Here is a 144,179-nt window from a genome sequence, read left to right as displayed (position 1 = left end):
GGTTGAGATATTAATCTAGATGCATATGAAATCTCGAAGCTAGAAAAAATCTGGGGGTCTTTTAGTCTAGTCCTTTTTCAATTAGATGAGAAACCGAGATCAAAAAGGAATAAGGTTCATGTCTACGTGGCAGATCTGAGATCCCAACTAGAGCTCTTGATCCCAAGCCTGGGTTCTCTTCCCTTCAATAGTCGAAACAAAATGATTTTGAATTAATACTAAATGGAATTTGAGTTAATACTAGGTGCAATTTGGGATCCAAAATATAGTTATCACATATTGCAAATTGTCAAATTAACCAAAAGTTATTGAATTAAAAAGAAGAATGGAAATGTTGCAGTCTTTGGCTTCTGGGAAGAAATCATGCCGAGTATGACCTTTCTCTTCACCCCATCCATCACTGAACAGTAAGCACGTAGGCATTGCGCATACACACAGCTATACATAGGGAAATTTCACTCCAGATGTGTAAGTCTGTTATGAGGAAGTCCTTCCTGCCAATGATGAATTTGGGAAGATCAGACATGTGACTTATTCCTGACCTCAGAGGGAAAGCATTAGTTCTTTTACGATGAAGAAATATGCTTGCCATAGACTTTTATAGATTCCCTTTATCAGATTGAGAGAGCATCCTTGTGTTCCTTCTTTGCTGAGAATTTTTATCAGGAATAGATGTAGGATTTTGTAAGTGCTACAAGAGATAATTTTGCAAGTTCACTGCAATAACTTTTTAATATGATTTTTCTTTTTTAGCTTGTAATATTGTGAATACATTGATATATTTTCTGCTAAACTAACCGTATATTTTTGGAATAAAGCCCACTTGCTTATGATGTATTATCCATTCAATCTATTTTGTGCTCAATTTGCTAATATGTTTGAAATTTTTGTACAAATGCTTATGAGAAATACAAATCAGTAGATGCTCTTGGTTTTTTGTTTGTTTGTTTGTTTTTTCCTTGGAATTCCCTTGCCTGGTTTTGATATTAGTTTAATAGTAGCCTCATAGAACAAACTGAAAAGTATTCCTGATTTATTAATTTCTGGAACAGTCTATGTGAAATTGATATTGTTTTTCTATTAAATATTTGTTAGAGCTCACCAGGTAAGCAATCAGCCTGGAGTTATCTTTGTGGGAAGTTTTTGTTTGTTTTGTTTTTTTGTTTTTTTCCACTCCCTACCCCCTCTGCTGTAGGAAGTTTTATAACTACAATACTACAATTTCAAGTTCTTTAACAAATGTAGGTATATTAAGATTACCTATTTCTTTTTGAGTGAGCTTTGATATTTAATGTCTTTCAATGATTCATGGCCTGGAAATTCTCTCAAGGCATTAAACTAAGGTGATTATAGGGCCACCTCATTTGTTTCCCATCTCTCAGAAATTATTGTTCTTGTTGCCTTATGTAAAATGTATTAAAATTATTATTTCATAATATTTATACATTTTAAATTTGTCTTATGTGCATGGGTATCCCTGCTTCTTAATTTTGAGTAAAAGTGAAAGTTATACATCATGCCTTTCATTGGCTTTTGCATGATATATATTATCCGATGTATGGTGTATCTTTTCCCATGCTTTTACATTTATTTATTTATTTTATTTATTTTATTTATTTTTTTTTTTTTTTGAGTCGGAGTCTCACTCTGTCGCCCAGGCTGGAGTGCAGTGGCCGGATCTCAGCTCACTGCAAGCTCCGCCTCCCGGGTTCACGCCATTCTCCTGCCTCAGCCTCCCAAGTAGCTGGGACTACAGGCGCCCGCCACCTCGCCCGGCTAGTTTTTTTGTATTTTTTAGTAGAGACGGTGTTTCACCGTGTTAGCCAGGATGGTCTCAATCTCCTGACCTTGTGATCCGCCCGTCTTGGCCTCCCAAAGTGCTGGGATTACAGGCTTGAGCCACTGCGCCCGGCCGCTTTTACTTTTAATCTATCTGCCTTTTCTTTTCCATTTAAACTTCATTTATTGTGTTAAGTATACAGTTGAGTCTGCCTTGAAGAAAAAAAATTCCATCTGACCATCTCTGCCTTTTATGTGGCATGTTAAGCTATTTACATTTAATATAATCATTAGTATATATTGATGCAAATCTACCATCTCGGTATTTGTTTTCTAACTGTCTTTTCTGCAACTTAGTTTTTTTCTGCCTTCTTTTGGATTAAGTATTATTTTTCTGACATTTTATTTCTACTATTGACTTATTGTCTACTCCTTTTTATTTCGTTGTTTAATGATTGCTTTAGAGTTTGCAATATACCTCAATAACATCACAATCCACCTTCAAATAATATTTTTTAAACTTGTATATAGTCTAGCAACCATATAATTATATGCCTCCATTTCTCCCTCCTGTTCCTTGTCATATATTTTATTCTACTATTTTTGTAATGTTTTTTCTGAGAACTTTAACTTCACAACACATTGATATTACTTTTGCTTTAAACATCATTATCTTTTTTAAAAATTAAAAGTTAAAAGTCTGATATTCATTTTTATTTATCTTTTCTTTCAGATGCTTTTCATTGATTAGTTTACATTTAAATTTCCTTCTGATATCATTTTCCATCTGCTTAAAGAAGTTTGTTTAATATTTCCTGTTGTACATGTCTGCTGGCAATAATTTTTTCAGGTTTATTAGTCTGAAAAAAAGTTGTATTTTGCTTTGTTATTTGAAACATCTTTTCACTGGATAAGGAATTTTATATTGACCATATTTTCTTTCAAATATTTGAAGCTGTTACTCTACTCTTTGCTGGCTTAACAGAAGTCTGTTGTTATTCTTAAACTTATTCTTTGTAATGTGACTTTTTCTCTGATATTAAGATTTTCTCTGATTTTCTGTAATTTGATTATGATGTGATTTGGCATTCTTTCTTATTGATTTTTACTGAGCTTCCTGGATCAGTGTGTTCCCTCCACCCCCTTTCCTCTGAGATTTCAATTATACATGTATTAACTAGTAGATATTGTCCCAAGGATCTTGAATCTTTTTGGGTTTTTATAAATCACGATTTTGCTTTCTCTGTTTGTTTTATTGTATATAGCTTCTATTGCTATGTCTTCAAGATAACTAATCTTTTCTTTTATGATGTCTAGTGTGTTCTTAATTCCATACAGTGTTTTCCATTTTAGTTATTATATTTTTCACCTCTAAAAGTTCCATGTGAAATGTTTTTATATATTTTTTCTTATCATTTTATGTTTTGCTCTACATCCTTAAACATGTGAATTATGTTTGTAAGAGTATTTAGCCGGGCGCGGTGGCTCAAGCCTGTAATCCCAGCACTTTGGGAGGCCGAGACAGGCGGATCACGAGGTCAGGAGATCGAGACCATCCTGGCTAACACGGTGAAACCCCGTCTCTACTAAAAATACAAAAACTAGCCGGGTGAGGTGGCGGGCGCCTGTAGTCCCAGCTACTCGGGAGGCTGAGGCAGGAGAATGGCGTAAACCCGGGAGGCGGAGCTTGCAGTGAGCTGAGATCCGGCCACTGCACTCCAGCCCCGGTGACAGAGTGAGACTCTGCCTCAAAAAAAAAAAAAAAAAAAAAAAAAAAAAGAGTATTTAAACATTGTTGATAATTTCATCATTGCTATTGTTTCTGGACTAATCTCTATTAATTGATTTTTCTGTTATTTATCGGTCTTATTTTTCTGCTCTTTTGCTGAACATTTTAATTTTAGTTTTGATTGGTAATGGGCATTGTGGATTTTATATTATCAATTGCTCTGTTTTGTTATTTTCCTTTAAATAATGTTGAGTTTTATTTTGGCATGTTACTTGGAAAATTTAAATTATCTAAGAGATAAGTTACTTATAATTAGTGGTATCATTTTGAGTCTTCTTTTAAACTTTATTACAGTGTGTCTGTAGCATAAAAACTAAAGTTTCAAGTGTTGTCTTTATATCTTTGAGCTTCACAGGATCCACTCCTATGCTGTGAGTATATGTGACCAATAAACTTCTGCCAAGCTCTTTCTATCCATTGTTAGGTATCCTGCGTTCAATCATCTTATACTATTTATGGTGGGAAATCCCTTCTTTACCAGTGGGGTGAGTAGAAGGTCATCAAAACAGTATCAGAAGCAGCCCTCCATCTGAGACCAATGCAGTACCACTAAAGTGATAGCTTTCAATAATTCTATCTGATGCACTTCGTTTTGCATGATGTTTACACATCCACTGCTAGGACCATGAACAGCTCTCAATGCTGCATGAATTGTAGAAATTAGTCTGCCTACCCCTTTATGGCAAATCTTTCTGTGATCCTCAGGTAGTTTTCCTTTCACTCATGTGTAGATCACTTAGCTAAAGACTCAAGGTGCTCCTCTAAAAATCTCTGGAACTCTTTTTGTGCAGTTTTCTGTTAGTAATCTCACTAGCAAATTCTAGCCAGCTCACCCTCCCCAAGCTCAGATTTTTTCTTTTTTTTTTTTTTTCTTTTCAACTTAGCAAGACCACTAGGCTCAGTTTCGGTGTCTATACCTGTACAACAGCATGAAAACTGCCTCTAACCAATAAATTGGTAAAATCATAGGGCTCACTTTATTTCCCTTCTTTCAGAAATCACAGTACTGTGCTGTTTTCTTGTCCAGTTTCTAAAATCTTCTGTGCCCCGTGTATCTATTTTTGTAGTTGTTTAAGGCAATAGATGTGGGTAAAATCTGGTCCCTATTAGTTAATATTGAACAAATTCAAATCACCAGAAAAGTTTCAAGACGGAGTCTCGCTCTGTCACCAGGCTGGAGTGCAGTGGTGTGATCTCAGCTCACTGCAAGCTCCGCCGACCAGGTTCTCGCCATTCTCCTGTCTCAGCCTCCCAAGTAGCTGAGACTACAGGCGTCCGCCACCATGCCCAGCTAATTTTTTGTATTTTTATTAGAGAAGGGGTTTCACTGTGTTAGCCAGGGTGGTCTCGATCTCCTGACCTCGTGATCCTCCCGCCTCAGCCTCCCAAAGTGCTGGGATTACAGGCATGAGCCACCGCGCCCGGCCTTTAAATGTTTATTTTTCAAATAGAAATGAAAGCTAATTCCCTTTGAAGGAATGCTGAGATACTTATAGATGTATGAAGGACCTAGACTTAAAGGTTTACTTTGAAACCCTAGAAACTCAGTTTTCACTAAGATGTATTTGTTATTCCTTAGCAATGCTTCCCATTTTTTCTCAATTCCATCTTGCAACTCTTTTGTCATCGTATATCACTGGATTATATTATCTTTCTATTTCCGTTCTCAACCCTATTTTCAATCTCTTGCTCATCAATGCCAAACAGATTGTTATTTATCACTATCTTCACCATAATACTATCCTGCTCAAAACTGATAGTTTTCTAATGCTTACATAATTAAATCAAAACTTTAAAAAATTTGAGCTGCCTTATAACCTATACCACAAAACAAATGTTATCAACTACTAGTATTACATTCTGCCTACAATTCAAAACCCTACAGAATGTGTTTCTAACTTATTTCTGCTAGTAGTGAAGGCCACAGATTTAATGGTTTTAAACTAAAATATGATGAGCTTCCTATTTTTAAACATCTACTTGTGGAATGAGGAGCAAGATGGCCGAATAGGAACAACTCCAGTCTCCAACTCCCAGCGCAAGCGACACAGAAGACCGGTGATTTCTGCATTTTCAACTGAGGTACTGGGGTCATCTCACTGGGGAGTGCCGGACAATCGGTGCTGGTCAGCTGCTGCAGCCCGACCAGTGAGAGCCGAAGCAGGGCGAGGAATTGCCTCACCTGGGAAGCGCAAGGGGGAAGGAAATCCCTTTTCCTACCCAGGCGAACTGAGACACACAACACCTGGAAAATCGGGTAATTCCCACCCCAATACTGCGCTTTAAGCAAACGAGCACACTAGGAGATTATACCCACACCTGGCCGGGAGGGTCCCACGCCCACGGAGCCTCCATCATTGCTAGCACAGCAGTCTGCGATCTAACCGCAAGGCAGCAGCGAGGCTGGGGGAGGGGCGCCCGCCATTGCTGAGGCTTAAGTAGGTAAACAAAGCCGCTGGGAAGCTCGAACTGGGTGGAGCTCACAGCAGCTCAAGGAAACCTGCCTGTCTCTGTAGACTCCACCTGTGGGGACAGGGCACAGCTAAAAAACAACAGGGGAAACAGCAGAGGCCTGTGCAGATGTGAACGACTCTGTCTGACAGCTTTGAAGAGACCCACGGATCTCCCAACACAGAGGTTGAGATCTGAGAACAGACAGACTGCCTGCTCAAGTGGGTCCCTGACCCCTGAGTAGCCTAACTGGGAGACATCCCCCACTAGGGGCAGTCTGACATCCCACACCTCACAGGGTGGAGTACACCCCTGAGAGGAAGCTTCCAAAGTAAGAATCAGACAGGTACACTTGCTGTTCAGCAATATTCCATCTTCTGCAACCTCTGCTGCTGATACCCAGGCAAACAGGGTCTGGAGTGGACCTCAAGCAATCTCCAACAGAACTACAGCTGAGGGTCCTGACTATTAGAAGGAAAACTACCAAACAGGAAGAACACCTATACCAAAACCCCATCAGTATGTCACCATCATCAAAGACCAGAGGCAGATAAAACCACAAAGATGGGGAAGAAGCAGGGCAGAAAAGCTGGAAATTCAAGAAATAAGAGCGCATCTCCCCCTGCAAAGGAGTGCAGCTCATCGCCAGCAACGGATCAAAGCTGGTCAGAGAATGACTTTGACGAGATGAGAGAAGAAGGCTTCAGTCCACCAAACTTCTCAGAGCTAAAGGAGGAATTACGTACCCAGCGCAAAGAAACTAAAAATCTTGAAAAAAGAGTGGAAGAATTTATAGCTAGAATAATTAATGCAGAGAAGACATAAATGAAATGACAGAGATGAAAACCATGACACGAGAAATACGTGACAAATCCACAAGCTTCAGTAACCGACTCGATCAACTGGAAGAAAGAGTATCAGCGATTGAGGATCAAATGAATGAAATGAAGCGAGAAGAGAAACCAAAAGAAAAAAGAAGAAAAAGAAATGAACAAAGCCTGCAAGAAGTATGGGATTATGTAAAAAGACCAAATCTACGTCTTATTGGGGTGCCTGAAAGTGAGGGGGAAAATGGAACCAAGTTGGAAAACACTCTTCAGGATATCATCCAGGAGAATTTCCCCAACCTAGTAGGGCAGGCCAACATTCGAATTCAGGAAATACAGAGAACACCACAAAGATACTCCTCCAGAAGAGCAACTCCAAGACACATAATTGCCAGATTCACCAAAGTTGAAATGAAGGAAAAAATCTTAAGGGCAGCCAGAGAGAAAGGTCGGGTTACCCACAAAGGGAAGCCCATCAGACTAACAGCAGACCTCTCGGCAGAAACTCTACAAGCCAGAAGAGAGTGGGGACCAATATTCAACATTCTTAAGGAAAAGAATTTTAAACCCAGAATTTCATATCCAGCCAAACTAAGTTTCATCAGTGAAGGAGAAATAAAATCCTTTACAGATAAACAAATGGTTAGAGAATTTGTCACCACCAGGCCTGCCTTACAAGAGACCCTGAAGGAAGCCCTAAACATGGAAAGGAACAACCCGTACCAGCCATTGCAAAAACATGCCAAAATGTAAAGACCATTGAGGCTAGGAAGAAACTACATCAACTAATGAGCAAAATAACCGGTTAATATCATAATGGCAGGATCAAGTTCACACATAACAATATTAACCTCAAATGTTAATGGACTAAATGCTCCAATTAAAAGACACAGACTGGCAAACTGGATAGAGAGTCAAGACCCATCAGTCTGCTGTATTCAGGAGACCCATCTCACATGCAGAGACATACATAGGCTCAAAATAAAGGGATGGAGGAAGATCTACCAAGCACATGGAGAACAAAAAAAAGCAGGCGTTGCAATCCTAGTCTCTGATAAAATAGACTTTAAACCATCAAAGATCAAAAGAGACAAAGAAGGCCATTACATAATGGTAAAGGGATCAATTCAACAGGAAGAGCTAACCCTCCTAAATATATATGCACCCAATACAGGAGCACCCAGACTCATAAAGCAAGTCCTTAGAGACTTACAAAGAGACTTAGACTCCCATACAATAATAATGGGAGACTTCAACACTCCACTGTCAACATTAGACAGATCAACGAGACAGAAAGTTAACAAGGATATCCAGGAATTGAACTCATCTCTGCACCAAGTGGAACTAATAGACATCTACAGAACTCTCCACCCCAAATCAACAGAATATACATTCTTCTCAACACCACATCGCACTTATTCCAAAATTGACCACATAATTGGAAGTAAAGCACTCCTTAGCAAATGTAAAAGAACGGAAATTATAACAAACTGTCTCTCAGACCACAGTACAATCAAACTAGAACTCAGGACTAAGGAACTCAATCAAAACCGCTCAACTACATGGAAACTGAACAACCTGCTCCTGAATGATTACTGGGTACATAACGAAATGAAGGCAGAAATAAAGATGTTCTTTGAAACCAATGAGAACAAAGATACAACATACCAGAATCTCTGGGACACATTTAAAGCAGTGTGTAGAGGGAAATTTATAGCACTAAATGCCCACAAGAGAAGGCTGGAAAGATCTAAAATTGACACTCTAACATCACAATTAAAAGAACTGGAGAAGCAAGAGCAAACACATTCAAAAGCTAGCAGAAGGCAAGAAATAACTAAGATCAGAGCCGAACTGAAGGAGATAGAGACACAAAAAACCCTCCAAAAAATCAATGAATCCAGGAGTTGGTTTTTTGAAAAAATCAACAAAATTGACAGACTGCTAGCAAGACTAATAAAGAAGAAAAGAGAGAAGAATCAAATAGACGCAATAAAAAATGATAAAGGGGATATCACCACCGACACCACAGAAATACAAACTACCGTCAGAGAATACTATAAACCCCTCTACACAAATCAATTGGAAATTCTAGAAGAAATGGATAATTTCCTGGACACTTACACTCTTCCAAGACTAAACCAGGAAAAAGTTGAATCCCTGAATAGACCAATAGCAGGCTCTGAAATTGAGGCAATAATTAATAGCCTACCCACCAAAAAAAGTCCAGGACCAGATGGATTCACAGCTGAATTCTACCAGAGGTACAAAGAGGAGCTGGTACCATTCCTTCTGAAACTATTCCAATCAATTGAAAAAGAGGGAATCCTCCCTAACTCATTTTACGAGGCCAACATCATCCTGATACCAAAGTCTGGCAGAGACACAACAAAAAAAGAAAATTTTAGACCAATATCCCTGATGAACATCGATGCAAAAATCCTCAATAAAATACTGGCAAACTGGATTCAGCAGCACATCAAAAAGCTTATCCACCACGATCAAGTGGGCTTCATCCCTGGGATGCAAGGCTGGTTCAACATTCGCAAATCAATAAACATAATCCAGCATATAAACAGAACCAAAGACAAGAACCACATGATTGTCTCAATAGATGCAGAAAAGGCTTTTGACAAAATTCAACAGCCCTTCATGCTAAAAACGCTCAATAAATTCGGTATTGAGGGAACGTACCTCAAAATAATAAGAGCTATTTATGACAAACCCACAGCCAATATCATAGTGAATGGGCAAAACTGGAAAAATTCCCTTTGAAAACTGGCACAAGACAGGGATGCCCTCTCTCACCACTCCTATTCAACATAGTGTTGGAAGTTCTGGCTAGGGCAATCAGGCAAGAGAAAGAAATCAAGGGTATCCAGTTAGGAAAAGAAGAAGTCAAATTGTCCCTGTTTGCAGATGACATGATTGTATATTTAGAAAACCCCATTGTCTCAGCCCAAAATCTCCTTAAGCTGATAAGCAACTTCAGCAAAATCTCAGGATACAAAATTAATGTGCAAAAATGACAAGCATTCTTATACACTAGTAACAGACAAACAGAGAGCCAAATCATGAATGAATTTCCATTCACAATTGCTTCAAAGAGAATAAAATACCTAGGAATCCAACTTACAAGGCATGTAAAGGACCTCTTCAAGGAGAACTACAAACCACTGCTCAGTGAAATAAAAGAGGACACTAACAAATGGAAGAACATACCATGCTCATGGATAGGAAGAATCAATATCATGAAAATGGCCATACTGCCCAAGGTTATTTATAGATTCAATGCCATCCTCATCAAGCTACCAATGAGCTTCTTCACAGAATTGGAAAAAACGGCTTTAAAGTTCATATGGAACCAAAAAAGAGCCCACATTGCCAAGACAATCCTAAGTCAAAAGAACAAAGCTGGAGGCATCATGCTACCTGACTTCAAACTATACTACAAGGCTACAGTAACCAAAACAGCATGGTACTGGTACCAAAACAGAGATCTAGACCAATGGAACAGAACAGAGTCCTCAGAAATAATACCACACATCTACAGCCATCTGATCTTTGACAAACCTGAGAGAAACAAGAAATGGGGAAAGGACTCCCTATTTAATAAATGATGCTGGGAAAATTGGCTAGCCATAAGTAGAAAGCTGAAACTGGATCCTTTCCTTACTCCTTATACGAAAATTAATTCAAGATGGATTAGAGACTGAAATGTTAGACCTAATACGATAAAAACCCTAGAAGAAAACCTAGGTAGTGCCATTCAGGACATAGGCATGGGCAAGGACTTCATGTCTAAAACACCAAAAGCAATGGCAATAAAAGCCAAAATTGACAAATGGGATATGATTAAACTAAAGAGCTTCTGCACAGCAAAAGAAACTACCATCAGAGTGAACAGGCAACCTACAGAATGGGAGAAAATTTTTGCAATCTACTCATCTGACAAAGGGCTAATATCCAGAACCTACAAAGAACTCAAACAAATATACAAGAAAAAAACAAACAACCCCATCAAAAAGTGGGCAAAGGATATGAACAGACATTTCTCAAAAGAAGACATTCATACAGCCAACAGACACATGAAAAAATGCTCATCATCACTCGCCATCAGAGAAATGCAAATCAAAACCACAATGAGATACCATCTCACGCCAGTTAGAATGGCAATCATTAAAAAGTCAGGAAACAACAGGTGCTGGAGAGGATATGGAGAAATAGGAACACTTTTACACTGTTGGTGGGATTGTAAACTAGTTCAACCATTATGGAAAACAGTATGGCAATTCCTCAAGGATCTAGAACTAGATGTACCATATGACCCAGCCATCCCACTACTGGGTATATACCCAAAGGATTATAAATCATGCTGCTATAAAGACACATGCACACGTATGTTTATTGTGGCACTATTCACAATAGCAAAGACTTGGAATCAACCCAAATGTCCATCTGTGACAGACTGGATTAAGAAAATGTGGCACATATACACCATGGAATATTATGTAGCCATAAAAAAGGATGAGTTTGCGTCCTTTGTAGGGACATGGATGCAGCTGGAAACCATCATTCTTAGCAAACTATCACAAAAACAGAAAACCAAACACCGCATGTTCTCACTCATAGGTGGGAACTGAACAATGAGATCACTTGGACTCGGGAAGGGGAACATGACACATCGGGGCCTATCATGGGGAGGGGGGAGGGGGGAGGGATTGCATTGGGAGTTATACCTGATATAAATGACGAATTGATGGGTGCTGACGAGTTGATGGGTGCAGCACGCCAACATGGCACAAGTATACATATGTAACAAACCTGCACGTTATGCACATGTACCCTAGAACTTAAAGTATAATAAAAAAAAAAGTCTACTTATCAGTATTTGAATGCTGCTTTAAGAGATAATTCTTTTCACTTTTATATATTATAATATGCATCTGTAATATATATGTGTAATATATAGTATATGTCTTACGTAATATATATAACTCTATATATTACGTATGCATATTATACATTACACATATAATATAGGTTATATATGTGTTAAAGTACTTTACATGTAATAAAATGTTAATTTTAATACAACTCTGTATAGTAGATTCTATATGCATCTCCTTTTTACAGTTGAGTAAATAGACAATTAAAGGCATATACAAATATACACCATAAATACATCACGGTACTTTATATGTGTATGTGGTTTCTCTGTTTCCAGAATTGATCATCTTAACCAGCATGGACAATGTAAATAGAATATGTAAGTGGGTAATGTAGAAAATATAAAGGACGCAATTTTTATTTATTTATAGAATCTTGAATTCTATAAATAAATTATATCATAATTCAAGCAACAAAATGTAAATAGAAAAAGGGTGATGTATGTGATAAAGGGTACTCGGGAGGCTGAGGCAGGAGAATGGCGTAAACCCGGGAGGCGGAGCTTGCAGTGAGCTGAGATCCGGCCACTGCACTCCAGCCTGGGCGACAGAGTGAAACTCCGTCTCCAAAAAAAAAAAAAAAAAAACCTCCAATGACTACTTAATAGTCACGTAACTTTACATACCACTGCATCTCTTACATACCATACCACTTTTTTTTTAACTTTCAAGTTCAGGGGTATATATGCAGGTTTGTTATATAGGTAAACTTGTGTCATGGGGGTTTGTTGTACAGATTATTTCATCACGCAGTACTAAGCCTAGTATCTGTTAGTTATTTTTCCTGATCTTCTCCATCCTCCCACCCTCTGATAGGCCCCCATGTCTGCTATTCCCCTCTATGTGTAATGTGTTCTCATCATTTAGCTCACTCTTATAAGCGAGAACATGTGGTATTTGGTTTTCTGTTCCTGCATTAGTTTTCTAAGGATAATGACCAACAGATCCATCCATGTTTATGGCTGCATAGTATTTCATGGTATTCCACTTTTTAACTAATATATCTAACTACCATTTGAATAAATACTGTTTATTTAAGTACCATTAAATATATAATGCAAAAAATAGTTAAAATTAAATAATAAATTTTTAGAAGTACAAAAGGAGTTAATAAATGCATCATGTCATTCTTAAGTCATCAATGGTCAATTAGATCAAACATTATGAGTATAGGGTATACCTGAATAATTTTATAAATAAGACTCATTTAATAGCTATGTATTGACTAAATTCTGCAGAAATTACACTGCCTTTTCAAGCATCTTTGTAATGTGAAAAAAAAATTTTGAATGCAGGATTTTGCATAAGCAAAACCTTAACAGAATGAAAAATTGGTACAGAATAGACATAGAATAATGTGACACTAAGCAAATGATATTCAAAACATATGCCACTCATTTAAAAAATTATTTATAGAGAAATCAATAGTCTTAAGTGACTTTATTAAGTTAAATACAAGGCTGGGCATGGTGGCTCACACCTGTAATCCCAGCACTTTGGGAAGCTGAGGTGGGCAGATCATTTAAGACCAGGAGTTTCAGACCAGCCTGGCCAACATGGAAAAACCTCGTCTCTACCAAAAATATAAAAATTAGCCTGGTGTGGTGGCGTGTGCCTGTAATCCCAGCTACTCAGGAGGCTGAGGCAGGAGAATTGCTTGAACCTGGGAGGCAGAGGTTACAGTGAGCCGAGATCGTGCCCCTGCACTCTACCCCAGGTGATAGAGCAAGACTCCATCTCATAAATAAATAAATAAAGTAACAAGAAAATAAGAGTTTACATCTAAGAAATTAGAAAAAAGGAATAGCAAATGAAAAATAAGAAAGATGCTGAGCATTAAGTATAGGGAAAATAAGAAAATAAATAAAAAGAAAATAAAGATACAGATGAAAGGAATTAAGAAAGCTAAAAGTTGGAATTTTTATCTCAGCAAAAGGATGAAATGGCAGAATTGGAAAGCACGAGAAGAGCATGAGCAAATACAGCCAGCAGAGCTGGTACAGGTGCTTCTCTCTGACTGTAAACAGAAAATTGTGGAAGAAATAATTTTTTAAATGGCTTAATACAACTCTTAACTTGAAAGACTCCAGGAGCGATAAATGAAGTAAAACAATTATAGGGAAGGAAGATGAAGCTAATATCCTGGCCCATGGAGTATTCAACCAAGTATTTCAGTAGGGCCTGGGATTCTAAGTCAAACAAGCTGACTGAAGTATGACAAGGTATCGAAACAGTGAAAAATCTTTACACACTTCTCTCAGAAAGTGATAGTCAAAGCAGGTAAATTTTTTAAAGATAAGAAGTTTTGAGCAACAAAATTTATAATTTAGAGAACAATTAGGGAATGCATGTTCTTTTTGAGCTCAAATGAGACATTTTTTAAAGCTGACCAGGTTCTAAGCCACAAAGTAGTCTCAGTGTATGCCAAAAATCTAATAAGGTATATACCACATTTTATAACTACTTGACTCTAAAATAAAAGTACTAATGAAAAGATAGCCTTAAAAAACAAGTAAACCAACATCTTAGTGGAAAACATCTGGGCATTTAAAAGAGCAAAGTTCTGGAGAGGCCATGAGTCAAAGAAGAAATCATATGGACAATGATTATTATTAAACATTAAGTCATGAATTACAATTAAACTCTCAAATAGCAAAACTTGTGCAATGTAATTAAGACAGTTTTTAAAGAAAAATGTATAGTCTTAAAATGCACATATTACAAAATAAGAAAAACTAAGAATTAATGAATAATTCACCCAATAACTAAAAATAATAATAGGGTAAATCCTAGAAATAGAACAAAGAGAATAATAAAACTAAAATCAATTATCAATTAATATTAAAAACAAAGATACAAAACAGAGAATAAAATAAACCAAAAATTGTTTTTGAGCAAACTAATATAGTAGAAAAATCTATAACAAGTTTGATGAGAAAGAGAGAGAGGAAGACAATGCAAGAAGAAGGGAAGGACAGAAATAGAGAGCAGTAGAGTTGTGCTGGTAAATCAGCTCTCTCTAGGGTAGGAATTGGTTCCTATTCATAGGGATGACTGATTTCCATGGTGTAGATCCTGCCACCAATGCTGATTTTAATCTACCAACATGATGCCACTGAATGCAAATTGGGAAGAGATTCATAGACACTTGGCTCTGGGCAGCGGAACAAGTCAGCTCCAGCACACCACTGGGAAGATCACAAAGAAATAATATTAGAATGGAAAAACAGAAGCCAGTGGAATAAAAATTTAAAATATTATAAGAATATTCTGAATAACTCTGTCAATATAAATGAAAACTTGGACAAAATGGATAATTTCTTAGAGAAATGTAATTTACCAAAATAGACCCCAAAGGAAACCTGACAAAAACAAAATTACAGCCAGATAGGAAGAATAAGTTTTAGTGTCCTGTAGCACTGTAGAATGACTATAATTAAGAATAATATATAGTTTCAAATAGCTAGGAGGAGGAGATTGAATGTTCTCAACACAAAGAAATGATAAATGTTTAAGATGATGGATAAGCTAATTACCTTGATCTGGTCACTATTTATTATATGTATCACAACATTGCTATGTACCTATAAATATGTACAATTATTACCTATTGGCACATAAATATGTGCCAATTTAAAAAACTGTTTTAAAAAACCAGATCATTAAGATAGTGAATTAATAGCTTAAATAGTAAAGATAGTGAATTAACAGTTTAAAATACACCAATTACTTAACATAACAAAACAAGCAAAACAAATGGGCCCACCAGATTTTTAAAATGGGTGTAACCTAATTTTATTTTTATTTTATTTTATTTTATTTATTTATTTATTTTTTACTTATTTATTTATTTATTTATTTTTGAGAAGGAGTCTTGGTCTGTCACCCAGGCTGGAGTGCAGTGGTGCACTCTCAGCTAACTGCAACCTCCGCCTCCTGGGTTCAAGTGAATGTCCTGCCTCAGCCTCCCAAGTAGCTGGGACTACAGCCATGCACTACCACACCCAGCTAATTTATTGTTCTTTTTTTGTACTGGAATTACTGTTTGAAAGAAAAGATCAACCCCAAATTATACAAACGATTTAGAAGATATGAAAAGAAGAAATTTCTCTGTAGTGATCTCATTTTGTCAAGCCAAGATAGCCTTTACCCCAGAATCAGACGTAAATACTATAAGAAAGGAAAATTTTAAGTTGATGTCACAAAGGCCTCTAAATAAAATCAGCAAATGAAACCCTTCAATGTTTGTCTGTATGCCTCCATCTGAGTAAACCATAACTAAGTTGGTAACATCTACATCAAAAGATTTTTTTTGTATCAGTAAATCTATTACTGTAATTTCCACATGTTACAAATTAAAAGAGAAAAATGATATGATAATGTCTATAGGTACAGAAAGTATTTTTGATAAGTTTTAATAATCATTCATGATGATAATAGCAATTGTAAACTCTTAGCAAACTAGAAATAGAAAAGTGTTAGTCTGACCAAAACTATACATTAAAACTTTCAATAAATATAATATCTTTAAGGAAATTATAAATATGTTCCTTTAAATTAAGAATAAGACAAGAGGGCCGGGCGCGGTGGCTCAAGCCTGTAATCCCAGCACTTTGGGAGGCCGAGACGGGTGGATCACGAGGTCAGGAGATCAAGACTAGCCTGGCTAACACGGTGAAACCCCGTCTCTACTAAAAAAAAAAAAAAAAAAAAAAAACTAGCTGGGCGTGGTGGCGGGCGCCTGTAGTCCCAGCTACTCGGGAGGCTGAGGCAGGAGAATGGCGTGAACCCGGGAGGCGGAGCTTGCAGTGAGCTGAAGTGAGCTGAGATCCGGCCACTGCACTCCAGCCCGGGTGGCAGAGCGAGACTCCATCTCAAAAAAAAAAAAAAAAAAGAATAAGACAAGATATCTGCCATTACCACTTGTATTCAGCATTGTACTAAGGGTTGTAATCTGTATAGTAAAATAATAAAAAGAAACAAAATGAATATGGACTAGAAAGGAAGAAATATAAACTTATTATTTTTGTTATATTGTTGTGAATACAAAAACTTTAAGACCTAATGAACAAATTAAGTGCAATAAGGTTGCTATAAGATCACTGTAAAAATGAATAGGGTTCCTTTGCAATAGCAATAGATCTCATTCACAATAATTTTAGAAATGTTAAGTCACTTGGGAATAAATCTAACAAAATAATCAAGATATATAATTCAAATTATTTAGTGATATAAACCCTAAATAAATAGAGAGTACATCATGTTTGTGAAAAGGATGACTCAATATTTGAAAGCTGTTATTTCTTCCTAAGCTAGAATTGCCATATTTGGCAAATAAAAATATAGAAAAGCCAGTTAACTCTTAAGTTCAAATACATGAATAATAATTTTTCAATATAAGTGTGTCCCAAACATTACTGCATACTGTTGAATAAAAAATTATTACATAGGATAAACAGGCAGATAGATAGATAGATAGATAGATAGATAGATAGATAGATAGATAGATAGATACTAGAGATGGAGATAGATATAAATATACAGATACACAGTCATGTGTCACGTAACAACAGTGATACATCCTGAGAAATGCATCATTAGGTGATTACATCATCTTGTGGACATCATACAATGTACTTACACGAACCTAGATGGTATAGCCTACTACACACATAGGCCATACAGCATAACCTTGTGCTTCTAGGCTACACGTCTGCACAGCATGTCACTGTATTAAATATTGCCAGCAATTGTAAGACAGTGGTATGTATTTGTGTGTCTAAGCATAGAAAAGATACAGTAAAATACAGTATTATAATCTTATGGGACTGTTCTTGTGTATGCAATATGTCATTGACTGAAATGTCATTATGTGGCACAGGAGTGTATATAAAATGTGTTTACCTGTACTTCAATTTAACTGGGCATCCTGTATTTTATTGGGCAACTCTATGCTAAATTAATCTATCAATTCAGTACAATCCCAACATAATTGTTTGTAGAATTTAAAAATAATTTTAAAACTCACATGGAAGAGTAAGGCATGTAACGTAAAAATATGAAAATTACTTTTCCAAGAATAATGGGTAGTTTTTGGGCTTAGACCTGTATGTTTAAACAGACACTTCTAGGAAGTCTAACCCCAAACAGAGGAGTATCTTTCTCAAAGATAAATTCAATATTTTACCCCAGAACTCAGAAACATAAAAGTGCAATCACGGGTAGAACTTGTGTCAGTTAGGATTCCTTAGGTACAAGAAACAGAAATCAGCTCGGCCTAACAAGCACATAGGAATGTATAAGAGGAGAGGAGAATATAGGACACCTTTACACAGTCTTAGGGTTAGTCTTGAAGAAGTCATGAGACAAAGTATCTCTGGGGAGAGGAGAAACTAATGGACAGTCACGGCCAGCTGGGATTAATCATCACAAACTGCTTTTTCCATCTTTTTCTGCATTTCACATGAGCTCCAAATTTCAAGGAGAGAAAAGCATCTGATGGTATCACTTGGGTCACATGTCTATCCCTTGGCTAGGAGAAATGGGGACATCTTGATTGGCAGTTCTATGGCTGCCAATAGTGAAGAAGTAGCTTTTCCAGTACAAGTTCAGGGCATCATTTCAAAAGAAAGGGAAATGAATTTTTGGCAGGCATAAACAACAGATGTCCACTGCATGACGGAATAACACAGATTTTGGGAAATGCATCCATGTAGAGCAATGTTATGATTACCAGTTGAACCTTGGTGCAGAACCCCTCTTTTTTGATAAAAGAAAGAATTCTCTCAAGATGAATCATTCTGGGAAGTGGTTAGTAGTAGATTAAGAAATGAGGTGGGTCTTTCTCTGGGGGAGGAAGGGTCTTTCTTCACTCTCTGGGGCTGGAGGCATTGTGCTGAAACCAAGATGTTATTGTAAAGTTACCCCTGACCATGGTGGCTGCTGAGCACCTCTGTTCACTGTGCAAGTAGCAACAACAACAACCATGAAGAAAGATAAGCTACTTTTAGGAGCTTCCAGTATCCATGACCGTGTTTGTGGCATCCTCCTATGTCGAGAAAAGGTACCTCTCAGTGAGTGGTGGATAACTGGTGCATGCTGCTCCCCACACTCCAAAAAAGAAAACAAAAACAAAAACAAAAACAAAAAAACACTGCCCTTCCCATCAAAAAACAAAGCAGAAAAATAGTCACTTGCACTGCAGGAGAAAGTTTTTGTTGCCCAAGATCAAGATGAGTTTTCACTAGTGGTGATCAGGGGACAATCTGGTCAGCAGAGTAACCTTCAAGAGAATCGGCAGCCACAGTAACATAGCATAGATGCAAGATGAGAGTGCTAGAGTGAAAGAAAGCACTTCTTCCACAGCAACTTCTGTACTCTACATATTCAGTGAAAATCCATTTAACCATTCTTGTATAATAAGGTAACATACAAAAACACTAAGAGGAAAACAGAAATACATACATGCGTGTGTGTGTATATATATATAAAAATAAATAATAGTACAAGGGTGGTAGCCAGTTTGCAATCTTTTGTTTATATATATACATATACACACACATATATGTACACACACATATATAAAGTTTTGAATAGTGTTTTATTGTATATAATAGAACAAGAGAGAAATTTCGCTTAGGAAATATTTGCTACTAATATTTTCAAACAATTTTTTATTCCCTTTTTATTTGTTTAAGGTATTTTTGATGTGCAAAAGCTTGCCAATTTTGTGACGTCAAAAACGTTATCCTTTTCCTTTGAAATTTCTTCCATTTCTTCTATGTTCAGAAAGTATTTCTGTTCAAAACACCAATGTTGTGGTCTCTATAATTTATATTTTAAACTTTGGCATAGGCAATGTGCTATTATTTAAGGGACAATTGATTTAACTTATGCTTTATATGAGAGCATTTGCCCTAATCGGGAATGCTCATACAAAAGGTGATTATTTAGCATTTAATCAGAAAGGCCACATTTCAAAGACTATACGTACTGCATCTACTTTATCTTTGATGAAATTGGTGCTTATTGATGAAATTAATGGTATGGGAGATACATACATTGAATAAAAGATTTCAGAGACACTTCCACAAGAATTCAGAGAGTCATATCCTACTCACTTAAGGATGGCACCAAGCCGTGATCGCTAGTGAGATTTTTTTGCACGCTTTCCAATGGATGTACTGGTGGCAGAATTTGATCTGCAATTTCTTTCTTTATAACCTGATTTGGCAGAATTTGATCTGCAATTTCTTTCTTTATAACCTGATAGGTTGTGGGGAAGTAGTTAAACTTCATCCACCTCTGAACATTGGAGGCTACTACTAATTTTTAAAAATAACCTAAGAGTTATACAAGATTGAATTGGCTTACACCATTTCATGAGAATCAGTTAAATATTCACCTGTATCTTCTTCTCACTTATTTCTGAGTTTTATCTTTTGTAGCCAACTCTTGACCCACCTGAAGTTTTGAATCTCAAATGGCTACGGGAATGGAGCCATTCACATAAATGTGAGAGGCAAACCGGCATAAAACAGGAGGTGGGAAGAATTGTGCCAAATTGCAGAGCACCAGGGGAGCTGTCACTCCTCTGTTCTTGCCAAATGCTGCCATCTGGGAATGTGAGTCCAGTGTTGCTGTATCTTCTGTTTTACTTTTTCCTCCCACATTAAAAAACAGAAAACAAAAAAAAATTATAGTTTGTGTTAAATTTTTTTGAGTTTTATAATACGATGTAACAAACCATATACATTTGTGGCCCAGTTATAGCACAAGGGTGGTCACCAGTTTGGAATCTTTGGTTTATAGTATAAGAGGTGACTGTAACATATATATTTTTATCTCCAAGTAGGCAATATTTCCCCAGAATTGTTGGAAACAGTCTTTCTCGTTAAGATCTTATCCTTCCGCCACCAAACACTGTATACTTGTATACTAGCAACTGTCCTACTAATAAGTATATTCTTCCACCACTTCTGTATTATTTTCATAACAAATTCCACAATTTTAACTATTACTATTTTTGGAAGCATTTTTAAAACTATGAAAAAATCCTCATCCATTTAAAAACCAGCAGCCCTCCACTGGTATTGTTTTACAAATATTTCTTTCCTGTACACTTAAGTAAATTTAAGAATAACCTTGTGCATCTTCAACAACATCCTTTGATATGTTAATTGAAATTTATCTCCTAAATGGTTATTGCTAATATATAAATTTTTTTTATTTATTTTGTATCTGAATGCTTGACTTACATTTTTTCTGGTTTTAAGAATTTTAAAATGTATTATTTTAGGTTTTCTAAGCATATAATTATCTGATCAATTGATAGCCCATTTTCTGGGCTATGGAACATTTTACATAACATGAAGAGTTTTGAGTTATAGAAAGCTTGAAAGTGTTTGACAGCAAACTGTCATGCCTGGAACTATTTTTTTGAGGTAATACCATGATTATTGGATATATTTTTTTGATTCTTCTCATGTTTATTTTCCTAAAAAACTATTTACTTAAGACCTTTATTGATACCAACTATGTGTCATTGTTCTATGTGCATTGGGTAATAAAGACACACAGAATCTTCTGTATGTCCTTACATATGAAAGAAACATATTCTCAGAAGACAGATAATAAGCCAACACATAAAATTTTAAAATATCAGCTAATGATAAATGCCCAGGTGAAATTAAAAGAGTGTGATATTATGCTGAGTGGCAGGCTGAGGATTTCTGAGAAGCTATGGGTAGACAAAAGAAAAACTTCTCTGAGAAAGTGACTTTTAAGCTGAGACATCACTGACAAGAAGGAACCATCAAAAATCCAAGGAAAGAGATTCCATGTAGAAAGCACAGTTAGTCCAGAGTGCAGGAAAAATGTATTTGTATATAAAGACTGGCATGCTCCAAGTTACCATGTGACCAGAATTTTCAGACTTATTAGTACAACATAATTTAATACTGTTAACTTTCTCCATGTCTTTTTTGGTTTTTTTTTCCATCCTTAATAATGCTTGTCTTTGACATCATTCTTAATAAAATGTGCCTACAATATAGCTGCTACATTACACATTTCTTTTTAAATTAAAAGTTTTGGATTATCAATTCCACTTTCATTTTTATATTTAGAATTTTTTTCCTCTATTTTTGCTTCCTATTTAAAATTCTTTTTATTTTTAGTAATAAACTTTTTTTTTATCACCAATATTCCCTGAGGTAAGTTTAGTCTACATTCAAAAAAGAAAAAAAAATGCTAATGCCTTGTATTCTTTCTATTCCTATTTCAAAATTGTCTCAGATTATATTATTTTTATTGTCTAAGATAGGAGATTTTGCTTTGAACGTTTAAATGATATTTTATTCCCATCTAATACTTTTAAATTAAGATCCAGTTAATTCTATCATGGTCAGAAAATATGAATTTTTGATTTGAGAAATGTATTGAAGTATTCCTTTCAGTCTAAGTACATGAGTTTATTTTTTTCTGTCTCTTTTTGGTATTTCATGGGCACCTAAATAAGTTATAGTCTTCTCTTGTGGATATAAAACTTTAAAGCTTCTCATATATCTATTGATTTAGCTTTATATAATCATGCAATTTCTTCTTGTCATTATCTTTTTTATCAACTATTTAATCTAACAAAGGTTGAGAGATGTATCGGTTGCCCCAAATTTTTTTTCTTCAAATGTTTCTTATATTTTTAATAGTCTAGTAGGACTGAGAAAGTAGGAAAGCTAGAAATGTGAAAGTTTGTAGCTAGAGTATGAAACTATTTGTAGCCAGACCTAGGACCTGTAACATGTATAAGGATGTTTCTTGTTGTGAATACTACATGAAAAGCTAACTCAAACTGACTTAAACAATATTGAGGCTGTATAAGCTCACACAATTGAGAAGTTCAGAGAAAAGACAGCTTTTAATTGTGCTTTAATGAGGCCTCCCCATTCTCTTAGTCCCGCTGTTCTCCATGTATCAGTTTCAACTTCAAGTGGCGTTCTTCACAGTAGCAATATGAATGAGCCAGCTCCAGGTGTGACACCTGCACTTGCTGCTAACCAGAGGAGAAGAGAGTCTGTATCCCAAATTATTTACAAAAGTTCGGGAATTTCATATGGTAACAGAGGTCAAATGGTCACATCTTTATAGTCACTAGCGCAGTGGTTGGTATGCACTCACTGACTTCATCTATTTTACATGCTCCACTTACAAGAATGAAGTACTGTTTCCCAAACTGTCATGGCCCCTCAATGGAAGTCAGGGACAACTGGTGTATTAGTCAGGGTTCTTCAGAAAACAGAACAAAATGGCTATAAATACATATATAGAAAAAGATTTATTATGAGGGAGTGGCTCATACAATTATGGAAGCTGAGAAGTCCCACCATCTGCCATCTGCAAGCTGGGGGCCCAGGAAGCCAGTAGTGTAGTTTCAATCCAACCCCAAAAGTCCGAGAACCAGGGAAGCCAATGATGTAAGTCCCAGTCATGTCTGAAGGCCCAAGAACCATAAGCACCAATGTCATCAGGCAGGAGAAAATTAATGTCCTCACTCAAGAGGAGAGAGTGGATTTGCCCTTCTTCCACCTTTTTGTACAGGCCCACAACAGATTATATGATGCCCATCTGCATTGGTGAGGGTGATCTTCTTTATTCAATCTACTGATCCAAATGCTAATCTCTTCTGGAAACACCCTCACAGACACACTCAGAAATAATGTTATACCAGCTATGTGGTCATTCATTAGCCAGGAGAGTTGACATATTCAATTAACTTTCACAATAGGGAAGTGAAGAGGGGAAAACCAAATTTTAGTCAGAGGAATAGAAAATTCCTAGGTCTGGCAGGGTGTGGTGGTTCATGCCTGTAATCCAAGTACTTTGGGAGGTCAAGGCAGGAAGATTATGAGGTCAGGAGATCGAGACCATCCTGGCCAACATGGTGAAACCCTGTCTCTACTAAAGATACAAAAATTAGCTGGATGTGGTGGTGCACGCCTGTAGTCCCAGTTACTATGGAGGCAAAGCGAGGAGAATTGCTTGAACCGAGGAGGTGGAGGTTGCAGTGAGACAAGGTCATGCCACTGAACTCCATCCTGAGCCTGGCAACAGAGTAAGACTCTGTCTTAAAAAAAAAAAAAAAAAAAAAAAAAAAAAAAAAAAAAAAAAAAAAAAAAAAATTCCTAGATCTCTGGGCATGGGCCTCTGAAGTTAAATAGAGAAGAAAGTCATCAAAGTTGTGAATTTTAAGGAACTTCATATTTAGAATACTATAGATGTTAAAAATTGCAGGGTGATCATAACTGAAACAGACCAGGACAGAAACTAGAGAGTACCAATACTACTTAAAAGCTGTTTTCTTTTTTCTTGTTAAGGATCTGACTCTGTTGAGCAAAATGAAATCTACCTATTACTGGCCAGGCGTGGTGGCTCATGCCTATAATCCCAGAACTTTGGGAGGCTGAGTGGAGTGGATCACTTGAGGTCAGGAATTCAAGACCAGCCTGGCCAACATGGTAAAACCCCATCGCTACTAAAAATACAAAAATTAGCCAGGCGTGGTGGCAGATGCCTGTAATCCCAGCTACTTGAGAGGCTGAGGCAGCAGTATTGCTTGAATCCAGGAGGCGGAGGTTGCAGTGAGCCGAGATCACACTGTTGCACTCCAGCCAGGGTGACAGAGTGAGACTCTGACTCAAAAAAATAAAAACAACAAAAACAACAAAAAAAATCTTCCTATTACTTCAAGAAAACTGATAATATTCAGTCTGCAGTAATTTGGAATAAAGCTTGACTCATCCAAAACTATGAGCATCTTGAAAAATAAGAAGACAGCAAAAGCTGCAGGTTACCCATATTTGTTATTTAATGATACACTATTACCTTCCCTGCTACAGGGATGTGTGCAGTCCTATAATTGCATCAGGTCCAACATTTACTTGAGTCATACATTTCAAAAAGATACTTTCCCAGGGGTGGGGGAAGGAAATATTGCCCTAGAATAGCAATAGCACAAGTTAAATCTGAAAATCTCTAGCATGAGTCAAGATTACATCAAAGGTGATTATTTCCTTAATTCTGTCACAATAGCTAATGTTGTCTAAAAATAATAATGACAAAGTTTAAGGGTGGATTACCATGACAATTCTGTTTATGAGCATTCCATATTATGCAAAATAAAGTTTATTTTTAGGTTTTCCTGACTGCAGAGAGACAATAGTTACTCCTAAAGAATCTTCCCCAAACTGGAATTAACAGAATTAAAATTAAAACTTTCTATATTGAAAATGCATCCTAAACAATATAATTACTAAGGCTTAAATCTCATTTATGAAATCTTATTTATGAAACTAAAATGTATAACCTATATTATTGAAAATGTTAAGAAATTAGATATGGATTTTACTCAAAAAAAAAAAAAAAGAAGAAGGAAAGAACAGAAAGAAAAGAAAAGGCTGGGCTCGGTGGCTCACGCCTGTAATCCCAGCACTTTGGGAGGCCGAGTCAGGTGGATCACCTGAGGCCAGGAGATCGAGACTAGCCTGACCAACATGACAAAACCCGTCTCTAGTAAAAATACAAAAATTAGCCAGGTGTGGTGGAGGGTACCTGTAATCCCAGCTACTTGGGATTCTCCTGGGGAAGGAGAATCACTTGAACTCGGGAGGCAGAGGTTGCAGTGAAACAAGATTGTGCCATTGCACTCCCATCTAGACAACACAGCGAGGCTCTGTCTCAAAAAAAAAAAAAAAAAAATACGGATTTTAAATTTATATTTCTTGGGAAATTATGTTTCAGTTAAGAAAATAATTTATCTGTCCATTCCAAGATGGCTGAATAGAAACAGCTCCAGCCTGCAGCTCCTACGGTGGTCAACACAGAAGATAGGTGATTTCTGCATTTTCAACTGATGTACCTGGTTCATCTCACTGGGACGGGTTGGACAGTGGGTGCAGCCCACAGAGGGTGAGTCAAAGCAGGGCGCAGCATCGCCTCACCTGGGAAGCACAAGAAGTCGGGGGATTTCTCTTTCCTAGCCAAGGGAAGCTGTGACAGACTGTACATGGAATAATGGATATTCCTGCCCAAATACTGCACTTTTCCAACGGTCTTAGAAACGGCACACCAGGAGATTATATCCCATGCCTGGCTCAGCAGGTCCCACACCCGCAGAGCCTTGCTCACTGCTAGTGCAGCAGTCTGAGATTGACCTGCAAGGCAGCAGCCTGGAAGGAGGAGGAGTATCCACCATTGTTGAGGCTTGAGTAGGTAAACAAAGTGGCCAGGGAAGCTCAAACTGGGCAGAACCCACCGCAGCTCAGCAAGGCCTGCTGCATCTGCAGACTCCAAATCTGGGGGCAGGGCATAGCTGAACAAAAGGCAGCAGAAACTTCTACAGACTTAAACGTCCCTGTCTGACAGTTGTGAATAGAGCAGTGGTTATCCCAGCACAGTGTTTGAGCTCTGAGAATAGACACACTGCCTCCTCAAGTGGGTCCTTGACACCTGTGTAGACTAAATGGGAGACACCTCCCAGTAGGGGCCAACTGACAACTCATACAAGTGGGTGCCCCTCTGGGATGAAGCTTCCAGAGGAAGGATCAGGCAGCAATATTGGTTGTTCTGCAATATTTGCTGTTCTGCAGCCTCCACTGGTGATACTCAGGCAAACAGGGTCTGAAGTGGACTTCCAGCAAACTCCAACAGACCTGCAGCTGAGGGACCTGACTGATATAAGGAAAATTAACAAACAGAAAGGAATAGCATTAACATCAACAAAAAGAACATCCACACCAAAACCCTACCTGTAGGTCACCATCATCAAAGTCCAAAAGTAGATAAAACCACAAAGATGGGGAGAAACTAGAGCAGAAAAGCTGAAAATTCTAAAAACCAGAGTGGCTCTTCTTCTCCAAAGGACTGCAGCTCCTTGGCAGCAATGGAACAAAGCTGGACGGAGAATGACTTTGACGAGTTGACAGAAGTAGGCTTCAGAAGGTTAGTAATAACAAACTTCTCCAAGCTAAAGGACGATGTTAGAAGCCATAGCAAGGAAGCTAAAAACCTTGATAAAAGATTAGACGAATGGCTAACCAGAATAAACAGTGTAGAGAAGACCTTAAATGACCTGATGGAGCAGAAAACCATGGCATGAGAAATACATGACACATGCACAAGCTTCAATAGCTGATTTGATCAAGTGGAAGAAAGAGTATCAGTGATTGAAGATCAAATTAATGAAATAAAGCGAGAAGTGAAGTTTAGAGAAAAAAGAGGAAAAATAATGAACAAAGCATCCAAGAAATATAGGACTGTGTGAAAAGACCAAATCTACATTTGACTGGTGTACCTGAAAGTGATGGGGAGAGTGGAACCAAGCTGGAAAACACTCTTCAAGATATTATCCAAGAGAACTTCCCCAACCTAGCAAGGCAGACCAACATTCAAATTCAGGAAATACAGAGAATACCACAAAGATACTCCTTGAGAAGAGCAACCCCAAGACATGTAATTGTCAGATTCACCAAGGTTGGAAATAAAGGAAAAAATCTTAAGGGCAGCCAGAGAGAAAGGTTGGGTTAACCACAAAGGGAAGCCCATCAGACTAACAGCAGATCTCTTAGCAGAAACTCTACAAGTCAGAAGAGAGTGGGGGCCAATATTCAACATTCTTAAAGAAAAGAATTTACAACCCAGAATTTCGTATCCAGCCAAACTAAGCTTCATAAGTGAAGGAGAAATAAAATCCTTTACAGACAAGCAAATGCTGAGAGATTCTGTTACCACCAGGCCTATCTTACAAGAGCTTCTGAAGGAAGCACTAAACATGGAAAGCAACAACTGGTACCAGCCACTGCAAAAACATGCCAAATTGTAAAGACCATCGATGCTAGGAAGAAACTGCATCAACTAACAGGCAAAATAATCAGCTAACATCATAATGACAGGATCAAATTCATACATAACAATATTAAACTTAAATGTAAATGGGCTAAATGCCCCAATTAAAAGACACAGATGGGCAAGCTGGATAAAGAGTCAAGACCGATCAGTGTGCTGTATTCAGGAGACCCATCTCATGTGCAAAGACACACATAGGCTCGAAATAAAGGGATGGAGGAAGATCTACCAAGCAAATGGAAAGCAAAAAAAAGTAGGGGTTGCAATCCTAGTCTCTGATAAAACAGACTTTGAACGAACAAAGTTCAAAAGAGACAAAGAAGGCCATTATGTAATGGTAAACGGATCAATTCAACGAGAAGAGCTAACTATCTTAAATATATATGCACCCAATACAGGACAACCCAGATTCATAAAGCAAGTCCTTAGAGACCTACAAAGAGACTGAGACTCTCGAACAAAAATAACAGGAGACTTTAACAACCCACTGTCAATATCAGACAGATCAGCGGGACAGAAGGTTAACAAGGATATCCAGGACTTGAACTGAGCTCTGCATGAAGCAGACCTAATAGACATCTGCAGAACTCTCCACCCCAAATCAACAGAATATACATGCTTCTCAGCACCACATCACACTTATTCCAAAATTGACCACATGGTTGGAAGTAAAGCACTCATCAGCAAATGTAAAAGAACAAAAATCACAACAAACTGTCTGTCAGACCACAGTGTAATCAAATTAGAACTCAGGATTAAGAAACTCACTTGAAACCACACAAGTACATGGAAACTAAACAATCTGCTCCTGAGTGATTACTGGGTAAATAATGAAAGGAAGGCAGAAATAAAGATGTTATTTGAAACCAATGAGAACAAAGACACAGCATACCAGAAACTCTGGGACACATTTAAAGCAGTGTGTAGAGGGAAATTTAGAGCACTAAATGTCCACAAGAGAAAGCAGGAAAGATTTTAAATTGATACCCTAACATCACAATTAAAAGAACTATAGAAGCAAGAGCAAACACATTCAAAAGCTAGCAGAAGGCAAGAAATAACTAAGATCAGAGCAGAACTGAAGAAATTAGAGACACAAAAAACCCTTCAAATAAAACAAAAAACAAAAAACAATGAATCCAGGAGCTGGTTTTTTGAAAAGATCAACCAAATTGATAGACCGCTAGCAAGACTAATAAAGAAGAAAAGAAAGAAGAATCAAATAGGTGCAATAAAAAATGATAAAGGGGATATCATCACCGATCCCACAGAAATACAAACTACCATCAAAAAATGCTATAAACACCTCTATACAAATAAACTACAAAATCTAGAAGAAACGGATAAATTCCTGGACACATCACGCTCCTAAGAATAAACCAGGAAGAAGATGAATCTCTGAATAGACCAATAACAGGCTCTGAAGTTGAGATAATAATTAATAGCCTACCAACTAAAAAAAGTCCATGACCAGATGGATTCACAGCCGAATTCTACCAGAGGTACAAAGAGGAGCTGGTACCATTCCTTCTGAAACGATTCCAATCAATAGAAAAAGTGGGACTCCTCCCTAACCCATTTTATGAAGCCAGCATCATCCTGATACCAAAGCCTGGCAGAGACACACACACACACAAAAGAGCATTTTAGACCAATATCCCTGATGAACATCGATGCAAAATCCCCAATAAAATACTGGCAAACCGAATCTAGCAGCACATCAAAAAGCTTATCCACCACAATCAAGTTGGCTTCATCCCTGGGATGCAAGGCTGGTTCAACACACGTAAATCCATAAATGTAATCCATCACATAAACAGAACCAATGACAAAAACCACATGATTATCTCAATAGATGCAGAAAAGACTTTTGACAAAATTCAACAGCCTTTCATGCTAAATTTCTCAATAAACTAGGTATTGATAGAATGTATCTCAAAATAATAAGAGCTATTTATGACAAACCCACAGCCAATATCATACTGAATGGGCAAAAACTGGAAGCATTCCCTTGGAAAACTGGCACAAGACAGGGATGCCCTCTCTCACCATTCTTATTCAACACAGTGTTGGAAGTTCTGGCCAGGGCAGTCGGGCAAGAGAAAGAAAGAAAGGGTATTGAATCAGGAAAACAGAAAGTCATATTGTCCCTGTTTGCAGAGGACATGATTGTATATTTAGAAAACCCCATTATCTCAGACCAAAATATCCTTAAGCTGATAAGCAACTTCAGCAAAATCTCAGGATACAAAATCAATGTGCAAAAATCACAAGCATTCCTATACATCAATAAGAGACAAACAGAGAGCCAAATCATGAGTGAAGTCCCATTCACAATTGCTACAAAAAGAGTAAAATACCTAGGAATACAACTTACAAGGGATGTGAAGGACCTCTTCAAGGAGAACTACAGACCACTGCTCAACGAAATAAAAGAGGACACAAACAAATGGAAGAACATTCCATGCTCATTGATAGGTAAAATCAATATTGTGAAAATGGCCATACTGCCCAAGGTAATTTATAGATCAATGCCATTCAATACCAATGACTTTCTTCACAGAATTGGAAAAAATTACTTTAAAGATCATATGAAACCAAAAAAAGAGCCCACATTGACAAGAAAATCCTAAGCAAAAAGAACAAAGCTGGAGGCATCACGTACCCGACTTCAAACTATGCTACAAGACTACAGTAATCAAAACTGCATGGTACTGGTACCAAAACAGAGATATAAACCAATGGAACAGAACAGAGGCCTCAGAAATAACACCACACACCTACAACCATCTGATCTTTGATAAACCTGACAAAAAACAAGAAATGGGGAAAGGAGTCCTATTCAATAAATGGTGTTGGGAAAACTGCCTAGACATACGTAGAAAGTTGAAACTGGATTCCTTCCTTACGCCTTATAGAAAAATTAATTCGAGATAGATTAAAGACTTAACTGTTAGACCTAAAACCATAAAACCGTAGAAGAAAACCTAGGCAATACCATCCAGGATATAGGCATTGGCAAGGACTTCATGACTAACACACCAAAAGCAATGGCAACAAAAGTCAAAATTGGTAAGTGGGATCTAATTAAACTAAAGAGCTTCTGCACAGAAAAGGAAACTACCATCAGAGTGAACCGGCAATCTACAGAATGGGAGAAAATGTTTGCAATCTACCCATCTGACAAAGGGCTATATCCAGAATCTACAAGGAACTTAAAACAAATTTACAAGAAAAAAACAAACAACCCCATCAAAAAGTGGGCAAAAGATATGACCAGATACTTCTCAAAAGAAGGCATTTATGTAGCCAGCAGACACATGAAAAAATGCTCATCATCGCTGGTCATCAGAGAAATGCAAATCCAAACCACAATGAGATACCATCTCACACCAGTAAGAATTGTGATCATTAAAAATTTAGGAAACAACAGATGCTGGAGAAGATGTGGAGAAATAGGAATGCTTTTATACTGTCAGTGGGGTGTAAACTAGTTCAGCCATTGTGGAAGAGAGTGTGGCGATTCCTCAAAGATCTAGAACTAGAAATACCATTGACCCAGCAATTCCATTACTGGGTATATACCCAAAGGATTATAAACCATGCTACTATAAAGACACATGCACACGTATGTTTATTGTGGCACTATTCACAATAGCAAAGACTTGGGACCAACCCAAATGTCCTTCAATGATAGTCTGGATTAAGAAAATGTGGCACATATACACCATGGGATACCATGCAGTCTTAAAAAAGGATGAGTTCATGTCCTTTGTAGGGACATGGATGAAGCTGGAAACCATTACTCTATGCAAACTATCACAAGGACAGAAAACCAAACACCACATGTTCTCACTCATTGGTGGGAATGAACAATGAGAACACTTGGACACAGGACAGGGAACATCACACACCGGGGCCTGTTGTGGAGTGGGGGGAGGGATAGCATTAGGAGAAATACCTAATGTAAATGACAAGTTAATGGGTGCAGGAAACCAACGTGGCACATGTATACCTATGTAACAAACCTACACATTGTGCACGTGTCCCCTAGAACTTAAAGTATAATAATAAAAATAAATAATATATATATTGACTATATATATAAAATGGAAAAAAAGAAAATAATTTATTAGTTTTTGCCAAAGACAATAGAAGTTATGAAATTATAGGTATTTATTCTTATGCTTTCTAGTAAACTGAATGAGAGATTCTGGCAGAACTAGCTCAGAATTTGAGACAGGTCAAATAATGTAATCGTAATAGCTAAGGTTTTTCAAGCTTGGCCAAGTTTTTCAAGTTTGGCCAAGCTTGGCCACTTGTCTTAAATTTCATTGTCAAATCTCTGAATAGAGGTGATAGTTTACCCGTTTTGTGGCTACATATAAAAAAATGATATTTGGATACAGTAAGTAGCATGCTTGAATTAGTTTATGGCACTCCTGATCCTAGGACTCATCATGTCTTTACTGAAGTATGATCAGTAAAGACTGATGCATGTTCATATTCCCCTCAGCCAGTCTTTCTCTGTTCACCATGATTCTACTCTGGGCTACCTGTGAACATTGGTAATCTCAATGAGTTGCAGTTGTCTGATAGTACAATGATAAAAAGATATTCGTGGACCTGGATCATTGTGGTGAAAAAAATGGTTTAAGATCTTAGAAAAAAACAGGCAATCAACTATTCTAGTTCTTTCCATATTTCAGAATATCTATCACCCTGAGTAATATAATAAATCATTTTTTAAACTTTTTGAACCAGATACTGGATGCCCAGCCTTATAATGGTACTTCCATCTTCTGCTTTATATCTAAGGGAGCTGGAAAAAGTTGGTTTTGAGAATCCTTTCATAGATGGTTTCTTGTTTGGTTTTGTCAATGGAAGGCATTCACATGGAAAAAGAAGGTGGAAAGGAGAAGGTGATTTCTTTCCTATTCATTTCTGGTTCTGACATTGGAGTGGTAGGTGACTGCTTATGGCTGAGTTACTGGACTTCTGCAGGCTCAGTGAGCATATGGGACCCTGACTTCCTATTACAGCAGTTCATAAAAAATGCTCCAGAAGCTTCCAGGAGCTCCCAGAACACCCTTTGCTCCTCCAAACTTAGACGAGCTGGTGACTTTCTGCAGTTACTGATTTCAAGGTATCCTCATCTTTCTTTTTTAGTTCCTTCAGTTTTCCAACACTTTTGCTACTATTTCGCTACATTAGAGCCTCTGTCTGAAATACTTAAGGTGGCTTTTGTTTTCCAAACAGAATCTTGTTTGACAAACTTCTGTGAAAGTACTTCAAACTTTTAGGTTATAATTATATTAAACTGATATAGTAGGCATAGGGCTTCATAAATAAATCTTAAATATGGATCCTTATAAACCATGTAATTTTGATTTCCGAAATCCTAACCATTTTGAGGAAAATGTGACATCACAAAACATAGTTGCTGCTTTGATGACCATAAGCAATTTCCTTTATGTGATGCAGTACATTAAGTGACTATTTTGTTAAAATAATAAGCTAGCTTAAAAAACCTCCACTGTTAAAATACAGCATTTATTCTTATCTTTCAATACTATGCTCAATGAAAGGTTATGTCATTTAATGAAACAAGCATAGACTTTGGAGATATCAAAGCTACTATTGTCAATAGAAGACATCTAAAAAGTAATAAATACATATTATATACGTATAACCAGGTTAGGAAGTAAATGCATGGTTGACTTTATAGTCAAACCATAAAGTTTGACTCAGTGACTCTTGGGCTATTTTCTAGCCATACATTATCCTAATTCAGTTGTAATGTCTGTGGTTGGTGTAGGAACATTAAGAACCATTAGAAGAGAAAGCACTGATAATCACATTAGGTAAAAGAAAAAAACAAGCTAAACTAGCTAATATACTATTATTTACAAAGGAGTTCTACTAGAAAATAATATACTGTTTGATTACTGTAAGAAGAACATCACATGATAGGACAGAAACCAACCTACCTATCAGCTCTGGGAACAAAGTTTTTAATTAAAATAAAAAAAAATTTTGCTTTCCAGAGCTTCCTCTTGGTTTGATTTCCATTCATCTGCTAGCTCTAATGACTGGTATGCTCCTGAATCTGGTTTGTTCTGTTTCCAGGCATGCGAGAAAGCTGTGTCCATAGCTATCAGATGATTGCCAGCATGTGAAAAGGGAAGAAATTTAACCTAGAGTTGGTAAGCAAAATAGCCCCAGACAAGCATTCTCATTTGGTCTCAGGACCCTTTGACAGTGTTAAGTTATAGAAGACCCCAAAGAACTTTTGTTTATGAGTTAACCAATATTTACCAAATTAAAAGTTGAAACTGAGAATGGTTTACAATATGTACTAGTTCATTTAAAAATAAGACCCATTAAGTATTAACATACTTTATTAAAAAAAAAAACTACATTTTCCAAAACATAGCTAACTGAATGAGTTTTACATTTTTTGTACATCGTTTTAATGACTGGTTTAATAGATACAGTCAAATTCTCATATCTGCTTCTATAATCAATCTATTGTTATATCACATATCACGTAGCTTCTGGAAAACTCCACTGTACATTTGAGAGAGTGCAAGTAAACAAAGTAACTAGAGTCTTAGTATTATTATAAGAACAATTTACTCTCAGACACTCCACAAGAGTCACAGGACCCCTACAGGTCACTAGATAACACTTTCAACACCGCCGCCCTAAATTAGCTACATCAGTGGTTTCAACATACATTCTATTGTAACACATCATTTTCTCATGCATTTTCATGGATGTCTTTGAATATTAAGTAAACAAAAAAATGCTTTGATCTTTAAGTAAAACAAATAACATTGGACAATTTTGAGTGTTGGAAGGATATGTGGAGAAGAGTAGGCACTTGGAGATGTGTAGTATTCAGGAAAGCATTTTGTAAGCTGTGGGAAATAGACAATGAGCTATAATCAAATGGGCCACTGGGTAATTCCTAGCAGTCAGCTGCAACTTCTTTACTTTTGATTCAATGAAGCGAAATGGAATCCCAGTTATAGTAACATTGTTACAGAAATATATTGAAACTGTTAGGCTCGGATTTATTTCTTTAAGCAAATAATCTGAAGTTTTGGTACTTAAAATTACTGGAAACCAGTTACTCTTAATTACTGGAAACCAGCACTCTGACAATGTTGAGAGGTGCTGTCCTGTATTATTCAAAGATATAAACTGCTCACTTTCTTTCTTTCAAGTGGCTGATGGAGGTAGGGTGTACAGTATTCCATGCATTCAATTCTGCTCTTCATATGCAACTACTGAAAAATAATGAGAAGTTCACTTTTATTCGTATATATGTGTGTGTATATGTGTATGTATACACATAAGTATATATGTATATGCGTATATGTATATACTTATGTACATATGTATATATGTATATACATATATACATATATGTACATATACATATCATGTATATATGTATACATGTCTGTGTATACCTAAGTGTATACATGTCTGTGTATACCTAAGTATACACATATGTATGTGTGTATATATATATATACACACTCACATACATGAATGTGGTTTTTTGTTTTTTTTTTGAGACAGAGTCTCGCTCTGTTGTAGTGAAGGCTGGAGTACAGTGGCATGATCTCAGGCAACTTCTGCCCCCTAGGTTCAAGTGATTCTCCTGCCTCAGCCTCCTGAGTAGCTGGGATTACAGGCATGTGCCACCATGCCTGGCTAATTTTTTTTGTATTTTTAGTAGAGACGAGGTTTCACTGTGTTAGCCACATGGTCTTGGAGCTCCTGACCTCATGATCCGCCCACCTTGGCCTTCCAAAGTGCTGGGATTACGGACGTGAGCCACCGTGCCCAGCCATGTGTGTATTCATTCATTCATTCATTCACTCACTCATGTAACACATATTTACAAAGAACCTCTTTAAATGGGTCAGGCACTATTCCTGGCAGTTGAGATACAAAATAGAATACACATTCCTGGCCTCTCAAGTCTTGTGTCCTAATGTGAAGAGACATATGATGAAGATTAGTAAGTAAAATAAATTATCCATTACATTGTGATAAGTATTAAAAAGTAAAAGAGGACATATGAAATATCGGGAATGGGAAATGTCATGATTTAAAATGTGGTGACAAGTAGAAGGACTGACTGAAGAGTTGGACATCTGAGCACATATGGAGGGAGCATGATGGGGAAGAGCGTTCTAAGCAGAGGACACCGCAACTGCAAAGACTATGAGGTTGGGAGCTTGTGGAGAGCTTTCTGGGAATACAAAGCTGGGTAAACAGTCTGTGGGGTCAAAGAGGTAATGAGGGGAGGATTTTAAAGTCATTGTTAGGACTTTGGTTTGTACTTGTGTTGGGAAGTCATAGGAGACTTTGGGCAAGGGAGTGGTATGATCTCACTTCTTTTTAAGTAATTTTGGATTCTATATTGAGAACAGAGTCAAAGAAAAGACTAGTTCTTGGTCTACCCTAATACTATAATCCAAGCAAGTGATAATGTAGATTGTAGTGGAGGTGGTAAGTGTTGGATTCTGGATATACTTTGAAGAAAGAGCCAATAGATTATATGCCAATGTATGTAAGACATAAAAGAGATGAATTAAAGATGGGTTTGAACAAGGAAAAATGCAGCCATTTACTGAAATACAAAGACTCTGGGTATGAGTGAGAAGAGGTGGAACTAGTTGACATCTTACAGTGTGTGCCTGGATTCAAATCTCAGCTGTGTGTCTCTCTCTGTAAAATGGGAAGAATAATAGTGTCTACCTCATAGTTTATTAGGAGAATTAAATGGGTATATATGAAGAAAGCACTTAGAGAAACACCCGGTACATCATTAGTTAATACTAGCATTACCTCTTCAAGCTGGAATCTTCGAGTACATATCAAATTTTAGCTATTCTCTGTTCTTGGGCTGTGTAGGATACAGGGACAAAACTGAGTGGCTAATAAGAAGATAAAGATAGAAAACTAAGCTTAAAGGATATACACTTCAATATTTCTACATGTATAGAACCTATAAGAAAAACAGTATTGCATACATGCACAAGCATCACTGAACTAGATGTACCCTTCAAGAGATTGGTTGACATATTAATATATGTGAATAAAAACCCTGAAATAAACTGATTTCAGGGGAATAACTGAAAACATATACATTTCTATACCTATAGGGGCACTGAAAACTTCCAATCCTGAATCAGTTAATGAAATCCCAAAATGCGAGAAGACACTGTCACAGAATGTTGAAATACATACTCTTTTAAAGATAAAAGGTCTGCTCTTCCACCCTCTTCATTTTCCTACAAATTAGGAAAATTTTATCAGTTCTGAAAAAGGAAACGTACATGCTAAAATGGTGAATTACTGCTAGAGGTCTGATGTTTAAAACCACAGGCTTGCGACCAAAATAACCTATTAAATTTTAGATTCTCACGCAGATTAATTTCTTTCTTCAGTTTCTCAGGCACTACTGTTTTTTTAAAAAGGGGAGGGCTCAAAATAAAATACCCATTTTTTCCCCTATTAAATTGCTCAACCATTAAAAAGGTGAATAAATTGGAAAGTCCCAAAGTACTCTCTCCCCTCCGTCCCCGTCCACGACCTTCCCTTTTTTTTTTCCTTGAAGTGGAACAAGCAGTACTTTTGCTAAGGGATCTTCAAGCCGAAACTCGGCTAGGCGCCCCAGGGATTCCTCGGGATAGCAAAGCTGGATTTTTAAGCAGCACCACCTGCCGGGCCTACACACGTTTTACTTCCTCCACCCCAAATCTCTCTCTGCTGGAACTGCATTCTTTCAGCGCCTCTGGGCCCTAATACAAACAAAGCACACTCTAAAGCAGCCAGAAGAATCCAAGCAGCGAAGTCGCCGGTCCCCACAAGCAAGAGAGTGCGTGCAGGCAGCCACGCGAGGTAGGGACAGAAAAGGGAGGCGCCGGAGCCAGCTCGCGGGTGCGCGGCACGGCTTCCGCCCCGCGCGGCCCCGCCTCCGTGACGCGCCGGGTGGTCACGTGACGGCCGCGCGCGTTCCCGGCCGCTGCGGGCTCCGAGGCCAGAGAGAAAAGACTGCGAGGTGGCCGCAGCTGTGGCCGGAGAGGTGGGAGTCGGAGCCAGGCCCTCTCGGGGGAGCAGGGTGAACGCTGGTCATTCCAGGATCCTCACTCGGGGAGAGGAGGCATAGTTCGCGGTGTCACCTCCAGCCACAACGTACTCCGGGTCGGCCTTGCGCTCGGGGCCTGAGAGGGGCGGCGGCGGGGTCAGGGGCCGGTACGTAGATGGACGCCCTTGGGCTGGCGCGGCTCCGGCTGTCCGCGCAGAGGCGTGATGGGACAGTTCAGCCCTTTCCGCCACCCCCGCCTTGGCTGCTGGGGCAGGCAAGACGACCGTGACAGCCCCTGCGCTGCCCGAGGGCGCCGCAGCCCCTGCCCTAGGTGACGGCCGGAGCTGGTCTCGGTCCGGGTGCGAGGGGCGGAGCAGCGGCCATTACTGCGCAGCCTCTTCCGCCTGAGCCCGCGTCGCTGCCTCGGGTGGCAGGCGGGTCCCTCTCCTCCCCTTGGGCCGTGGTTTCAGGCCTTTACCCGGGGACCTTCTGGCCTCGAGGTGTAGGGGCGGCGATGGTTTTTCGGCAGTAGCCTGCTCCCTGTTTCCCGTGTGGGGTCAAACAGTTTGGGCCTTGGGTCAGATCGAAGCCAGGGCGTACAGTCTGCATTTTTGTCTTTTCCCTGAGTGTCTTTGGCTGCTGCTTTCTCTTCTCTCTCTTTCTCCTTTTTTTCCTCCTCCTCAGTGTCTTGGTCTTGGCTAATACGAAGAGAGCAATCCCTGCACCTTGTTCTAGTGAAGCCCAGCGCTGCATATTCTTAGTTGTTTTGACGGCTGTTGAAGCATCGGAACAATTAAGAGATCTCACAGTATCCCTTGAGCCTCCAAACCCTCTGTGCATCTTGAAAGCTGAGACTGTTGCTTTGTTCTGTTTGTTGGGTGGGGAGTTCTCTTCCTACCCTCCATCCCATGTGAGGAGTGTGGGTCTTCCATTGTTGTCGCTATTTATTTTGCGAAGGCTTCTAAAGAATGTAAAATTGTTTTTAAGAGTGTGGAGAAGGAACCGTCCTCTCCACAGGTAAAACCTACAAAACTGTAAGTTTACTCACACATCCTGGCAACTAGAATTTTTTATCGTTAATCATTTTGGTATACGTTTTAATTTCTTTTCTACAAGTGCCATTTTAGTGAGCACTTATTTCTCAAGTTTTGAACATTTTGTTTAATATTTTTGTAATATTGAAACAGTGTAGAACTGAGGTGAGAAGAAAGCCCAAAGATCGGGAACGCTTTGTTCTTTGTATGATTTGACATTTCAGGTACTGGGCGCATCACCCCCACCCCGTGTGTGTACTTTTCAAATGTGATGTGAACGTATAATGGCATTCAATCCAGTATATAATTATAGAATTTGGAAGACTTAGGACATTTTAGTCAGTGAATCTATATTTAGACTTTTAAAAGACATGGCACGTAAGGACACATGGAGAAAATGTCCCACACTAATACCGGGATTTGTGATTTTGGCTTTGCTGTTTTATGACTAGCAAATATTGTTTGTATAGAGTGCCTGGGTGCCCTAAAAACACATGAAAATAGGTCAAGTAAATCTCGTTTTAAAGAGAAAACCGGAAGAGTGAAACATCACTCTAAAAATAGATTTTGGATGTGTTTGTTTTGGTGCCTTGTATATCTTAAAGTGGAGGATGTTGTTCAGTCCAATCTTTCATTTAGAATTTGTGTCTCAAATGGGCCAGTGTGTCATATGGGCAGAATGGAAATACATTTAAATATTTTTTTTTCTTCGCTGGTTATTCAGAACTTGGTAGAATTATAATCATCAGGAAAACTTTCTCCAAATAGCTGGTCTTTTAGACAAGAGAAAGAAAAAATTAACTTTTTTTAAAAGGATATGTCAACTTACAAAGTGTTTTGTTTCAGTCTCCACCAACTTAAATTGTCAGAGGAAAGGAACAGACTTTTTTTTAAAAAGGATCCAAAACGATATTTTGAGTTAAAAGAAGAAAAGGATATTAAATATGTTGTTTTCACAATATCGATCTGTTTAAAGAATATTATTTTATATGTTAACCATACACTACCAGGAAACATCTAACAGCACTGACAGTTGTGAATTCGAATGCGTATTTTTCTCCCCTATTAGTAATAGAAGGTACTGAACCTTTTCCATTCTCTTATCTGGTTGCCTTGTGCCTGAGGAATCTGAATTTGTGGAACAACATCTTTGTGGATATAGAAACCAATTTATGTAACACTTGGCTACAACCACCTGTGCTTACTTATGGACTGTCTTTAGTTTTTGTGGCGTGTTACCTTTTGGGTTAATTCAAATCCAAAATGTTGTTAACTGACTGCTAATTAAAGCATTTAGAACTAGGAATTACAGAATTATACAGTAGGATGAGATAACAAAAGACTGGGGGTCTTTTGTCTTGACCAAGGTCACACAGATAATTTGCCAAAGAGCCTTCTTGTTTATGAAATAGTTGCTGGCTAAGAAACATCTGTGTGTGATATGATTAAAAGACAATATTTGTTCACTTTTACATCTCATGTTTTGAAATAAAATGCAAAGCCCACTTTTTTGTTGTTTTGAGAAAAATTAAAGGGTTTAATGTGCTAGTATAAAGATTGTGAAGGCAGTAAGTAGATTGCCACATAGTAACGTCTTAAAGGGAAGTGATTCTTTGAAATAAAGTATCAGACCCCATTTAGTTGAAATGAGTTTTGTCTGAAGTTTCCAAGTATTACCTATTCTTTTTCTCAGCTAATTTTTAGCAGGCGATGATTAAGGCATTTAGTTACATCTCTCAATTTGGGACTGGTTCATAAAAAATACTAAGATGTGTCTGCTAACTCACACTTGATTTATCTACTCCTTTTATGTATATATATATTTTTTGAGTTGTATACCAAAGGTGGGAACATTTCAAGTATTTTTTCTGTCACTGAGTGCTTTCATGTAGAACATTTCCTGTTTTCTGTATTTTGAATAAATGGTAAAAATCTTACTAACATTAGCTGTTAATAATTGGAAAAATGCGTAAGTCTTCAAATATTTATAATTGATATTTGTCTTTGTTTTTATATGTACTTATATTGATGTTACATGCTCATTTTTTTTCTTTGATTAAAGATAATCGCTTGCTTGAATCTATTACCTGAAAAAACTCTTGACTTTGATCTTGTGACTGACTTGAAAAGTGGGAGTATGAATATTTGGAGTTGTTACAGATTATAAATGGTACAATGTTACTTCATTTTTGGTTGTATTTATTTTTCACTTATTTGAATGGGTCAAGATTGAAATTCATTGATAATCCCTAAACCCCTTTGTATGTTTTTAAGTTTTACCTGTCACTTTTTTTTCCTCCAGAATTGTTAGGGGCAAAGTATCTAATTTGGTTTTAGACTTTTTCTTTTTTTTATGTTACCTTCTTAGTAGATCATCATATTAAGTTTGGTGTAAAATTTACAAGTCATTCATTCCAGTAGGAATTATGTATGTTTGAGTTATTTATGTTTGGCAAATTAATTCTGGCCTGTAGTTAAAATTATGCTGTTGTGTTTTACATCCCCCTATTGGTTAAAATAAAAGCATCCCTTCTCCTCCAACTTTAAAAAAATCTTTGGTTTCAAATAATGTGGGTGTTTTCTGAGGGCTTCTTCACATGACTGTTCTAAGTATTACATGTATGCCCTATTTTGTGCCCAGTTGAAATTATAGTTGACCATTGAACAAGGCTTTGAACTGTGCAGTTCCACTTATACAAGAATTTTTTTTTTCTGCCCCTGCCACCCCTGAGAGAGCAAAACCAATGCCTCCTCTTTCTCCTTATCCCGAAAAGGATGAAGACCTTTATGATGATCCATTTCTACATAATGAATGTAAATATATTTTTCTTCCTTATGGTTTTTTTTTTTTTTTTTTTTGAGACGGAGTCTCACTCTGTCACTAGGCTGGAGTGCAGTGGTGCGATCTCAGCTCACTGCAACCTCTGCCTCCCAGATTCAAGAGATTCTCCTGCCTCAGCCTCCCAAGTAACTGGGACTATAGGTGTGCGCTACCACACCCAGCTAATTTTTGTATTTTTAGTAGAGACGGGGTTTCACCATGTTGGCCAGGATGGTCTTGATCTCTTGACCTCATGATCTGCCCACCTCAGCCTCCCGAAGTGCTGAGATTACAGTCGTGAGCCACCGCACCCGGCCTCCTTATGATTTTTTAAATAACATTTTTGTTTTTTTAGTTTATTGCAAGAAAACAATATATAATACAACATAGAAAATATATATTGATCCACTGTTTATATTATCAGTAAAGCTTCCAGCCAATAGTAGGCTATTAGCAGTTAAGTTTTTGGAAAGTCAAAAGTTTTCCTGGAATTTTGACTGTGCAGGGGGTAGACACTCTTAACTCCTCACATTGTTCAAGGGTCAACCATATAAATTCTCAGACTTAGTAGGTGATGAGTCAGTTTGGCAGAATTGGGGCTACCTAAACCTGTTAACTTTGATTATAACAGAATATGCAGTTTTCTTTTTTATCTGTCTTTGGCAAAAGTCTAGGTAAATTAACAGTGAATTCATTTTCTCTATTAAATGATTCCTGTAATGACTTGTCAGTTTTGTAACGAGATTAATATGCAAGACATTCTAGACCAGCATTGCCCAGTAAAGTAGCCACTAGCCACATGGAGCTATTGAGCACTTGACATGTATCCAGTCTGAATTAAGTTGTGCTGTAAGTGTAAAATACACACTGGATTTCACAGACTATGCATACACTTACCCAGGAACATAAAATATTACATTAACAATTTATATTGAAACATATTGAAGTGGTAATGGAGAAACGTTGGATTAAATAAAATATATTATTGAAATTAATTTTACCTGTTTCTTTCTATTATTATTTTTGTAGAAATGGGGGTCTCACCATCTTGCCCAGGCTGGTCTGTAACTCTTAGGCTCAAGCCATCTCCCTGCCTCACTACCCCCAAAGTGCTGGGATTACAGATGTGAGATAGCATGCTCGGCCTCTTTTTATTATTATTAATGTGGCTAATAGAAAATTCGAAATTGCATATGTGGCTTGCATCATATTTCTGTTAGATAATACCTGACCTTTTCTGTGAGAGACAATATGTTGTAGAAAGACTTTTTTAAAGGTATATTTGAGTTTGAATCACATCTCCCAATATTGATGGCTTTGTGACTTTGGGTAAGTCATTTAACTTCCTGAGCTTAGGCTTCCTCATTTGTAAAATAGGTACAGTCATATTTCACAGTTGTTTTGAGGATTCAGTGACATGGATTTGGTAGTGTTTCACTAACTGTAATATGCGAATCACTTGGAGATCTGGTTCTGTAGGTCTAGGGTGGCACTTAGGATTTTCGTTTGTGAACAGCTCCCAGGTAGGGCTGATAGTGCTAGTTGGGAATCCCAGTTTGTATAGCTAGGATCTAGAGCATTATATTAGTTTTAATTCATTTTCTTTCCCCGGCGTTTATCCAGTTAGTCTGCACTTTGAAAAAATTATTCATGAGGATATAGAAATTGAAAAAGTCACCAAAGCATGCAAGATTGACTAAAATTATTTGAACTGTGGACCCTTAGTGTTACTGTAGGATTCCTGTTTACATCTGTTAAGTTTTTGGTCTGCTTTTAGCTGGAGTCACTTTTGTTGGTTGGGTAATATTGCTAAATCTCAGCCAAGAAGACCTAGTTATGTTGTTTTACACAAATGTATTTTTGAAAGATAATGCATAATTAGAGGTGAAATAAAAGAATGCTCAAAGACAATCAGAGGGCAGTACAATTGACCCTCGAGCAACACAGGCTTAAGGGTGCCAACTCCTTGCACAATCGAAAATCTGAATATAAGTTTTGACTTCCCCAAAATTTAACTACTAATAGCCTACTGTAAAGTCAGTTAACACGTTATGTATGTTATATGCATTATATACTATATTCTTAAAATAGAAGAAAAAATACATTTAGAGTACTGCATTTACCGATACTGTGTTTATGTTACCTGTTTACAAGGTGTCTGTCTGAAATGATGGGTAACTGCAGCTGCAGACCCATCTAGGGCACATACCAAGTAATTTAACTTCTTATAATGGCTTGACTTTTCTTGGCTTCTTGGGAGCACTTCTAGCATCACTAGTGGCACTTCACATGGGTCCCATGGTGTTATTGAAGGTTTATGGTATTGCACTAATGATGAAAAATACACAGGAACAAGAAATTTCGTTTTACTCCAATACACGCAGAGATGATTAGTGTCACACAGCATATTAAGTGGAAATTCATAATAGCAATAGGAAATTATTACAATATGTACTATAATTTTATATGGCTGTGATTCATACTGCATCTTTACATTTGTTTAAATTTCTTGTACCACCTCAAATGGCACAATATGTATCTGTGTTTGCTAAGTTTTGATACACTTGAACTTATAATTTCTCTACATTTTATAGTACTAAATGATAAAATAGACTATATGTTTTATGCATTCATAATATACCTGATTTTTTCTTTTCCTTTTTTTGATATTTCAAGACTACATGATTCATCTGCAAGTTTTTTCAAATTGTCACAAATCTCCAAAAAAATTTCCAATATATTTATTGAAGAAACTGTACGTATATAAGTCATTTTGTTCATTTCCAACCTGTGTTGTTGAAAGGTAAACTGTATGAGGTTATCGTCAAAGATCTTTGAAGGAAGAAATGAAATCATCAATATAGAGAAAGCCATTTCCAAGAGAATCCTAGAAATTACTTCAGGCAAGAATTAGAAAAAAAAAAATTGAAGAAATCAGCTAAATAAATATGTCTTTGGCTGTGTTTTTTTTGAAAATGGCATTAATATAATGAAACTGGAATGTGAGTTATGGTCACTGATACATTCTTTTGTTTACTCCTGAACGTAACTAGAGGAGTGTGATGAGGGGCAAGGATGTTCTATTGAAGGAGAAAGTTCATGTTGATGGAAAGTCATTATTCATAGATACTTTGCTGTTATTTCAGTAAAATTAAGTAAATAGTTCTCTGCTCCTGGGTTTGTGTGTGTGTGTTCTTTGTAAGGGGCTTTTTCAAATAATTTTGCTATTGATAAGTTACTTGAATTTAATCATTAGTCTTTAAATAAGGGAAGCAGAATGAGAGAACTGCACCTCCTTGAATTAATCAGATTTTTTTTTTTTGGTACCTTTGTTCTAGTGGATATGTAGCAAAGCTTTTACTTTAATATTTGTGGCTATAGCTTTATTTCAATGATGTGAAATAGTTTTATAGAAAAGATCACAGCTTATTTAGGTGTTCAAATATGGGGTCTTTAGAGGATTTTTTTATACTTGTTTTGAAGCTGCTTTGTTTCAGTTAACTTAGATTCCTTTAAGAATCAACTTTTGTTTTGGAGATAAGATATTTATAGGTAAGACCTAAGTAAACTAAGTGAATAGAGAGGAATAAATTAGATTGGTTAGAGATAATGTGTAAATGAATTCAAGAGATAAGGAGAATTAGAAACAAGGACATATTTTTTGTGTATTTCATAGGAATAAAATGGTACCTTCTACACATCTGAATTATTAAAGTACAAATAATGATTAAACAAAATTTTTAGAAGACATGTTTTAATTGAATCTCCCACACTAGAGGTTTTAACATTCAATCAATTAGGTTCTGAGAATGATGGATTGGTACATCTTAAAAGACTTGTAAGGTAGTGAAGGATAGACAGTGCTAATGACCAACAGCAACACCCAGCAGGACTTTCTTGAGCAAAAAACTTCATGTTCGAATTGTGGGTAAAGGCTGGGCATGGTGGCCCTCACCTGTAATCCCAGCACTTTGGGAGACTGCGGTAGGAGCATCACAGGACTCCTGCCTGGTTAACAGACCCTGTCTCTTAAAACAAAACAAAACAAAAGAATTGTGGGTAAAGTAAGAGCAAATTGACTTTTGAGTGATGGTCCAAAAACCTTTGTAATGGTTAAAGGGTAGAATGTCTGTATAATTTTTCTGAACTGGAACACTTTTGTTAGGAGACCAAGGGCAAACTGGACAGATGCTGAGCTAACCTATGTGGTCATCCCAGTGAAGAGTCATAACCTTTATTGGGGAAAGAGCTTTGTGAAGCTGTTTTGGCTATTCAGAAACCCATCTTGGTTTATGCTTAGATTTTTATCTCCATTTTGGAGAATTCATTGCCAATGAACAATAGCTGGGTAAATGATTTGCTTGCCAGAAGATACAAAGATGGGTTGAATTTTATATTTGTAAATGTAGAAACTCCTTTAGATTTTAAGTTATATAAAGAAAGGATTAAAACTTAGATATTTTTATGTATCTTACAGATTCCAGCTGGGTGCCTTGTTCACAATTAGAACTCAAGTGTTGTGTTATTTGAATAAATCTAATCCTTTGATATTCTGTTCCTCACAATATTTACTTTTAGGAGTTGATTTTTTATTCATCCAAAAAATATCAGTTCAACAAAAATTGACACTTTACTAGCTACTTAGAGATATAAAAAGGTCCCTATCTTCAGGGGGTTCATGATTTCACAGAAGAGTCAGACTTCACAAATGAATGAAATTAGTGCATGTGATAAATTCAGTAATAAAAAAACATACAAAATATATAGAGAGAACAATTAACTCTCTGGAGGTAGTCAGAGAAAATGGTAGGGGTAACCATTTCTGTGTAATATATTAAAGAACAAATAGGCATTCATAAGCTGTAAAAGGGAATAGATTGTACCAGGCAGGAGGAAATACAGAGCTACAAAGGGAGGTTTGCAGGACTATGAGTAATTTGATACAACTGGATTATTAATTTATGGGTGGTTGTTGAAGATAAAAAAGACCAGAGACTAGTTATTTACAGTTTAGATCTTTAAAACCTTTTAATGTTGTCCTAAGGAGCTTTGTCTTTATTGTGTAGGCTGAGGAGCCAATATTGTGCTTCATATATGGAAGAAACCTGGTTCATTTTGCCTTTCAAGTATATCATTCAGTCCTAGCTACTTGGGAGACTGAGATGGGAGGATCACTTGAGCCAAGCAGTTTGAGGTTGTAGTGAGCTATGATCATGCCACAGCATTCCAGCCTAGGAAACAGACTGTAGAGTGAGTGAGTGTGTGTATGTGTGTGTGTGAGAGAGAGAATCTCACTCAAAGGCTTAGTAAATGAATTTGAGGGTGATAGTGACACAAGGTAATCAGGCTGTACAATAGTACAGGTGAGAGATGATGTAGGTTTAAACTAGGGCACTAGCAATGGTTAGAGAGTGCAGGATGGATTCCAAAGGGATTAGGAATAAAAGTTGACAGAATTTATGTTGTGGTTGGTTGGGGTGGGGGAGCAGGAGGCTATGTGGTGAGAGAAAGGACTTTGTCTTTTTCTCCATGAACACAAAAGTAGTAGTTAAGGCATGAAACCTGAGATGTCATATTGTAAGAATTATGCAGAAATGGGGGTTTGTAAAATGTGTGTATATGAGAGATAAAGATAGGAGGGAGCCAAGGGTTCTGTTAAGAAAGAAGTAAAAAAGATTGGGTTCCAGAATGGGCAGGAAAGGAAATGAGATGGTCAAGAGATTGTAGGTCCCCATGAAATTGAAGAGCAGGTGTGGGAATGAGTAGGCTGGAAGAACCAGAGAGCTTGTGATCTGAGAGTTGGATTAAGATTTCAGAGAGGCAGCAGTTTAGGTGACAACTACTTTCAAATGTGATCATAACATTTGGTTGCCGGAGAGGAGATTAATTTCTTCGAATTTAGGATTTAAGGAACTGAAAATTGAGGACAGTGTTTCTCAGACTGCATTTGAAGGACTAATGCATGAGTACCAACTGGGGTGAGATTCCTAGGTTTAAACCTATGTCTACTGGCCTAGAATTTCTAAGGAAAGGGGCTGAGAATCTGTATTTCTAACAAGCAATTTCAGTGATTCTGATTAACAGAAGTTGGGACAAGTTTCAGAACCTGTGCAATAGGTGTTGGATGGTTCATTTTCAACGCTATTTAAATAGGCTCATAGTTATGTCAGCAGTTAGGATGAAGAGGATGATCAGTAGTGAAAAGATGACATTAATCCCTTACAGGTGGTGAGAGAGCAGTTTTAGGGGATTATAGGGTATGTTAAAGTCATTGTGATAGAGACTTGAAAGAATAAGTAATGATGTTGGAGCGGTAAATTGTCTCCTCCTGTCCTATATATAGGGAGTGTATGAAAATGTGCAGTTTCTGTTTGGAGTAGGCTGCAGCAAGGAAATGAACATAGCCTTCTTTGATGCCATTGAAGTTGTAGGCTCCTTGAAGGTGGTGAAAGGGTTGAGAGGAAAGTCAAAACAGTGGAGTCCACATCATCTAAAGTCAGAGTAAAACAAAAAGCCATTTTTCTTAGAAACCTTGTTTAGTCAGTATATTAGGCAGGGTTCTCTAGAGGGATATATGAGTTTATTAAGTAATAACTTACACGATCACAAAGTCCCACAACAGGCTGTCTGCAAGGAGCAAGGAGAGCCAGTCCGAGTCCCAAAACTGAAGAACTTGGAGTCCGATGTTCGAAGCAGGAAGCATCCAGCATGGAAGAAAGATGTAGGCTGGGAGGCTAGGCCCATCTCTCTTTTTCACGTTTTTCTGCCTGCTTTATATTCACTGGCAGCTGATTAGATTGTGCCCACCAGATTAAGGGTGAGTCTGCCTTTCTCAGCCCGCTGACTCAAATGTTAATATCTTTTGGCAACACCCTCACAGACACACCCAGGATCAATACTTTGTATCCGTCAATCCAATCAAGTTAACACTCAGTGTTAACCATCACAGTCAGTTACTTTTGAAAGTTCTCTCATTTTAAAACAAATTGTTCTGTTAAACATTTGGTAGGATAAGTTAGCTTGTATTTAGAGGTTACATATGGCATTAAGAATATGTTTCTTTAAACACTAGAATTTTGAGATACCTTAGGGAGATAGATGCCCATAGTATGAGAGCCACATGGAACTAAAAGAAGATTCAAGTGTCTTCTAATTTTGTGTTTACTGTGAGATCTATCATTTCTTTCGTTATCATGTGTTCTTGATTATTCTGTGTAAAGTGATGTGTGTCCTGTAGTGGACATGGTGAAGTGAAGAAGGGAAATACTAAATGAGAAGAAAGAAGGTTAATTACTGAGATGGTACAATTTTTTAAGAGTACAATTCCATGTAGTTAATTTCATTTACAATGTTATGCAACCATCACCATTACAGATTTTCCACAACTTTTTTTTTTTTTTTTAGCATTACAAACAGAAACTCTGTACCCATTAGGCAAATAACTCCTCACTTTCCTTCCCTCAGTCTCTGGTAACCTCTGATACTTTCTGCTTCTATGAATTTGCCTATTCTTGATATTTCATATAAGTAGAATCATACAATACTTTTCTGTATCTGGCTTATTAGTATGTTTTCAAGGTTCATCTATGTTGCACATATTTCTTTTTATTACTGAATAATGTACTGTTGTATTTATAGACCACATTTTGTTTATCCGTTCATCTGTTGACAGATACTTGAATTGTGTCCACCTTTTGCCTCATATTTCTGCAGTGAACATTGGCATACAAGTATCTGAGAACCTGTTTTCAATTCTATTGCTATATCCCTGGGAGTGGAATTGCTGGGTTATATTGGTAATTACGTTTAGCTTTTTGAGTAAGCAACAAATTATTATTCACAGCAGCTACACCCTTTTACCTTCCTACCAGCAGTGTTCAAAAGTCCTGTTTTTCTACATCCTTACCAACACTATTATTTTCCCCTTAAAAAAGTTGTAGCATCCTTATAGATGTATCATTGTGATTTTGATTTACATTTCCCTAATTGCTAACAATGTTAAGGATCTTTTTGTGTGTTTATTGTCTGTTTGTATATCTTCTTTAAGTTCTTTGCTCATTTTTTGCTCACTTTTTAATTGGTTTGTCTTTATTGTTGAGCTGTAGTTCTTTACATGTTCTGGATACTAAATCTTTATCAGATACATGATTTTCCAAAATATTCTCCCATTCTGCAGTTTTTTTATTTTCTTAACAATGTCTTTTGAAACACAAAAATTTTAAACTTACGTAAAGCCCAATTTATTTCCTATGTTTCTCATGCTTTTGATGTTATAACTAGGAATCCATTGCAAATCTAAGGCCATGAAGATTTGCCCCTGTGTTTTCTTCTAAGAGTTTTATGGTTTTATTTCTCATATTTAGGTTATTGGTTCATTTTGAGTTAACTTTTATGTATAGTGTAAGGTAGAGGTCCAGCTTAATTATTTTGCATGTGGAAATCCAGTTGTCCCAACATTAGTTAGAGGTTCCTCTTTCCCCCATTGAGTAGACTTGATACCCTTTTGGAAAAATCAGTTGACTATTGATGTATGAGATTATTTCTGGACTCTCAATTCTATGTCATTGGTGTATTTATATCTATCTTGTGCCAGCACCAAACTGTCTTGTTGCCTTAGCTTTGTAGTAAGTTTTGACATTGGATTTTTCAAGATTGTTTGGGTTACTTAAGATCCTTTGCAATTCCATATGAATTTGAGGATTGCTTTTCCATTTCTGCAAAAAAAGGTCGGTGGAATTGTCATAGGAATTGTGTTGAGTCTGTAAATCACTTCGGGTAGTATTGTCATTTTAATATGTTAAGTCTTCCAATCCATACATCACTTGTCTATTTACTTAGCTCTTCTTTAATTTCTTTCAGTAATGCTTTATAGTTTTCTGTGTACAAGTCTTTCACCTCCTAGGTTAAGTTGATTCCTGGCTACTTTATTCCCTTAGATGCTATTATGAATGAATTGCTTTCTTGATTTCTTTTGTGGATTGTTGTCTGCTGGTGTATCAAAATGCAACTGATTTTTGTGTGTGTCAAACTTGTAACCTGCAACTTTGCTGAATTTGTTTATTAGCTTTCTTGGGGATTCTATGCGATCTTCTATATAGAGAGAATAAATATACTTTTACTTCCTCCTTATCCATCTGTATACCTTTATCTTTTTTCCCTAATTTGCACTGCTAGAACTTATAGTCATGTTGAATAGCAGTGGTAAAAGCATGCATCTTGTCTTTAATTTTTTCCACTTTTAAGATAAAGTTTTCCACTGAATTTTGTGAAAGGATTATAAATAATTAATTGATTCTCTTATTTTTAATTACTCTTCTTTCTTTTGCAGCATAAATAATGAACCAGCAGTGGAAGAGAAAATACTGCAAGCTGGCTGACTGCTGATGAAGAAAATGCTTTATTTTTATGGCAGGCATCTGTGGGATCTGTAATAGAAATGTAAGTGTAGCATCATGTTTTTTTCAGTGCTGCAGTAAATTAAGTGGATTGGTTTAAAGCACAGTAAATTGAGTATCTGTCATATTTAGTTTTAATTATATAAAATGAGCATTTTCTGTTGACTTATAGGTGCTTTATTAACAATTTATTTACATTAAATTATCGTTAATGTAGATTTCCAAGTCTCCTCAGAGGGAAAAATCTCTGTAAGAAAAACTGAAGACACAGGAGTTTGCTCATAGAAGGCTAAAATACTGAAGAGATCTCCAGGTCCTCTGGGTTCTACCTTCTTTTTACATAATAATTTTCTTAAATAACGAAGCTAGGCAAGTAGTACTAGCTTTTATAAATAAGACAGACTACTGGGTTGTAAAAACTCTAGTTACTAAAAACTTGTTTCACTAAATTAAAGGAATTTCTACATAATTGATTTTTTTTAATGTAGTATCTCATTACTTTTTATTCATACCACTTCACTCTGATCCCCAGTTTTACTAGCTGTGCTTGCATCATTTACCTTTGCATGAAATGCTTTAAAGTGTTACATACTACCTTGGATTTGTCCATATTTAACTTCACCCTATTATTGATGAAACATTTTTCCACTATGAATATTTTTGTTTTCTAAAGTAATATAAACCATGTGCAACTTGATGTCACTCATGAAAAATGTAGTGAATATTTTATTGACTTTTAATTATAGCTTTTTCTTATTAGACCAAGAGTGACCTTGGTAGATCCTATTTCACATCTTCCCAGTTTGACATAAAACTTGCTATCTACTCTTCCAGTATGATACTGGTTACATGTAATGATATGTATTAACAATAATTAATTTTTTACTTAAAAGTACGACCATATTTTTATTCAGTATTGAAAATTTGACAATTGAAAAATGATACTAATAAACATTTGTCTTTAAAAGTACATCTTTTATTTAATCCTGTCCATTTTTCTATCTATATACATTTTTAAATATCTTAATAGGTCAGATAGTCTAGGTGCTGGTCATCAAGGAACTTACTATGATCTAGTAAATGAGACACGTATGTAATTAACAAACAGTGGAATAGATGCCATATTAAGGTAACAATAAGATGTTATTGAAACTGAACAGAAGGAGATATTAATTTCATCTGAACAGTTCAGAGTGAACAGAGTAAGTTTCACTTTGCCTTTAAAGAATGAGTAGAATTTTAACAGTCAAAGAAAATTAGGAAACATTTTTCAAGCTAAGGGAATGAGGAGGGAAACAACTGCCTAATCATCAACACATTTTAGAGGAGTCAGGTAACAGTAATACGAGGGAAGGCAGGGTAGGAGAAAGAGAATTCAAAATAAGTGCCGGGAATGAACATTTATTTAATACTTACTATATTACCAGATTTTACATTTATTTAACATAAAATCAATGTTAATTGATTTTGATACTTAGGGACAGAGTATATTGATCAGTCTTGGAGGAGTTAGGTGACAGTACTAACTAGATGTTGAGGGGTTAGCTTTGTAAACAAGTAGCAGTACCCCATATTGAGCCAGGAGGAATAATGATAAGACAGAGTAAAGGTAAAGATAGATTTTCAGGATTTATTTTTGACTTACCTAATTTCTCAGTGATAGAGGTGTTAGTATATTGATAAACTAGGAGGGAGAAGTTTTATGATAGTCTCTGGGGAATAGGGAAAGAAAGATGTCTCAGCCGAGTAAAAGGTTACTGGGATCGATGTATTTAGGAAATCAAAATAGCTACTCAGTGTGTGGGGTTCACAACTTTTGCACCACACAAAAGTGAATTGTATGGTGAAATTTTTATCACTTAGAGTAACTTGCTTATTTTTTGCCAATGTCTCCCTTGTTGGCTTTTGTGGTGGTGGTCTATCTTTATTCCCTGTTCTTCTCTGACCATTCCTTACACCGCTTCCTGGCTGTTTTACCAGACAAATATTGGAGTAATTCAAGATTCTGTGGCTGGCCCTTTTGACTGCTCTCTCTACAGGTTTAATTTGGGCATTTACTCATTTTCATGGCTCCAAGGACCATGTATGTGTTGGTGAGTCACCAGACTTTTTTCAGCTTAGATTTATTCTTGGAGTACCAAACGAGTAAATTCAGCTGTCATCTACCTATCTCCACCTGGAGACCTTAATAAAGTCATTATGTCTGAGACAGAACTCTCCTCAAATTCTGAATTTTGGTGAATGTGTCACCACCCATCAGTAACCAAATGCTTTCATTTCTTTTTCCTTAGCGTTCTTATATTGTTGGAACCTTACATCAGCATCCTGCCTCTAATTATCTTATACTTGCATTACTACCTGGATATTCTAGTTTCCCTTTCACCTACCTCCTCCTGCATTACCATACATACCATAATTGAACCTGCTGTTCAAATGGTCTGGAAGCTACTAAACTGGCTGTTATTACCTCACGTAAAACCTTTCAGTGAACTCCTCTTGTCTCATTAGTGGTTCATATGTGGACCAGCTTCATAGAAATCCTTGAGCCCCTTGAAATTATGTGTAGGATTGTTCCCTTTTTTGTGTCTGTAATTGGATTCTGAATTCAGACTTTAAAAATCTGATTTTTAATATTTGGAGTTTTTATTGCTGGCTAAAAATTTCTTGAATACTACATATACTAAAGACCTTTTTTGCTTATAATAATTTTGCCTTTCATTTGACTAATTATCCAAGAAGTTTCAAGGAGTTCTTGGAGATTTCCACTAACTCTGCCCATACCCCTCTATATTTTGTCTTCTTGAGAAGATGACTTAGTGTTAATAAACTCTTATTAGTCTTGAAGAAATATTTCACATGGTTTATCTATTGGAAGAAGGGGATTTATGCTTAAAAGTTGGAATATCACATGAAGAATTCAGTAAAAACGTCTTTGAAAATAAGTGATGTATTATACTTATTAATAGAATTGGACTAACTTCACTCCAAATTTCTGTGTATTAAATTCTTAGTTTAGTAAACTGGAAATAAATTCCCTTTTTCAAAATGATTCAAAATTAGAATTTTATGAGACATTTATGAGATAAGGAATACCTCTTTTGATTAGCATTAACACTTGCTTTACACAAAGGGAGGGGAAAAGCGTTTCTTATTTACATATTGGTATGATCATCTGCATACATTTAGTCTCCCACCTATTTTAAGATCATTGAAAGTATGCAAAATAGAGACTGTGCAGGGTAGATTAAAATGGTTTTTTAAGAAGCCTTGAAGTATGTCTTACAGGTAGACTAGCAGTTTGGGATTACTTTGTGTCTATCTTGTTACACATTTTATGTGTATCTTGCTTATTGCATGTGCCTCATTCAGCATTAAAGAAGACATATTACTAAGTTTTTCTGCCCATTTGTTGGTGATAGACTAACAGGATACTTGATGGGCTAAACAGAATCAGAATTTATAAATTGCTATGGCAAATTGATAGTTAAGAGCGCTTCAGATGAAATAATGACCATTTAGCTGTCTGGTGTCCATTGTTTTCAGATTAACTTTGTCCAACTTTACTTCATTCTAATGACAGAACCAAAATACCTGCACAAACCGAATTGTTTTGCCTTTCCAATTGTGTTGTTGTTACAATTCATGCCTTCTCCTGGGATGATTGTAATTGCTTAGTTTTGAAATTACGTGTTTTGGTTTATTCATACATGCAAGAGTAAGAGTCATGCAAAATATTGATCATATTAAGTAGGGTGGAGGATAATGTTTTTAGGTTGAAAACTTTTTTTTCTGTAGATAGACGAGCTGTATGTGATGGAAAACTGACTTCTTGGACCAGTTTTACTTAAAGCAAATACAATAGGTTTGGAATTACGTATTTAAAAGCATGGCATTGGTCCATGTGACATGTTGGGTATCTTGTTTACATTTTACCAGACTTTATTTTTATTTATGTTTTAAATTTATGAGCCTGTCCTTTGTTCATAAGGTACTTAGATGGGTTAAGATGTAGACTTCTTATATAAAGATGTTGCTGTTGTTTTTCCAAAGTAATGATGATCATCAGCCCATTTTTCTATTTAGTCTTATGAATAGAATTATGAGTACACTCTATTACATTATTACTTGTAAATGGATTGCTTTCTTGTGCTTTTTCTTAATTGGAGCTTTAAATAAATATGGAACTTGGAACAAAAAGAATTTCAGGAATTTTATGGAAACTTACTTTTTTGACCTAAATTGAAAGGGATGAAAGTTTCTGAAAACCTAACAAAATGTGTGCACAGCCAATTCTTTTAGGGGAGGAAATAGGCAGGGAATGTTAATTGGCTATTTAAAAAACATATGCCTTAGTTTGTAACTTATTGTTGTTTCAAGTTACAAGATCTTTGAAGGCAAGTGTTTATCTCAAAATATGTGAAAGCTTTTATAGTGCTTAACATACTAAGACGTCCTATTAGGGTTTACTTAGAACAAGCTTATCCAACCTGTGGGCCACATGCGGCCCAGGATGGCTTTGAATGCAGCCCAACACAAATTCATAAGCTTTCTTAAAACATTATGTGATTTTTTTTTTTTTTAGCTTATCAGCTATCATTAGTGTTAATGCATTTTATTTGTGGCCCAAGACAATTCGTTTTCTTCCAGTGTGGCCCAGGGAAACCAAAAGATTAGACACCCCTGACTTAGAACTTTCCATAGGTTAGGAAAAAGTTGTACTTTCTTGATGTCTATAACCTAGAATTTTTGGTAAAGGAATTGATTGGAAATGTTATTAAAAGTTGAAAATAATTTGGAAATTAAGCATTTTAGTGATCAGTTCTTCCACGGAGACTGTGTTGCTTCCTTTACTAAATATGTGCCATCTTTTTAAAAACTTAATGTGTTGCTTCCTTTACTAGAAAATTGCCATCTTTTTTAGCCTTGTCTATTGGGGAACCAAGAACACAGAAAAGGCAGTAAAAAGGGGAAAAAAAAGGATTGTTTTAAGATTGGATGTGCTGTGATGATAGCCTAGGATTATTGTTTTTCAATTTTTGATGAGCGTAAGCATTCTTAGTGACTATATCTTTTGTAACTACTGGATCCATTTAGAATGGCAGAATTAGCTGGCACAAAGATTGTCATTCATTTTAAGCTTTCATCTCTGACATCTTCATTTCTCAGTCTTTTTTACTTATCAGTGGTTTACTCCATTATTTTCTCCCCTTTTAATTTTTTTTTTTTTTTTTAACTATGGGGAAAAAAAATTAAATGTTTCCTTAGCAGGGCACAATAAGGCTTTCATGACTTGGCTTTTGATTATCTTTACACCTTCATCTCCTGCTCTTCCATTGCTTGTATGACTATTTGACTCAGTGTCTTGCACATGCCTCTGCCTGGAATCTGCTCCACTGCCCAGGCCCCTCTGAATGAACACTAAACTTTCTAACCTATGTCCATCTTCTCATCTCTCTCTCTCATTGTTATTTTTGTAAGTATGTTAACACATTTTGATTATGCAGGAATCAGGCCATATTGTAATTATCTGCATGTATGTTTCCTTATTTAACAGAGTAGTTGTGTGTCTTATCAATCATTAGACCCATGAGTACTTAGTATCTAGACCATGGTAGGTGTTTGGTAAATGTTTATCTGAATCAGTAAGGCAGAAATTATAAATTTTATGTCAGTGTTTAAGCTAGATACATCCAATTTGACAAATCTTTTTTCTTCCTCCTCTTCAGGGCATCTTCACTATTCATGTTATTTTCTCCCTTGGTCTTATGTGATTGTTACCTTTATGAAGCTTTAGTGATTACAAAGTACTTTTTTTGTCCATTTTTACCTGAGCTTTTTTACTCTGATTTGCAGGTAAGGAAATTTAGACTAAGGGTTTAACTGCATGCCTAAGAGCACATAGTTAATAAAGAACTCTAAAACTCAGATTTTTAGATTTCTTGTCTAGCATTCTTTTCACCGTATAATAGCTGCCATGATCCGTTTTCCCTCCACTGGATGCAGCTTTTCATTATATAGTTCTTCAGTGTGTTTCTCCAGGGCCGATCTGTAAGTGCACTGATGGAATTTTTATACATTCCCAAGGTATGTACAAGTAAATGCTTACAAAATGTTTTCATCGGTTGGAGAGTTTTTCTTCTACTTTCATCTTCATATCCCCATTGTCTAGTATGTGGCTTGCATATAATGCACATAATAGGTGGTTAGTATTTTCATAATTGTTGAATTAAGATATTGCAAGAATTAAAACATGACTTTAATATTATATGTATTTTTTCTTAGGATGGCTGGTTGTGGTGAAATTGATCATTCAATAAACATGCTTCCTACAAACAGGAAAGCGAACGAGTCCTGTTCTAATACTGCACCTTCTTTAACCGTCCCTGAATGTGCCATTTGTCTGCAAACATGTGTTCATCCAGTCAGTCTGCCCTGTAAGCACGTTTTCTGCTATCTATGTGTAAAAGGAGCTTCATGGCTTGGAAAGCGGTGTGCTCTTTGTCGACAAGAAATTCCCGAGGATTTCCTTGACAAGCCAACCTTATTGTCACCAGAAGAACTCAAGGCAGCAAGTAGAGGAAATGGTGAATATGCATGGTATTATGAAGGAAGAAATGGGTGGTGGCAGTACGATGAGCGCACTAGTAGAGAGCTGGAAGATGCTTTTTCCAAAGGTAAAAAGAACACTGAAATGTTAATTGCTGGCTTTCTGTATGTCGCTGATCTTGAAAACATGGTTCAATATAGGAGAAATGAACATGGACGTCGCAGGAAGATTAAGCGAGATATAATAGATATACCAAAGAAGGGAGTAGCTGGACTTAGGCTAGACTGTGATGCTAATACCGTAAACCTAGCAAGAGAGAGCTCTGCTGATGGAGCGGACAGTGTATCAGCACAGAGTGGAGCTTCTGTTCAGCCCCTAGTGTCTTCTGTAAGGCCCCTAACGTCAGTAGATGGTCAGTTAACAAGCCCTGCAACACCATCCCCTGATGCAAGCACTTCTCTGGAAGACTCTTTTGCTCATTTACAACTCAGTGGAGACAGCATAGCTGAAAGGAGTCATAGGGGAGAAGGAGAAGAAGATCATGAATCACCATCTTCAGGCAGGGTACCAGCACCAGACACCTCCATTGAAGAAACTGAATCAGATGCCAGTAGTGATAGTGAGAATGTATCATCTGCAGTTGTTGCACAGCACTCCTTGACCCAACAGAGACTTTTGGTTTCTAATGCAAACCAGACAGTATCCGATCGATCAGATCGATCGGGAACTGATCGATCAGTAGCAGGGGGTGGAACAGTGAGTGTCAGTGTCAGATCTAGAAGGCCTGATGGACAGTGCACAGTAACTGAAGTTTAAATAAAAATGTCTTCAGCTCCATGCTCAAGGTTGAAAGGGTTACCTGTAAATTTCTGCCCACATAACATTATACTCATCCCTAGTAGTGCATTTTGGGAGTTGGGGTGGGAAGGGGTATGGGAAGGATAGACCCGTAATCAAAATGTCTAACATGTCTGTGTTGAGAAATTTATTTAATGTAAGGAACTTGGGTGTTAATAGTTGAGAGCTGTTTTGTAATAACCCAGTTTTCTTGAGGTCTGTTTACTTTATAGTTTTTAAAAATTTCTGTAGTTCTTTTGGCCAGTGTGTTTGTATTATCTGTGCATTAACGGTCCTCATCTGACTCCTGCATTGTCTTATTTTTCTGCATGGATTGGCATAAGACCATTACTAAAATTTGGCACCTGTGAGATGTTTGGTATTATGAGCAGGAAGCATAATTTAATGTAAGAATAGATGTGAATTTGGGATTTCAAAATAGATTAATAACAACTATTTTATAGTAAAGTTATTGATATGGAAATGAAAACAGCCAGTAACTTATGTTTCAGAATGTTTGTAACACACTTCATGGCGTTCCCATAGGCTTTGCTGTCTAGTCTTATAGTTTGAGGTTTTTTTGGTCAGCATTTTTCTTTTTGATTACAAAATTTATAATTTAATAAATACTAGAGTTTATCAAAAACAATTTGTCTCTTGTTTGAGTGTGGAAAGGGTGTGGAAACATTTTGACATTTGTGACCAAAGGTCACTTAAAAAGTGGTTTTAATTGGTGGTTTTCAGCTTTAAATCACCTGTCCAGAAAAGTCTGATTTTTTTTCCTAAGAGATTATTAAACAGAACCTATAGGCATTGTGTATATAATAAATATATATGGAAATAAAATTAAAGCAGATACCATTAATATTTTATATTTTCCTTACCATATTCATTAGTAGTCTAACACTCTGGATTAAATGGCAGACTTACAGTGTTAGCAGACATGAATTCACTTTAAACAAAATGTAGACCACAAAATCCCACTTTTATTTGGTAGATTTTACATCTATGGCCAAATAGAAAATATTAGGTTGACACAGTAATCTAGAATTTACCTCTGAAAAAAAGTAACGTGAGTCTAACCATATTTTCCTAACTCAACAGTAGGATCATGTATAAGGCAAATGCAAGTTAATTTTACCATGATTCTCAAATGTGAATTGAATGTTACAGTAGCAAATACTTTTGACCTCTTGTGATGAGTCAGAACTAGAACTTAATTCTTGGACTTTCACATTTTTTAAAAAGTATTTCTGGGATGATCATAAACATTTTATGTTGTGCATTTTTACGTTTACTTTTGAAAGACAGTTAAAAAAGAAGGTTAGTTGTTTTTCAGGAAAAAAAATCTGATGTAAAAGTGCAAATTTATGTTGCAAGATGCTTCATGAGTCCCTTCGAGTGGTTTTGATTTTAAAACTACATCAACAGTAGTTGTTTATTACTAGTTGGAAATTCCATGGCACACAAATGAATGTTCAATTTGTAAAATCAGTTGACTTTCCATGTCATGGCTATCACTGTTTAGTAGATAATTTATAATAGAAAACTAATTATTGAAAACACCAAATAAAGTTCTAAATTTGTAGTGGGTCGTGAGGTACATCTTTTTTTAAATTAAGGGCCATTTCCCATGAATTTTACTCCGGCTGTTTGGAGCAGAAGAAAATAATTGATCATACCCTTTCTTGTTTTCTTGTTCCCTGATCCCTCCCCACTTTTGCTCTTTAATAGCAATACTCATTCAGTTATTTTGGTAAATTATTTCCAGGTAAGACAGGTAAGACAAAATTTTATGAAAAGTAACACCAGGAATAGGTTTTGTATAGAAGCTTTTCTTTTAAACACGGCTCTTTGCTTATAAGCTAAGAATTATTATTGGAATTGAGAGCAATAATTTTTAAGTCAAAAGTGTATATTTTAGCTAAATGTTCCAGATTATGCAGTAAATGCCCAAGTGAGTAACTGGCAAGAAATGAGGTAAATGAGTTCAGATATTCAAAAGATGATTAAAAACAAGTCTGCATATTAATAGTAGCCTTCAAAGTAATTCTGATGTTCATATTTAACATCATTTAACATTTATACATATTAGTCACTGGAGCTTTACTTGGAGTACATCCACACGAAAAACCAATTATTTAATAAATTTTCCTTTCTTAGCAATAGCCTCTAAATTTGCAGGCCCACCCCAAACTGTTCCTAAAAGATCTCTTTCATTCTGTAATGCTTCCTCCAAATACAGCTCTCTGCCTGAACAAACAGATTTTTTCAAAGCTCTGATTACTTCCGGTGGCCCTTGGATGAATTGCTTTAGCCATTCTTGTGCCTCTTCTAGAGATTTAGTTTCATCTGAAGACTGCAAGACCTCTTCAACCATTCCTATGTGTAGAGCGTATTTTGAATCCAGTTTAAGGGCCCCACTCAGCACTTTGAGAGCTTGTCTACTTCCGATTATTTCAACTAGCCGGGTGGTGCCACCCCAGCTTGGTATTATGCCCATCTCTTTGTGGACGAATCTGATCTTACTCTCTGGAGTCATTAACCTGTAACAGAAAAAAGAAAAGTTTAATTGTAACTCTCTGAGTGTGTGTATATATGCCCTAATCATAAAGTACTACCCATTCATGATCTGATGTGAACTCTCCATAGATCTTTATAGGTAGATATATTAAAAACAATGTTTGAAAAATATGGCTGTTTCGTCTAGAATTTAATTCACTAATAGTATTTAAAACTTCCTTTGAAAACAGTATCAACATTTTTTGTTGTGCTTGTTTACCTTTTGCAAACAAGAACCTACTCTTTGTTTCTAAAAGCCCAAAGTTGGTATTTCTTGAGTGGTGACCTAATGAGAAGATCTGGATCAAGTCAAAGTATGGGAGTAGGAAATGTTAGGTGCATACTATGAAAAACAAACAAGCATATTAAGTTAAGACTCTCAAAAGTCCTTAGGGGGAAAAAAAACGTTTCAAATACAGCAGCTATTCAGCAAATATTTACCAAGAACTACCAATGCCAGGTGGTGTTTTAGGTGCTGAGACTGTACAGGAATGACCAAAATAAAATCCTTGTGCTCAGGAGCTTGTTTTCAGTTTGGAGAAAGAGGCACTAAACTATATAAAGTCAGTGGCAATGAGTGCTTTATAGCAAAAAAAGAAAAAATGAGGCAGGAGACTATTGACTTGAGGATATGTGTGCTATTTGGGACAAAGAAGGACTCTGAATATTTGAGCAGCTACCCGAGGAAGTGAGCAATACAAAAATCTGGGAAAAGATGTTCCAGGAAGAAGGAATTGCAAGTGCAAAAGTCTTGAAGTAGAACTGCTTAGTATCTCTGGAGACGAGTACAGTGTAACTGAAACATGGGGAATAAAATGAGAAGCATACTTACAGGCCACAGTAAGGAGTTCAGATTTTATTTATTTTTTAAGTGTGCAGTTATATAGAGGAGGTCAACCAAAGAATTAGCGTCTGACACTTTACAAGGGCTGCTCTAGTTGACATGTGCATGAAGACCTTATTTAGCATTTCAAAGCTCTTACACCATTTTTTTTTTTAAGGAACTGGCAATACAACTACTGCAGAGCTAGGATTTAAACCTAGGCAGGTTGGCTTCAGTATCTTCATGGTACACATAATAGTTAGCTAGACAATGTGGAATCAGGTATACCAGTAAGAAAGTTATTGATAGAGGCTTGGATTAGACTGATAGCAGTGAGTTTCCCTAACGGATTCATTTTCCCCAATCATGGGATTTTTATGACTAGGATGATTAATAAGGAAAGTATAGCAATAAAGGGGAGTTAACACAAAGAAATTGGTGGGCATAGCAAATGGCCTCACATTTGCCAGTTCAACAGACTGAGTAAAGTTACCCGATTTAGGAAATGCTGCTGATGCATTTTACTTTGAATGCATGCTTCAAAAAGCTTTCACTTTCAAATTACTCAGTACAAAAAAAGAAGACCTTAAGTTGGTTTGGCTTTCCAACGTGTTAAATACTGAAATGCAGGGGATTTGGTTCTATTAGCACTAAGAACAAAAAACTCAGTCTTTGACCCCAGAGAATTCTGACAAATGCCCATTTATTAACTCACTGGGAAACTTTGTCTTCACAGTTGTGGATTTCTACAAAGGAAAATATGCCTTGATTATGAACAATTGCTTCTAGAGGCAAATAGCTATGAAAAATAATAGTTTTCAAGAAATAATTTTAAAATTGGGAGGAAGAAAGAACAAGTCTTATAAAAATCTGAATTTATCACAACATTGTAAGAGGAATACTGCCTTGCTAAACAGAACACAATGTCAAAAGGAATAGAAATTATAGAAATAATGTCTAATATTCTTAGAATAGGAATACTGTCAATATTGAACCCAATCCTATAGGCTTTTCACATAATACATTAAATATGTAACTGTTTTGAACTGAATCCTGGAATTGGTTCAGAGCTGCGCCTATATGGAGTAAAGGACTATGCCAGGAATAAATTCATTTAGAATCAGCTGAACATAAAAACTGGTTAAAGTCCTAGATGTTGGATTAATGTAGATGAGCTTATGACAACAAAAGTTATTACCTATGTAAGTACATTCATATTTGGAATTATTTGTTTCTAAAGAAAAATCATCTCGATGGTAAATTTTTTCCATTTGCCTTATTTTATAAGGTAAAGTGTGTCTTTTGGAATATTTTACAACTCCAACAAATATTTTACAACTCAACAAATTTTATCTTTGTAAAACACCTTTTGTGATCAAAATCTAACATCCATTCTTTGCAAATTGTATACCTTGGGTGTGCTTGTGTACTGATATACATTAAATATATATTAAATAAATATGACCAAAAAATTCATTGGTGACAAAAGAACACAAGTAGTTTCCTCTAATAAACACAGCATTCAGATGGTAACCTTGACAAGACTAATTTAACCTAAAAATTAAAGTTTAAATATAAAATTTAAAATGCTGAAAAACCTAATTTAAGAAGCACATTGTTATATTATCAACAAGATATATCCCAAAACAGTTTCCTGATAGATCCTACAGGATTATACACTAATTCCTTCCAGAGTTTAGATGCAGTTGCCTGGTAATATAATTATTGCAAGGGATAATCTATGTAGAGTAATGGAAGACTTAGTTCTTATAATTTTGAAGACATGACAGACTTAATTTATACAACCATATTAAACTAGCTTATTTTGACAAGTAAAAGAATGGTGTCTTCTGACTGTTTAATAGCATAATCATTGCCAATGTTTAAAATTTCCTCTGACATCCTGGGGCAAAGGAGATGAGATGAGATTAATCAAATGTGGATATACTTCTTGTTACCACTGTCTGGATGAAACAATGTTATAGGAAAAACTACTGATAACTGGGGAAAGAGTTTCACTTTGACAGGTGATACAAAGTCAAGTGTTGATGGCACCAGGAAAGACTGTTCAGTGAGTTACTACTTTTTGATGTAGTAACTTAAGTTTCAGGTCTTTGAACAAATGTATTCAAGAACATTCTAAGTTACCAAATGTTACTAAAATAGGAACTTTTTAGTGGAAAAGTTGCAAAAAAAAAAAAAAAAAAACAGCCTTTTTTGTTATGTTGATTATTAAAGCAAGGTACTTTTAGTAAATTCTGTGATGAAGGATGGAAATATAAATAATTGAATTGGAAGAATGTACAGCTTTGATGTGAAGTGCATATACTCAGGAGCCAGACTGCTGGGCTTGAAATCCTAGCATGGCCACTAGACTGGCTACATACCATACATTGTAAAATACAGCGAAGGCAAAAGTAACACGGTAAAAAGAGGAGAGGAAGATTCATCTCTAGATCTTAGGAAGGTACTTAACATCTCTGCGTCTCTTGATAGATATTTTGAACATATGTACTCCACAATTCTTTTATAGTGTCTTTATGTTTTAAAAAATGTGTGAAATTGCCTCAGACAAGTCTACAAGAGAATACAGTATTACCTACTTTTATTTTGAAATATAAAAGTTGTACATATTTTGTAGTCTGATACATAATAAACTCTATGTATACTAGCTTTTATTACTATTAAGTTGGTGGTATTGATAGGTCAGTAAAAATAACAGTAGTGTTTCTGCTAGTAAAGTAGTATAAAGTTGTCCCCTGGATTAAAATCACATAACCTCTAAATATTCAAAGTAAAAGAGCTATACTCAACACTGTATAACCAGCAAATACTCTTGTTCTTCAATGTTGGTTATATAAATGGAGACCAAAAGACATATTCAATTTTTATATTGCCAAATAAAATTAGAAATAATGCTGTATTCTACTACAGATACGGTTGAAGCAGAAGATTGCAAGCTGATCTTTTAAAAAACAGATAAGACACTTATCCCTCTAAGATTTCTTTAAAGAGAACTGTTCAATACAAGATAAATATCTTGAAATTTTAAACCATTGATGTTACAAAATTAACATCATGTTACACATTTAAAGTTTGGAATCACTGATTTAAGTATAAATAAGCTTTAGTGTAGGGCCAGAAACTGCTAGTCTGTTTACACTGATTGCATAAAGGGCCAAGGACAAAGTAAATTGCTCACATGGGGAAATATAGCATAGAAAATTATAGAATTAGCAACAGCATCTCTGACCACAAACAATACTTTTTATGCCTCCAACATAAACTTACTTGTTCACACATATATTTTCCTGGCACCTTCTCCCTTCTGTTTTCTACCGTCTATAACATCACAAAACAAACTATGGAAAAGAGAACCCCAAAATTCTCCCTATAATCTCACTTTTCTGATTTCCAAGTCTCAGATGATTGGCTTCATGAGTTTCCATTCATTTTATGCAAAGAGACTGCTTGAGTAAGAAGGTATATAGTTGAATGTGTGAAAATTTTTATTTGTGTGTGTGGTTGTGAGGGGGGAGCAGACATAAAAATGTTTTGTGATATTTAAGTCTGATTTTAACATTCAGTAATCCTGGCATGATCAGAGGTAGATTTTCTTGATGTCACAGCTCTAAAGTAAGAACTTCCAAGTAATGTGGTAACTACAAAACAAAGCAACATGGGCAATGTGACTGCTTCCTGAGGTGGACATCTCCTATTCAGAGTCAAGTTACTTCCAAATCAAAAATGGGATTTGTTATTTTCGAATTGGGGTGGGGGCGAGATTGTGTGTGCATGCATTTATTTGTGTATGTGCAAGTGTGTGTAATATTGTACTTTATTTATTAAGCCATTTTTTTTTTTTTTTTTTTGAGACAGAGTCTCACTCCATTGCCCAGGCTGGAGTGCAGTGGTACGATCTCGGCTCACTGCAACCTCTGTCTCCTGAGTTCAAGTGATTCTCCTGCCTCAGCCTCCCAAGTAGCTGGGATTACAGGTGCCCACCACCACACCCAGCTAATTTTTGTATTTTTAGTATAGACGAGGTTTCACCATGTTGGCCAGGCTGGTCTCGAACTCCTTACCTCAGGTGATCCACCTGCTTCAGCCTCCCAAAGTGCAAAAGGCTATCTTGTAAGCTCCTTTGGGATAAGCATGTTTACAGCTCCCTTTCTTTGTAATATACTTTGAACTAATGGGTAGCAGCTGGAAATGCTCATACCTTGGCTGAGGGTTATTTATATTCATGAAAACAGCATTAGAGATTGAAAACAAATCAAATAGGGAGGCTCTAATTGGATAGTTGAGAATTTTATTTCACTAGGGAGATAAAGGAATACAAATGTGCTTTTCATTTGGTGTATAAACAGCTCAATACCCCAAAGGAGAAATGGGAAAAGAAAATGCAGAGAATTCATTCACATACAAATCAGCCAACATGAAAATTTATGCATCACCAAAAATCTCTAAAAAGGCAAATAAAATTTAAATATAATTTTTGATTATCAAAATTATAAAAGATACCTTAAAAGATTATACTCATTGTAAGAAAGGATGCTCTCAAACAGACATTTTCTGCTGGTGGTAATATAAATTGGTAGAATGTTTCCTAGAAGATAACGTAGCAATTATCAAAAGCCTTGTTAACACTGCATATCCTTTGATTAAGTGTTTGTGCTACTTACATGATTTATTTTCAGGAAATAATCTGAAATGTGAGTAAAGCCTTTTGCATAAGGTAATTATCACAGCATTAATCATTTTAGAGAAAAATTGGAAACAACACACCAACAGAAAATCTCTCAACAGACTAATAACTGCAAGTGGAAATCTAGTACATGATCAAGTGTTACCTCAAATGACTGGAACACAGAAGGCTTTCTAAAACTAATGCTGTTGGGACACATAATCATTTGGAAAAAAGATGAAATAAGATCCATTATTCACACCATACATGAAAATAAGCTCAAAATGGATTAGATATATAAATGTAAAACACAAAACCATTCAAGTACTAGAAGAAACATGCATGAACTTCTCTATAATCTTGGAATATGGAAAGGCTTTTAAATTACCACTCGAAATCCAGATGCAACTTTTAAAAAGACTGACAGATATGACTACTTTTGTGTGTGTGTGTGTGTGTGTTTAGATGGAGTCTTACTCCATTGCCCAGGCTGGAGTGCAGTGGCACGATCTTGGCTCACTGCAACCTCCCTCTCCCAGGTTCAAGTGATTCTCCTGCCTCAGCCTCCAGAGTAGCTGCAACTACAGGTGTGCACCACCACACCTGGCTAAATTTTTTAATATTTTTAGTAGAGACAGGGTTTCTTCATATTGGCCAGGCTGGTCTCGAACTCCTGACCTTGTGATCCGCCTGCCTCAGCCTCCCAAAGTGGACTATGCTTTTTTAAAAAGGCTTGCATGGCAAAAAAGAATAAAAACCAAAAACAAGCAAAGTCAAAAGACAACCTGAGCAAATACATGCAAAACATACCACAGATAATGACATCCCTAATACTTGAAGAACTTTAAAAAAAAATTGAGGGAAAAAAACAAATATCCTGTTGAGAAATAAGCAAAATGTGAATAAATAATTCACCAAAAAAATTTTTAAATGGTCCTTAAGACATATGAAACCATAATCAACTTCGCTTTAACGGAAATGGGCTGTGTGCAGTGGCTCATGCCTGCAATCTCAGCACTTCGGGAGGCCACGGATCACTTGAGCTCACAAGTTTGAGACCAGCCTGGGCAACATGACGAAACCCCGTCTCTACAAAAAATACAAAAATTAGCCAAGTGTGGTGGTGCATACCTGTAGTCCCAGTTACTCCGGGGACTGAGGTGGGAGGATGACTTGAGCCCTAGAGGCGGAAGTTGCAGTGAGCAGTGACCGTACCACTATACACCCCAGCCTGGGTGAGAGAGAGCAAGACCTTGCCTCAAAAAGAAAAAAAAAGAAAAAAGAAAAGAAAGAAATGCATATTACAACTATGCTGAAATGTTGTTCCTTACCCATGAAATTGGCAAATTCAAAAGCTTAATAGTAGGCTCTGTTGACAAGGCTAAGTGAAACAGACTAGAGGGAATGCAGACTTGTCTATCTCTTATGGAAAAAAATCCGGCAATAATAAATATTCATTAACTCATTAATATTTGTTTAACTTTTGATTCAGCAATCCTATTTCTAGTGTTTATCCTTAAGATATGCCACTAATATTACTAAAAAGTATACATAAAGTTATTCAGTTGCAACATTCTAACATATTCAAGACATAAAATAAGGCTGGAAACAAGGGAAAAAATTTAAACTGAATGCAAAAACTAAAGCGAGGTATTTTCAAATGAAATCACATTGAGGGAGAAAAGGAAAAATCAGGCAGACAGCTAAGGCTAGTCCTTGGAGAAATAGCCTGAAAAATCACAGCTACAGGCACAAACAGAACAGCCTGGGGAAAAACTAAACTGCAACTACACCAATAAGAAAGTGAGGCCCAACAGAGCCTTTTTTCCTTTGTGTGATTAGCAGGCTTCCAGGAAAAAGGTTCCTCCCCTTTTCAGGCATATACATGGTAGGCTCTGTGGGAACTTGCACAGGAACGGGGGTGGGCTTACCTGAAACAGACCTGCAAGTTACACAAACAAGAGAATCTGCGCTTTGTGCTTACCCAAGACATACCCACAGCTTCACAGATAAGGAGAGTTACACAAATAGCTACAGATGAGGGGAGTTTCTTATAAAAGCTTTTGGATTCAACTGTAAAAACAGCAACCCACTCGGGCCCCCTCTCCACTGTGAAGAGCTTTCTTCTTTCACTTATTAAACTTTCACTCCAACCTCCCCCCTTGTGTCCACGCTCCTTAATTTTCTTGATTGTGAGACAAGGAGCTTGGAAAACACCTCAGACAACGAGACCATTCAACCAAGACCATTTCAACATCAAAGAAGGAAAAACAACAAAAACAACAGTGAACTAATCCAAGTAATGTTTGAACACAGTACAATACTTTACCCTTAGTCTGGGTGAAAAAAATATATGATACACAAAGATAAAACACAGTAACAAAATGTTAAAAATTGTTGGATCTGAATGAATGGCACAGGGAAATTATTTGTATTACTCTCATGCCTTTTCTGCAAGTTTGTAATTATTTCAAAATTAAAAATTAAAAAATACAATTCCAGTTTCTCTCTCGCACCAAATTCAATAGTAAAATATTAAATATTAGATATATAGAAATGTGTACATGCTTTTTTTTGCCAAAAGTTGATGCTAAAAGCCAAGCAGTGTGTCATTTTCTTTTTTCTAAGGAAGTCTTGAGAGATTTTTCTCTATTTTCCCATGTTTTTAGAATAAGATTTTTCTCTGTTTTCCCATGTTTTTAGAATAACTAGAATTAGAAAGTAGAATCAAGGAATGAGTGTTTTAAGTACTTCCTGAAGCACATTCTGGAATCTTGATCTTGAAACCAAGCTAACCATCCATACTACAGGTATAATTATGTTTAAAATAATGTCTATCAGAGAATCCTTTATAAATTAGGTATACAGTCATGCATTGAATAACAACATTTCAGTCAACAATGGACTGTATGATAATGGTCCCATAAGATTATAATGGGGCTGAAAAATTTCTATAGCCTGGTGATATCATAGCCATTGTAATGTCATAGAACAATGCTTTACTCACATTTTTGTGGTGATGCTGTTAAAAACAAACTTACTGCACTGCTACCTGTACAGAAGCGTAGCACATACAATTATGTACATTACATAATACTTGATAATAATAAATGACCATGTTAATGGTTCAGGTATTTACTGTACTATGCTTTATTTATTTATTTTTTCTGAGAATGGTTCTCACTCTGTCACCCAGGCTGGAGTGCAGTGGTGCCATAATGGCTCAATGCAGCCTTGACCTCCTGGCCTCAAGCGATCCTCCTGCCTCATCCTCCCCCAGTAGTGGGACTATAGGCGTGTGCCACCATGCCCAGCTAATTTTTGTATTTTTTGTGTCTCACTATGTTGCCCAGGCTGGTCTCCAACTCCTGAGCTCAAGCAATCCTCCTGTCTTGGCCTTCCAAAATGCTAGGATTACAGGCATAAGCCACCACACCCAACCTATACTTTTTGTTATTTTAGAGTGTACTCTTTTTACTTTTATATGTAGAAATTAATGTAAAATGGCCTCAGGCAGGTCCTTCAGGAGGAATTCCAGAAGACAACATTATCATCATAGTAGATGACAGCTCCATGCATGCATGTTACTGCCCCTGAAGATCCTGATTCTATGTAGGCCTACGCTAATGTGTGTGTTTGTCTTAGCTTTTAATTAAAAAAAAAAAAAAAAAAAAGATGAATAGAATAAAAATAGAAAAAGCTTATAGAATAAGAATATAAAAAAAGACAATACTTTTGTACAGCTGTACAATGTATTTGTGTTTTACATGAAGTGCTGTTACAAAAGAACAAAAACAGTTTTTTTAAATTAAAAACCTTATATAGTACAAAAGTTACAGTTAATGCTGTCTTCTGGAATTTCTTCTGAAGGGCCTGCCTGAGGCTGTTTACATTTAATTTTTTATATATAAAAGTAAAAGGAGTACATTCTAAGTGTACAGTAATGTCTTAGGCCTTCACATTCACTCACCGCTCACTCATTCACTTACCCAGAGCGACTTTCAGTCCTGCAAGCTCCATTCACCATAAATACCCTATACGAGCATTCAGTTTTTTTATTTTTTATATGGCATTTTTACTGTACCTTTTCTGTTTAGATACACAAATACTTACCATTGTGTTACAACTGCCTACAGTATTCAATACAGTAACAGACTTTACAGGTTTGTAGCCTATGAGCAATAAGCTATACCATATAGCCGAGGTATGTAGTAAGCTGCACCCTAGATGGTATAATTAGGTTTAACTACATACTATGATGTCTGCACAACAACAAAATCACCTAATGACACATTGGTCATAATGTGTTCCTATCATTAAGCAATGCATGACTGTATGTGGGTACTATTACTGTTTTCTAAAAAGTAAGCTAACATTAAAAAAAAATAAAATACAGTTTACAAAATTAGAATAACAAAGTTATCACTTTTCACTGGCAATGAAACAGAAATATAAAAGTTAGCAACAAATCTGACAATTAAATTCCCTATGCCGAGCCCATATGTTGTAGGTAGATTGGCCCTGAAGAGATGACCTAATACCTGGCAACTGTGCATGTGTTACCATACATGGCAAAAGAGACTCTGCAGATGTAACTAAAGTCACATCCTTAAAATAGGAAAATTATCCTGGATTATCTGAGTGGACACAATCTAATCATGAGAACACTTAAAAGCAGAGAACATTTTCCAGCTGTAGTCAGAGAAATGAAGCATAAGGATAAATAAGAGAGAGTCAAAGTATGAGAGGAATTTGACTCACCACTGCTGGAGGAGCCACATGGAAAGCATAAGAAGGAATTCAGAAAGCCTCTAGGAGCAAAGACTCGTCCCCAAGCTGGCAGCAAGGAAAGAGGGACTTCAGTCCTTCAAGTGCATGTAACCAAATTCTACCAGCTGGAACCTGGATGAGCCTGGGAGTTAATCCTCCCCTAGAGTCTTCAGAACTCACTCCACTTAGATTTTGGTCTCAAGACAAGGTTTAGAAAAACCAGCTGAGCCCAGCTGGATTTCAGACCTATATATCTGTGAGATAATACTGGGTTGTTTTAAGCCACAAAATTTGTGGTGGTTTGTTATAGCAGCAACAGAAAACTACTACATGTATTAACATTTTCTTAATTTATATTTCATTCTAAATATCTTTACTTTGTCAAGGTGGATTAAAAACGAGAGGCTATATTGTTTTATCACATTTCTAGCTTTTCATTTCCTCACATCAATGTTGTCACTAAAATGGAAACATGATGCTTGACTAGATTCTGACCATTGAGAAATACCAATTTTTAATTTATGTTAGTCTTTTGCTTTTAAAAAATGGTTTTTAAAAGCCATTTTCTCTTGGAATATTTTACATGAACAGTATGACTCAAGTGAAGGTCTATTGATGCAAAGTAGAACTGAGTGTTTCTGACATATGTATTCATTACATCTATTATCAGCTGGTGCTCACAGGGTTTTGGGGGAAGGGGACAGTGTTAGAATGCTACATGAGTTCATTTCTTTTATATATTCATATTAAGTATCTCTGTCTGCTGAAGTACTTCCATTGGCATGGATGAAAATGTCAGTTGAGTGAATTCCAGGCAATTCTCCAAGGTAAGAAAGTTAAACAAGCTAAAAGGGCCAACACACATAAAAGAAGGAACTTATCTTTTTAGCAAATAATATCAAAGCTTTCCATGTTGTTTTAGAACAAGCAGACATTCTTAGGAAATAATTAAAACAATCTGTCATAGAAAATAACTGGTGAGGTATTGATAAAATAAAGGGGAAAAAATCAGCTAGAGGAACTTGTACTGATTTATCACTTCCTGGAAACTGGGGCTACCAATGTAGTTCATTCAGTATGCAATCCTCTCTATTAGCCTCTAACATTTAAGAACTATAGTTGCTTTTGGTATGTGGGTTTTAAAAAGGCTGAAGAGCCTAGGACAGTGCTTGTCAAATTTCTCTGGTCAAGGATCAATTTCTTCTTCATTTTTAAAAAAGCTGTCTAATCGATTGCAGACCAATAATTTTGTAAAATATAACAAAAACATATTACTAGAAAAATGAAACAGAAAACCAAGGCATAAGTTTTGTGAATGGCTGTGCCTAGCACATGTGGGTGCTAAAATATGTTTAATAAACAAACACCACTTTCAGAAAAGCTGGTCCAAAAATGAATAAGTTTTCATCAGAAGCTTTTTGACAAAAGCACCTGGTATCTCCAGATACTGAGAGTAGGCAGTACCCTCAGACATCTTGTAACAAATAAAATTAAGTATTTTATGAAGCTCTAGGATTCATTACATTTTCTTCAATTAGAGAATGACAGCTAGGCAATTTAGCAGTATTAAAGGATTATTTTTCCTGCTATTGTGCTTTTCTGTCCTAAACCCTCACTACACTTAAACATCGATGAGAAATCAATATGAAGGATGGTGCAAAAATCTAATAAAGATGAACACCGGAATCTATGTTAGAGAGTTTTCACTTGTTCCAAATGACATCTAGAAAGTCTTAATTTTCTTGAATTTTCATTTTCTTTTACACAGAGGATTTTTCAGTGTAATAATGCACACTTGCATATAGCTTAAGATTCTTTTTTTTTTCTTTTTCTTTTTGAGACAGAGTCTCACTCTTGTTGCCCAGGTTGGAGTGCACTGGCGCGATTTCAGCTCACTGCAACCTCAGCCTCCTGGGTTCAAGCGATTCTCCTGCCTCAGCCTCCCGAGTAGCTGGAATTACAGGCGCCTGCCACCATGCCCAGCTAATTTTGTTATTTTTAGTAGAGATGGGTTTTCACCAAGTTGGCCAGGCTGGTCTCGAACTCCTGACCTCAGGTGATCCATCCACCTAGGTCTCCCAAAGTGCTGGGATTACAGGCCTGACCCACTGTGCCCAGTCTTAAAATTTTTTAAATTATATATTTAGATGTACATTTTATATTTATATATGTGTTGAAATTATATATTTCATAACTACCTGTATTTCAGTGTAAAGTGAGGAATGCATTTAATACTTTCACATATAGAACATTTCCTGTTTAGTCACATATCAAGCATAAAGCCAATGACTGCTTTCTCCTCACAGAATAAAATGTAGTAATAGCAGCATTCTAATGCAATCTGCACTGATGACAGCAGAGGGCACTGTCATATAAAATAACCTTTTTAATTATGCATACGAATTCTGTCCATTATTGAACACTAGTTTTCAAGAGGTTAGGATTTCTGTAAACTGTCTTATACACCAAAAAAACTGGAAAATCTCTGTCTGTGTGAACATGAAGTGACATATTTTAATGGATGAGCTGAAACCTGAGTCATAAATTATAAAAAAGAAAAATAAATATAAAATTTACTGTTTTTCATAAGTTAGCATATGAATCTTTTCTCATTCTATGTCTACTACCATATGATGCCATTTATATGAAGTCAAAAAAATAAAAATTGTATTTATTTTGGAATATTTAGCTTATAAAACTATAAAGGAAAGCAAGAAAGTAATTACCATAAAATTCAGGGTAAAAGCCAAGTTATGAATACAACAGGAAAGTTCTTGAAGGAAATTCAAAGTGCTAATCCAGTGAACACATGAATAATAAGGAAGTGAAACAGTCTTATTGCTGATATGAAGAAAGTTTCAGTGGTCTGGATAGAAGACCAAACCAGCCACAGCATTTCCTTAAGTCAAAGGCTAATCCAGAACAATGTTCTAACTCTCTTCAACAGTACAAAGGCTGAGAGAGGTAAGGAAGCTGCAGAAGAAAAGTTTGAGACCATGAGAGGTTGGTTTCTGAGGTTTAAGGAAATAAGTCATCTCCATAATACAAAGGTGCAAAGTGAAGCAGTAAGGGGTAACATAGAAGCTGCAGCAAGTGATCCTGAAGATCTAGCTAGGGTTATTGATGAAGGTGGCTACAACAGATAACAGATTTTCACCGTAATATCAACGATCATTTGGCAGTATTCCCTGTGAGCCAGTGGTGACAGTGGCCATGGGGCGACACTCCTCCACCTTTGGAAAGGGGAGAGAAGACTGGAAAGGTCTACGTCTTGTGGTCTGAGTTTACAGGTCAGGCAAGGCAGAATACCAGCTAGACTTCTAAAGTTTTTGACTGTAGTGTGAGGCTCCCAGACAGCACCTCTGGATTTCTCCAGAGTCAAGTGGAAATCACCACCCTGCAAGGAAGAACACAGGACTGGCTGGCTTTGCCACTTGCTGATTATAGAGCCCTAGTGCCTCAAGTGAACATAGGCGGTATCCAGGGGGTGGTAATGGAAGGCTTGGGCAAGACCCAGTGCTGTGCTAGCTTCAGGTTTGACCCAGCACAGTCCTAGTGGTGGTGGCCATAGGGCTACTTGGTTCACTCCACCCTCAGCTCCATGGGGCTCAGCACAGGGAGAGAGATTTCATTTGTTTGGGAGAAAGTAATGGAAGAGAACAAGAGTCTCTGCCTGGTTATCCAGAGAATTCTTCTGGATCTTCTCCAAGACCATCAAGGCAGTTATCTCCACAAGTCTGCAAGAACTATAGCATTACTGGGCTTCGGGTGCCCTCTAAAGCAGACACAGCTTAGATCATGACACCTAAGTCTTTCTGAATATCTGGAAAGTCTTCCCAAGAAGGACCACTACAAAAAAGCTCAGACTGTGAAGACTATAATAAATACCTAATTCTTCAATGCCCAGATACCAAAGAACATCTACAAGTATCAAGGCCACCTAGGAAAACATGTACCCACCAAATGAACTAAATAAGGCATCACAGACGAATCCTGGAAAAAGAGATATGTGAGTTTTCAGACAGAGAATTCAAAGTAGTTGTTTTGAGAAAAGGCAAAAGAAATTCAAGATAACACAGAGAAGGAATTTAGAATCTTATCAGATAAATTTAAGAACAAGATTGAAATGAAAAGAACCAAGCAGAAATTCTAGAGCTGAAAAATGCAACTGGCATACTATTGAAGAATGCATCAGAGTCTTTTTATGGCAGAATTGATCTAGCAGAAGAAAGAATTAGTGAGCTTGAAGACAGGCTATTTGAAATACAGCTGGAGGAAACAAAAGAAAAAAGATAAAAAAGCGTTCCTACAGGATATAGAAAATAGTCTCAAAAGGGCAAATCTAAGCATTATTGGCCTTAAAGAAGAGGCAGAGCAAGAGATAGGGTTAGAAAGTTTATTCAAAGGAATAACAAAGCGCTTCCAAAACCTAGAGATAGACATCCATATCCAAGTACAAGAAGGTTATACAGCAGCAAAGCAGATTGAACCCAAAGAGAAGTACCTCAAAGCATTTAATAAACTTCCAAAAGTCAAGGATAAAAACATGGTCTGTAATAAAGAAAGGATCCCAAAAGCAGCAAGAGAAAGGAAACCAGCAACACACAATTAAGCTCCAATATGTCTGGCAGAAGACTTTTCAGTGACAACCTTACAGGCCAGGAGAGAATGGCATGACATAGTGCAAGTGCTAAGGGAAAAATCCTTTCATGCTAGAATAGTATATTCTGCAAAAATATCCTTCAAACATGAGAAATAAAGATTTCCAAACAAAAGCTGAGGGATTTCATCAACACCAGACCTGTCCTACAAGAAATATTAAAGGGAGCACTCTAATCGGAAAGAAAACGATGTCAAAGAGCAATAAGAAATCATCTGAAGGTACAAAACTCACTAGTAATAGTAAGCATACAAAAAAACACAGAATATTAAAACACTGTAACTGTGTCTTAAGTAGAAAGACAAAATGATGAACCAATCATAAACAATAACTAAAACAACTTTACATGACACAGACAGTACAATAAGATATAACTAGAAACAACAAAAAATTAAAAAGCAGGAGGATAAAGTTAAGGCATAAAGTGTTTATTATTTTCTTTTTGCATGTTTGTTTATCCAAACAATGTTCAGTTGTTATCACCTTCAAATAATGAGTTATAAGACAGTATTTGCAAGCCTAATAAGATAAAGTATTTGCAGCCAAAAAATGTAAAAGATACACAAAAAAATTAAAAGCAAGAAGCTAAAACAAATCACCAAGAACATCATATCACAAAAAGGAAGACCAGAAGAAAAGAAAGAAAAGACCACAAAACAACCCAAAAAACAAATAAAATGACAGGAGTAAGTCCTTACCGACCAATAATAATATTGAATGTACATGGACTAAACTCTGCAATCAAAAGACATAGACTGTTGATGGATTAAAAAAAAAAAAAAAAAAAAAAAAAAAGACCGCTGGTAGCAGAGCAAGATGGCCGAATAGGAACAGCTCCAGTCTCCAACTCCCAGCACGAGCGACACAGAAGACTGGTGATTTCTGCATTTTCAACTGAGGTACTGGGGTCATCTCACTAGGGAGTGCCGGACAATTGGTGCTGGTCAGCTGCTGCAGCCCGACCAGCGAGAGCTGAAGCAGGGCGAGGAATTGCCTCACCTGGGAAGCGCAAGGGGGAAGGGAATCCCTTTTCCTAGCCAGGCGAACTGAGACACACAACACCTGGAAAATTGGGTGACTCCCACCCCAATACTGCGCTTTAAGCAAATGGCACACCAGGAGATTATACCCACACCTGGCCGGGAGGATCCCACGGCCATGGAGCCTCCCTCATTGCTAGCACAGCAGTCTGCGATGTAACCCAAACTGCAGCAGCGAGGCTGGGGGAGGGGCGCCCGCCATTGCTGAGGCATCAGTAGGTAAACAAAGCCACTGGGAAGCTCGAACTGGGTGGAGCTCACAGCAGCTCAAGGAAACCTGCCTGTCTCTGTAGACTCCACCTCTGGGGACAGGGCACAGCTAAACAACAAAAGGGGAAGCAGCAGAGGCCTGTGCAGACTTCTGAACCACTCTGTCTGAAGGCTTTGAAGAGAGCAGTGGATCTTCCAACACGGAGGTTGAGATCTGAGAACGGACAGACTGCCTGCTCAAGTGGGTCCCTGACCCCTGAGTAGCCTAACTGGGAGACATCCCCCACTAGGGGCAGTCTGACGCCCCACACCTCACAGGGTAGAGTACACCTCTGAGAGGAAGCCTCCAAAGTAAGCATCAGACAGGTACACTCGCTGTTCAGCAATATTCTATCTTCTGCAACCTCTGCTGCTGATACCCAGGCAAACAGGGTCTGGAGTGGACCTCAAGCAATCTCCAACAGACCTACAGCTGAGGGTCCTGACTATTAGAAGGAAAACTATCAAACAGGAAGAACACCTATACCAAAACCCATCAGTACGTCACCATCATCAAAGACCAGAGGCAGATAAAACCATGAAGATGGGGAAGAAGCAGGGCAGAAAAGCTGGAAATTCAAGAAATAAGAGCGCATCTCCCCCTGCAAAGGAGCGCAGCTCATCGCCAGCAACGGATCAAAGCTGGTCAGAGAATGACTTTGACGAAATGAGAGAAGAAGGGTTCAGTCCATCAAACTTCTCAGAGCTAAAGGAGAAATTACGTACCCAGCGCAAAGAAACTAAAAATCTTGAAAAAAGAGTGGAAGAATTGATAGCTAGAATAATTAATGCAGATAAGGTCATAAATGAAATGACAGAGATGAAAACCATGACACGAGAAATATGTGACAAATCCACAAGCTTCAGTAACCGACTCGATCAACTGGAAGAAAGAGTATCAGCGATTGAGGATCAAATGAATGAAATGAAGCGAGAAGAGAAACCAAAAGAAAAAGGAAGAAAAAGAAATGAACAAAGCCTGCAAGAAGTATGGGATTATGTAAAAAGACCAAATCTACGTCTGATTGGGGTGCCTGAAAGTGAGGGGGAAAATGGAACCAAGTTGGAAAACACTCTTCAGGATATCATACAGGAGAACTTCCCCAACCTAGTAGGGCAGGCCAACATTCAAATTCAGGAAATACAGAGAACACCACAAAGATACTCCTCAAGAAGAGAAACTCCAAGACACATAATTGCCAGATTCACCAAAGTTGAAATGAAGGAAAAAATCTTAAGGGCAGCCAGAGAGAAAGGTCGGGTTACCCACAAAGGGAAGCCCATCAGACTAACAGCAGACCTCTCGGCAGAAACTCTACAAGCCAGAAGAGAGTGGGGGCCAATATTCAACGTTCTTAAAGAAAAGAATTTTCAACCCAGAATTTCATATCCAGCCAAACTAAGTTTCATAAGTGAGGGAGAAATAAAATCCTTTACAGATAAACAAATGCTCAGAGATTTTGTCACCACCAGGCCTGCCTTACAAGAGACCCTGAAGGAAGCCCTAAACATGGAAAGGAACAATCCGTACCAGCCATTGCAAAAACATGCCAAAATGTAAAGACCATCGAGGCTAGGAAGAAACTGCATCAACTAACGAGCAAAATAACCAGTTAATATCATAATGGCAGGATCAAGTTCACACATAACAATATTAACCTTAAATGTTAATGGACTAAATGCTCCAATTAAAAGACACAGACTGGCAAACTGGATAAAGAGTCAAGACCCATCAGTCTGCTGTATTCAGGAGACCCATCTCACATGCAGAGACATACATAGGCTCAAAATAAAGGGATGGAGGAAGATCTACCAAGCAAATGGAGAACAAAAAAAAGCAGGGGTTGCAATCCTAGTCTCTGATAAAACAGACTTTAAACCATCAAAGATCAAAAGAGACAAAGAAGGCCATTACATAATGGTAAAGGGATCAATTCAACAGGAAGAGCTAACCCTCCTAAATATATATGCACCCAATACAGGAGCACCCAGATTCATAAAGTAAGTCCTTAGAGACTTACAAAGAGACTTAGACTCCCATACAATAATAATGGGAGACTTCAACACTCCACTGTCAACATTAGACAGATCAACGAGACAGAAAGTTAACAAGGATATCCAGGAATTGAACTCATCTCTGCACCAAGTGGACCTAATAGACATCTACAGAACTCTCCACCCCAAATCAACAGAATATACATTCTTCTCAGCACCACATCGCACTTATTCCAAAATTGACCACATAATTGGAAGTAAAGCACTCCTTAGCAAATGTAAAAGAACAGAAATTATAACAAACTGTCTCTCAGACCACAGTGCAATCAAACTAGAACTCAGGACTAAGAAACTCAATCAAAACCACTCAACTACATGGAAACTGAACAACCTGCTCCTGAATGACTACTGGGTACATAACAAAATGAAGGCAGAAATAAAGATGTTCTTTGAAACCAATGAGAACAAAGATACAACATACCAGAATCTCTGGGACACATTTAAAGCAGTGTGTAGAGGGAAATTTATAGCACTAAATGCCCACAAGAGAAAGCTGGAAAGATCTAAAATTGACACTCTAACATCACAATTAAAAGAACTGGAGAAGCAAGAGCAAACACATTCAAACGCTAGCAGAAGGCAAGAAATAACTAAGATCAGAGCAGAACTGAAGGAGATAGACATAAAAAACCCTCCAAAAAAATCAATGAATCCAGGAGTTGGTTTTTTGAAAAAATCAACAAAATTGACAGACTGCTAGCAAGACTGATAAAGAAGAAAAGAGAGAAGAATCAAATAGACGCAATAAAAAATGATAAAGGGGATATCACCACCGACCCCACAGAAATACAAACTACCATCAGAGAATACTATACACACCTCTATGCAAATCAACTAGAAAATCTAGAAGAAATAGATAATTTCCTGGACACTTACACTCTTCCAAGACTAAACCAGGAAAAAGTTGAATCCCTGAATAGACCAATAGCAGGCTCTGAAATTGAGACAATTATTAATAGCCTACCAACCAAAAAAAGTCCAGGACCAGATGGATTCACAGCTGAATTCTACCAGAGGTACAAAGAGGAGCTGGTACCATTCCTTCTGAAACTATTCCAATCAATTGAAAAAGAGGGAATCCTCCCTAACTCATTTTACGAGGCCAACATCATCCTGATACCAAAGTCTGGCAGAGACACAACAAAAAAAGAAAATTTTAGACCAATATCCCTGATGAACATCGATGCAAAAATCCTCAATAAAATACTGGCAAACTGGATTCAGCAGCACATCAAAAAGCTTATCCACCATGATCAAGTGGGCTTCATCCCTGGGATGCAAGGCTGGTTCAACATTCGCAAATCAATAAACGTAATCCAGCATATAAACAGAACCAAAGACAAGAACCACATGATTATCTCAATAGATGCAGAAAAGGCTTTTGACAAAATTCAACAGCCCTTCATGCTAAAAACGCTCAATAAATTCGGTATTGAGCGAACGTACCTCAAAATAATAAGAGCTATTTATGACAAACCCACAGCCAATATCATAGTGAATGGGCAAAAGTTGGAAAAATTCCCTTTGAAAACTGGCACAAGACAGGGATGCCCTCTCTCACCACTCCTATTCAACATAGTGTTGGAAGTTCTGGCTAGGGCAATCAGGCAAGAGAAAGAAATCAAGGGTATTCAGTTAGGAAAAGAAGAAGTCAAATTGTCACTGTTTGCAGATGACATGATTGTATATTTAGAAAACCCCATTGTCTCAGCCCAAAATCTCCTTAAGCTGATAAGCAACTTCAGCAAAGTCTCAGGATACAAAATTAATGTGCAAAAATCACAAGCATTCTTATACACCAGTAACAGACAAACAGAGAGCCAAATCATGAATGAACTTCCATTCACAATTGCTTCAAAGAGAATAAAATACCTAGGAATCCAACTTACAAGGGATGTCAAGGACTTCTTCAAGGAGAACTACAAACCACTTCTCAGTGAAATAAAAGAGGACACTAACAAATGGAAGAACATACCATGCTCATGGATACAAAAAATCAATATCGTGAAAATGGCCATACTGCCCAAGGTTATTTACAGATTCAATGCCATCCCCATCAAGCTACCAATGAGTTTCTTCACAGAATTGGAAAAAACGGCTTTAAAGTTCATAAGGAACCAAAAAAGAGCCCGCATTGCGAAGACACTCCTAAGTCATAAGAACAAAGCTGGAGGCATCATGCTACCTGACTTCAAACTATACTACAAGGCTACAGTAACCAAAACAGCATGGTACTGGTACCAAAACAGAGATATAGACCAATGGAACAGAACAGAGTCCTCAGAAATAATACCACACATCTACAGCCATCTGATCTTTGACAAACCTGAGAGAAACAAGAAATGGGGAAAGGATTCCCTATTTAATAAATGGTGCTGGGAAAATTGGCTAGCCATAAGTAGAAAGCTGAAACTGGATCCTTTCCTTACTCCTTATACGAAAAAGCCAAAATTGACAAATGGGATATGATTAAACTAAAGAGCTTCTGCACAGCAAAAGAAACTACCATCAGAGTGAACAGGCAACCTACAAGAATGGGAGAAAATTTTTGCAATCTACTCATCTGACAAAGGGCTAATATCCAGAATCTACAAAGAACTCAAACAAATTTACAAGAAAAAAACAAACAACCCCATCAAAAAGTGGGCAAAGGATATGAACAGACATTTCTCAAAAGAAGACATTCATACAGCCAACAGACACATGAAAAAATGCTCATCATCACTGGCCATCAGAGAAATGCAAACCAAAACCACAATGAGATACCATCTCACAGCAGTTAGAATGGCAATCATTAAAAAGTCAGGAAACAACAGGTGCTGGAGAGGATGTGGAGAAATAGGAACACTTGTACACTGTTGGTGGGATTGTAAACTAGTTCAACCATTATGGAAAACAGTATGGCGATTCCTCAAGGATCTGGAACTAGATGTACCATATGACCCAGTCATCCCACTACTGGGTATATACCCAAAGGATTATAAATCATGCTGCTATAAAGACACATGCACACGCATGTTTATTGCGGCACTATTCACAATAGCAAAGACTTGGAATCAACCCAAATGTCCATCTGTGACAGACTGGATTAAGAAAATGTGGCACATATACACCATGGAATACTACGCAGCCATAAAAAAGGATGTTTGTGTCCTTTGTGGGGACATGGATGCAGCTGGAAACCATCATTCTTAGCAAACTATCACAGGAACAGAAAACCAAACACCACATGTTCTCATTCATAGGTGGGAACTGAACAATGACATCACTTGGACTCGGGAGGGGAACATCACACATCGGGGCCTACCATGGGGAGGGGGTACGGGGGAGGGATTGCATTGGGAGTTATACCTGATATAAATGATGAATTGATGGGTGCTGACGAGTTGATGGGTGCAGCACACCAACATGGCACAAGTATACATATGTAACAAACCTGCACGTTATGCACATGTACCCTAGAACTTAAAGTATAAAAAAAAAAAAAAAAAAAGACCAAATGATCTGTTGCGTACCAGAAACACATTTCACCTATAAAGACACACAAAGACTGAAAATAAAGGAATGGAAAAAGATATTCCATGCCAATGAAAACAAAAGGAAAACAGGAGTATCTATATTTATTTCTGACAAAATAGATTTCAAGACAAAAATTGTAAGAAGAGATGAGGAAGGTCACTATATAATGATAAACGGGCCAATTAAGCAAGAGGATATGACAATTTTAAATGTATATGCCACTCATCACTGGAGCACCTGGATATATACAGGAAATATTATTAGAGCTAAAGTGAGAGATAGGCCCCAATACAGTAATAGCTGGAGACTTCAACACTCCACGTTCAGCATTTGATACGGTTTGGATTTGTGTCCTCACCCAAATCCCTTGTAGAATTGTAATCCCTAATGTTGTAGGAGGAGGTGACTGGATTATGGGGGCAGCCTTCCCCCTTGGTGTTCTTGTGATAATGAATGATTTCGCACGAGATCTTGTTTAAGTGTGTAGTACCCTCCCCTTTTTCTTTCTCCTGCTCCAGCCATGTAGGATGTGCCTGCTTCCCCTTCATCTTCTGCCATGACTGTACATTTCCTGAGGATTCCCCAGCCATGCTTCCTGTACAGCCTGTAGGACTGTGAGCAAATTAAACCTCTCTTCTTTATAAATTACCCAGTCTCAGGTAGTTCTTTATATCTATGCAAGAATGGACTAATACAGATCTTCCAGACAAAAAAATCAACAAAGAAACATCAGACTTAATCTGCACTATAGAAACAAATGTACCTAGTAGATATTTATGCAATATTTCATCCAATACCTGGAGAATACACATTCTTTTCCTCAGCACATGGATCATTCTTAAAGGTAGACCATATATGTTTGGTCAAAAAACAAATCTTGAAACATTCAAAAAATTAAAACAATATCAAACATCTTCTGTGATCACAATGGAAACTAGAAATCAATAACAAGAGGAATTTTGGAAACTACACAAATACATGGAAATTAGACAATATGCTCCTGAATGGCCAATGGGTCAATTAAAAAATTAAGAAGGAAACTGAAAATTCTCTTAAAACAAATGATAATGGAAGCATAACATACCAAAGCCTATGGGATACAGCAAAAGCAGTACTAACGGAGTTTATCGCTATAAGTGCCTATATGAAAAAACAAGAAAAATTTCAAATAACCTAAGAATGCATCTTAAAGAACTAGAAAAGCAAGAGCAAGCCAAACCAAAAATTAGTAGAAGAAATACTAAAGATCAGGGCAGAAATAAATGAAATCAAAATTTAAAAAAATATTGACTGGGAGTGGAGGCTCACACCTGTAATGCCAACACTTTGGGAGGCCAAGGTGGGTGGATCACGAGGTCAGGAGTTCGAGACCAGCCTAACTGACATGGTGAAAGCCCATCTCTACTAAAAATACAAAAATTAGCTGGGCATGGTGGCACGCACATGTAATCCCAGCTATTCAGGAGGCTGAGGCAGAGGAATCACCTGAATCTAGCAGGTGGAGTTTGCAGTGAGCTGAGATCACACTGCTGCACTCCAGCCTGGGCAACAGAGCGAGACTCTGTCAAAAAAAGAAAGAAAGAAAAGAAAAGAAATACAAAAGAGCAATGAAACAAAAAGTTGGTTTTTTTGAAAAGTTAAACAAAATTGACAAATCTTTAGCCAGACTAACAAAGAAAAAAAAAGGGGGGGAAATTCCAAATAAATAAAATCAGACATGAAAAAGGAGACATTACAACTAATACTGCAGAAATTCAAGGATTATTAGTGGCTACTATGAGCAACTACATGTCAATAAATTGGGAAATATAGAAGAAATGGACAAATTCCTAGACACATACAACCTAGCAAGATTGAGTAGAAAGAAATCTAAAACCTGAACAGACCAATAACTAGTAAGGAGATTGAAGATGTAATATTGAAGTCTTCCAGTAAAGAAAAACCCAGGATGCAATGGCTTCATTGCTACATTCTGACAAACATTTAAAGAAGAACTAACAGCAATCCCACTCAAACTATTCCAATATTCTGAAAAATAGAGGAGGGGATACTTCCAAACTCATTCTCTGAAGCAAGTATTACCCTGATACCAAACCAGATAAATACATCTCGAAAAAAGAAGACTACAGGCCAATATCTCCAATGAATATTGATGCAAAATCATCAACAAAATACTAGCAAACTGAATTAAACAATACATTAAAAAGATCATTCAACATGACCAAGTGGAATTTATCTCTGGGATGCAAGGATGGTTCAACATACACAAATGAATCAATGTGATACATCATACCAACAGAATGAAGGACAAAAGCTATATAATAATTTGGATTCATGCTGAAAAAGCATTTGATAAAATTCAATATCCCTTCATGATTAAAAAAAAAAAACACACACACACACCAAGAAACTAGGTATAAAAGGAACATGCATCAATATGCTAAACGCCATATATGACAGACCTTCAGTTACTATCATACTGAGTGGGGAAAAGGTGAAAGCCTTCTCTCTAAGATCTACAACGCAACAAGGATGCCTACTTTCACAACTGTTGTTCAACATAGTACTGGAAGTCCTAGCTAGAGCAATCAGACAAGAAAAAGATATAAAGGGCATCCAAATTGGAAAGGAAGAAATCTAATTATCCTTGTTTGTAGATTATACAATCTATGTCTGGAAAAAGCCTAAAGTTGCGAAATAAAAAATCAACATACAAAAAATCAGTAGCTTTTCTATATGTAAACAGTGAACAATTTGAAAAAGATATTAAAAGAGTAATCCCATTTACAATAGCCACACATAAAATTAAATACCTATGAATTAACCAAAGAAGTGAAACATGTCTATAATGAAAACTGTAAAACACCAATGAAAGAAATTGAAGTAGACATCAAAAATGAAAAGATATTCTACGTTCATGGATTGGAAGAAACAACATTGTTAAAATGTCCATTCTACCCAAAGCAATCTAGATATTCAGTGTAATTCTCATCAAAATACCAACGACATTCTTCATATAAATCGAAAAAAAAAATCCTAAAATTTATATGCAACCACAAAAAACACAGAATAGCTAAAACTATCCTCAGCACAAAGAACAGCCCAGGAGAAATCACATTACCTGACTTCAAATTATACTACAGAGCTACAAAAACCAAAATAGCATAAAAACAGACAACCAATGAAACAGAATGGAGAACCCAGAAACCAATCTACAGATACACAGGCAACTCATTTGCAACAAAGGTACCAAGAACATACACTGGAGAAAGCACATTCTCTTCAATAAATGATGCTGGGAAAACTGGATATTTGTATGCACAAGAATGAAGTTAGACCCCTATCTATCACCACATACAAAAATCAAATCAAAGACAAAAAACACCCAGAAAACAAACAACAAAACACACACACACACACACACACACACACACACAAAGGAAAAAATAGATTAAAGACAAATTTAAGACCTCAAACTCTGGAACTACTACCAGAAAACACTGGGGAAAATCTCAGGGTCACTGTACTTGGCAAAAATTTCTTGAGCAATATTCCACAAACTCTTTCTCACATTGTTATTAAGAACTACTTGACACTGGGCAATTTGTGAAGAAAAGAGGTTTAATTGACTCATAGTTCCATAGACTGTATAGGAAGCATGGCTGGGGAGGCCACCGAAAACTTACAATCATGGCAGAAGACGAAGCGGAAGCAGGCATATCTTCACATGACAGAGCAGGAGAGAAAGAGCGAAAGGAGAAGTGCTACACACTTTTAAACCACCAGATCTTGTGAGAACTTACTCACTTATCATGAAAACAGCAAGAGGGAAGTCTGTCCCCATGATTCAATCACCTCCCACCAGACCCCTCCTCCAAAACTGAGGATTACAATTCAGCATGAGATTTGGGTGGGGACACAGAACCAAACCATATCAACAATTGAATTCATAAAGATACAGAATAAAAAGATAATCACCAGAGTCTGGGAAAGGTAGTGTGGAGTTGGCAGGGAGATGGGGATGGTTAATGGGTACAAAAAAAATAGAAAGAATGAATAAGGTCTATTTGACAGAACAGGGTGACTGTAGTCAATACTATAATAATAACTTAATTATACATTTAAAAATAACTAAAAGAGTATAACTGGATTATCTGTAACACAAAGGATAAATGCTTGAGGGGATAGAAACCCCATTTTCCATAATGTGATTATTACATATTGCATGTCTGTAGCAAAACATCTCATGTACTCCATATATACATACATACATCTACTATGTTAAAAATTTAAAAAAAAAAAAAAATTGTTTTCAACCCTCATGGTTGGCTTTCCACCCTCATGAAGATTTAAGGAGTTCAAGACTTCAGTGAAGGAAATAACTGCAGACGTGATGGAAGTAGCAAGACAACTGGAATTAGAAGTAGAGCCTGAAGATGTGACCAAATTGCTGCAATCTCATGATAAAACATGAATATATGAGGAGTGGCTTCTTATGGATGAACAAAATATGTGGTTTCTTAAGATGGAATCTATTTTTGGTGCAGATGCTGTGAACATTGTTGAAATGACAACAAGGATTTAGAATATTACATAAATTTATATTTGAAAAATCAATGGCAGAAAGAAGTTCTACTATAGGTAAAATGCCATCAAACAGCACTGCATGCTACACAGAAATCTTTTGTGAAAGAAGAGCCAATCGGTCAACAAACTTCATTGTTGTTTTAGTTTAAGAAATTGCCACATCCACCTCAATCATCAGGAAGCACCACTCTGATCAGTTAGCAGCCATCAAAATTGAGGCAAAATTCCCCACCAGATTACATCTCGGTGAAGGCTCAGATGCTTGGTAGCATTTCTCAGCAATAAATTACCTATTAATTAAGATAGATGCATTGTTTTTTCAAATATAAGGCTATTGCATACTTAACAGACTACAGCATAGTGTACACATAACTTTTATACACACTAGGAAACAAAAAAATTTGTGTGATTCACTTTATTGTGATATTAACTTTATGGGGTAGTCTGGAAGAAACCAAACCTGTAATATCTCTGAGTTATGCCTGTACCAAGATGGCAGATTTAAACCCAATTTTATCAATACAACATTGGCTATATATATGGAACAAACACTCCAATTAAAAGGCAGAAATTGTCATTCTGAATAAAAAAGCAAAACCGTAGTATATGTTGTCTACTAGAATCTACTTTGAACAAGGCAGCCAAGTTAAAGATGAAAGGACAGAAGAAGAAGATACACTACAGAAATCTTAACCATAAGAAAACTGGGGGCCAGGCATGGTGGCTCACACCTGTAATCCCAGCAGTTTGAAGGCCATGGGGGGGATCATGAGGTCAGGAGTTCGAGACCAGCCTGGCCAACATGGTGAAACCCCGTCTCTACTAAAAGTACAAAAATTAACCAGGAGTGGTGGCGGGCACCTGTAATTGCAGCTACTCAGGAGGTTCAGGCAGGAGAATTGCTTGAACCCAGGAGGCAGAGGTTGTAGTGAGCTGAGATCATGCCATTGAGCTCCAGCCTAGGTGACAGAGACTCTGTCTCAAAAAAACAAAAAGAACGAAAGAAAGAAAATTGGGATGGCTATATTTATATCCGAAAAAACAGACCTTGACTGAATCCTGGGCCAGAAAAAAAAAAAAAAAAACTAGTATGATAACTGAAAAAAACTGAATGAGGTCTGTAGATTAATTACAAGTATTGAATCAATGTTAATTTTCCCGTAATTGCACTGTGGCTACATATGATACTAACATTTGGGGAAACTGATTGAAAGGTATGTGGGAGTTACATGTATGATTTCTGCAAGTTTGTCATAAGTGTATAGTTAGTGCAAATGAGAAGTTGAAAACATTTTAGAACTCAAATTTCTGCTCTTCCAAAGATACTACTAATAAAAAAACAACTCACAGGCTGTGAGAAAGTATTCTTGCTCCTAAGGCTGTGGATAGTATTTAGTATTACAGTCGAGATAGACATAGACACACGAGCATACTTCACCTCTGCTACTATAATTATTGCTATCCCAAGGAATTTTATACAGAATATATAAAAAACTCCTACAGTTCAATAATAATAAGACAAATCAATTTTTTTTAAAGAGTCAAATGATTTGAAGCAACAAAGAAGAAGATATATCTAATGGCCAATAAACACAAGATCCTCAACACGAGTCACTGTGGAAATTCAAATCTGAAATCACAATGAGCTCTCACAATGGTTCCTGCCCATCAAACGGCTAAATCTAAACAGCTTGACAGTGAGTACCACATGTTGGTACTCCATGTGGTGCAGCTGGAACTTTCTTCCATTGCTTATGAGAATAAAAATTATACAACCCACCTAGAAAATATAAGAAACCAATATATTTGCTGCTTAAGTTAAACATACACTTACACTTACCGTATCATCCCAGCAATTCCACTCTTAGATTTTCACCCAAAAGATATGACAACATATGCCCACACAAATACTTACACATGAATGTTCACAACAGCTTTATTTATAATAGGCCAAAACCAGAAATAGCTCATATGCCCATTAATGTATGACACTTACTGTGCTACATAGGCATAGAAAGCAATATTACTAAGCAATAAGATGAACAAACCACTGAAAAATGCAAAAATAGATAAATCTCAGAAACAAACTTGAATATCCACATAATAAAATACTTTCCAACATTAAAAAGGAACAAAGTATTCATATGTGGTACAACATGGATGACTCTCAAAATAATTATACTGAATTAAAGAAGGCACACATTAAAAAGTACATACTCTATGAAATATATTTATGTAAAATTCTTTTTTAAAAATCTATTTCAAATGAGAAAGTGATCAGTGTTTACCTTGGTGGGAACTGACTGGGAAGAGGTATACGAAAACATACAGACAGGGGTGATAAAAATGTTCTCAATCTTGATTGTGGAGGTGGTTACATGGATGTATATATTCATCAAAATCCATTTACACCATACAATTAAAATGCATTCATTTTATTGTATATAATTTGTAGCTCAATAAATTTAATTTTTTATTTAATTTTTTTTTTTTTTTTTTTGAGACAGAGTCTCACTCTGTTGCCCAGGCTGGAGTGCAACAGTGTGATCTTGGCTCACTGCAACCTCCACCTCCCAGGTTCAAGCAATCCTTCTGCCTCAGCCTCCCAGGTTGTGGGACTACAGACAGGCATGTGCCACCACACCTGGCTAATTTTCTGTATTTTCAGTAGAGATAGGGTTTCACCATGTTGGCCAGGCTGGTCTCGAACTCCTGACCTCAGGTGATCCACCCGTTTCAGCCTCCCAAAGTGCTGGGACTATAGGCATGAGTCACCATGCCAGGCCTAAAAATGTTTTAAATGTACAACATGACGTTTTGAAATATCTAGAGCATTACACGCCAGCACAGAACAACTTTCTCTTCAGTGTCTGAAAGTGAGACAAAAAGTTTACTAGAAGTCTTCTCTTAATGTATACTCCAATATTTTTCTTAGCTAGGGTCAAGCGTATAATGAATTTTTTTTTTTTAAATGGCAAGGACAGGGTTAGCCCAAAGACTGAAAAACATTCCAAATGAAAAGACAATGAGTTTCAAAGTATGCCAGAATGTTACCATACTGGCATTGGTAAGAGACAGTTGTATAAGGTAATCTTAAAACTCTAAGCCAGAATATTATGTGAATACTTATGTAAACTTTAGGTTAAACATTATGCTAAAACCTATATATTCACTATCTTATTTAAATCTATTTATAAATATTTAAGGGAGATACTTCCATTTTATAGATAAAGAAACTAAGATGAAGATAGGTAAAATACTTGCTCAAAGTCAAACAGGTAAAAGTGGCAAACTGGGATTCAGCCTAGGTCTACCTGACATCAGTGCTCAGGCTCTTTACTGATTTTACCTCTAATTATGCTATATATACTACCTTTTGCATTATAAAGAGGCTCCAGTGTGTGAGCCTGTACAGATAACTTACGGAGCATTGTACTGGTCTCCTTATAGCTAGCTGTGTTAGTAGGCCTCGGGAATGGTACTGAGAAAGCAGTTTAGATGTCTAAAGCATTAGATTTTACAAAATGTCATTTCTATATAATACAGCTATCAAATACTGAAAATAATTATAGGGACTGAAGAGCTATTGGTCCCAAAGAACTTTCTCCATCTTTATTCCCTAATCTTCCCAAAAGTCCCACAAAGTTGCTATAAATCACAGCAGAAAGAAGACAAAGGGATCTCAGAAAATCTCTTTTTATTGGGGAGAAAACAGCTACAGCAGTCTCTCTTTCTGCATTCTATTTTTCTTTTTTAACGCTGCTCACCTTTGTTTGTATAATTCTTTTGGATTTTAAAGTTTCATATATTTCCTTAGCTTTCCTTCCAGGAGTTTTGCTAATATGGATTTGCTCTATTCAAAATCTTAAAACCTTGTGTTTTGTTAATTTTTTGAAAATGCATAGTAATGAAGTGATCATGAAGTTATATTAGATAAAAATTATCTACTTTAATGACTGACAAAAAGAAAATATTCAAAAAAGAAAATATTCAAAAAAGAAAATAGGTTTATCCTATTTTAAGAATATATAAAATATTGATATTAAGACAAAAATGAATTAGAGCAAGTTAATTATATTTGTGCAAGAAATTCATGCAATTTTCATCCTACCTGAAATCACATGCTGTGGTAAATTCTGCTCCTCCACCCAATGCCCAACCTTGAACCAGCGCAACACTTATTATAGGAAGTCTGTATATTGAAGAAAAAACTGATGTTATAATTTTTAATTTCAATATTCACTTACAAATGTTATTTTTAAAAAATCTTAAAATGCAGCGGAAACGAAATATTGCAGTCTTCATAAAAACAAACACATATCAAAGGATAGCAGAAGTCTGAACCTTTACATCATGAGAAGAAAAACAGTATAATACTAAAGATATAGTAGTTCACAATAAATGCCATGTAAGTTCATCAAAATACCTCCTTGAATCATTACATATTTTTAGGCTACAGCCATATTGCAACTTACTCCCAAATAAATGGATGCTTTTGTCTAATTTATAGCTCCTGGAACTTCTCAGCAGCAGTGGTTCTTCAGAATAATTCTATGTGATATTATCTTTGTCCATTTTTATTGGTATCAGGTTAAAAGTTGGAAAATCAAGGCTATATCCAAAGGTTTGAAATGTGTTACATAAGACAGAGCTCCAAAACTGTGTTATGAAGGTTCCTTCAAAAATCAACTCATTGTTGCCTGAAATAATCCACATACTAATCCTATATAAAGGCATGATTTTGCGGTAAAAATAAATCTTTTACCTTTCCTGTCTGCAAAGACCCACTTTGCAGGGGTGTGTGAATACAAGGTAAATCTAAAAAGTTTTGCAAGTATGGAATTTTTGTAGGTTCTAACCTACAATGCAAAGGTTCAGGTCTAAACTAATTGAAAATTTCCTAATATACACCGCTCCTATGTAGAAAGATTTAAAAAAAATAGTAACTTTTCAGATTTATGTAAGAAAAAGTCAAATGCAATAGGAAAAGAGAGGTGAACAGGGGTTAAGAAAATGAAGATACTATTTTAGAATAGTAATGTTATGATTCTATTACTCCCTCTAGACTCTCAGATACAATGAGTACCAAAAATACAGCAGTGCCCAATTAATAACCTTGCTTAAATAAGAATTTTCTTAGTTTTCATAATTTTAAATTTGTCTACATTTGGAATGTGAAAGTAAAAAGCTAACCAGCCAAAACATGTCACAGTTTGTAACCTCAAACATACCTTGACAGGCCAAGAAGAATTTTTCCTCTTTGCTTCTTTATCTAGGTACAAAGTCAATTCATCTTCCTCAGAAAGCTGTATAAACTTTCCAATCCATAGTTCTTTCTCTCATCTCCGGATACAGACCACTTCACTACACATTCTACTAATTTGGAATGTTAGGTAACCTTTATGTGTCACATATAGATCAGTGTCTTTATTATTCTGCTCTAATACCAGTATTTAACTTTCCTAATTATCTACTCCTAAATACAGCTAGTTATATGAGCTCTTTAGGGGTTATGTCTTAAATTCTTCTTATCTTTCATTTCTTTTATTTTTAAAATACATATGTATATACTTCATTAACATGTAATTGATTATCTTCTGTAGCACAAAAAATAGGACATTATTAGAATAGATGTAATTTTAAAATTAGCTATTATTTCTTAACTAGTGCAAATAATAGAATAGTAAAAAGCTATTTTTGGTCTTTTAGAAATCGTGTTTTAAAAAGAAGGATGCATTACCTCATAAATCTTGTTAAGGTGTTTTGCATGAACATGCATACAGCCATTCCATCCTTTAAATAAAAATAAGCAGAAACACAAAGGTATAATGCAAATATATTACATTAAATTTTTTAAATTAAGTTTTTACAAAGTAATGAAGCCAAAAATATGTATTTTTTAAACAATGATGTTTCCATTTAAAACTCTTTGATGTTGTCTGAAATGCAAATAATGCTGTATTTGACTCTGTTGACATCCTAGGGCTCCTTGAGCTCAGCTTTGCATGAAGTATTAGCAAAGATGTAGGGATAAGTGACAGATCATATACTCTAGATCACTATGGAGTTCTACTCAGGGTAATGATGGGGGGAAAGGTGTAAGATATACCCATCTGCTATCCTTAAGATGATAAACTTACCAAAGAAGAAGGGAAAGAAGGGAAAGTGATGTTAAGCTTTGATTTAAAAAAAAAATATATTTCTAAGGCTTTATCTTGGTATTGCCACAACTTATAATTTTCTTAAACAAATTTCCTAAGAGTAGTCCAAACTCATTGCCTTGTCTTTTTTTTAGCTCACATACTTTCTTCAATCCAGTGTAATCTGGCCCTCTGCCTTATCCCAAAATCTCTCCTGAAAAGCTTTTAATAATCTCCTACTTGTCAAATTAAATGACTTTTCCTTATTCATCTTTTCTCTCTTCATAACACATAGTACCTTTCTTTAATCAGTTTCTTCATTCTTATATTTGCTCTCACTTTCTAGCAACATTTTACACTCCAGATTCTCTTATTTCTTTGTTTGCTGTTTTCCAGTCTTCTTCCTTGACTCTTCTTATCCAACTAATCCCCTAAATCCATGCAGTTTTAAAAATCCAATCCATGATTTACTCACTTCTTTATTTATAATTTCTTTTTTTTTTTTTTTGGAAGTCTCATCTACTTCCATATAAAGTGCTAAAATCTACTAGACATTTTCACATTCTGATAGCACCTCAAACTCAGCACAGCAAAACCAAATGAGTGTAAAAGAACTGAGTTTGAATCCTAGTGCTGCCATTTAATAACAACATGAACTTAAGCGAGTCATGACTATGTAATTCAGTTTCCTCATCCATAAGAAATGAGAAATTTTTAAAAAATTTGCACTATTTGACTTAAAGGATGTTTAGAAAGATGAAAATATACCTAGAAACTCTGTAAAATATTGCATAAGAGTTCTGTGTTAGTGGAAAAAGTTAGTGTAAGAGTTCTGAGCTAGTGGTCAATAAGGCTCAGAATTCTGGTACTATGTTTGACTTTCCTATTTCACAATTCTCCCACACTCAGTTAGTTACCAAGTACTTCTCCTTGGATATTCCTTAGAAATATTTCAAATATCGATCCCTTCTTTTATAGTTCCGCTGCTGTTGCATTAGTTCATAGCTGTGTTACTCAAGCCTTGATTAGTACAATAAGATGGCTTTGTTTTCTCCCACCCAAGGACTAATCAGACCCGACACCGATTAACTTCCAAGATTGGCAAGATTGGGTGCATTCAGGGTGGTATGGCCGGAGACAAGCTTTGCTTCCTCACTGATTTCTGTATTTAATTTCTTTTTCCTCTTAAATATAATCTTCCATCCTGCTACCTAATAATCCTTCCTGTAGGATGATGATGTCTTATAGAATACAACCTAAATTTCTTGGCAAGACCACCTGATTCCAAATTATCTTATCAACTTTGACTACCATACCCCTCATCCAAGCATCCTAATTTCACCACACAAACTATTTGCCATCCCTCTAACACCTTACACTTATTGTGGCTCCTGTGTCTTTGCTTTCATCATTCCTACTAGTTGGAGTAGGCTGTCTTTCTCTTTACCTATTTCAAGGAATGCCCAGATCATATATTTTTCTATCAAGATTTTCTAAATCTCACAATAACAATTTTCTCTTTTGTGTTTCCATAGTATTTTTATTTTTATGCCTTAATTATAGTACTTATAAATTGTGTTGTATGAATATGTGTTTAGATGCATTATCAGACACATCATCTCTACAAGATGGAGACTAGAGAACATAATAAGAAGTTCTCAATAATTTTGCCAGAGATACAGAAATACAACAACTATCAAAGTATAAGTATTATAAAAAGTGCTTGAACAAACTGAAAAGAGTGTCAAAGAAGAAATTATTCATTTCAGTTCGGATGGGGGTAGTTAGAGAGGCTTTAGAGAGGAGAAGGGAAGGTGGCATTTGCTAGGTCTAGACAGTAAGTCCCTTGATGGTGATAGTATGCCTTCTCCCTCCTCAGATGCTAGTAAAATGTTTTGCACATAGTAAGTGTTTGTTGAACTTAACAAAATTAGATGAATTTTAGATGGAGAACTATGTTGATTTATAAAACAAATGCAGTCAAGAAAAAGTAAAAGCCAATGTGGAAGGAATTTCCTAATCCAAAGCTGTTGTCAGGAAGATCAGTGTATCTCACAAAGTGATGAGAAAATTAACACAGGTACAAAGAGCTAAAAAGTTTTCAAAGTGAACCGGTTTATCCTCTGCTAAAAACCTTTCCAATAAAACCTGTTCTATTACCTACATCAAATAATTTTAATATGCATATTTGCTCTTGCTAGATTTAGATTACTTAAAATTCCAATGAAGTATATAGAATTGGTAGAAATAAAGGTGAAGCGAGTATTAGCCTGTGTACTATTACAATTTTCATTCAAAAGACAAAAGGCACACACTAAAAATGTCTATTAGAAGCCGTATGAAATAAATGGTTAGGACAACAGTTTCTAAAGCCAATCTGCCTAGGTTTGAATTTGGGCTCTAGCATTTTCTAATTAGTTTGACTTTGCCTAACCTGCTTAACCTCTCTGTCCTACAGTCTCTTACCTGCAAATTGTGCTAACAGTAGTACCTATTTTATTAAGGGAGCTAGTAATGATTAAGTAAGTTATGGCACCAAATGAGGTTAGAACAGTGACATATAGTAAGAGAATAAAAGTTATCTATCATTATTATTAATATTACTAACAATACTGGCAATAGATAATGAGTATGTTTTGGTTTTAAGTGTATCATAAAACAGAAGTTTAAGCAGTATTGGCCAACATGCCCTAGAGATAAGAAAAATTTCATTAAATTTGTCCCCCAAAGTTATTAAACCCACAATGGTTAAATGCTCTGTCCTCTCACTGGGTTGAAGAAAGCAAACAAGCCAGTAAGAGATACCTGTGATAGAGTAAGCTGTGGGTGAGGAACCAATAAAAAGCTAGACCTGCTCTAATGTATAAAAGCTGGAAGCTGAGACTAAACTAAACAAGGTTTTGAAAGTTTCTGCAGACAGTGATATTTTCATGCTATCTGGATGATACCTGAGATCCAACCCTACTCTTCTAGATCCTTCTCATAAACAAGGATAAGAAGAACAATGCTCAGCCAAAATGCCAGAAGGAAGGATTAACATCATATTTACTCTAAGCCATGTTTACAGTGGAAAAATGCCCAGCCTGTAGAAGTATCTTATTTAGAAACATAAATAAGCCTCTTTCTTAAGTGTTTATTATATGGATTTATTAATTTCCTCAAAATACACGGAAGGGTTTAGAGAAAATTAAAATAGCTTGTCTTTTTTTTTTTTTTTTTTTTTTTTTTTTTTTTTAGCTAGTGTATTGCTCTGTCACCCAGGCTGAAGTGCAGTGGTGTGATCTCGACTCACTACAACCTCCGCCTTCTGGGTTCAAGTGATTCTCCTGCCTCAGCCTCCTGAGTAGCTGGGATTACTGGCACCTGCCATCATGGCCAAGTAATTTTTGTATTTGTAGTAGAAACAGGTTTCACTATGTTAGCCAGGCTGGTCTCGAACTCCTGACCTCAGGTGATCTGTCCACCTCGGCCTCCCAAAGTGCTGGGATTACAGGTGTGAGCTACTGTGCTTGGCCGCTTGTCTATAAATTAATCAGGGTATGGAACTGTACGATAGTAGTAGCAAACACATGAAGTTAGACAAGAACTTTGAGGTCACTGTAGAAATATAAGCAACAGAGATCTAAGGAACAACAGATTGGGAGAAAAGTAACAAGGAAAGTTAAGGGACAAAGGAGGATACGGATTAAGAACAGAAAGGTTTCTAAATGCCACACTTTTCCTTGAGACATTATACCCATCCATTGCAGACTAAGTAGGTTTTGTTTCCCTACATTCTAAAGCTTATAACTGCACTTTGATTACATATTCCGTCTGAAAAGAAACTTCTTGCAGCCTACAGGACATCTGTGGCATCAAATCCAAGTCTTAATATTTAAATATTTTTTTTCTACTTTACTCCTTTGTCTTTCCCATACATAACTTTTCAGCAGGGTTAATCTTTGTGTTATCCTAGAGGATCTCCTGGCATCTACCATCTGAACCAAGAATTACCTGCCTAATAGGGACAGTTGGAGCTCTTTTCTCGCACAATAAACAAAGCACACCAAGATGCAACCAACTTCTTATGGGATCAGTTACACTTAAAAAAAAAAGTGGAATAATAGATAACAAATATAGTAAAATGTTGATAGGCTTGATGCTCTTATGAGTACATGAGGGTTTCACTGTATTAGTCTCTGCTTTTACCCATATTTGGTAATTTACATTAATAAAAAGCTTTTGAAAACTGAACACATACAATAGTAAAAACATCAAAATAATTATATTTTTATGATAAAACAGCCATTTAATAATCACTTCCAAGCATTTTATTACAATTAGAAGGAATTATAATCTAGTTGCTAAAACTGTCATATATTTCAGTTATCTCATCATCCTCAGAAAGCAAATTCACCAAATTAAGTAGATGCTAGTGATGCATCTGTAACAACAAAGAGTAAGTATTTGGATAAAGAAGAGCCTCACTGACAAACTGTTTACAACTTAAAGTCATGGTAAGTTTCAGAATGTTTCAGCTATGAGGGGGAGATGCAATTACATATTCCAGCTGTAACTCATATAAAATACATGTATGAGCCTCAAAAGTCCTGAGGTCATTTTAAATTTCAGCTTTACACAGATTTATAGTTCCTTCTCAAGTATATAGGAATATAGTTTATAGGAAACATGGAAATATCAGGAACTTTACATAAACTACTTCTAGTTCTTGTTAATTTTACAATCATAACGTGATAAACACACCCCATATGTATTACTGCAATTCTTGTATGTATTGTTACATACAGTTCTTACACGTATTGTTACAATTCTTAAAATTATCCATAAATATTCAAAGTGCTTATTTTTATGCTATATATTTCTTATACTGTGACTTCAGGGATTTCATAAAAGGATAATAAAGAATTCATCTACCTTATAAAATGCTTTAAATAGCCAGGCGTCGGGCCGGGTGCAGTGGCTCATGCCTGTAATCCTAGCACTTTGGAAGGCTGAGGCAGGTGGATCACCTGAGGTCAGGAGTTCGAGACCAGCCTGGCCAAAATGGTGAAACCCCCATCTCTACTAAAAATACAAAAATTAGCCAGGTGTGGTGGCGGGTGTCTGTAATCCCAGCTACTTGGGAGGCTGAGGCAGGAAAGTTGCTTGAACCCAGGAGGTGGAGATTGCAGTGAGCCGAGATCACACCACTGCACTCCAACCTGGGCGACAGAGCCAGACTCCGTCTCAAAACAAACAAAAAAAACCAGCCAGGCCTGGTGGTTCATGTCTGTAATCCTGGCACTTTGTTAGGTGGAAGAGGGCAGATCCCTTGAGGTCAGGAGTTTGAGACCAGCCTGTCCAACATGGTGAAAACCTGTTTCTACTAAAAACACAAAAATTAGCTGGGCATGGTGGCCCATGCCTGTAATCCCAGCTACTTGGGAGGCTGAGGCAGGAGAATCACCTGAACCTGAGAGGCAGAGGTTGCAGTGAGCCGAGATCGCTGCCACTGTACTCCAGTCTGGGTGACAGAGCAAGACTCTGTCTCAATAAAATAAAATGAGATCAATGTTTTAAATAAAATAAGATTCTGATCTGAGTTCTAAGCACACTCATTGCAAAGCAGATTCACAATTACACATTTCCTTGATGAGACTGGCAAATGTATATAGCAACAAGTGACAAACACTTGCAGTAAAACTACTCCTCAGCTGTCAATCAAGATTTACTTCAGGTGTTGAAAAGAGCAGATTACTTGAAGAATGCAGGTACTAGAAGGAATAAACTTTACTAAGTGATTCCTTATTTGAAGCTGGAATAAAAACTCTCTCCATGTTTTCCTGCATGACTTATGCCAGACTAATGATGTATATATACTACATATATATAATGATGTATATATAAAGCAATGAGCATGTTTCCACTTCCATCTTTACATATATAGAAAAAGAATAGTGGCCACAAGATCTAAAGAGGCAGAAACAACCTTCTAACTAGAAGAAAATAAGAAAGTAAAATAACCCTTCACCTTTTTAGAGATGTTTTCCTAACCAGCATCTATCAAACCCACAAGAGTCTATTATATTATTCTGTCTTTAACAGTGTCTTTCATGAACTAAGGTGAACAGTGATACAACCATTCGAGAGATGAAAAATACATATATATAGGTTGAGCTACGAAAATCTGAAATCTAAAAGCTCCAAAATCTAAAACTTTTTGAGTGCTGACATGATACTATAAGTGGAAAATTCCACAGCTGCCCTCATGTACACAAACTTTGTTTCATGTAAAAATTATTGAAAACACTATATAAAATTACCTTTAGGCTGTGTATTTAAGGTGTATATGAAATATAAGTGAATTTTTTGTTTAAAGTTGGGTTCCATTCCCAGAATATCTCATTATATATATATATATACATATGCAAATACTCCAAAATCTGAAAAAATGTAAAATTTGAAATACTTACAGTTCCAAGCATTTTGGATAAGGGATACTCAATCTGTATAATCGAATGACTTGCAGGTGACACAGCTAATAATTAGATCTTGGGGGAAAAAAATCTGTCTTTTCAAATTTCCAGCTTAGTGCTATAACCATTCAGATACATCACAAATTTAAATCTAGTGAAGTGCTACAAATTGTGCATCATCTCATTAATAATGTTTATTAATCTCAAGATCTTTGAAATAAAAATAATAGCTACCTTTTTCAGATACAGCGCTAGTAGGCACTTTATATATATTATCTTGAATCCTCACAATAGCTCAGCGAAATATCTACAATAATCCTCATTTATAGATTAGGAAAATAAGATTTAGAAAGATTAAGTGACTTGCCTAATCACTTAGCCAGAAAGTATTGAAACCAGCTTTCAAATCCAAGTTTATCAAAGCCAGTGTTCTGATTATCTGAAAGATTCTTTCTCACATATGCAAATAATAATCATATATTACATACAATGGTATGAGACTTGTGCAATATCATGAAAACTTTATTACCCACCTACAGCTCACATCTATAATTAAATGGAAACAAATATTACTTACTTTTTTCCCTTTCTAATTTCATGTCCTTCCTTTTTTTCTCCTAGAATATGTGGTAGAGGGGGAAGGAGCACTGAATTCATGAAAAACAGGTTCCTTGTAAGATTGATAAAGGAAGATGATAGCATTTCTACTCTATCAGGGTAATTCAAAAGCATATTTTTTAAGTTGTTACTACTTCTTGAACTTTACTATGTGCCAGAACTAGGTGCTTTATGTACATACCTCATGTAAAACTTCTTATCACGAGATGCTAAAGAGCTTCCACTTAAAGGCATTCAAATTCTTGCTGATTTTAATGATGACCACCATTGTTCATTGCTAATCTTCCTGTCCTTCACTTTTTTCAGCCCTTCACACTACTGCACCCTAATCTTTAAAAAGCAAAACAAATAAACAACAATAACAAAAGTACTGACTTCATATGACTGCTAAAGGAAAAGTGATGATATTGAATTTGATCTATCATCTTTTTTTTTTTGTTTTTTTTTTGAGACAGAGCCTCACTCTGTCGCCCAGGCTAGAGTGCAGTGGCGCGATCTCGGCTCACTACAAGCTCTGCCTCCTGGATTCACACCATTCTCCTGCCTCAGCCTCCCAAGTAGCTGGGACTACAGGCGCCTGACACCACGCCCAGCTAATTTTTTGTTTTTGTATTTTTGCAGAGATGGGGTTTCACTGTGTAGGCCAGGATGGTCTTGATCTCCTGACCTCGTGATCCGCCCACCTTGGCCTCCCAAAGTGCTGGGATTATAGGCGTGAGCCACTGCACCTGGCTGATCTATCATCTTAATATTACTAATTTATATTACCTATTTAAAATGTTACAGTAGCTCCCTCTAGCTTACAAAGCACTTTAGAATAGCTAACTCAATCCTCAATAGATTTTAGTGAGATAGATTTTATATATCCCATGGAGCTAAGGGTAAGAGGAAGCTGAGCAACTTTCTCATTTAGTTGAGTGGCACTGAGTGGCAGACCTATGTCTAAACCCAAGACTTCTCACTCTGCATTAAGAGCTTTTCTTGATCCTATTATAGTCACAGGTAGGTTCAACTAACCCAGGAATGTGCTATATCAATGTACTTGAAAAAAAGAAACACCTAACACCTAGATCTTAGTTTCTAACACCATCCTCTACCATTTTCCATAACCAGGACTCCTTGAAGAAACTCCTCATTACATAACTGGAGCAGGGAAAATACAAGATTAACTTGGAGTATCTTTTAATACTAGAAAGTAAGGGAATACTCAAAAAACAAAAGGATGTGTCAAAGGAAGACAGGACTTTGGGCCTTTGGTCTTTGGGCTCCCAATGGCCAAAGCTGGAACAATTTGAGCAATAAAATGCATAATGAATATAAAATAAATATCCATGAGTGCATATTAATATAAATAACTGAATAAATAAGCATGTGAATAAATGGGGGAGAAGACCCAAATCCCCCTTACATAAGAATAATGGACATATATGTCCCCCCTCCAGGAGATGGAATTTATGTTCCCTTCCCCCTTGAGTGTAGACTAAACTTAGTGACTTGCTTCCAAGGAGTGGAGTATGGAAAGCAAATTTAAAATAGAGTAACCAGGCAAACACTACCTTGGCCAGATGACCAAGGTTAACATCATTAGTGATAAGTCACCTTGACAGCATATTCCCTTGATGTGATGTGATGAAAATAGAAGCTTACCTCTGGTCTTTCTCTGAGAATCCCACAACCCCAGTCTAATATGAGAAAAACACCAAATTCTATTTGAAGGATATTCTGCAGAATATCTAACCAGTACTCTTCAAAACTGCCAAGGTCATGAAAAACAAGGTAAGCCTGAGAAACTGTCATAGATAAGAGGAATCTGAAACATGACAGCTAAAGGTACTGTGGTATCCCAGATTTGATCCTGAAGCAGAAAAGGGGCACCAGTAGAAAAAGTACTGAAATATGAATGAAGTGTGGAGTTTCTTTTTTCTTTTTTTAACTACTTTGTTGAATTATCATTATCAGGTAAAAAGCTGTACATATTTAATGTATACAACTTGATGAGTCTGTGGATAAGTACACACTCATTAAACCATCACCACCATCAAGGCCCTAGACATATACACTACCTCCCAAAGTTTCCTCCCACCCCTTTTATTATTATTATTAATTTTGTGTGTATATGTAACAAAAACACTCAAGATCAATCCCTGCCCATCCCCACCATGAAGCCCCTGACAATTGCCATTCCAGTCTTGGCTTCTCTGAATTTCACTTTTTTTTTTTTTTTTTTGACAGGGTCTCACTCTGTCACCCAGGCTGGAGTGCAATGACACCAACATGGCTCAATGAAGCCTTAAGCTCCTGGACTCAAGCAGCCTTCCCACCTCAGCCTCCCAAGTAGCTGGCACTACAGGCATGCGCCAGCACACTCAGCTAATTTTTTTATTTTTTTGTAGAGACAAGGACTGGCTATGTTGTCCAGGCTAGTGTTGAACTCCTGGCCTTAGGCAATCCTCCTATCTCAGCCTACCAAAGCACTCATATTATAGGTGTGAGCCACCATGCTAGGCAGAGTTTCACTATTTTAGATTCCATATACAAATGAAATCATACAGGAGAGTTTCATTAATAGTAAAGTACCAATGTTGGATGTTATGGTTTGGCTCTGTGTCCCCCAACCAAATCTCATGTCAAATTTTAATTCCCAGTGTTGAAGGATGAAGGAAGGGCCTGGTGGGAGGTGACTGGATTGTGGGGGTGGATGTCCCCCTTGCTGTTCTTGTGATAGTGAATGAGTTCTCATGAGACCTTGTTGTTTAAAAGTGTGTGGCACTTCCCCTCGCCCTCCGGCTCCACCATGGTAAGATGTGCTTGCTTCACCTTTGCATTGCACCATAATTATAAGTTTCCTGAGGCCTCCCAGGCATGCTTCCTGTATAGCATGCAGTACTGTAAGTCAATGAAACGTCTTTTCTTCAAAAATTACCCAGTCTCAGATAGATCTTCATAGCAGTGTGAGAACAGACTACTACATTGGTTGATTAGTAGCAACAAATCTATGTACCACAGGAATATAAGACGTTAATAAAAAGGGAAACCGGATGCAGGGTGCATAGGAACTCTGTATTCCATCAGCAACTTTTCTGGAAATTTAAAATGATTCTAAACTTAAAAATATTTTTAAAAAAGAAATCAATTCACCTTAAAAATAAAGAGACAAAGTGGTGCATTTGAGGGGGCCGGAGTAACATTAACGAGAGAGAGAGAATCCCTCCAAAATATCTAACACAACTGACAGTGTTCTGCTAAACTAGAAATTATAGTAATTTCAAAGCTTTTAACAAGAGCCCTTTGCAGATATACTACTAGTAAAACCTCAGAATCATTTGCTTGTTATATTGTTCCTCCTATAATTCTACCAAAAAGAAAACAAACCAAAATATCCCTATAATCCTTTGAAAGTTATTAAAGTCATCATAATAACCATTAGTAAAATATAAATGTCACAGTCATACATGTCTAATAAACATGTAGAATCTAATGAATAATTCATATAACACTTGCCTCTGGAGTTCCTAGTGATTTCACAGCATTCAGATCAGAACCTGAAGAGAAAGTATTTTTTGCCCCACGGACAATGAGGCCTTTCCCCTCTGTCCAATTTTCCAATTCAATTACTTTTTCCAGAAGTTGTAGCATCATAACACCTGCCAGAGATAGGAGGGGGAAATCACAAATACATGAAGGTGACTGGAAAAATAGAAATAATTTATAAATCGTAAGGTGTCAAGCATACTCTTAGGTCCTATATTTTATAAATATTTACTGAATGTCTATCAAATGCCTACTGCACTGGCACTATGGAGTATACAGGAGAGATATATATGGCAGGCCCTACATTGTAAGTGTAAATTTATTATGTGTCTATCTCTCCATCTATCTTAAGCCCTGTATTGTAAGTGTAAATTTATTATGTGTCTATCTCTCCATCTATCTTAAGAAATCAAACAAATATATGATTATGTAGAAGAATATACCATGCTGTCCTAAGAATAAGAAAATGATACGGTAATAAGAAAAAATTATTTCTTAGGGTAGAGATAAGACATAGACCTGACTTCTCAGCAATACATGTCTCAGTCAATAAAGTTTTATGGGTATAACATGACTATGAGACTTATGATATATTGGACACACAGTATACAGAACAAAGTGCGATTCCTATACTACTGACATCAGAATAGGATGTTAGTTGAGGAAATGAGTAATAAATACCACCTTGTTCTATGGTTAGCAAACTGTCCTCTGAGGGGCTTCAGGCATACGATGGAAGTTCTTCACAGGCCTACCAACCATTAATTCTATGATTTATAGATTGTTACCTTGGTATCACTCCAAAGTTCTATTGGAGCTTCTTTATAATAGACACATTTAACACAGAAACAGCTGGGACTGGCACTTTAAGATCTAATCAATAACTTTTAGATATGCTTATCTTTGGTGATCTTCCAAGTTCATACAGTTCACGGTTTTCAACATGACTAGTTTTATTTTCCTCTGCCTGGGCAATGCTTTAGAAGCCAATGTATAAAGATCATAACAGAGGGTTAAAAACTGGCAAAAAATTAGTACCACAAGGTTCCAAAACATGGCCCCATTAAATTATGTACACTTCTTTGGAATATAAATCCCACAATGTCAAAAACTTATTTTCTTTGCCATTTTCTGAAGTAACCAGGAGTGAGGTGGTTCCACAATAAAAGTTATATTAATGGCACTAACTCACAAATATCTAACGCAGCTATTCTTTCTTATGGCTAATTATGACCTACAGTCATGCATCAACAATGTATCACATATACCATGGTGGTTCCAAGATTAATACAGAGCTAAAAAATTCCTATCACCTAGTAACCATCATAGTCATTGTAATGTAGTACAATGCATTATTCACATGTTTGTATTACAGCTGCCTATAGTATTCAGGAAGTAACACACTGAATAGGTTTGTAGCCTAGGAGCAGCAAGCTATTTCATATGGTATAGGTATGTAATAGGTTACGGGTGTAAGTACACCCTATAATGTTCACACAATGACAAAACCACCTAACATATTTCTTAGAATGTATCCCTATCACAAAGCAACAAATGACTGCACTTAAAACTGTAACCCTTTCCAAGGATGTCCTAGATGCTTTAGAAATATCGTTCTTTTGCTTTCAAGTGATTTACAGTCTAGTAAGGGAAAGAAGAAACCCACACTTTTAGTATAAGAATAAATCTGTATAGGTTAATATGGGCCTTTAATCATTCATAATATTTAAGCTTCTTAAAAACAGGTCAGATGCGGTGGCTCACACCTGTAATCACAGCACTTTGGAGGCAGAGGCAGGCGGATCACGAGGTCAGGAGATCGAGATCATCCTGGCTAACATGGTGAAACCCCATCTCTACTAAAAATATAAAAAAACTAGCCAGGCATGGTGGCAGGCACCTGTAGTCCCAGCTACTTGGGAGGCTGAGGCAGGAGAATGGCATGAACCCTGGAGGCAGAGCTAGCAGTGAGCAGAGATTGCACCATTGCACTCCAGGCTGGGTGACAGAGCGAGACTCCGTCTCAAAAATAAATAAATAAATACAATAAAAACAGATAAATAAATAAACAATGCTGGCCTTTGTTTTAAAACCTTTCCTATGGTGCTGATTTTTTTTTAACCCTTTCCTATGATGCTGAAACGCTGGCTATGAGAATAAGAAAAATCCATACCACTAGTTACTGTTAAACTAATATTTTCAACTTTGCAAAGTAAACCTCAAAAGATGGAAGAGACCTTAAAGAGTATCTAACTGAATGATTTTTAAACAAGGGCCCTGAGTGCTCATTCATCCTCTCCCAATCCAACTTCACCAAATATCATTACCCAAATCAAAGTAGGTCTCCTTTTATTAGTTTTATATATTATGCATCAAAATAATATTTGTTTCTAATTGAATTAAAAATTATTTGTAACTTTTCAGAAACAAATCATCATTATTGATCCAATTTAACCTTCTACAGAAATTTTACCTTTCAATTTCTATTTTTCCTGGACTAATATTAAATTGGTTTTTATTCCCTAAACCAACAGAACATACAAAGTCTCATAAGGTAGTCACTAGTCACCCGTATATATTGAGTGCTTGATATGTGGCTAGTCCAAATTGAGATGTGTCGTAAGTATAAAATAAATATCAGATTTCAGAGACTTAGTATGAAAATAAAAAGAAAAATACCTCATAATTAATATATTACTGACATATTGAAAAAAATATTTTGGATATACTGAGTTATAAGTGAATTGTTAAAATTAATTTTACCTTTTTTTATTTTTTTAAACTATGGTGACTAGAATATTTAAAATTGCGCATGTGGCTCACCTTTGTTTCTTACATTATGTTTCCATTGGTCAGCAATGGTACAGAGAGAAAAGTCATCTTGGGTTTAAAGACTCACCACTGGTAATTTACAAAAAGTTTACAGATTATTGAATTATGTCTACAGTACGACTGTAATATAAAGTAGGTATATGAAAATTTTGTGACATTTTCTGAGCCCCAAATTTCAAATGCTACTAAAGATTATAATCAAGAAGTGCATAACTGAAAAGGGGAGATTAGTAAAATCAACTTGAAAATAGGAGTGGTGAATATTCAACAAGGCTACTCATCAGCTCTTGCATAACATACTTGTAGCAGAATTCAAATTTGAACTTCAGCAACAATTACAAAGTACCACATGTCCTGCGTCTTCAGTTCTCTTAAATATAAAATGCTTATATGCTAAGAGTGTTGACTAGAAAATAGAAGGCATTCACGAGTATCTAAGAGTTAGGGAAGAGTCCACAGCCAGACAAGTGCCGTGTTTCTTCTGTAACCATTGAATTAAAAGGTTAAAAACTAACAATGATTTTATCTCAATTCATACAAAAAAATTAAGCTAAATAATTCTTTTCATTAACAGGCTTTTCTCTTTAGTTTCAGAACTCTGAAACCTCTTCCTCCTTGTTTCCTAGAATTAGCTGAAAACAAAGAAGTTATTACAGTTAATGAATTTCAATGGAAAATATAATCAAGATTAATTTAGGTTTCCTTTTTATTTTATCTGTATTAATGAGTTTTCTGAAAGCATTCAAATATCCATAATTATTAAAAATTACTTAAAGTGTTTCTGGTTCATATTACAGAGTTGTTGTTTTTGTTATTTTTCTCATGTTCTACCAAGAGTACCAGGACTTTAAAACATTCTGTCACCAGACCAAGGATAAAAAACATGTGATAACAGGTTAGATTTAGTGTCATTCTTCAGGAATAAAAAGATCCCTAATACCTGAGAAGGCATTCATTTTACTTGGATTGTTCAGAGTAAGAATGCCAATGCCACTGTCTTCCTTCTGAAGGTCAATGGATCCACCAGGAAACTGCTGAAGTTTTTTTTTCACTTCTTCCTCATAAAATCCATGGGATGTACTATAAAGTGACAATCCTGTTTGATGTAGCAATTTTGTCCTTCCAGACAGAGAGGATGTCTTCAAAAGACTTTTTGCCATTTCTGGAAAAGAGAAATAAGTATGCAGTAGTATAGATGAATAGGCACTCATTATGTGTCAATAGGCTGTAGTAATGGACCCTGCTGTGGAACTGGGAATACTTCCCCATTTTTTTTTTTTTTGAGATATAGTTTCACCCTATTGCCCAGGCTGGAGTACAGTGGAGCTATCTCAGCTCACTGCAACCTCTGCCTCCTGGCTTCAAACGATTATCATATCTCAGCCTCCTAACTACCTGAGACTACAGGTGCCCACGACCATGCCCCGCTAATGTTTGTATTTTTAGTAGAGGCAGGATTTCACCATGCTGGCCAGGCCGGTCTCGAACTCCGGACCCCAAATGATCCACCCACCTCGGCCTCCCAAAGTGCTTCGGATTATAGGCGTGAGCCGCCCCGCCTGGCCACTTCCCCATTTCTAAAACCACTCTTTCAGGAAATGATCAGTATGGAATTCCTTTCATTTTTCCCTCCTTTTCAAACCAAATAATTCACAAAGCACATCATTTCAGTATATATCACTGAGAGACAATGGCATAATTACAGTATATTTACTGTGCTCCAATACAATAGGAAAGCTTAGAAAAAATGCTGCTCTGTATTTTGCACCATCTCCTGCCTCCAGGTCGTCTTTTGCATCACATGCTTCTTCATTCTGCAACTCTTAACTTTTTCAAAATCTAAGAATAAATATAGTCCAAGTGTCCCTTTGGAAACAGCCTCTATGCAGAAATGCTACAAGAGCAATCCCACTCTCTAACAGAAATTTTATTCTTAACATTATTCTTACCTTCTGCAAAGCTTTCAGGCAAAAAGCTGGAAAGGGTCCTAAGAAAAATGGGGAGGGAAATACAAATGTCTGTGTGGTTTTTCTGTTCCCCAAGGTTCTGTCACTCTTCTCCTCTTACTCTTTTACCTCCTGAGTAATCTCTTCTCTGCCAATAAGCTTTTCTTGCCCTACTTAAACATTCTTGTTGATACAAGACTACATTCAAAAAAGGATACAAAATATAAGTTACAGTTCAATGAATTTTCACAAGGTAAATGCATTCTAGTAAATAGCACCCAAATCAAGAAACAGAACATAACCTGAACTTCACAAGATTCTCTGTCACCTTTCAGTCAAAACCCCTCAAGTAGGCCGGGTGCGGTGGCTCACGCCTGTAATCCCAGCACTTTGGGAGTCCGAGGCTGGTGGATCACGAGGTCAGGAGATCAAGCCCACCCTGACTAACACGGCGAAACCCTGTCTCTACTAAAAATACAAAAAATTAGCTGGGCGTGGTGGCGGGCGCCTGTAGTCCCAGCTACTTGGAGGCTGAGGCAGGAGAATGGCGTGAACCCGGGAGGTGGAGCTTGCAGTGAGCCGAGATCACCCCACTGCACTATAGCCTGGGCAACAGAACAAGACTCCGTCTCAAAAAAACAAAAACAAAAACAAAAAAACCCTCAAGTAAAAGTAACTTCTTGACTTCTAATACACAACATTACTTTTGAACTTTATATAAATTGAATACTATATATTGTGTGTCTGGTTTCAATTTTATTAACATCCATTAGTGTTATGTGTAATCAGAGTCTAAATAGCCCATTATTCTCATTGCTGTATTCTATTTGTGAACCCAAAATATGAGACAGGTCTCATCGCAACCAATTTAGAATGTTTATTTTGTCGAGGTTAAGAATGCGCCCAAGACACAGACTCAGGAGGTTCTTACCACACGTGCCCAAAGTGGTCGGGGTATGACTTACTTTTATACATTTTGGGGAGACATGGGACATCAATCAATATGTGTAAGATGTACACTGGTTCTGACCGAGGTAAGACAACTCTAAACTTTTGGGGGGCAGGGTGGTGGTGGGGAGGGGGCAGGAGGTAGATGTAGGCGAGGTTTTCCAGGTCATAGGTAGATAAGACAAAAGGTTGCATTCTTTTGAGTACCTGATCAGCCTTCTACTGAATACACAATTTAGTCTGGCTCAGTGAATCCGCATTTTCACATAAACAATAGGGCAGAGGAAGTAATCAGATGTGCATCTGTCTGAGGTTAGCAGAGGGATGACTTCCTTTTTGCGGGCAGGGGTATTTGAGACAGTCTCTCCTTTGTCGCCCAGGCTGTATTGCAGTGGCACCATCTCCACTCACTGAAACCTCAGCTTCCCAGGTTGAAGCGATTCTCATGCCTCAGCCTCCCAAGTAGCTGGGACTACAGGCATGTGCCAACATACCCAGCTAATTTTTCTATTTTTTGTAGAGACAGAGTTTCACCATGTTGGACAGGCTGATCTCCAGTTCCTGGCCTCAAGTGATCTGCCCACCTTGGCCTCCCAAAATGCTGGAATTACAGGTGTGAGCCACCACGCCCAGCCCAGAGGGATGGCTTTCTGTCCAGCACCTATGAACATAAGCTATCTGTTTAAATGTCAGAGTGAAATTCAACAGAAGTTAGTTTTAGGGTAAAGATCGTGAGGATCACAAGGAATTTCCTTGTGGGCAAATTGTGAAGGAGGTATATAGCTTTCATCTTTTCAGCCATCTTATTTAGGAATAATATAGGAGTAAGGTTTGCCTGATGTAGTTCCCAGCTTGACTTTTCCCTTGGCTTAGTGATTTTGGGGTCCTGAGGTCTATTTTCCTTTCACATATTATATAAATATACTACAGTTTATCTATTCTAATCTTAATAGACATTTGAATTATTTCTAGCTTTTGGCATGACCATAGAGTAGTTATTCTGAGGTACATACTTTGTGTCACTAGTGGCTACAGTACTGAATACATAAAAGGTACTTAGTAGATAATGAGGGAGAATGTAGGCAAGTAAAAAAAAACAACTCATCAGGCAGTCAAAAGGAATGCCACAAACTTGTTTTATAGCTTTAAAAATGTATCTACTATGTGAGTTATAAAATGGTATCAAAAACTGTCAGAGAACAGGACTCATAAAGGTTACAATACAATATCCCGTTTCCACTTTAAGTCAAGTGACATTTTTACCAAAGTGTTTCCAATGAATACTTACCTGACCACACAGTGGGATGTAATCTCCTCAAACAGATATATTCCAAAAACTTGAGAACAGTATTTCAAAACTTTACCAACTAAGGTGGCTTGTAACTACAATATTGAAGATACCAAGACGTTTCTTAAATCTCCTCAAGGAGACTGAAGTGTAACTCAGAGAAATCGTGACCTAATACACTATATTTTAGAGTTTGACAAAAAAAGTAGCGAGATGCTTGTCATCTTAAAAAATGATATCCAAGAATAAAAACTGGATGTTGTTTTTCCAAGAAAAGAAAGGTGTTCTAACTTACCATCATGTCTTTGATGGGACCTGCTTTTAACTGTCATAATTTTATTCTATCCCTTAGTTTCAAATTTCTTATCATCTTTCTTTGTATCCTCCCTCCCTCCCTCCCACCGAAAAAGTCACCAGTTGCCAACAGCTATGGTTACCGAATAAATAATAATGAAAGCACTGGGTGACCTACTTAATGAATTGTGATTAATAAGGTTTGGGTCAATGTGATATACAAAACTAGTAAGCAACTAATAAGGAAAGTCAAATGTTACAAGTTGCAAAATATCTAAATATTTAGTATTTTCAATACTTTAATATCTTCATCTATGGCAATTCCATACTCCTTTTCCAAAACTCATATAGTGTAACTTATGCGACATCCTTCCATCCCATCACCTGTTCTGTCAAATTAGAAAATGATACGGTATTAACTGATTCTATGGCATTAACAGATTTTAAGGTATCTAAGGCCTCCTGAAGAACTAGAAAGCTAGAGGGAACAATGACCAAACATGATTTTGCAACATTCCAGGATATTTTCAGTCAACTCAAGGGACCTTGCAAGATTTTTAAAATAAACTTCAAAATAAAAGAATCTAATTAGAACATGGAAATGTTTAGTGACATAATAAAGGCAGAATGAAAGCTTATATCACAGATGTTCTCACCACCTAATTTAGTGCAATAATAGGTACTTTACCAGTACTATATAAAATTACTGGGCATGCAGAAGAATGAGAGGATACTGTAAAACTAAATAAAATTTTTAAATGCCAAAAATTACTGCCATATACTTAAATAATAAATTATTTAATTTTAAACAAATGATTCATTTGAATAATGTTCCTGCAAATATGATTTTCACTCACTGAATATTATTCCCCATATTTAACTTATCTCTTTCCCTTATATAGCTCCATTACCCAAAACTGCAGTCTGGTTCAAAGACCTATTTCCTTGCTTTCCCAGAGGGAAGTAAAAGTTCTGTCTATGGAAAGGAAGTATTTCTGAAATTATTACCATTAGTTATCTACTATTATTAGAAAATGAGCTATCCTGGTCAAATAAACTATCTCTCTTTAACTGGAAAGCAAAACTTTCCTGGGCAAGGACAAATTCTTTTGTTGAGAGTTTTCTTGCTCTAACGCACAGAGAACTGTATTTATAAATATTTTACCCTGAAGGAGAAATAAAGTGATAAGCATAGAAAATTCAGGTCTATTCCTCTGCACAAAAAAACTTGGTCTCCACAACCCTTTATCTTTAACCTGAACATCCCTTTCTATGGATCCCAGTCTTTAGACAAATTCAACCAACTGTCAACCAGAAAGTTTAAATTTACCTATAGCCTGGAAGCACCCCCGCTTTAAGCTGTCCCTCCTTTCTGAACCAAACCAATGTATTTCTTAAATGAATTTGATTGATGTTTCATGCCTTCCTAAAATATGTAAAACCAAGTTGTACCCTAGCCACCTTGGGCACATGTTCTCAGGACCTGAGGGCTGTGTTACAGGCCATGGTCACTCATATTTGGCTCAGAATAAATCTCTTAAAATATTTTACAGTTTGACTCTTTTCATCAGCAACACCTATATTCTCATGGCAGGATGTATTTATTATTAAGTTTATGTTTGTAATCTCCATTCATAACCATAACCCTCCCACACTCAACCACTATTCTTTCTGTTTCACCTCCCTTTTCACTACCCTTAGAACAAAGTTCAGTGGTCAAAGTCTGTGAGAAAAATAGGAAAATATACCAAAATATGTCATTCAAAATGAGTTCTGAAGTTTCCTTTACTTTTTTAAAGGCAAAATTTTAAAAACATAGTAACTGGATTAGCAATTAAGACAAATATTTTAAAACAGGATGGTATTCTTTATTGGATTATTTAAAGTAGGTAAGTAGACATTTAGCTGCATTCTCAGAAATAAAAACAGTTATTAGTTTCTTGGCATATGGACCATTAAATTTACATTTATATGTAGACTTTTCTGGTCAAGAAATGGGATCCAAGTGTATAGACACATATGTATATGTTAAGAGCATTTGGTGAGAGGTAGTTCTGTAGCAATTCAACGGCTATTTATTGAATTCCTATTAGTGATCACCCCATTGTTAGCTATTTCAGAGAGAAACAAAACATCTTTAAACGTTTGCAGTTTTGTCAGAGAAACAAAGTATTCACACATAAAGCAAAAATAACTCAAATATCTAATAGAAAATAGAGCAAAGTCTCTCCTTTTATTGAGCTCTACTAGAGAGTTCCATTAAACTTAATGTATAGTCTTAATGAAAGGATATCTTTTTTTTTTTTCCACCAGCAAACTTTTATCATGTAGTCTAAGGATTTTCTTTAGGTACAAATGGATCCAATAACATTAAATCAGTGCATGGAATTATGATGCTTTATTGCCCTTCATTCTAATTTTTAAAATTCTAAGCAGAAGTACAACCAAAATCAAGCAACATACCAGCTTTGCTAGGGAGTAAATATCAAATGTATATACTCACATACACATATATAAAACCAGAATTATCCTACATATGTGTAACCAGAATTTTTAGTTATGAAACAGTGCAATACTAGTGTTTCACAGCTATATATTACTTCTATAACAAATGACTTTTGTTCACTGAGTTGAAATTTATGTTACATTGCATTTCACCAGAAAGAAAAGAAACACAGATGTGAAGAATGAAGAAAAATATCAGTTGAGTCACCTAACCAGTGCTGAAAAAGTTAAGTTTCAGAATACGGGTATATTCTATTTCTTAACCTAGATAATGTCATCCACAGTTATTTACTTTGTTTTCTTTAAACTCATCTTATGCATTTCACTCTCTATATATGTGTGCTACATTACATTTACTTCTCAGGAAATATTTTCTTCCTGTCCAGGAATTCCTTCCAATCTCCTAAACTGCCAGTTGTAAAACTAGTTTCTTAAGAACTCTGCTTTACATATTGCATCAGTAGCCACTGACAATAATTACAACCTATAGATGTCTGAAATTTCTTTGTTGACAAGTCTGGCAGCTAAGCAAGGGTCCTTATTAAAGGTAATGATATTTCTTAGAAAATCATGCACAACCAGAAAACATAACAGAAAGGTACATATGAGATAAGCTGTAGCATTTTAGGGCTGGTCAGGACAGGGACTGCATCTTACTCACAGCTCTTAACACAGAATTTTACATTAAATTTTTGTGGAACTTAATGACACATATTGTGATTATTACTATATAGGTAATTACTATATGGGTACCTAGTCATCATTTTCTAAACTAAAGATAAAATCTATATTTACAAAATAAGAAAAAGAGAACTATTTCAGGCCGGGTGTAGTGGCTCACACCTGTAATGCCAGCACTCTGGGAGACCAAAGAAGGCAGATCACCTGAGGTCAGGAGTTCAAGACCAGCCTGGCCAACATGGCGAAACCCTATCTCTACTAAAAATACAAAAATTAGCCAGGTGTAGTGGCACACACCTGTAATCCTAGCTACTCGGGAGGCTGAGGCAGGAGAATAGCTTGAACCCAGGAGACAGAAACTGCAGTGAGCTGAGATCGTACCGCTGCACTCCAGCCACGGTGACAGAGCGAGAGACTGTCTCAAAGAAAGAGAAAGAAGAACTATTTCACTCTTGGGTACTTTAAAAATGCAAACCCAGGGGTGTAGCTACAAGTGAGGGTATCATAACCAAATAATCTTTCACTAGCCTCTGGTCAGCTTGCCCAAGATCCACAACTTCTCCATCGCTCCTAGCTGAGCAATCTCTGCTCTTCAGAAAAGGAGGGCAAGAGCTACTTGTCTGGTTTTATTCATATTTACAAAACGGGTTTGTATGCAACATAATCTCTACTGCATCACTAATAAAAATATTAACACTTTTTAAGAAATGAGGTTAATAGCCGGGCGCGGTGGCTCACGCCTGTAATCCCAGCACTTTGGGAGACCGAGGCGGGCGGATCACGAGGTCAGGAGATCGAGACCATCCTGGCTAACACGGTGAAACCCCGTCTCTACTAAAAATACAAAAAATTAGCCAGGCATGGTGGTGGGCGCCTGTAGTCCCAGCTATTCAGAAGGCTGAGGCAGGAGAATGGCGTGAACCCGGGAGGCGGAGCTTGCAGTGAGCCGAGGTCACGCCACTGCACTCCAGCCTGGGTGACAGAGCGAGACACCTTCTCAAAAAAAAAAAAAAAAAAAAAAATGAGGTTAATAGACAATACAAAGTCATTCTACATATCTATATATAATACATATTTTATAAGGGTCTGGTTAGTGGTATTCTTCCTACTTTAACTATTTGAACAGATTTTTCTCACAAGGCTATTAGGTATTATGAGTTAAGGATAACCTGACACATTTTCTATAACTTTCTCAGAATGAAAGGCAATTTACCCAGTATGTATTGAGATAAGACTTGACTTAATGTGCCCCTCCCTTCTGCATTCTATTTACTGAGGCAACAAAGGGAACTTGCTTTCTCCCTCTCTCCCTTTCTCCCTCCTCTCTCCTCTGCAACCTACGGCTGCCTTCAATTTGGGAAGTGTCCCATTCTAAGAAGGCCAAATAGACTAGAGCTCAGGGTTCCTTAGGAATGCTTCCAGTCTAGGGAAGCTGTCAAAGTCACGTACTAGTTCAGTTAATAAACCTCGGAGGCCTACATATTCAGAGTCAAATATAGTATACCTGGGTGCTTTTGCCTAAAATATGCCATTAATCAGGCATGAAGATACAATTCAGGCCGGGCGCGGTGGCTCAAGCCTGTAATCCCAGCACTTTGGGAGGCCGAGGCGGGCGGATCACAAGGTCAGGAGGTCGAGACCATCCTGGCTAACACAGTGAAACCCCGTCTCCACTTAAAAAATACAAAAAATTAGCCGGGCGAGATGGCGGGCGCCTGTAGTCCCAGCTACTCGGGAAGGCTGAGGCAGGAGAATGGCGTGGACCCGGGAGGCGGAGCTTGCAGTGAGCTGAGATCCGGCCACTGCACTCCAGCCTGGGCGACAGAGCGAGACTCCGTCTCAAAAAAAAAAAAAAAAAAAAAAGAAAGATACAATTCAATGAAGGAGATCCATGTAGGGCAGAGGCCCTGATTTCCACCTTGATAATATCTTCAGAATGAAAGTGCTAAAGAAACCTGATAAAGACATAGATGGTTGCTTTAAAAAAAACCTTTTTTTATTTTTTATTTTTGCCTGTCTTCCATAATCCTGTTTAAGGGAAGAAACAAGAGTTAATCTAGAAAATAAAGAGTAGGGACTTATAAAAGCATTAGCATTTTGTGGGAAAGTAGAATCAGTAAACAACGTATCTTCTGCTCTCATTGTAAAGGGGTCTGTCTGCTCTGTCTTGATACATTATCCCTCTCTCCAACATCAACACTACAGCATTTAGTATGAATGCCATCAGATATCCTTTTATCCTCAAATCATTAAAACATTAAATATTTATGTAATAGTAGTATTTTGTCTCATTAGTCATCTTTGATCTATCACTGAAATGCCAATTTTTCCAAGAAAATCTTATAATACTTCACGTTTCCTTTCACTATTAATTCCATATTTTTTCTCTTCTCTCATTCTATTCTCTCCCACTACCATCTCTCCTTTCCTCTCCTCCTCTTACATTCCTTGTCTGTGCCAGAAAAACCTGAGAACACTGCTTGAGCCTGCTAGATTCACTGACCCCAAGTTTAGAAATCCAATTCTAAAAATTTTATAATAGCCTATTATGTATACTTTCATCCCAGTTCTAAATTCAGAGACTATCTTAGACAAAAGCTCAGCGATGAGATGACAAGGTGTTAGTCCTTATTAATCTACTATAGAATCTAATAGTACAAAGTGAACAGGGCTTAAGATTCAGGTTCTGTAGAAGCATGTAGTTAAACGATTGGTATTTTGGATTTCTTCCAGAATCACAGGAAGATGAAAAGGTTCTGAGGCATTTACAATTTTACAAGCTTTCTTCCGGGTAAAACTTATGTTTAAAACTTGCCAAGCAAGATGTCTTGCAGCCCGCAGCCCCACCACAAAGAAGATTCGGTGCAGCCGAGCAGCTCACTACCAAGCCACTGAAAAGAGGAAAGAAAGCCCATCTGAGATCAAAGGTCGCACTTTCCATTTTTTTTCAAGTTCTGCAAAGGTGATCTGTTCCCCCTTAGTGCACAGGAAATAAGTGAGATGTTCTCTTAAAAGCCCTTACCTATTTTACCTTATATTGTAATCACTAAATCCAGAAGACTAAGGTAAACTCATACTTAGAGAGAAAACAATTAGCCTAGAGCACGCAATAGAAATCAGAAGCATTTGATTTCAGACTGTCTGTATATCGCCTGTTTTTAAAAGTTCTGATTCGGTTGTAGGCTGTCATAATATAAACTGCCTTTCAAGGTTCATTACATGCCACCCACAACTCTCTCCCTCACACAGGCAAAATGCACAACTTTCAGTTCCTGAAATCCTTCTGATTTTTTCGCCATTTCAAGCTTTCGCATATGCGATCTCTCTTTCCGTTACATTTTTGTCTTCCTCAGAGTAACTTCAAATCATCTCCTCTAACATAGGACTACATAAAGTCCCCTTATTGTCTGCTCTCACAACATCTGTATCTCTCATCACTACTCTCTCACTCTTTGCTGTAATTAGTTTTTTAACCAGTTCTTCCCATTAGTCTCAGCTGCAAGAGGGTATTTGCAGTGCCTAATGATAATTTTCTTAAGCCTAAATTCCATACAGGGACTTAAGAATCTGGCCAAAAATCAACTCTCCAACTATCCTGTTTATTAATCTCACCACTCACCCTGTCTCAACGCCATGGTTCTTCACAGGCTGGCTTCTCTTCCTGGAATGTTAATCACTGCAGTAATCTCAACTGACTATATGGTCGCCTTTCAGGCCAGAACCCAATAAGAAATCAAGAAAGGATCACCCGTTTCAGTACTGCGCTCCTCCCCCGCCCTCGTAGATTTCACAAATACACTTCTCACCACAAGCTTGTCTCTTCCAAGAGAATGCTAGTTCTTCGAAAGGGGTCCTTTGTTTTTCTTGCCCTTGTCCAGTTCCTCTGCGTACCTCTAGCACCTAGAGCAACAGCTGCTATACAGGAGGCTCCCAGATGTGGAACAGAGAAAAGAACGGAGTGTTTATTTAGATGTTGCCTGAAGTCCTTAACAGCCCCTTCAACCTATAACTTAACTGTGGTTTTAATCCCCTACACGTGTAACCCCTGTATGTGTACGCAGCGTTAAAAGGATTACTGCAGCTCAAAAATTCTCCAATGAAAGAACCTCTACCAGAATGGAGTTGCTCATCTTTCGTTCTTGAAAAGTTGGTGGCACGATACAAGAAAAGTTTTAGTTAAGCAAGACAATTTAATACATAAAAGACAATTACAGAAGTCACAGGGAACATTACCTAACTTAGCACAGGGCCTCGAATGTACTCCGAAATTAAATCAGTGTGTAGAAAGCAAGCCTCCTTATGCTTTTGAAAGTGTAATCTCGCGATCTCCCGGCGCGCTCTGCGAAGACCGATTCATCTCTTCCCCTAGCCCTTCTTCCCCGCCCGGCGTACAGTCGACCCGTGGCGCTTAGCACCGCGTCTCCACGTCCAGCAGGTGGCAGGCCTGCGCAGCGCTTGCAAGGGACAAGTCGCAGAGCCGGGGAGGCTCGCCGTCTGGGACACGTTTGGAGAAGAGAGCGCTACAGTCCATTCCACGGCGACATTTTAGGATTCTCCCACTAACAACACTAAACTGAAGCACTAAGGCCAACCCTTACGACCACGTAGCCACGCAGGCCGCGGCGGTGACTTCCTTTTCCGCTCCCTTACACACGCTCTTCCGCTTTGCGTGCCTTTGTTTCTGCTCCCCCCGGGAACCTCCTCCGCGACTCTCCTCTGTTCCTGTATGTCCCCTCCTCCGCGTCGCCGCCTTTACTATCCTACGCTCCTTTTCCTTTCTCCGAGGACTTTATCCTGTTCCCCTGTCAGTTCCCGTGACCCCGGAAATCCCGCCTCTGCCGCGATGCTCCCCCTTTCCTACAGCCGTATCGCTCCCCCTAGTGTCGCGAGTGAGCCCGGGGGGCGGTCTCCTATTGTTCTTGGCTTTGAATTTTCGCTTTTGCAGCACAGGATTAGGGCTGGGAAAGGAGGCTGCTGAACCGTACTTGTTTTGGCTCCAATAAACGTGGGAAAAAGGGGAGGCAAGGAAGCCAGTGTAGGCAAACAGCGAGAGGGGAGAGGACAGAAAGGTACCGAAGGTCGACCCTTTTTAGATATCTCATCCGAGTTATTGAGGGGAATGGGTATTTAGCCAGTTTTTTGTGTTTTTGTTTGTTTGTTTGTTTGTTTTTACCCGAATACCCAGTGTATGTCCTGAATGTGTGGATGTGACGAGGTGTTTATAAAGCTCAGTAAGTGTAAAATTCCGTGCCAATACATTTTGTATACCTCAGACAGGAAGTGCTTTGGAAGATCCTTGAAAGGGGAGGTCATTTTACGCCAATGTTGAGATCGTTTTTTCAGAGTCGTGGGACTAAAGGTAGACCTTAGGTAGTCGATGTCAAAGATAAGCGCAGCTGGACATTAAAGCGGTGAAAACATTTGTTCAGTTAACTACTGACAGGAAAGAGCTGAGCACTATTTCGATTTGTGCAGCGGTGACCCGAGCATTTTTAAAGGGAAAGGGTATATGCGGGCGCTCAGTAGAGAAAGTGAACCTACAGAGTTGTTAGTGTAAATGTGATTAGGCCAGCTGTGTGTGTGTGTTTCAACAGTTACCGCAGGATTGTATCCTCCTACGGAGGATTTTATCCTTCTTGATTACATTTCCAGGGAATGGCTCTCTGGTCCTTGAGAGAGAACTTCTGAGTAGCAAGAAATAAGTATTTACAATTGCAGGCCCTTTAGTAAATGTTCTAAGAAAGGGATGTCAGAGACCTATCATCAGTTCTGTGCTGGTTACATCACGTAGTTCAGCTTACTGAGGCAGTCGTCCTGGGCACAGGGCCTTATGCTGCTAAAGCTGTGCTAGAGTTTGGTCGTCTCTGAGCGCAGGGATTTGGATGGAATGGTCATGTGCCTGGAGTTCTGCAATGGTCATAGGTATGATTTGAATAAGTGCAGGAAATATTCTAATGGGAGGAACAGAATGTGCCAACGCACCGAGCAGGAAGGATAAAGTTTTACGGTACGGAGATGTATATCATAGGGAATAAGTGGGAACCCAGTTTGGACTGATTGGAAGAAGTCATTATTAGAAGTACTGTATTTAATTTCAATTTGTTATATAATGAGCACCTTAAGCCATTACACTCTTGAACAGGAAAGTCGCTTGATTAAATGATAATTTGGGAGAATTTATCATTTTGCAGAGCAAGTGGGGATGATTAGATATATGATTTATGCTGTAAGTATGTATATGGTTATGTGATACTACAGCCTTCCAAGGTTGGAAGCTGTAGATAAGACGGCTTAACTGTTGGACGTGTTTGTGAACCTCCCTGATAGTAGCTTGCTTAAGTAAATAGAAAAAAAAGGGTGAAATTTGTTTGTTAATACTATCTCATGCCTTGTCTTTTTTCCAAGGATTTGGTTACTTGCCAGTTCTCAATTATATCTCCTCAATAAGTACTGACAACAAGTTGAGATAAAATGTATAAAAAAAAAATTAAATGAAAGCTATCAAAAGAGGACCAAAGCCCAGTAGGAATTTGGAGGTGGGAAAAAGCTTGGCACCTGGTGAAAATTCCAGGAGGATGGCACAAAAGACATATTTTCAGTACTGTAACTATTTAACAGGCTAACAGATAAAATAGCATATTTTTTTACTCCCACTTAAGTAATGCCTGTTCACCCACAGCTGTGGGAGTATAATTGGAGGCAGATGGGGATCCGCAGGGAGGTATATGTTCAGTGGTGTTAGGCAATACACCAAAATAATAACTTCTGTTAATATTGGTTTGTATTTCATGCAATTTCCCCCAATACCCATATGTGCATTAGTAATTAACTCTTATAGATTGGAATAGACTTTGAGACTAAACAGAAGAGATATTTAAGCATCCTGAGAAGACAGGCAGATGGGATCTAGGAGGGCTGAGTCCAAAATATCTGGTACTTGCTCTGCATACCATGGAGAAAGAGGGAAAGTTTTCTAACCCAAGATTTAGTCTTCCTCATTTAAAAAATTTTCCTCCAGTAATATTCTCAGGGCTCATTTATATGTATAGCATTTCGGTTTACCTGCACATACAACTTAGTATGAAAATACCTTTCACTGCAATAAACATTGCGCTAAACTGCAAACTAGAGGTTAATGTACTCTAGTGCTTCATTGCAGAGCCACTGAGAAGAGCTACAGTATCTCTGATGGCTGTGAATTTAGGCCATGGGCACTCAGAAAACTTACAGAAAAATTCCTATGCCTTAGCTGAAGTGTGGAATTACAAAGCTGCAAGACTTGGCCAGACACGGTGTCTCACGCCTGTAATCCCAGCACTTCAGGAGGCTGAGGTAGGTGGACCACCTGAGATCAGGAGTTCAAGGCCAGCATGGCCAACATGGCGAAACCCTGTCTCAACTAAAAATACAAAAATTAGCCGGGTGCAGTAGTGGGTGCCTGTAGTCCTAGCTACTCTGGAGGCTGGGGCAGGAGAATCACTTGAACCCGGGAGGTGGAGATTGCAGTGGGCTGAAATTGCACCACTGCACTCCAGCCTGGGCAACAGAGTGAGACTCCGTCACCCTCCCTCCACAAAAAGTCACATAGGAAGACATCAAAGGAGGAAGAATGCAATAAAGAAATTACAAAACAGTCAAAAAGATAATCGTAATTCCTTACCTATCAATAATTACATTAAATGTAAATTAAGTTCTCCAATCAAAAATAGAGTGGTTGAATGGATGCAAAAACAAATAAAATTCAACTATATACTCTCTCTAAGAGTCTCATTTTAGTTTTAAGGACACATATAGTCTGAAAATAAAGAGATGGAAAAAATATTCCGTGTAATCAGTAGCCAAAAGAAAACAGGGATGCCAAATTTATATCAGACAAAATATATTTTATGTCAAAAAGTTTCACAAGAGAAAAGGTCATTATAAAATGATCTAGGGGTCAATTCACCGAGAGGATGTATTAATCATAGATTCATATGTGCCCAATATCAGAGAACTTAAATATATAAATCAAATATTAGCAGAACTGAAGGAAGAAATGGACAGCAATATAATAATAGTAGGGGACTTCAACATCTTATTTGCAACAATGGATAGATCATCTAGACAGAAAATAAAGAAACAGCAGAGTTGAATAACATGGTAGACCAAATAGAACTAAGAAACATACAGATTATTCCATCCAACACTAGTGGAATACACATTCTTCTCATGTGCACAAAACATTATTCAGGATAGATCCTGTGTTAGGCCACAAAACAAGTTTTAGCACATTTAAGAAGCTTGAAGTCGTGTCATGTAACTTTCTCTTTTTTTTTTTTTTTTTTTTTTTTGAGACGGAGTTTTACCCTTTCGCCCAGGCTGGAGTGAAGTGGCATGATCTTGGCTCACTGCAACCTTTGCCCCTCAAATTCAAGTGATTCTCCTGCCTCAGCCTTCCAAGTAGCTGGGATTACAGATGCCCGCTGCCACACCTAGCTAATTTTTGTATTTTTAGTAGATACGGGGTTTCGCCATGTTGGCCAGGCTGGTCTCGAACTCTTGACCTCAGGTGATCCACCCACCTTGGCCTCCCAAAGTGCTGGGATTACAGGTATAAGCCACCACGCCCAGCCATGTCAAGTAACTTTTTCAAACACAGTGATATAATACTAGAAATTAATAATGAGGCAAATTGGAAAATTTGCAAATATATGAAACTTAAACAACACACTACTGACAACCAGTGTGTTACAAAAGAAATTTTACAATTAGAAAAAACATTGAGACAAAGGAAAATGAAAAAAATACCAAATTTATGGGATATAACAAACATAGCTCTAAGAGGGGAGTTTCTAGAGACAAATGAATGTCTATAAGAGAAGAGGAAGATCTTGAACAACCTTTCTTGATGCCACAGGAAACTAGAAAAAGAAGAAGCTAAGCCTAAAGTTACAGAAGAAAGGAAATAATAAAGATCAGAGCAGAAATAAAGGAAATGGAGATAATAAAAATAACAGAAATCAAAGAAACAGTTGGTTTTTTGAAAACATAAACAAAAGTTGACAAACCTTTAGCTAAACTGCGAAAAAAATGAGAGAAGACTAAAAATTATAAAAGAGAAAGCATTATAACGGATACAGAAATATAAAGGATCCTAAGAGCCTATTATAAACAATTATACAACAATATATTCGGTAACCTAGAAGAAATAGATAAATTTCCAGAAATATACAATCTACCAAGATTAAATCATGAAGAAAGAAAACATTTGAACAGAGCAGTAATGAGTGAGAGGTTAAATTTATAATTAAAAAACTACGAACAACAGCAAAAAATAAAAAACCCGGGAGAAGATGGCTTCACTGGTTAATTTTACCAAACACCTAAAGAAGAATTAACGCTAATTGCTCTTACTCTTTCAAAAAGTTAAAGAGAAGACAAGACTTCCAAAGTAATTTTATGAAGCCAGCATTACTTTGTTAAAAAAGCCAGGGAAGGAAGAAAAGTATAAGCCAATATCCCTGATATTGTCTCAACAAATTAGGTATGGAAGGTTTCTTGGTTTGTTTTCTGTTGCTTATAACAGAAACTGAAACTAGGTAATTTGTGAAGAAAAGAAATTTATTTTTCACAGTTATGGAGGCTGAGAAGTCCAAGGGTAGGGGTTGTATCTGATGAGTGCCTTCTTGCTGATAGGAACTTTGTAGAGTCATTAACCAACTCAGGTCATCACATGAGGAGGAGCTGAAGATGCTAGCTCAGATCTCTCTTGCTTTTTTGTGAAGCCCCCAGTCCTCCCATGATCATCTATTAACCCATTAATTCATAAATGGATTAGTCTATTCATGAGGGCTCAGCCCCACCTCTCAGTACTGCCACTGTGAGGATTAAATTTCACGGTGAGTTTTGGAGGGAAAAAATATTCAAACCATAGCAGAAGGAGTGTATCTCAACATAATAAAGACCATATGTGACAAGTTCACAGCTAATATGTCATATTAAATAGTGAAAAACTGATAGTTTTTCTTCTAAGATCAGGAACAAGATAAGGGTGCCCACTCCTGCCCTTTCTATTCAATATAATACAGGAAGTCCTAGCCACAGCAATTGCGGGGGAAAAAAAAAGACAAGCAGATTGGAAAGGAAGGAGTGAAATTATCTGTTTGCAGATAACATAATCTTGTATATAGAAAACCCTAACAACTCCACCAAATAATTCTTAGAACTAACACACAAATTCAATAAAGTTACAGAATAAAAATCAACAAGTAAAAATCAGTTGCATTTTTATACACTAACAATGAGCTATCAATAAAAAGAAGTTAACAACACAATCTCATTTGCAATAGCATTAGAAAGAATAAAATACTTAGGAATAAATTTGACCAAGGAGATGAAATACCTACACACTGAAAACTATAAAATATTGATGGATGATGTTGAACAAGACACAGATAAATGGAAACATATTTCACTTTCATGGATTAGAGATATTAATATTGTTAAAATGTTCACACTACCCAGAGTAATGTGGAGATTCAATACAATTCATATGAAAATTCCAATGACATTTTTTCACAGAAATAGGAAAAGCAGTCCTAAAATTTGTATGGAACCACGAAAGCCTCAAATAGCCAAAGCATTCATAAGCAAAAAGGAATAAAGCAAGAGGTGTCACACTACTTTATTTCAAAATGTACTACAAAGTTAACAAAATCAAAACAGCATGGTGCTGATATAAAAATGCATGTGCAAACCAATACAACAGAATTGAGAGCCAGAAATGAATCTACACATTTTTGTTCATTCATCTTTGACAAAGATACCAAGAAGACACAATGGGAAAGGTCACTGTCTTTAATAAATGTTGTTGGGACAACTAGATAACCACATACAGAAAATAAAATTGGATCCTTATCTCATACTATGTCCAAAAATCAAATTAAAATGGATTAAATACTTAAATGTAAGACATGAAACTGTAAAACTAAGAGGAGAAAAACAGGAAAAGGTAAAAAGCCTTCTTGATATGGATCTGGGTGTGGTTTTTAAAAAATATGACCCCAAAGCATAGGCAACAAAAGCAGAAGTAGACAAATGGGACTGCACCAAAATAAAAAGCATCTGTCTGCACAAAAAAGGCTCAGTAGAGTGAATAGACCAGCTGTGGAATGGGAGACAATATTTGCAAATCATACTTCTTAAAAGGGGTGAATATTCTAGTTTATAAGGAAATTGAGCTTGCCACTGCCACCACTGCTGCCCCCCAGAGACTGCTGAGCCCTCGTTGGTCTGCTGCCACCACCCAATCCAGAAACAGAACATCTAGTCATGGATAAAAATGAGCTGGTTCAGAAGGCCAAACTGGCCGAGCAGGCTGAGAGATATGATGACATGGTAGCCTGCATGAGATCTGTAATAGAGCAAGAAGCTGAATTATCCAGTGAGGAGAGGAGCCATCTCTCAGTTGCTTACAAAAATGTTGTAGGAGCCCGTAGGTCATCTTGAAGGTCGTTTCAAGTATTGAACAAAAGATGGAAGGTGCTGAGAAAAAACAGCAGATGGCCCGACAATGCAGAGAAAATTGAGACAGAGCTAATAGATATCTGCAATGATGTACTGTCTCTTTTGGAAAAGGTCTTGATCCCCAATGCTTCACAAGCAGAGAGCAAAGTCTTCTATTTGAAAATGAAAGGAGCTTACTACTGTTACTTAGCTGAGGTTGCTGCTGGTGATGACAAGAAAGGGATTGTGAATCAGTCACAACAATCCTACCAAGAAGCTTTTGAAATCAACAAAAAGGAAATGCAACCAACACATCCTATCAGATTGGGTCTGGCCCTTAACTTCTCTGTGTTCTATTGTGAGATTCTGAACTCCCCAGAGAAAGCCTGCTGTCAGCCAGGTGCAGTGCTCACACCTGTAATCCCAGCACTTTGGGAGGCTGAGGTAGGTGGATCAAGAGGTCAGGAGTTTGAGACCAGCCTGGCCAACATGGTGAAACCCCGGCTCTACTAAAAAAACCATTCCTACTTGCTGGCCATGTACTTGGAAAAAGGCCGCATGATCTTTCTGGCTCCACTCAATGTCTAAGACACCCTGCTTCCTTTGCTTGCATCCCACTAACTATTTCCCTCATCCTGTTTACTGTAGCTCATCTCTCCTTAATTGATGAGATTGTGTTTATCTCCCTTTAAAACCCTACCTATCCTAAATGACCTGTCATTGTCTGTCTTTCAAATCCTTCCTCTTTCTCTTCCTCTATTCTCTAAATAATAATGGGGCTAAATTATACCTAAACACACTTTTCAAAATATTTCCTCAGTACTTTGCAGAAAACACCAAACAAAAATGCCATTTTAAAAGAGGTGTATTTTTTCTACACCTCTTTAGAATGTAAGCTTCTTTTCTACACCTTTTTAGAATGTAAGCTTCTCAAGAGCAGGGACAGTGTTTTCTGTATGTTCTGTTGTGCCTAGTACACCATAAATGCTCAATAAATATTGATGATGGGAGGCAGTGAGTCTTGATGATAAGGGTGAGAAACTGAAGTACCCCCCATAAAAAATTCTAGTATATAAGGAAATCAAATATTAGCAAGAAAGCAAGTAACCTGATTTTAAAACGAGCTAAGCTCTTGAAAAGACTTTTCTCTAAAGAAAACATACAAATTGCAACATGTTTGTGAAAAAATGCTCAACATCACTAATCATCAGTGAAATGAAAATCAAAACCCCGAGAATCTATCACCCCACACCTGTTAGAATGGCTATCATCAAAAACACAAAAAATAGTGTTGGCAAAGATGCGGAGAAAAGGAAACCCTAACACACTGTTGGTGGGAATGTAAATTAGAACAGCCATATGAAAAATAGTATATGGAAGTTCATGAAAAAATTAAAAATAAAATGATCGTATGAGCCAGCTTTTTTACTTCTGAGTTTTAAAAACCTATAGTATATACACAAAGAAAAAAATGTATTTTCGTTTTTATTTTTTTGACTGAGTCTCACTCTTGTCATCCAGGCTGGAGTGCAGTGGCATGATCTCGGCTCACTGCAACCTCCGCCTCCCAGGTTCAAGCGATTCTCTTGCCTCAGCCTCCCGAGTAGCTGGGACTACAGTTGCCCACCACCATGCCTGGCTAATTTTTGTACTTTTAGTAGAGACGAGATTTCACCATGTTCTTCAGGCTGGTCTCGAGCTCCTGACCTCCAGCGATCCACCCACCTCAGCCTCCCAAAGTGCTGGGATTACAGGCATGAGCCACCGGGCTGGACCATATTTTCTTTATTCAAAGGAAGTAGAATCAGTATGTCAAAGAGATACCTGCACCTTCATGTGCATTGTAGCATCATTTGCAATAACTAAGATATGGAATCAACCTAAGTATCCATTGAGGGATGAATGGATAAAGAAGATGTGGTATATATGTACAATGGAATACTAGTTAGGCTTAAGTAATAAAAAATTCCTGTTATTTTCAACAACATGAGGGAACTTGGCAACATTATGCTAACTGAAATAATCCTGGCAGAGAAAGACAATACTGTATGATATTACTTACATGTGGAATCCAAAGAAGTTCAACTCATAGAAGCAGAGAGTAAAATAGTAGTTACCAGGGGCTAGGGTGGGGGTGAGGTGGAAGAAAATGTAGAGATGTTGGTCTAAAGGTATAATATTTCAATTAGGATGAATAAGTTATGGAGATGTGTTGCACAGCATGGTGACTATAGTTAATAATGTATTGTATACTTGAAAATTGCTAAGAGTATATTTTAAATGCTGTCACCACAAAAAAGATAAATATATGCAGTGCTAAATGTGTTGATTACTTTGGCTTAAACATTTCACAATGTATACATATGTTTAAACATCACATTGTACACCATAAATATAAACAATTTTTTGTCAATTTTAGCTTAAGAAGACAGGGGGAAAAAAAGACAATCTGTGAAATGAATGAAAACAAAATCCCAGCACAACAAAAAAAGTATGGGATATGGCTAAAACAATAGTTAAAGGGGGAATTTATAGCTGTAAATGCCTATGAAAGAAAATCTCCAATCAATAATAAGACCTCCAATTTTAAGACACTGAAAACAAAACAGTAAACTAAATCTAAAACAAACAGAAGGAAGGAAATAAGCAAGATTGGGATGTGATATGGATTTGGGTCCATGTCCCCACCCAAATCTCACCTTAAATTGTAATCTCTATATGTCAAGAGAGGGACCTGGTGGGAGGTGATTGGATCATGGAGGTGGTTTCTCCCATGCTGTTCTTGTGATAGTTAGGAAGTTCCCACAAGATCTGATAGTTTTAAAAGTGGCAGTTTTTTCTGCACTCGCCAGGTGTCTCCTGCCACCTTGTGAAGAAGGTGTCTGCTTCCCCTTCACCTTTCTCCATGATCATAAACTTCCTGAGGCCTCCAAAGTCATGCAGAACTGTGAGTCAATTAAACCTCTTTGCTTATAAATTACCCAGTCTCAGGTAAGTATCTTTATAGCAGTGTGAAAATGGACTAATACAGAGAATTCGTACTAGGAGTGTGGTCATGCTATAAAGATAACCTGAAAATGTTGGAGTGACTTTAGAACTGGGCAACAGGAAGAGGTTGGAATAGTTTGGAGAACTCAGAAGAAGACAGAAAGATGCGGGAAAATTTGGAACTTCTTAGAGACTTGTTAAATTGTTACGACCAAGATGCTGACAGTGATATAGACAATGAAGTCCAGGCTGAGGTGGTTTTGTTAACTGAAAAGGGGTCCTGATCCAGACCCCAAGAGAGGGTTCTTGGATATCACACAAGAAATAATTCAGGGTTAGTCCACAGTGCAAAGTAAACGCACGTTTATTAAGAAAGTAAAGCAGTGAAAGGACAGCTACTCCATAGACAGAGTAGGATGTTCCTGAAAGTAAGAAGAGGAACCCTTCCACCCTAGGTACAATGCTTGTATATTTATAGGATAAAAATAGCTCTTAGGGAGATGTGCTCTGCTACAAGAATTTGTGATAAAGGATTAATTTTCTTAATTACTATACTTTATAAGAATCAATATTATTATCTTTAAAGCAAAATTAGGAATGTCCTTGTTCTCCAGATATCAGGATATCTGGACAATCCCAAGTCTGGGTCTGTTTCAATAAACATCATAAATTTGTTCCCTTAACCAAAAACATCTAGAGGCTAGGAACATCTAATTTTCTGGAAATGTAGCCCAGCAAGTCTCAGCCTCATTTTCCTAGCCCTCACTCAAAATGGAGTCGCTTTGCTCGAAAGCCTCTGGCAGTTTTAGATGGAGATGAGGAACTTTTTGGGAAATGAAGCAAAGGTCACTTATGCTATGCTTTAGCAAAGATATAGGCAGCATTTTTTCTCTGCCCTAGAGATCTGTGGAAGTTTCAACTTGAGAGAGATTATTTAGGGTATCTGGCAGAAGAAATTTCTAAGCAGCCAAGCGTTCAAGATGTGGCCTGACTGATTCTGAAAGCATTCAGCTATATGCACTCACAAAGATATGGTTCAAAATTGGAACTTATATTTAAAAGGGAAGCAGAGGTCTCTGTTCCACAGGATGGGGTTTGTTAAAGTTGTTAAGAATAAGGCCTACTTTGAGAGATACCAAGTGAAATTTAGAAGACGATGAGAAGGTAAAAATGATTACTGTGCTCAGAAATGCTTGGTGATACAGGATAAAAATAAATACAACACACTCAAATATAGGATGATCGTTCATGTAACAAAAAGAGGTATCATTTGTCAGATTGCTTATGCCTGTATAGAGGGGGATATGATAGTCTGTGCAGCATATGCACTTGAACTGCCAAAATACGGTGTGAAGGTTGACCTGACAAATTATGCTGCAGCATATTATACTGGCCTGCTGCTGACCCACAGGCTTCTCAAAAGGTTTGATGTGGACAAGATCTATGAAGGCCAAGTGAAGGTGACTGGCAATGAATATAACGTGGAAAGCATTGATGGTCATCCGGGTGCCTTTACCTGCTGTTTGGATGCAGGCCTTGCCAGAACTACCACTGGCAATAAAGTTTTTGGTGCCCTGAAGGGAGCTGTGGATGGAGGCTTGCGTATCCCTCACAGTACCAAATGATTCCCTGGTTATGATTCTGAAAGCAAAGAATTTAATTCAGAAGTACACCAGAAGCACATCATGGGGCAGAATGTTGTAGATTACATATGCTACTTAATGGAAGAAGGTGAAGATGCTTACAAGAAACAGTTCTCTCAATACATAAAGAAGAGTATAACTCTAGATATGATGGAAGTGTATAAGAAGCTCGTGCTGCTATATGAGAGAATCCAGTCTACAAAAAGAAGCCCAAGAAAGAAATTAGAAGAAGTAGAACCATCCCAAAATGTCCCTTGCTCAGAAGAAAGATTAGGTAGCTCAAAAGAAAACAGGCTTCCTCAGAGCTCAGGAGCAGACTGCTGAGAGCTAAACCAATTTTCTATAAGGGTTTTCAGATAAAGACAATAAACTTATGGACAGAAAAAAAAGGGGGGAAACAGAGCATAAAAGTTTGGAAAACTTGTAGCCTAACTATATGGTAGAAAAGAAAAACGCATTTTCTGAGAGGAATTTTAGCCAGCTACAGAAATTTGTATAAGTAATGAGGAGCTGAATGTTAATAGCCAAGACAATGGGGAATTGTCTCCAGGGCATATCAGAGATCTTCACAGCAGCCCCTTCCATCACAGGCCCAGAGGCCTAGGAAGGAAAAATGGTTTCCTGGGCTAGGCCCAGGGCCCTGCTACTCTGCGCAGCCTCAGGATCCAGCACACTGTGTCTCAGCCACTCCAACTCCAGCTGTGGCTAAAAGGAGTCAAGGTACAGTTCGGGGTCATTGCTTCAGAGGATGCTAGCCCCAAGCCTTGGTGGCTTCTATGTGGTGTTGGGCCTGCAGGTGCACAGAAGACAAGAGCAGAGGTTTGGAAGCCTCCACCTAGATTTCAGAAGATGTATGGAAACATCTGGATGTCCAGGCAGAAATCTGTTGCAGGGTCAGAGCCCTCATGGAGAATTTCTGCTAGAGCAGCATAGAAGGGAAATACGGGGTTGGAGCTCCCACACAGACTCTTCACTGGGACACTGCCTAGTGGAGCTGTGAGAAGAAGACCACTGTCCTCCAGGCTACAGAAAGGTAGATCCACTGACAGATTGCACCATACACGTGGAAAAGCTGCAGGCACTCAACACTAGCCTGTGAAAACAGCCACAGGGACTGTACCCTCAGAGTCACAGGGGCAGAGCTACCCAGGGCTGTGGGAGGTCACCCCTTCCATCAGCATGTTTAGGATGTTAGAGATGGAGTCAAAAGAAATCATTTTGGCGTTTTAAGATTTAATGAGTGCCCTGACAGGTTTTGGACTTCCATGGGGCCTGTAGCCCCATTGTTTTGGCCAATTTCTCCCATTTAGAATTGGAACATTTACCCAATGCCAGTACCCCCATTGTATCTTGGAAGTAACTGACTTGCTTTTGATTTTACAGGCTGATAGGTGGAAGGGACTTGACTTGTCTCAGAAGAGACTTTGGATTTGGACTTTTGGTTTAATACCATCATCAGTTAAGAGTTTGGGGGACTATTGGGAAGGCATGATTGTGATTTGAAATATGAGAATGACACAAGATTTGGGAGGGTCCGGGGTCAGAATAATATGGTTTGGCTCTGGGTCCCCACCCAAATGTCATCTCAAATTATAATCCCCATGTGTTGAGGGAAAGACTTGGTAGGAGGTGATTGGATCATGGGGGACATTTTCCCCCATACTTTACTCGTGCCAGTTTTCTTTGCACTAATTTAAACTTACTTCAGTTGTCTAAAAGACACCCTAATTGTGAATCCTCTGGGATGTTCACTGTTGTCCCCACGTACACTAAGAATCTCTACAGGGGGTTTTAGTTAGCCTAAGTTTAGCAAATGCCTAGTTACTTTTCCCTTTTTAAATTCACACTTTCTACAGATAGCAAGGTGTTACAAAAGTAGATTACAAACTACAAATGGCAGTTGGATGTTGAGCCTAAATTCCACAGAGAGTGAGCGATATACAAGGGGGGACTAACAAATAGTGATTGTAGAAAGGAGGAAGGGAAGGGTAAACTGCATTGCCCAAGGGGAGACTTCAGAGGCCCTGACTTGCTGGAGAACCTACCCAGAAGTGGAGACACCAAAAAATATTCAGGTGGCCACTTGCCTATCACTGTAGGTGCTGTTCATCAGGCCAGGAGTCTGGGAACTCTCAGTTTCTTTGAACAAGAAGGGCTTGAGCAAGGCAGTTATATGACAGCACGTAGGAAGGGGCTTGCCGCTGACTATTAGAAAAATAATACTTCCAACTTTATGGTAGAAAATGGCAAGACCAATAGTTCCTTAGGGGGAGGGACTATAACCCAGAGTCCTAGCGGGAATGTCAATGCCAGAAACCCCAGAGCATTTAGTGGAGTGACCAAAAATACCTATGCTGAAAACCTAGAGTGTCCGAAGTTCAGCCAATGAGTGTTCTCTCACCAAATGCCAAAAACCTTGAGGCACCCCAGGGGTGGCCAAGAGTGAACCCCAGACCAAGTTGGAATTGCAGAACAATTTGACTCTGGTGTTCTAGAGTCCACACAATGGGGGATCTCTCACTACCAAGTATCCCGCCTTAAACAGTTGCCAAATACAGTTAACGGAAAGTGAAAGCAAACATGACCACAAACAAATGATTGCAACAAAACATACGTTTTTAGAACTAAAAATAAAACAAATGGGGAGCAATAAAATGAAGTGGGGGGGACAGGAAAAGTGGTGACAAGGATGTGCTTCAAGTAAAAGTTACTGCAGCTAACTTTTAACTGACCACTTAGCCAAAGGCCTTTATTTCCTACCTTACCTAATATTATGGTTGGGGAGGAGAAGAGAGGAGACATTCACCCATTGCACCAAATGATCTCCCATGCATGACTTGGGTATAGGTCTCTCCAGGCCCCCCAGCTTGGGTGGGCTCAGCTGCCATATTGTGAGAGGGGCAGCACAGGGACCTGTAATCCACTGACCTGCTGGTTGGAGCAGTGGGTCCCATGAGGCAGCAGCACCATGGCTACTTGCTCTTCCACTTTGCTCTGCTGCCTGCCAGGGAAAGATGATGGCTCTTAAAAGAGTCTTTGGTTATTGTTATAGCTCTGTAGTATTAGAAGCTATTTATTGTTACAGCCTCAGTGTTACAGCTCTTGCAGCCTCAAGATCACAGACTTTTTTGCTGTCTCTCTCCTTGTGATATTGCAGATTGCCATCTTTCACTCCCACCAACTGCTGTCTCTTGTTGTTATCTCACCGCCTCTCTGACTGCCATCTTTCATTGTCTCTCTCCAATCGCTACCTCTCTGTACTGTCTCAGCATCCAGGTCTTACCATCTCCACCAATCAGTAACTGCCATCTCCACTAATCACTGCCGTCTCCACTGTCTTCCTCTCTTCGCTGGTCACCAGATGATGCAAGACAGGCAAGCCCCAAAATTGAGTCCTAGCCCGGGCGGGTTCTTGGCTTAGCCCAGGAAATAATTCAAGGGCGAGCCAGTGGCATTAAACAGCAACTTTTATTGAAGTGGCAGCATACAACAGCAGCAGCAGAAGTACTGCTCCTTGCAGAGCAAGGCTACTCCATACTCCCAGAATAACAGCCCAGAGACAGTTTTACAGTCATATTTATTCCCACTGTTAATTATATGAAAAGTAAGGAGTGGTTTGTGCAAAAATTTATACGATGAGAGTGGTAACTTCTGGGTTGTCGGGTCATTGCTATGGAAAGGGATGGTATGTTGTTGCCATGGCAATGGTAAACTGACATGACACATTAGTGGGCATGTCTTATGGGCAGGTGCTTCTGCATCAGATCTGTTTTAGCTAGTACTCAATTTGGTCCAGTGTCTGAGCCCCATGTTGAGTCCTGCCTCCTATCTCATTTTTAAGGTTCATCTATGCTATAGCATGTACCAGTACTTCGTTCCTTCTAATTGGCAAATAATATTCCCATTTGTGGCTAAATCGTATTTTATTTATCCATTTATCAACTGATAGATATTTGCATTTTTACACTTTTTAGCTATTACAAATAAAATGCTCCTATCAGCATTTGTGGGTAAGTTTTTGTGTGGACATAAACTTTCATATCTTCTGGGTACACACCTAAGAGTGGAATTGCTGAGTCATATGGTAACTCTATATTTAACCTTTTGAGGGACTACCAAACAGTTTTGCAAAGTGGCCGTACCATTTTACATTTCTGCCAACAGTGTTTCAATTTGTCCACAACTTCTCCAACACTTGATATTTCAGTGTTTTTGACTATAGCCATGTTAGGGAGTGTGAAGAGGTATCTCATTGTGGTTTTCATTTTTGTTTTCCTTATAGTTAATTGGTTTTGGCATATCTTGATGTATTTATTGGCCATTCACATATCTTATTTGGAGAAGTGTTTACTTATATCTTTTGCCTTTATATCTTTTGCCTATCTTTTAAATTATGTAATTTATATTTTAATTATTGACTTGTGAAGGTTATTTTTATATTCTACATATGAATCTCTTCTCAGATATATGACTGGTAAATATTTTTTTCACATTACATGGTTGTCTTTTACTTTCTTGCTGGTGTCTTTTGAAACACAAATGTTTTACATGATGATTCAATCCAATTTATCTGTTTTTCTTTTGTCACTTGAGCTTTTAGTGTCACATCTAAGAAACTGTTACCTACTACAGGGTTGTTAAGATTTATCCTTATATTTTCTTCTAACAGTTTTATACCTTTAGCTCTTACATTTAGGACTTCGATTCATTTTGAGTACATGTTTGTAAGTGGTATGATGTAGGGGCCCACATTCACTCTTTTGCATGTAGATATCTCACCGTCCCAGAACCACTTTTAAAATAATTATTTTAATTGACACATAATGATAGTACCTATTTATATGGTAAAATGTGATGTTTTGATACCTGTATACATTGTACAGTGATCAAATAAAGGTAATTAGCATACTCATCACCTCAAATATTTATCATTTATTTGTGGTAGGACAATACAAAATCCTCTCTTCCTGCTCTTTTGAGATATACAATACTTTTTTGTTGATTATAGTCACCCTACTGTACTACAGGACATCAGAACCTTTTCTTCCTTTCTGACTGTAACTTTGTACTTGTTGACCATCCTCTCCCCTTTCCTCCTTACTTCTACTCTCCCCAGTTTCTGGTGACCATTATTCTATTCACTACTTCTATGAGATTAATGTGTTTAGATTATGCATATGAGTAAGAACATGTGGTATTTGTCTTTCTGTGCCTGGCTTATTTCACTGAACATAATGTCTCCAAGTTTATCCATGTTGTAACAAATGACAAGATTTCCTTCCTTTTTATGGCTGAATAATATTCCATTATATTATATCACATTTTCTTTATCCATTCACCCATTGTTGGACACTTAGATTGATTCCATATCTTGGCTATTGTGAATAGTAATGCAATAAACATGAGAGTGCAGATGTCTCTTCGATATACTGATTTCATTTCCTTCAGATATATAGCCAATAGTGGGATTGTTGGATCATATGATAGTTCTATTTTTAATTTTTCGGGAACCTCCATACTGTTTCCCATAATGACTGTACTAATTTACATTCCCACCAACAGTGTATTAAGGTTTCCCTTTTCTCCACATAATTGCTAACACTTGTTATCTGTTGTCTTTTTTAAAACAGCTATTCTGACTGGAGTGAGGGCATGTCTCATTGTTTTGATATGCATTTACATGGTTATTAGTGACCAGGGTCATTATCCCTGATGATAAGTGATATTTAGTATTTTTTAATATGCCTGTTGGCCACTTGTATGTCTTCTTTTGGAAAATGCCTGTTAAAGTCTTTTGACCATTTTTAAAATTAGGTTGTTTATTTTTTGTTTGTTGATTCAAGGTCATTATATATTCTGAATAGTAATGCCTTGTCAATGTATAGTTTTGAATATTTTATCCCGTCCTGTAGGTTGCCTCTTCACTCTGTTGATTGTTTTCTTTGCTGTGTAGAAGCTTTTTAGTTTGGCGTATCTCAATTTCTGTTTGGTTTTGTTGCCTGTGTTTTGAGGTCTTATCAAAAAAATCCTTGCCTAGTCCAATGACATGAAGCATTTTCTCTCTGTTTTCTTCTGTAGTTTCATAGTCTTGGGTCTTATATTTAAGTTTTTTAAGTCATTTTGAGTTGATTTTTGTATGGTGAAAGATAGGGATCTAGTATTCTTCTGCATATGGATATTCAATTTCCTCAGCACCATTTATTAAAGAAATTGTCCTTTCCCCAATGTGTGTTCTTGGCACCTTTGTCCAAAATCAGTTGGCTGTAGATGTGTGGATTTATTTCTGGGCTCTGTATTCTGTTCCATTGTTTTTTATGCCTGTTTTTCTGCCAATACATGCTGTTTTGGTTACTGTAGGCTTGTGATATATTTTGAAGTTCGCTGGTATGATGCCTCCAGCTTTGTTGCTGTGGGGATTTTTTTGCTCAAGATTGGTTTGGTTATTCAGAGTTTTTTGTCATTCTGTGTGAATTTTAGGACTGCATTTCTATTTCTGTGAAGGATGTCATTGGAAATTTGACAGAGATTACAGAGAATCTTTACATACTTTGGTATGATACGGACATTTTAACAATATTAATTCTTCCAATCTATGAACATGGATATCTTTCTATTTATTTGTGTCCTCTTCAATTTCTTTCATCAGTATTCTACAGTTTTTACCTCTCTGGTTAGCTTTATTCCTAGGTATCTTATAGATTTTTGTAGTTATTATAAATGGAATTGTTTTTCATTTCTTTTTCAGATTGTTCACTATTAGGGTATAAAAATGCTATTGACTTCTGCATATTTACTTTTACCCTGCAACTTTAGTGAATTCACTTATTAGTTTTAGCAGTTTTTTGGTAGAGTCTTTTGGTTTACCCCTACATAAGATCATATTGTCTGCAAACAGACAATTTGACTTCCTCCCTTCCAATTTGGAAGACTTTTATTTTCTTTTGTGTAATTTCTATGGCTATGACTTCCAATATTATGTTGAATAGAAGTGATGGAAGTGTGCATTCTTGTCTTTCTCCAGATCTTAGAGAAAAAGCTTTCATCTTTTCTCTATTCAGTATGATGTTAGCTATGGGTTTGTCATATATGGTCTTTATTGCATTGAGCTATGAACCTTCTATACACATAATTTGTTGAGAAGTTTTTTTTTTTTATCATGAAGGATGTTGAAGTTTGCTTCTTTAGTCTCCATTTATTTCTGCTCTAATCTTTATTATCATTTTCTTCTGCTTTTTGGTTTTAGTTTTTCTTGTTCTACCTGTGCAATGCTAGGTCATTTATTTGAGATAATTCTTCATTTTTGATGTAGGTGTTTATTGCTGTAAACTTCTATCTTGGAACTGCTTTTGCTGTACCCCATAGATTTTAGTATGTATGTTGTGTTTCTATTTTTGTTTGTCTCATAACATTTTTTAATTTCACTTTTAATTTCTTTATTGACTCATTGGTTATTCAAAGACACTTTGTTTGATATCCATGTATTTGTAAAGTTTCCACAGTTCCTCCTATTATTGATTTCTAGTTTTACACTATTTTTACCAGAAAAGATACTCCATATGATCTATAGCTTCCTAAATTTGTTAAGACATGTTTTGTGGCCTACCATATGACCTACCCTGGAGAATGTTCCATGTAAAGTTGAAAATAATGTATATGCCACGACTTTGGGGGATAGGATTTCAGTATATAAATCATGGGGAACATAAACATGAAGTCAATTGCAGTAGTATTTCCTTATAATCCTTTTTAGTTCTGTAATGTTGCTAGCAATATTATCTCTTTTATTCCTGCTGTGGTCTGAATGCTTGTGTCTTTCCAAAATTCGTATGTTGAAAACCTGATCACAAACATAATAGTGTTAGGATGTAAAGACTTAGGGAGATGATTAGATCATGAGGTCAGGCTGGGTTTAGTGCCCTTATAAGAAAGGTTCCAGAGAGCTGGTTTCCCATTTTCACCATATAAGGGCATGGCAAGAAACTACTATCCATGAACCAGAAAATAGGTCCTCACCAAACACCGAATCTGCCTGTCTTGATATTAGGTTTCCTTGTCTCCAAAACTGTGAGGAATACATTTCTGTTTTTTTAAAGATATGCAGTCTATGGTAGCTTTTTAGAGCAACCCAAACAAAGACAATTTTGAATTTTGATAACTTGAGTTTTCTCTCTTTTTCTTTTTGTCAGTTTAAATAAAGCTTTGTCAATTTTGTTGATCTTTTCAAAAAGCTACATTTGGGCTTCATTAATTTTCATTAATTGTCTCTTTTTTTACTAGTTTCTGCTTCAATCATTTTTTTCTTTTTTCTGCTTGCTTTAAATTTATTTCTTTTTAATATCTGAAGGTGATTTTATGAATTTCAAATCTTTCTTAATTTTTAAATATAGATATTTATAGGCATAAATTTGCCTCCAAACACTGTTTTACTTGCTCTAAGGTAATATGTTTTGATATTTTATGTTCTCATTTTTATTCATTTCAAAGTGTTTTTGAATTTTCCTCATGATTTTTTTGACCAATTGATTATTTTGAAGTGTGTGGTTTAATGTCCACTATTTGTGCATCCCCCAAATTTCTTGTTATTTTCTCATTCTGTTATTGATTTCTTCATTCCAATGTGACCAGATAATGAACTTTGTATGACTTCAATTATTTTAAATGTGTTGAGGCTTTTCTTGTTGCCTACCATGTAGTCTGTCTTGGAGAATGTTTCATTTCCATTTGAGAATAATATGTCTCATCTAGGTATAGAGTGTTCTATGGGTATCTATTAGGTATAACTGGTTTACAGTGTTGGTCAAGTCTTCTGTTTCCTTGTTGATCTTCCTCATAATTGTTTCTCCATTGGTCGAAAGTAGACCATGAAGTCTCTGAATATTATTGTTGAATATCTATTTCTTTATGTCTGTTTCTCCCTTCAATTTTGTTAAGTTTTCTTCATGTATATTGGGACCGTTTTTAGGTGAATATGTGGTTATAAATGTTATATCTTCCTAAGGAAGATCTTTTTATTGTTAAAGATGTCCCTCTTTCTCTCTTGTAACATTTTTAAAAGTTCTATATGTCTAACATTAATATAGGCATTTCAGCAAACTTATGGTTGCTATTTGCATGATATATTGTTTCCATCCTTTTACTTTCAATCTATTGGTATCTATAAATCTAAAGTGTGTCAACTCTAGACAGCATATAGTTGGTTCTTGTTCTTCATCCAGTTTGATCATCTCTGCCATTTTACTGAGGTTTTTGTTTTGTTTTTTTTATTTGTTTGTTTGTTTTGTTTTTTTAAATGGAGTCTCGCTTTGTCACCCAGGCTGGAGTGCAGTGGTGCTATCTCAGCTCACTGCAATCTCTGCCTTTGGGTTCAAGCAATTCTCCTGCCTCAGCGTCCTGAGTAGGTGGGACTACAGGCACATGCCAGGACACCTGGCTAATTTTTGTATTTTTAGTAGAGATGGAGATTCACCATGTTGGCCAGGATGGTCTCTATCTCTTGGCCTTGTGATCCGCCCACCTCGGCCTCTCAAAGTGCTGGGATTATAGGCATGAGCCACTATGCCCGGCCTTATTGAGTTATTTAATTCACTTACATTTAGTGTTACTATTGGTAAAATGGACTTAATTCTGCCACTTGTTTTCTATGCCTCATGTCTTTTAGTTCCTTTGTTGCTTACTTTTGTATTAGTAAATATTGTGTAGTGTTATACTTTTTATTTAACAATTTTTTAAAGTTTTTTTTTTTGAGTTGTTGCTCTAAGAGTTGTCACATGCATCTTTTTTTTTTTTTTTTTTTTTTTTTTTTTTTTTTTTTTTTTTTGAGGCGGAGTCTTGCTCTGTCGCCCGGACTGGAGTGCAGTGGCCGGATCTCAGCTCACTGCAAGCTCCACCTCCCAGGTTTACGCCATTCTCCTGCCTCAGCCTCCCGAGTAGCTGGGACTACAGGCGCCCGCCACCTCGCCCGGCTAGTTTTTTTTTTGTATTTTTAGTAGAGACGGGGTTTCACCGTGTTCGCCAGGATGGTCTGGATCTCCTGACCTCGTGATCCGCCTGTCTCGGCCTCCCAAAGTGCTGGGATTACAGGCTTGAGCCACTGCGCCCGGCACATGCATCTTAACTTATCAGAACCTACTACAGTTTTACTGACAATTCCAGTAAGATATGAAAATTTACCCCTGCATAGTTTTTCTTTTTCTGCCTTTTGCCGCAGTTATCGTTACATATATTACATCTAAGCATGTTACAAATGCAGCAATACATTGTTATAAGTATTAATTTATATAATTGTATGTCTTTTAAAGAAACTGAGAGAACAAAAGAGATCAAATGCTTATAGTTTTTGTCGTATTAACCATCTCGTTTAGCATTTCTTCTTCTCTTTGTTTATCTTGTAGATTTGGGTTACATCTGGTATCACATCCTTACTCCAATACTGCTTTGCTCACACCCATATTCTTTGTAATATTATTGGTTTTATATGTGTTATAGGCCTAACAATGAAATTATAAGCATGAAGTTTTATTCATTTGTTTTGTAGATCAATTAGGAGAAGAATTAATATGCATTTATACTACCTTTACAGCTACGTAATTACCTTTAAGCATGCTCTTTTTCTATTTTGCCTCTTTTTTTTTTTTTTTTTTTTTTTGAGACGGAGTCTTGCTCTGTTGCCCAGGCTGAAGTTAGTGGTGTGATCTTGGCTCACTGCAACCTCCGCCTCCCAGGTTCAAGCAATTATCCTGCCTCAGCCTCCCGAGTAGCTGGGACTACAGGCATGTGCCGTCATGCCTGCTTAAATTTTGTATTTTTAGTAGAGACGGGGTTTCACCATATTGGCCAGGCTGGTCTTGAACTACCGACCTCGTGATTTGCCTGCCTCAGCCTCCCAAGTCCTGAGATTACAGGTGTAAGCTACTGCACCTGGCCTCTATTTTGCTTCTTATAAAATATGGTTTGAGGCCACTTGCTTTCATCCTGAGGAAGTTCCCCTAGTGAACCCTCTTTATAAAAATTAATCAGCGGCAAAATTAGACAGTGAAAGAGATCTGATCTAGCCCTCCCTTCCTCTTGCCTTTAGCTTTCAAGCTACCTCAATTATTCCTGGGCTTAGGCTGAGCTAACTCTGGAAGGTTGTTTGTTTTTTGTTTGTTTTGTTTTGTTTTTGAGACCATGCCCAGCTAATTTTTGTATTTTCAGTAGAGACGGGGTTTCACCATCTTGACAGTCTTGAACTCCTGACCTCATTATCCACCTGCCTTGGCCTCCCAAAGTGCTAAGATTATATGTGTGAGTCTCCAGGCCTGGCCAGAAGATTGTTTAAATAACCGACCTTCCCCCAAACTCATCTGCTTTCATAAAGTTAATGAAAGGCCATCAGGCTAGGGGACAGAGAGGAGACTGATTCTGCTAAGGTGTAGACATAGATTGCCAACCATTCCTGCAAAAAATACTACTATTGCAGATTGGCCTTTTGAGATATCTTTTCAGGTTTTTTTTCACATCTGACACCACTTGGACTCTCCAACCCTGCTCCTGTGGCCCCACCCAGAAGTGATTCAGTGCAAGAAGACAGCTTTGACCCCCTTTGATTTCATCTCCACCCCAACCAATCAGCACCAAGCCTAGCAACCTCCACCCCTTCCCCGAAACTGCCTGAAAAATCCCTAATTTAGAAGCTTTAGAGGAGAATTATTGCAGTACTAACTCCATCTTCCATGTGGTGTGGCTGGCCTCATGTCTAATTAAATTCTTTTACTGCAATGCCATGGTCTTCCTTTGTGCAGGAGGCAGGAGGAACCCCTTGGGCAGTTATATTAGTATTTCTTATGAGATAGGATCGCTAACAATTCTGTCAGTTTTTGTTTGTCTGCGATTGTCCTTGTTTCAGCTTCATTGTGCCGCTTTTAAGATGTTCTTTTTGGGCCAGGTGCAGTGGCTCACACCTGTAATCCCAACACTTTGGGAGGATGAGGCGGGTGGATCACGAGGTCAGAAGTTCAGTACCAGCCTGGCCAACATAGTGAAACCTCATTTCTACTAAAAATAGAAAAAAATTAGCTGGGCATGGTGGTAGGCGCCTGTAATCCCAGCTACTCGGGAGGCTGAGGCAGGAGAATCCCTTGAACCCTGGAGGTGGAGGTCGGAATGAACCAAGATCACGCCATTGCACTCCAGCCCAGGTGACAGTGCAAGACTCCATCTCAAAAAAAAAAAAAAAAAAAAAAAGTTCTTTTTGTCTTTGACTTTCAACACTTTGACTATGATGTTTCTATGTATAGCGCTCTGTTTTTCCTACTTGGAGCTTGTTAACCTTCTTGGATATATATATTGTTTTTCCTCAAATTTGGGAAAATTTTAGTTATTTCTTTGAATACTTTTGTTCTACTCTTCTGGTAATCCTATTATATGTGTGTTGGTGCGTTTCTTAGTGTCACACATTCCTCTGGGACTCTTTTTATTTTTATTTATTCTTTTTTTCTATCTGCTTTTTGGATATTATTCTCTATTAGCCTATCTTCATGCTTCATGTTTGCTCATTTCTTCTTCTGCCAGTTCAAATCTGTGGTTGAGCCCTATAGTGATTTTTGAAGTTTGATTCCAGTACTTTCAACTTCAGGATTTCTATTTGGTCTTTTTTTTTTTTTTTTTTTTGAGATGGAGTTTTGCTCTTGTTGCCCAGGCTGGAGTGCAATGGTGTGATCTCAGCTCACTGAAACCTCTGCCTCCCAGGTTCAAACAATTCTCCTGCCCCAGCCTCCCAAGTAGTTGGGATCACAGGCATGCGCCACCATGCCCAGGTAATTTTGTATTTTTCAGTAGAGACAGGATTTCTCTATGTTGGTCAGGCTGGTCTCCAACTCTTGACCTCAGGTGATCTGCCCACCTCTGCCTCCCAAAATGCTGAGATTACAGGTGTGAGCCACTGCGCCTGGCCTGGTCCTTTTTTTTTTTTTTTTTTTAATAATTTCTTTTTAATATATTCTCTCTTTAATGAGATATTACCATCATACAATTTTTTGTTTGTTTGTTTTTGATTTTTTTGAGACGGAGTCTCTCTCTGTCACTCAGGCCAGAGTGCAGTGGCGTGATCTCGGCTCACTGCAAGCTCTGCCAGCCGGGTTCACGCCATTCTCCTGCCTCAGCCTCCCGAGTGGCTGGGACTACAGGCGCCCCCCACCACACTCGGCTATTTTTTTTTTTTTTTTTTGTATTTTTTTAGTAGAGATGGGGTTTCACACCGTGTTAGCCAGGTTGGTCTCGATCTCCTAACCTCATGATCCGCCCGCCTCGGCCTCCCTAAGTGCTGGGATTACAGGCGTAAGCCCCCATGCCAGACCCATCATACAATTTTTTAAGGCTTTAAGTCTGTTTTTTGTTTTTGATTTTTATTTTTCAGTTCTTCAAACATATTTATAATAGCTACTTTAAAGTCTTTGT

The 144,179-nt window shown here is 37.2% G+C and overlaps 2 protein-coding genes and 2 pseudogenes across 16 annotated transcripts; 3 read left to right on the top strand and 1 right to left on the bottom strand.

The window, feature by feature from the left end:
- Positions 1-37,604: 37,604 nt before the first annotated feature.
- On the top strand, positions 37,605-59,286 carry RNF146 (ring finger protein 146). 7 transcript variants are annotated; one of them, XM_030928210.1, is made up of 5 exons: positions 37,617-37,973; positions 50,990-51,099; positions 51,274-51,369; positions 56,783-56,909; positions 57,339-59,286. In XM_030928210.1, exon 5 carries the CDS (start codon positions 57,340-57,342, stop codon positions 58,417-58,419), a length of 1,080 nt encoding a protein of 359 aa, XP_030784070.1. In that variant the 5' UTR covers positions 37,617-37,973; positions 50,990-51,099; positions 51,274-51,369; positions 56,783-56,909; position 57,339; the 3' UTR covers positions 58,420-59,286. The 7 variants fall into 7 exon arrangements, with proteins under 7 accessions (XP_030784066.1, XP_030784070.1, XP_030784069.1 ...); XM_030928209.1 differs by lacking the exon at positions 56,783-56,909; XM_030928211.1 differs by lacking the exon at positions 56,783-56,909 and having other exon boundaries at positions 37,709-37,803.
- A 118-nt stretch (positions 59,287-59,404) lies between these two features.
- Positions 59,405-119,430, bottom strand: ECHDC1 (ethylmalonyl-CoA decarboxylase 1). 9 transcript variants are annotated; one of them, XM_030928214.1, is made up of 9 exons: positions 118,864-119,390; positions 118,437-118,557; positions 117,446-117,521; positions 108,918-108,955; positions 107,909-108,130; positions 104,107-104,249; positions 93,133-93,185; positions 91,504-91,584; positions 59,405-60,986 (listed from the first exon to the last, which is right to left on the bottom strand). In XM_030928214.1, exons 5-9 carry the CDS (start codon positions 108,126-108,128, stop codon positions 60,578-60,580), a joined length of 906 nt encoding a protein of 301 aa, XP_030784074.1. In that variant the 5' UTR covers positions 108,129-108,130; positions 108,918-108,955; positions 117,446-117,521; positions 118,437-118,557; positions 118,864-119,390; the 3' UTR covers positions 59,405-60,577. The 9 variants fall into 9 exon arrangements, with proteins under 9 accessions (XP_030784074.1, XP_030784079.1, XP_030784078.1 ...); XM_030928219.1 differs by lacking the exon at positions 93,133-93,185 and having other exon boundaries at positions 118,864-119,428; XM_030928218.1 differs by lacking the exon at positions 108,918-108,955.
- Positions 119,431-125,913: 6,483 nt separating this feature from the next.
- LOC104665008 lies at positions 125,914-128,538 on the top strand (annotated as a pseudogene).
- Positions 128,539-130,175: 1,637 nt separating this feature from the next.
- LOC104665003 lies at positions 130,176-131,076 on the top strand (annotated as a pseudogene).
- The last annotated feature ends 13,103 nt before the right edge of the window (positions 131,077-144,179 follow it).

Source organism: Rhinopithecus roxellana, chromosome 4 (assembly GCF_007565055.1).
Source record: "Rhinopithecus roxellana isolate Shanxi Qingling chromosome 4, ASM756505v1, whole genome shotgun sequence".
NCBI lineage: Eukaryota > Metazoa > Chordata > Mammalia > Primates > Cercopithecidae > Rhinopithecus > Rhinopithecus roxellana.
Note: the sequence above shows the minus strand (reverse complement) of the source record. Positions and strands in the feature narration are given on the sequence as shown.

Coding starts and splice junctions, on each gene's coding strand:
- ECHDC1 (XM_030928212.1), bottom strand. Junction 104,250..107,908: donor TAAAATGAATGCCTTCTCAG/GTATTAGGGATC, acceptor TATCTCTGGCAG/GTGTTATGATGCTACAACTT. Junction 91,585..93,132: donor ACCTTAACAAGATTTATGAG/GTAATGCATCCT, acceptor TTCAATATACAG/ACTTCCTATAATAAGTGTTG.